This window comes from Podarcis vaucheri (genome assembly GCF_965113315.1).
Source record: "Podarcis vaucheri genome assembly, chromosome: 8".
Lineage (NCBI taxonomy): Eukaryota > Metazoa > Chordata > Lepidosauria > Squamata > Lacertidae > Podarcis > Podarcis vaucheri.
This window is the reverse complement of record NC_138766.1, coordinates 95,449,533-95,586,138: the sequence shown is the minus strand read 5'-3', so window position 1 is coordinate 95,586,138 and position 136,606 is coordinate 95,449,533. Positions and strand designations below refer to the sequence as shown.

Here is a 136,606-nt window from a genome sequence, read left to right as displayed (position 1 = left end):
CCCTGTGATGGTTGGTGGTGTATAATTTTAATTAATAATAAGAGAAAATAAGAAAAGTCTAAAGGGATGTATGTTGGGGGGAAAATCTTAATTTCACACATAGGCTAATGGGGTCTGAACTGGCACTGGTGAACCAAGAACAAGACCGTGGGGGTCACAGCAGGTAGTTCCATGTATTTGTCTTTACCTAGTGTGCATCCATGCTAGAGATCATTAGGAAAGGAATTGGAAGTAAAACTGCCAATTTCATATTGCCACTATACAAATCTATGGTGCAACCATACTTTGACTACCGGTCACTCCCCTCAGAAATGATATTTTAGAGTTGGAAAAGGGAAAGCAATGTGATCAAGGGAATGGAACAACTCCCCTATGAGGCAAGAGTTTGGGGAGCTTTTTAGTTTAGTAAGAACAATTCAACTTTTACAGTAACAATAACAATAATCACATTTGGCAGTGTCTAGAACCCGACCCCTTAGCCCAAGATGCCACCAAAGAAGAAAAACACCAAACCGAAGAAGAAAGCCAAGAAGAAAGCCAAGGATGTAGCCAAGGGGCAAACAAGTTCCTTGCCATACGTCAGTGAGAGGGAGATATACCTGCAGAAGGAATTTGAAACCTTGACAGAGCACATCAAAACATACACTCAGCGTGTGAGGAACTTTCAGTGGGAAAACGAGTTCCTGGACAAGGAAGCCCAAAAGATCCGAGATATCAACAAAGTCTACATCTCCTACATAAACAGACGCACCCTCCGCAACCAGAACGCCATCATTTCTCTGAATGACCAGAATCTCTCAGACTTAATCCAGATCCGGAAGCAGAAGGCAAAGCTGACCACTGAGTACCAGGAAAAGGAGAGGGATGTGAGGTCCCAGCTGATAGAGATGGAGACAAAGCTCTCCCTCGTGAACAAGGAAATTGAAGCCCTACAGCCTTACCAGGAGCTGCAATGCCAGCAGCTGACGCGAATCCGGGACCTGGAGAAGGAGCTGCTGGTCATGAAAGTGCTGCACACGGAGCAAATGCACAAGCTCAAGAGTGAACATGTACAGCAGGTGACAGACTATGAGATGCAAGCTCAGCTGAAGATCCAGGCTCTGGCGAGGCTGGCTGAAAAGGAAGCCGTGCGCAGCCTCATCCGGCACACTAAGCAGGTGAAAGCTGACAACCGGCGCCTGCGTCATGAGCTGGTGGACCTCATCCGAGAGGCCAAAGTGCTGAAATCCCTTGTGCTTCACCTGAAGGCGCAGCAGCAGCTGCTGCTGCGAGAGCACCAGTACCGGCAAGACCTTGCCCGCTTGCGCAGGTGGCTTAGGCATCGAGGGGCTCGGCTGCTCATCCCCAGTGGCACCAGCTTCAGGTGTACCACACCGGTTAGGAGCAGAGTCATTGCCACGCAGGAAATCAGCTCCAGGTTTCTCACAGGTGGGAAACAGGTCCCAAGGTTGCAGCCAGGTGTCCCAGAGTCTCAAGAGAGCTTGCCATTACTTAGGATTCCCAGTGCCTCACTCCCTACAAAATACCAGTGAGCTGGAGCTGGAGCTGGCAGCTTCCCGTTTCTCCTACTTTCACTACCAAGAAGGTATATGGATAAGGTAACATACCCCTTAAACATGTTCCAGGGTCAGTCCTGTGCTGCAGGCAGTCCAGTCATACAAGGTGCATCTCTTCCACAGAGCCAGCTAAGCCCCAGGTCCTGTGCAGCTGCTAAGCATCCCTCGCATTGCCTCGAGATGACACCCTTGGTCCCAGCACCTGGCCCCAGGGCTGAGTTGTCCCACTGCTACCAGGCAAGCCCCCCGAGGGACTGTGACTGCTGCTGATTCCTCTCAGAGAGGCAAAGCCCAGGTCAACGGCCAAGTCAAGATGGCAACAGAAAGGGGCAGAAGCAGTGCCAGGCACACAGCCCTCCTGTCAGCAGGGGAGGGCAGCAACATCGCTGGTCTTTGTGCAGAGTTTTAAATGTTTAGCTTGTTGGTTGTCTTAGTGTTATTTTTGTTCTTACTGTTTTGTTCTTGTTGTAAGTTTCCTTGGAAATTTTTGTGCTAAAGTGTGACACAGAAATATATAAAATAAATGTCACTTTCCCAGCCTCTGTCTCCTTGGTGACACATTGATGGACACGTAGTCTGGTTAGGGAAAGGATCTCAGAAACAGCTTTGACTCAGTAGTGCCGGTGTGCAAGTGTGCCTACTCCCAAACACAGAGGCTTACTTCTGATAGCACACGCCCAGGCCTCTCACAGAAGGGAGTTGTAGGATTGCAGCCTAAAGGTGCCAGGTGCAAACCCTTCCAGGTCTCATTTTGACAGCCCCCAAGTTTCCCAGTGCAGCAGCTCGCTTCCTAAAGAGCCTGGCCTCAGCCCCAAGCAGTAGAAGCCCCTGGGTTACTCAGGGGGCTGGGAGCAAGGCAGTGGCATCTGGCTCAGCCTGGGCCTAAGAAGAAGGGGGGGGGTAACACCCAGATGCCAGTCTGACCCCATCCCATGAGTGTGCAAAACACTTTGGGCACACTCAGTTTAGTTGAATTACTTGTACCTTGCATTTCTATTAAAATAATAACCAAACAGCTAACAATTAAAAAGAAAATTCAGTGTAATGGAGGAGCAATTGATTTCCTGTGGGACGTTTGTGGTTCACTATTGGGGCATGTTTTTTCCCTGGACATTGTCCCTCTGCACACACACAAGCAGTTCAGAATCCAGAAATGCCGCAGGCGGGGGTGTGGGGACAGCTCCAGCTGTTCAGCCTTAGAGCAGAAATCAAAATTATTGTATTTATTCCCCTCTACAGCAGATAACCAAGGAAGAGTCCTTTCTCATAGATTATTTTAAGATGTTTTTAAAAGACTCCTTTTATTAAAAACCCTTACAAGAATAAGTCCACAGGCTGTAGCCATGGGCACAGAGAGGAGAGTGCAGAAAGGCATTGGCAGGTGGCCCAGGACCCCAAAGGCACACAGGGAGGAGGGTCAGGGGTCTCAGCCAGCACTTTCTGTGTCTCTGGTGGTTCCCAGAGTGGTTTTACACTCAGGGCTTGAAACGGGGAAGAGAAGCAGGTCTTAGTCAGGGGAGCAGAGACTGTGCTGCAGCAAGAGCACCCTGCTCAACTGTCCTGAGTGGCAGGGTAGGCGGTTGCCTGTCTTCCCTCCTTCCACCTTTCAGGCCCTGGGCAGTTGCAGGATTGGCTCTGCAGTTTGGGAGCAGGCTGAGCTGGGCTGGGAAGGTCAAAGCTGCTGGGTGTTGTGGTCTATTGCCTGCTGGCAAGTGTCTGATACAGGCAGACTCTGAAGAGCAGACTTGCAGATGGTCCCATAGGACTGGGAGTAACTGCCCAGGCAGGCCTTTGGGTCCCCAGCCATTCCCACGTTTGCTGTAGCCCGGAACATCTTCTTACTGGGCTTAAGAAATGAGCGAGCTTCCCTGCTGTGGACCTCGGAGCTCCCTGGATTCTGCAAAAGAGACAGGAGAGCTGTGGGGGCACTGCAGATGGGAGCAGGAACACTTGGTGGGACAGGGAGCATCCCTCAACAGACCATTTGGGACAACTGGAAAGGTCTGAGCTGAACCCGGCGGCTCCCAAGACTCAGCCCCTTTGCTTCCTGACCAGTCTTGGACTGGAGAGCTGGAGCTGGCCAGACAGCTGCACCTTATAAGCCGCCCAGTGTCAGAGGAGTCAGCTGCAGCCACGGTCACGGCTGGAGTCCCAGACCTGTCAAACCGGTTGCTTGTCTACGTAGAGGAGCATAGTCTGCCTTCTTCAGTTCCTCACCCCTGCCTGCTTTGCACAAAGCTCTCCCAGCCTTAGAAGCCATCAGGAATCAACTTGCAGCCTTTCCCCAGATCCACCTGTAGCCCACCCTGACTGCCCACTCCACCTGCAGCCCACCTGGCTGCTTGAGCTCTTGGTCTAGCGGCTCCTTTCACACAAGGACCCCAAGCTAGGAACGAAGTGTTGGGGGGGGCAGGAAAGAGGCTCCATTTCACTCACCAGGCCAGCAGCCGCCTTCCTGGGGGAGCCCTCCTTCCTCATCAGGTGGTGGTGAAGAGCCGCCTCCTGGGCTTGAGCACACAGTGAAAGGGGCCTGGGGAAGGAGGCTGCCTGGCCTCTCCCCACCTCCAGGCCTTTGGGCACCTGCTGAAGCAAAGCAAAGTGGAGTCTGAACCCTGCCTGACTCAAGAGTAGAGAAGGGGGAAGCAAAGCAGCTGCAGCAACTGGGAGGAGATTTCCCATAACAACGGCCATCACTGAGAAAGGATCAAGCTGCCCCTCGCCACCCATACACCCTCCTGCCACAAGGCAGAGATGCTTCATGACCCCCATGCTGCAGGTGGGGCCGTGTGCTGGGGCAGAAGGGCTTTGGAGAAGCGGCTTGGCATTTAGGAGGCAGTAAGCCCAAGAGGCGGAGACCTCTTTGCATCTCCCTTGCCTCCCTAGCGTGGGGGTGGGGGAGAGAGGGAGGGAGGTGGGCTCATTCTGCAGCAGCTGGAGCGTCAGTGTTGCTGGAGAGCTGCTTTGTGCGTGGCTCCTGCAGCTGGCCAGCCGGCCGCCTGCTCTGAAGGGGCTGCACACTGGAAGAAGAGGAAGGTAACAACCAAGTTACTCACGCCATGGATAGTCTGAGGAGCTGCTGCAGGGGGTGGGCTGCTGGCTGGTACGGCGAGCGCCTGCTTCCCCACTTTCTGGCTGAGGGCAGCAGCCGGCTGCTGCAGGAGTGGTGCAGAGCGATTCCTGGCCATGTTGCTGGGAGCCAGGCTATGTGCTGAAATGAGAGAGCCTGAATCACAACACTCAGGAAGGAAAAGGCCACAGAGAAGGCTCAGTGCCCCAGGCAGACTGGAATGATCCACTGGGGGCCGGGGGCGGCTCCTCTCTTGGTTCTCCATTGGGCACCACCTTTGCTATTTTGGCAAAGGACGATGGCATCCAAGCAACTTATTCTGAGCAAGCCTGAGCAAAGGTCCTTCCTGGGCTGGCAGAGGAAAGGCAGATCAGGCAACCCAGAAAGCCAAGCCAGTGGGGAAATCCCTATAGCATTATTTCACTTTTAAAATTTGCACTCTGCTAACATACACACTATTGAATTATTACACTAAACAGAATAAAAGGACGAGATAAAGCCTGCCAATAAACTCATCACAGCCTGTCCTGCCAGAACGCCCACCCCGAGCTTCTCCTGGCACTAGAGATGCCCAGACAGGACAAGGGCAAGGCTTCCTGAGGTGCAGGGGTTCTTTTTGCACACACCCTCTGCTCCTGGTCTCCTCCTTCCAGTCAGCCTTTCCTACCCTAGAAGGCAAGCCAATTCTGTCAGTTTGCATTTCTTAGTGCAGAAAGTATTGATCTCATTTGTAAAGATCTTTCCTTTTTTGTATTCTGATTAATTCTAGAAGCTACTAGAAGCTTCTCTGTGTGTGAGAAGAAGAGGCAGAAGGGTTAATGATTGTTTGGGTTATACCTTCAGAGAAGCTGAGTACAGCTGCTTTGAATTAGTTCTCTTCCACTTAAGGTCATGCTGACTATAAATATAGGCCAGAAGGAGCCTGGGTTTTACTCTTCTTTTCTCTTCTCTCTCTCTTCTTTCTGGTGTGGTGTTTCTGTTTCTGTACATAGGATGCTTAGTGCTAAGGTTTAGTCTTGTTATGTGCTAAGTTTATAAATGCTGCAACTGGATTTTGCATGGACTGAGCCAATCCTGATTGTATTGGATTTGATAACCATTATGCTATATTTGCCTTCAGCACAAGGAAAGCTCTGCTGAATGAAGTACTATTGCCTCTGGTCTATTTTGGGGAACTCTGCAACGTGTTTAAGGTTTTCCTCCACAAGTATGACAAATTCCTCCCTCAATAGCCTTTGTCTAGTGGGAGTCCTGGGATACCGCTCAGCTGCCCTCCTCTATTTCCTGGCCTCACAGAAACCCTGTGGCTGGAGGCTTTTCAAGCACAACCTCGTGGTGGAAGCTGGCTGGGGACGGCTGGAGCCCCACAGTCCTCCCCCTCTCCACCCGCCTCTCTCAGCCTCACAAGCCGGAGGAAGGTGCTCTGGGGCACTGTGTCCGTCCCATTCACCCCAGCCAAAGGCACAGTTGCAAGGGGACACCTACCGTGGCTGGTCATGTGGCTGGCGGGACTGCACAGGGGGGGAGTGATCCCTGGCCTGAGGCGGCCAAGGCTCCTGGTCTCCTTTGCCCTCTGCTGGGAAGCTTCACAAGGTGCCAACAACTGGGGGGAGCCCCTTGATGGGAGGGGCGGTGACACCCCTTGTGCCTCACAGCGCGTTTTGGGAGGGGGACTGGGCTGGAGGTTCTCATTTTGGGGCTGCTGATGCTTTTGAGGGTGGCGGTTCCTGGCCCTCCTTTCCAAGATCATCTGCAAAGAAGAAGATCTGATCAGGTTTCAAATCACTAGTATGGCAAGAGCAGATAAGAACTTTCTTTCGCTGGATCATAGAATCCTAGAGTTGGAATAGACCACAAGGGCCATCGAGTCCAACCCCCTGCCAAGCAGGAAACACCATCAGAGCACTCCTGACATATGGTTGTCAAGCCTCTGCTTAAAGACCTCCAAAGTAGGAGACTCCACCACACTCCGTGGCAGCAAATTCCACTGTCAAACAGCTCTTACTGTCAGGAAGTTCTTCCTAATGTTTAGGTGGAATCTTCTTTCTTGTAGTTTGGATCCATTGCTCCGTGTCCGCTTCTCTGGAGCAGCAGAAAACAACCTTTCTCCCTCCTCTATGTGACATCCTTTTATATATTTGAACATGGCTATAATATCACCCCTTAACCTCCTCTTCTCCAGGCTAAACATGCCCAGCTCCCTTAGCCGTTCCTCATAAGGCATCGTTTCCAGGCCTTTGACCATTTTGGTTGCCCTCCTCTGGACACGTTCCAGTTTGTCAGTGTCCTCCTTGAACTGTGGTGCCCAGAACTGGACACAGTACTCCAGGTGAGGTCTGACCAGAGCAGAATACAGTGGCACTATTACTTCCCTTGATCTAGATGCTATACTCCTATTGATGCAGCCCAGAATTGCATTGGCTTTTTTAGCTGCCGCGTCACACTGTTGGCTCATGTCAAGTTTGTGGTCAACCAAGACTCCTAGATCCTTTTCACATGTACTGCTCTCAAGCCAGGTGTCACCCATCTTGTATTTGTGCCTCTCATTTTTTTTGCCCAAGTGCAATACTTTACATTTCTCCCTGTTAAAGTTCATCTTGTTTGTTTTGGCCCAGTTCTCTAATCTGTCACGGTCATTTTGAAGTGTGATCCTGTCCTCTGGGGTGTTAGCCACCCCTCCCAGTTTGGTGTCATCTGCAAATTTGATGGCAGGTACAGAAATGCATTGGCAGTGGAAATACTTAAGGAGAGGACAGGCAACCATTCCACTGAGCAGAGAGGGGACAGCCTAGATGACCTGGATTTCTCCCAACTCATGTGATGCTAGGAATATTGAGCAGAAGAAACTTGTGGCAGGAAAAGACCAGTTCAAGCAGGTTTAAACAAGAGGAAGAAAAGGTCTGGTGCATGCTTCATCTCAACCGCAAAGGTCCAGGAAGAAGACAGGTGATGGGGCCTGTCAGGGTAAGCAGCTAGATGGGCCAAAGTGCCCTAGGCTCATTTCCACCCCCTGACCTGCTGGGGCTAAGCACAGAGGTGGACATGCAGGAGGCCTTCTCAGTGGCTGCCCCTCAACCCTTGGAACTCCTTTCTGCTGGAGACTCAGCAGAGGCTGCACATGCCAGAAAAGCCATGCACAATGTTGGCATGCACAGTAGTTACCCACCCAAGTCCCTTTGGAGGATGCCGTGGTGACCACAGGTCAAGGGCGCCAGCAGCCCATTCAGTCTTAGGGGTGCACGAGGAGTCTTACCTCATAGAGCTTATTGCGATACTCAGCCACAGAGAGCTGCACATCATCATCCAGGGGGAGGACCACACTGTAGTCAAGAGCAGGCTCTTTGCTGGGGCAGTGGAACCTGCCAAGAGCACACGGAGTGAGACAAGATCCTTCGACTGGCCCCAAGGAGAGACGCTGGCCCTTGGCCAAGCACCAGGATCTGACCAGCTGGCCCATGGGCTGCAACTTGCCCAAGCATGTCTGTCTGACCCTTCAGAAGATGGGCAACCCCCCACCCAGCACAGGCCAAGATGCCTCCACTGCAAGCCAGTCCTCAAGACACTCACCGTCGCACGTAGGGGTGCTCCAATGCCTGTTCCGCCGTCAGTCGCTTCTCAGGGTTGAATACCAGGAGCCGTTTCAGAAGATCCAGGGCTTGGGTGGGGGTGGAGGTGGGCAGAAGCTCCTCAAAAGCCACCTGTGGCCTGCAGATGGAGAAAAGGCACACAGCAGCTCCCCACCTGCAAGCAACATACAGACCACCCCACCCAGCCCTGGAGGGCGTGTTCTCAGCAGGACCGTGAGCAACTGGCTGCTCAAGCCCCCACCCTGAACGGGAGGGAAGGACAAGACACTCACTGGCAGCTCAGTCGGCCGATAATGGAGGCTCTGTAGTCGGAGTGGAAGGCAGCCACATCTGCAACAGCAAGGCAGTCAGTCAACCTCACCAGGGCGGGAGGCAGGCGCTTCAGCCAGGGAAGTGCCGCTCCCCCGTCCTCTGCTTGCTCTCTCCCTCCTTCCCAGCGGAACACCACACACAGCGCAGCAGCAGGAGCGCAGGGCTGCAGAGGGGGGCCCTGGGAGTCAACCAGCCCCTCAGGACTGGGCCAATGACACAGGTGTTGCAAAATTAGCCTCACCACTTCATGGAATGACCATAGATGTTCCTGCATATGATCTCAGTGACTGAGCTGGGTTCTAAGGGTTCAGGCGATGCCTGAGGCACCCTGGACCCAAGTACTTCAGGGACCTTGAATCTCTCTGGGTAGCAGACGGGCAGCCAGGGCAGCTCTTTTAACAAGGGTGTCACATGCTCTCAACCAGATCTCCCCATCAGCAGTCTAGCCCTCACATTCTGCACCAGCAGCCCTAAGGGCAGTCCCACATGGACCTGAGTTCTTTTGGTGCTGGCTTCAAAATATAGTTCTGTAGCTGCAGCCAGAAAGGGGGCTGGCACCTTTTCACTCCTTTGCCACACTCTCGGCAGCACCCACAGAACTTCCAAAGGTCCCCCGTTCCTTGAGCTGGCTCTCCTCCTCCGCGAAACCTTCTCACCTTCTGGGGAGGGAGCAGGAACAACACGCAGAATCTGCTCTAGCTGGTTGACTGTGGATGTGCCAGGGAAGAGAGGCTTCCCCAGGAGCATCTCGCCCAAGATGCAGCCCAGGCTCCACATGTCCACACCCTTCGTGTAGCTGCAAGCAAGGAAGAAGACATCCATGTTGGGCCTCAAGAGTCAGACATCCAAGGGCTCCTGGCATCCCTCAACACAGACATCCAGACCTGATGCCCTGAAGATGTGCTTGATCCTGCTTTCTTCCTTTCCCTTTCTTCCTTCCACATCACTCCTATTCCCTGGTGTTTGTGTACTGGCAAAAAGTTGCTCACTTCAGGCCCCCACCAAACAAGGGATACTTTGGGGCTGGATCTGGACTTGCCAGTGCCCCTTGGGACTGGCACCCCAATGCCACTAGTGCCCCAGAGGAAGAAATGTATTTCATTGTTTTTCTAGACCACCTTTCATCAGGGCAAAGCACAAAAGATCATGAAGCGACATATAAAATCAAAAGCAGTAAAACTGTTCAAGAATTAAAACAGTTCAGCTGCACTTTAATTGTAACGTTCCTTCCACAGTCCTCACCACAAAGCTGGTGTGAAGAAGAGCATTTTCATTCACCTTCTGACAGATGGGAGGGGGGGTCACCATCTCCATGAGGGAGGGAGTTCCTCTGGTCAGGGCACTGCAGAGAAGGCCTGGTCCACCACCACTGGGCACCAAGCCACGCCCATTGACGGGACATCTGAATGCCTGCCCCACCAACTGCAAGGCCTGGCTGGGCCAATGTGAGAACAGACTGACTTCTAGGGACTTGGGTCCTCTTGGTTTGGGACTAACACACTCATGTGGAGCCAACAGCAAGCAGGCAGCCAGCTCAGCTCCCCAAGGGGAGGTGCCACGGCTCTGGATTGGCATGCCCCCTGCAAAGCCAGCAACAGCACATTGCACCCAGCATGACAAGAGTCCGGCTGAGGGGTCACCAGAGCGTGGCAAAGGCAGCTCAACCCAGGAGGAGCAACGGTGGCAAATCCAGACCAAGGAGGACTGCCAAGCCACCACGCTGCTCCTTCAGGAGTGGGCAGCTCCATTGAGAACAGGCTGGCTCCCCAACTCCCTGACACAGGACCCCCCCCCCACTCCCATTGCCATGCCAAGATTCAGCTTCTATCTGTTGGCCCTCAGCCAGCCTGCCTGCCTATCGCTGCCTCCAGGCACCAGCCCAGTCCCTGCACAGCCTCCCCTGTCTCAAAGGCGAGGAAGTGAGGATGGGAGGCTGTGCATAGCAGCCACAGACTCAAGCTCCTCCCTCCTTACCTGTGAGAGGAAAGCAGAATCTCAGGGGCCCGGTACCAGCGAGTAGCAACATACTCCGTCAGGGCAGGGCTGTCGTGATCCTGGTGGATCTGACACAGGGAACGGGCCAGTCCAAAGTCACACAACTTGACAAAGCAGTCTGCATCCAGCAGGATGTTTGAAGGCTGCATGTGGAAAAGGTATCAGGGGAGTGAAAGAACACAAGAATCAGCCATCCTGTCTGTGTGGTGGTTAAGAGTCCCAGGTTACAAGCAGGGACACCCAAGTGCAATCCCTGCTTGCCCAGGGAATGCACTGGGTGATCCAGAGCCAGTTACTCTCTCTCAAACCAACCTATGTCACAGGCAAAGAAAGAACCAAGTATGAATCCTGAGCTGTTTGGAAGGAGGTGCAATAATGTAATAAAAGAGAAAATGGAACGAGGGAGACCCACCCACTACAGCATTTCAACCCCCCCCCTTTAATTCAACGTATGGCTGGAGCCCAAGTCCTTCCCACACACGTACCTTCTGGTCCCTATGAATGACGTTTCCCGAGTGGATGAATTTGGTGGCTTTTAACAGCTGATACAGGATGTAACACTTATGAATATCTTTCAGTAAATTTCCCTTCTTGATCACCGCATGCAAGTCGGTCTCTGAAACAGGGAACAGCAGAGAAGCAGTGGGTGCCTGGCACTGTCTTGACCATTCAGCCCACGACCACAAACCCTGGCCCTTCTGCTAGACCGCCTCCAAACCCAGGCCTGCAAGGACTACCCCAAACGTTTCAGCTAAGAGGGTCACAAATATCTCAAAGCTTAACCCAGGACTCTGAATGACAACCTGTGAGCAGATTTAACAGCAAAATGGAGTTGGGTGCCCCCAACTTCCAGATGATTGCTCCCAATGCCTTCATGAAGATGTTAAATAGCATTGGGGATAAAATAGTGCCCTGTGGCATTGCACAGCTAAGGTGTTGGGAGGCAGACACACAGTGCCCCAAGGAGACTCTCCTAGACTATCCATGCTGGTAGGAGTGGAACCACTGTAAAGCAGTGCCTCCAGCTCTCAATCCAGGGAGGAATGCCAGGAGGCATTGCGGTCAATTGCATCAAAGGCCACTGAGAGATCCAACAGTGGCAACAGGGCCACACTCCCCCTGCTTCCCCCTTGAGAGAGGTCATCCATTAGGACCCCCTGTAAACCATCCACGGGTCTCCCCCCACCCCAGGTATAACTTATGGATAGCCAGTAACAGGATGTTCATGCCCCCTAACCATGTTTACTCCAACACCCCCACCATGCTGCTACTATACTTGCACCAGATGTAGCTGTTTCCTAGCTATTCATGTGTGTAGCAAAGAGCCACTGATTGAAGTGCTCACCAGAGCGACAGCTCCCCTCAGCCCCCACTCACAATGTGAGACTGAGTTGCGCACACAGACACTTAGCACAGACTCTGCAGTGCCTGCCTCCCACTCAGGGAAGACTCCTCCATGTCACGATCACAGAAGGGGGAGCCCTGCCCTCGCTATTCCCAAAGAGCCACCCAAAGGGGACCTTCCTTTTGGCATCTCCCCCTTTGGCCTTGGTGGGCTGTTTGTTTACAAGCCTGTGGGTCAGCTGCTTTCAGCCTTCCCTCCCTTGGTAGCATTTATCCTGCACTCAAAATGTTCTGCTCAACATGCACTTTTACTCTGGCTTCCTGCTCCTCATTGTCAAGGTCCTCTCCACAAGAAGGAAGCCTAAGTTACAGTCAGGAAAAACTCACCCATAGACTCAAAAACCAGGTAGATGTCCTTGTCATTCTGAGCTCGGATGACATTCAAGAGTCTGATGATGTTTGGATGCTCTCCAAATTCCTGCAGGAAGAAAGACCTGCCCATCAATGGCGGCTGCTCTTGAGGACTCTTCACAGAGCTTGCTGGCAGAGCCCAACATACTCTAAACAGAAAACCACCACTGGGACTGTGGGTTGAGTCGCTGTTTGCATGAGGAAAAGACTCATCTGGCGGCTGCAGCGAAAGAGCCTGGCACTGACTCACAGGTGTTCCCATGAGAAGGTACCCTCCTCCAGTCTTGGTTACTCATCTGCAGCAAGATGGTTTTCTAAATCCAACGTTGGTGTAATAAATATTCTGCCCAAGCGAATATGCTTGACAACTGTAACGTGGTCTTCCCCAACCTGCTGCCCTCCAGATGTTGTTGAACTCCAGCTCCCATCATCAACCACAGCAGCCAGCCTGGGCAATGATCAGGGAGGGTGAAAGGAGTTGGACTCCAACAACATCTGGAGGGCACCAAGTTGGGAAAAGCTACAAGAGAGGGCGTTTCAGACCCCTTTCTGAGAATACTGTGTCCAATTCTGGGCACCACAATTTAAGAAGGATGTTGACCAGCTGGAATATGTGCAGAGGAGGGCAGCCAAGATGCTCAAGGATCTAGAAGCCAAGCCTTCTAAGGAACGGTTGAAGGAGCTTGGTATGTTTAACCTGGAAAGAGGACACTGAGAAGGGATGCGACAGCCATCTTCAAATATCTGAAGGGCTGTCACATGGAAGAGGGAGCAGGCTTGTTTTTTCCGGCTCTGGAGGGTAGGACTCAAACCAATGGCTTCAAGTTACAAGAAAGGAGATTCCGACTAAACATTTGGAAATACTTTCTGACAGTAAGCTTCTCAGCAGTGGAACAGACTCCCATAAGAGGTTGTGGACTCTGCTTCCTTGGAAGTTTCTAAACAGAGGTTGGATGACCATCTGTCATGGATGCTTTAGGTGAGGTTCCTGCATTGCAGGGGGTTGGACTAGATGACCCTGGGGTCCCTTCCAACTCTAAGATTCTATGATTGTATATTGCTTTAATTACCACTCAAGTCAATCATGTACTTGTTTAACGTGAAAGTTAGTTCAAAAGCATAAAAAGCTTGGTAATAGGCAGGGAAATATCTCTGTGGTACCTGTGTGAGTGAAAATTTGTGTAGCGGAGACTCTTTGTCTCTGGTGTGGAGAGGCAAGGCTCATGGGGGGGGGGGTGTCTCTCATCCCCCTTCCAATTTCCCTGTAACAAATACATGTGTAGCCACAGAAATCCAGTGTTGTCCCCAGTGACATGCAGACAAAAGGGCATTCTGGGAGAAGCCGAAGCGCGGGTCAAAAGCCAAGAGACAGTCATTGCTTACCTGAAGGAACATAATCTCCCGGAAGGTTCTCTGAAAAGAAACACATACCATTGGCTGAGGACGGAGTAGCTTCTCAGGGTCCCAGTAAAGTCATGCAATAAGCACATCAACGTTCCACAATGCCCCCCATGTTCTATGCCCTGCAGCCATATTTGCCAAGCTGGGGATTATTATTATCACTTAGTAATAATCACCACGATTCTATATACAATAGTAACAGCAAGAATAATAATATATTATTATTTATTTGAGCCTTGGGATTGTTAAAAAGAGCTCTAAGACGCCGGGGCTGCTGCAGCTGTCCTTCTCATCCCTCCTCGACTCCCTCCGGTCACTTTCGCTCAGAGGGTGCGAAAACACACGACTCTCCCGGCCGGAGTCAAGGTCCTGCCTGGAGCGACACCTGCACTTGGCCGCCCCAAAGCCTCAGGCGCCCGAGCCCTTAAGCTCCTTCCGATCTCTATGGCGATAAGCCTCTGTCTCTCACAGCATCCGGAAGGGACCCGGGGGGGTCATCTAGTCGAGCCCCTGGCGTCTCCCGGGGGGGGGGGGCGCGCTTCACCTGAGCATCAGTCCGGTTCCGGAAGGCGTCGAAGATTTTCTTGACGGCCACAACGGCGCCCGTCTTGCGATCGACGGCCTTCCAGACGATCCCGTAGGCCTGCGGGGGGGGGCGAAGAGGGGGGGCGTCAGGGGCGTGGCCAAAGGGGCAGCGCCCCCCTCAAGTTAATCAATAGGAAGGCGGGGGCCTCTGAGCTCCTGGCTCCGCCCGCGCTGAGAAGGGGGGGGGTTAGGGGGGCTTGTCCTCCAGGCGGCGACCCCCCCCGCCCGCCCCACGCACCCCCTTGCCGAGGCGCCGCTTGATCTCGTAGCGCCGCGCCACCTGCTCCTCCACTTCGGCGGCTGCGCTCATTTTCGCCCGGCGGCCCGTTGGCTGCCATGGAAACGCCGAGGCGGGAGAGCGCGTGCGCGGGACGCAGCGTCCTTCCCCGCCCCCTCGCCCTCTGACCCCTCGCGGGCGCCAATCGCCGAGAGAGCCTCTCCAGGGCGCTGCGCGGGTGCGCTCTCGCCCCGCCCCCTGACGCCGCTCCTCAGCCGCGCTGGCATCCTCTTGCCCCGGGCTCGTCCCGGCTCGAGTCTCGCCTTGCCGGCTGAGCCTCTGCTCTTGGGCTTGTGACCCCCGCTCCCCCCCGCCCCGCTGTACATAGTGGGGTAAAGGTAAGGGACGCGGGTGGCGCTGCGGGCTAAACCAGAGCCTAGGGCTTGCCGAGCAGGGTTCGAATCCCCGCAATGACGGGGTGAGCTCCCCTTGCTCGGTCCCTGCTCCTGCCAACCTAGCAGATCAAAAGCATGAAGTGCAAGTAGATGAATAGGGACCGCTCCGGCAGGAAGGTAAACGGCGTTTCTGTGCGCTGCTCTGGTTCGCCACATGACCCGGAAGCTGTACGCCAGCTCCCACAGCCAAGGAAGCGAGATGAGCGCCGCAACCCCGGAGTCATTCACGACTGGACCTAATGGTCAGGGGTCCCTTTACCTTTGTCTTAGAGCTTGTCCTTAATGGAGAGCCTTACGTATGGCTGACAGCGATTGTGTGTGTGTGTGTGTGTGTGTTTGAGACAGACAGAGAAAGACAGCGTGTTACTTTGATACTTGATCTTTTAAGAGGCCTTTTCAAAGTGCTTCCGATCTTCAGGAACACAAAGAGCCCCTGCTGGATCAGGCCAGAAACAAACCCAGCAACGCCTCCTCCCAGGAGTCCGGGGCTGGATTAAGCTCAAGGTCAGGGGTCCCTTTACCTTTTAAAGGACCCCTGGGCAGTTAAGTCCATTTGAATTCGACTGTGGGGTGCAGAGCTCATCTCCACTGTCAGGCTGATGGAACTGGCATTTGTCCGCAGAGCCTTCCGGGTCTGCTTCTGGCAGCGCTTCTGGCACAATGGGACACCACAGCAGTGCCTGTCTCCTGGTGCTGGGATGCTTTGGAGCTGCTAGGTTGGCAGGAGCTGGGACAAAGCAACAGGATTCAAACTGATGACCTTCCAGCGCCACCAGCGTCCCATACAGAATAGTCTGCTGCTGGGTCAGGCTAAAGGAGGCCCATCTAGTCCAGGATGCTGTTCTCACAGTAGCCACACAGGCGCCCATAATCAGAAACCCGCAAGCATGACCAAGCGCAAGAGAATCTGTCCCCTCTTGCAGTTTCCAGCAACTAGGACTCCGAAGCCTCACTGTCTGTGACCTGCTTGCCTTTCACCTTCTGATTTTTGAGAAGTTTCCTCTTCTGAAGTAAAGTCTCTTTGGACTTCCTTGCCAGTTGTCTAAGTAAATACTTGTTGAATTGGATTGCGCTGTGGCTGGTTTTGAATCCCCCAACTGCTTCTCACCCCAGTCCCAGGTACCACTTAAGCCCCAGGGCAATGTCCTTGAGGAGGGCTGGAAATTTTGCCATGAGCAGAACACACATTTGCCACAACTCTTCTTCCTTTGAACGCCTCCTTGATTTCATTCTCCATAATCTGATTTCTTATAGTTGGACATGAAATGCTAACTGTTGAAGTGGAGACAAATATCTATTGAATCCTGTCTTATGCATTTGGGGTGGGCACCACTGGCACCTCCTTAGAAGTCAGTGTGAGGCTAGCCAAGGTCTCAGAGGAGCTTACCGTACTTGCAGCTTGGATGCGGTGGTGGGGTGGGCAGTCATGAGTGAAAAGCTCATTTGTTCAGGATGGATATCGGTGGCTCTCACTGGAGTGCCAGAGAAACATGCACTAGGTGGCCTTTGCAGGTGGAGACCCTTCCCCAGCAGTGCAGCCTCCCACCCTCCCATTTCACCTAGCCAGGGGCCAGGGAGCCTGTGGCCCTCCAGACATTGCTGAACTGCGGTCCTCATCATCCCTGGCCAGACAGACTGGGGCTGATGGGAGCTAGAATGCTCTGGAGGACAGGACTCAAACCAATGGCTTCAAGTCACAAGAAAGGAGATCATGACTAAGTATTTGGAAAAACGCTCTGACAGTAAGAGCTGTTCGATAGTGAAACAGTCTCCCTCTCCTTCCTTGGAGGTTTATAAGCAGAGGTTGGATGGCTATCTGTCATGGATGCTTCAGCTGAGATTCCTTCATTACAGGGGTTGGACTAGATGACCCTTGGATCCCTTCCAATTCTATGAAGAATCAAACCATGCCTGCAGGACGACAGCCATCCCCATCCCTATTCCTGAGCCACACAACTCTTCCCATTATTTGATCCCAAAAGACCACTCAAGCTTCGGAGCCCTTGTTCTCCTGTTACTGCAATCTAAATATATGACAGACTCCAGAATTGTATGTACATTTGCATAGTTTATTCCAGTCACAGAACTTATTATTGCTTTTAGTGCAGAATGTCAACCCTCCTGACACAGTATTTCTGTGCCCCCTCCCCTCTGCTGTGGCTCTGGCTGGGTGGCCTCCGCCTGTCACCTGCTCCAATTGCCAGTCCTGTGGGCCCGGCTCCAGAAGTAGCTCCTACATTTCAGTGGACAGCTGAATGCTACCCAGTTGGCATTTTAAGCAACTTACACTATTTCAATTGATGCAACAAACAGAGAGGGGCAAACTGTGCTTCAGGACTAGCAGAGGCTTGTGGCTCTGCACATGAAGCCAAAGGGTCACGCAGGACACTCCACAGGCTTGGGCCTGTCTGCAGTCATTCATGGTCCCCTCTGCTCTTCAGTGCAATACTCCCAGCCTTCTGGGAATCATCTACTTTGATTCTTTCGTTTCTTCACTTCTCAAGAGATTCACAACCCAAACCAACTAGCACCCGGCACAAGGCAATGATGTCCAGAAGAGACAGAGAACCCTGCAGTGGAATTGGAGCAAAGGGGGGGGCCTTCAGTCCAGCACTGGGTTCCTTTCAGAGGCCCAGCAGATGCTCCTGGGAAGCCCACAAGCAGAACAGCCTCTTCCTGGGGCAACTGGTGCTCTTGGAGGCGGGACACGGCCCTCCTGACTGGCAGTCACCTTCCTCTCCTCCATGAATTTGCAAGTTCATACAATCATGAGAAATGCTCTAGCCTGGTGACTCCCCCTCACCCTGAGATTTGGGGAGAGGCCCCTTATGTTTGGGGAAGCAGTAATGGAGTGACAGCTCCCAAAAGGGACATGGCAATGCTGCTTTGCATGCCTCCATGGAAGTACTGCTCTGCTTCCTCGCCAAGAGAACCTGTCTTTCAAAGGCAGCATGCAGAGAGGCAGCGCAAGGAGGAAAGGGAGGGACATCAGGTTCTCCCCGTTGGCTGCCAGCTTCTAACAACCTGCGTGGGTTTTGCTCTCACCCTGAAAACCATCCTCATAAAGCAGTGGTGGTTTACATGCCTATTGGTTTAATTCCAGGGGCATAAATAGTTGCCTCTTTTAAATGCTCCTGGTCCAGCATGTGTGGGCAATGGTTTTCATGAGACCCTCACTGCTGCACGGGGGGTGGGATTCCTGGCCAAGACCTGGCTTGAGTCGCCTTGCTGGCAATCCTTCCTGCAGGGTGGGCAACTTGAACCACAGCCATTAAACATGATTTGTGTGTCTGTTCCCCTTGCCTCTCCTCTTTCTGCAAAGCCTTTCCTGGCTGTTCCCCTTTGCCTCTCCTCTGTTCCCCTTTGCCTCTCCTCTTTCTGCAAAGCCTTTCCTGGCTGTGCTGCTCACTGAGACTGGTCTAACGGGAGGCACCAGGGACCTTCGCTGCCCTGGGGCAGCCCTCTTCCACTCAGCCCCAGTTCCTGCCCCAGGTGGGCCAGCCGCATCTTGGCTGCTGCAGTTCAGAATGGAGGTCAAAGGAGTGAATGCTCCTCCCAGGGAAAGGGTTCCCTGCACATAGACAACGATCATTTCAGGAAGACTAAGCCAGCAAGCCATTTTCTATGTGGAAGGAAGAACATTTACTTATGAAGGATCATTCAATCACGTGAGCCCCGCCTGCAGTCTGAAATGGAGCAGCCCACTTTAGTCTGCGCACCTCCAGACTCATGGGAGCAATTCATGCCGTAAATTCAGCTTTGCACAATTAAAATGATTCAAACCCCTCTCTGTCCCCCCAGACCACCTAAAAGAAAAAGCAGCCTTTGAGCAATTAGGAAAGTGATAGGGAAACCCACTGAAAAGTGGGGGGGGGGGGGAATGAATGAATGATGAGCAGCAAGATGTCTAAACCAACCAAGATGGATGCTCACTGTCATATAACTTCCCAGCAAGCAAATGAGAACAAATGCCCAATGAAGGCTGGATACAGCCTTGTCTCCTGTGCAGGAGCTTTGTGGAAGCAAGCCAGGATGGAGGATGCTCAATAAATAGGGTGCCTGGGGGAACCCTGAGTGACAATGGAGGGTATCAGGATTGGGGCGGGAGGGGAAGTGTCAGAAGAAGGGTGGGGCAGAAGCAGCTACCTATGTGACGCAAAAGCCCCTGTCCTTCAGCAGAACTGTCGTCTCCTCTTCCTATCCTCACCCTGCCCAGCAGGGTCGCTTCTTCCTTCATGCCAGTGCCTGGAGGAAGCCTCTTCTGCCTTGCAATGGCGACATGTGCAGTGATGAAAGTCAGCACCCAGCCTAAGTCTCAGCCTACCCTGCAATTGCAAATGCTGCTGTTTACACAGATCCCCTTGGCACCCCCAGCCCCTCAAGTGCTTTACACAAACACACACACACACACACACAGAGAGAGAGAGAGAGAGAGAGAGAGAAGAAACAATCTCTCTGAGAAAGATCTGGCTAAGCGGTGGGTCCCCAGCGCTGGTCAAGTAGGCATCTTCTGGTGCTGCAAAGGCCGCTGTAGACTGGCCAGTGATGCTTTCGCTGAGGTTGGCACTAAGCCAGAGAAAGGCTGGATCTTAACCCAAAAAGCAGCTTGGCACCCGCCAACTCCTGACACTGAAGCAGAAAGTTTATCACAGAAAGCTGCTTTGACAGATGGTTACAGAACTCCATGTCAGCTGGGCTCCCCCTCCCCCCGACAGAGTTTGGTTTGAAGCAGCGCCTTCTGGTGCCCCTTTTGCCCCCCCTCCAGGGGCCCAGAGCCCCCCTGCCACCAGCCCAGCCACCCGCTCAACCCATTCCACAGCTGGGGGGGGGTCAACACAGCTGTCCTGACAGGAGGGCTTCCCACCAGCATTTGTCCCAGGAAAAGCGGTTCTGGACCAGAGAGGTGAAGGTGAGCAGCAACATCAGAGTCACTTTTTTGTTTTGAATGTGCCCAGGAGCTTGGGCATGAATTTGCCCACCTTCTTGTCTTTGGCATCGGGCTCACCTTCCTCTTCGCCATGCTCGTCCTTCTTGCAGAAGACCTCAAACCGGCTGTAAACCCGCTTCTCCTTCCTCATGCTCTCCATCCTTTTCAGGAGGGAGTCCCTGTCCTCCGAAGGGTCCCTCTGCAGATTCCGCCTGTGGCTGCCAAAGCTCTCCGACCGGAGGATCCCGGTGCTTCTCTCCTCAGCTCTGTGGTCCAGGCTGGTGGCCGACTTGGACAGCTCTGGGTTGCTGGAGCTTGGCAGCTGCCTGGCCAGCTCCGCTCGGTTCTTCTGGCTGTTAGCAGAAATCTGCTCAAGAATGACCTTTGTGTCATCCCGGAGGTTGCTGCTGTAGAGGACATTGGCTGTGGATGAGGGAAACCGATGCTGAGGGGAGTGGCTGCCTTTGGGGACAAGGGGGGAAGGAGCCGGCTTTGGAGACTTCTCTTCTTCTATCGCCTCCTGGAAGTCACCTTTGGACAGTCGCTTGAGGCCTCCTGCACTCGGCTTCTCTGGCTTCCAGCTCTCAGGGGTGGCGTCTTCTTCTGGCTTCTTCTCCCCTTTTGGGTTCAGTAGCTGCTTTAGCCTGAGAGATCCTTTCCTGAAAAACTCCCGTGGGCTCTGCTCCTGCTTACCGCCGTCTTCCTCTGGCTTATTGAGGGAGCTGTTGGAGCTGTGAGCCTTGGAGGGAACTTCCACAGTCTGGGCTTGTTCTGCTTTCTTGAATTCTGTCTCGGGCAGATTCTGAGCTTCCCCTTTGAAGCAAAGCTTCTCCTTCCTTTCTGCAAGAGCTCGTTTCTGAGTTTCTCCAACAAATATGAGGCTCTCCTCTGGAAGACTGGGCTTGTTCTCTATTGGGTAGAACCGAGAAGCGAGCTTGTCCGTTTTACCACTCATCTGTGCAATGGGATCCTTGCCAAGCGCGTCAGTGAGCTGGCCGGCCGAGGTGGACTCTCCAAATGCCCTATCTGACTCCAAGTGCAACTTGTAGCTGCCAAGAGAGTCTTTGGAGTCTGACACGTGGCTCTCCAAGATCTTGTACTGCACCGACTTGGTGCATTTCCTCTCTGCATTCTGGGACTCTTCCTGCAGGAAAGAGGACATGGCCTTTGTGTGACTGACGGTCGTACTTTCTGAGTCTTTGCCCACTGTCTTATACTTCTCAAGTAGCTCAGCTACTTTGGAGGCGGCGGTGGTCTTGACTGTCTCGCTGTCCTTCGTCACCTCGCTGGATGTCTGCTCTTTTTGAATCATCTGGACTTTCTCAGCCGACGTGTTCTGCTGGTCCAATTTGGCAGCACTAAAAATAAGGGATGATCTGAGTCGTGAGCTCCTCTGAATCAAGGGGTTGATCCTGCTCCTGAAGGGATCCTGCCTCACCAAAGAGGCCTCCTCAGCTGGCAGTGGGGCTTTGAAAGAGGGGAGGAGATCACTGGGGAACCGCGGGAGGGGCTCTGTGGGGCCAAGCACCTCGTTGTAGGCCTCTGACTCCATGGGCGTCGGGAGACCCTCCTCTCCTGGGTCAGACTGGCACCCACTCAGGTAGGAGGAAATTCTCCAGTTGCGCAGGCCAGCTCGGTTCTCTTGCCCTTTCTTGCCTTGATCTGAATCCTGGTCTTGGTCCTGCAGGAACAGCCTTTGTTCCAGGCTCTGCTTCTGGGTTGGGGAGGTCTGGCACATGAACTTTTGCCCCATGTTCTGTGTCCGGAATGAGGGCAGCCCAAGAGGGCCATTCCCAGCCACATTCACTTGGTCAGAGCCATGTCTCACTTCCTTGGAGGAATTGGAAGGCACGTAGTCCAGCCGCAGAGGGTAGCCCTCCTGGGGGAAACCGGATTCTACTTCCGGGCACCGGAAGCCGTCGGCGTAATCCTCCGCTTCGTTGAACCCGGGCCTGCCTCCCCTTATTCTCTCGAAGAGCCCCTGGGGCCTGCTGGCACCGTGAGGATGCTCAAACTGATACTGGTAGAACTGGTCTTTCTGAAAATGGCTGGACTGAATTTTAAAATCATCCAAATTGTTCATGAACATCTGCCTGGAAAACTGCTTTGAAGAAGCAAAGTTCTCAAAGGTGCCTTCTGCAAAGCTGTGCCTTTTGAAGGAGTCCATCTCCAGCTGCTTCGAGCGGAGAAAGCCCCGGATGGGGTCCAGCTGGGAGTTCTCCATTTCCATCTTCTTGGAATACATCCGCATCGCTGACCCTTCCAAGGTGTGGCGCAGCATGTCGTCTCTTCTGAAGGAGGACAGGAAGTACCTGTCTGGGTCAACCCTATCCATCAGCGGCGAGAAAAGGTTGTCTTCCCGGGGGAAGAGCAGGGGGTGCTTCTTGGGGAAGAGGGGCAGGTTGCTGCCGTAGGGCGCCATCCCAAAGGGTGCCATAAAGCTCTCTGGAGCCTTCATCAGGACATTGGCAGGAGGAACCAGTGGGTCTGACTGGGCAAAGAGGATGCGGAACTCCTCGTCAAAGCTGGCCACCAACTCTCCCTGGAAGATGTGAGCGATGCTCCGGTGGATCTTCTCAAACGACCACATGAAGCTGTGGAGAAGCAGGCAAGAGATGGGCACGTTACTGCTGTGAGTGGCCACTCTGCCTCGCAGGGCAGGCGCGAGATGCCTCCTCCTCCTCCTCCCTGTACCCACAGGATACTGTGGGCACCACTTCCAGAGGGTGACATCCCCTTTGTGGAACTCCCTCCCCAGAGATATCAGGTGCCAGGTTAAAATAACTCTGCCTGTGCCTTCAATGGCCTGGAATTGGGGGGAGGGCTCCTTATTGCTGCCGTTTCCCTTTAATATCTTGCTGGTTGCCTCTAGTTCCAGAGGGCCTTGAGCACTGCCTGCTTTTAAGCAGAATAATGTCTACTTGTTAGTGATGTTGCATTAATGCTGAAATTCCTTTGGATGGTCTTTCAAATTAAAAGGCAGAATATAACTATTCCACATAAGAACGTACAAAGCCAGAGCCTTATAATCTAAGGAGAATTACAGTCGGGACGGGTTGTTTGTGCGAGTCACATCCAAGCCCAAGGCCGCGCAATGAGAACTGGACTCCTGCAACAGCAAAAGGCAGACCTACTTCTGCTATTTCTCTTATGAACCCCCCCCCCATCCTCCATAAGGTCTCTGTGGGAACTGGACAGGGCCTCCCCACTGCTGTAACCCAAAGAGCTCTGGCCCAGCAAGGGGAATGGGAAATGCCTGACTCCTGCTCTGCCTTGAGAGATTCTGCCTGGACATCAGTTGCTCCAAGAGTGGATGGATTTCTGCTTGCCCTCCTGACCTAGGATCCTGGCCAGCTTCCCCACCCATGGCTGGCCCTCTCCACCCCAAGGCTCCTCCTTTGGGGCAGCTGGGTGGCCATTTGCACTTCCTCCTCCCTCCTAAGGCTCATCACAGCCCTGAATTGCCCAGGCGGCCGTCTCAGCTGAAGTCTGTTGCAGCAGGAAGGAGTCAAGCCACCTGTGGCCTCTGCCCTGCTCACCTGCCCTCCACTCACCTGTAACTCCCGCTCAGTACCACCATGCAATCCACCAGCAGGAACTTCTCCTTCACATGCCCCTTGAAGGACTTCCCGGTGCGACAGTAGTAGGTGGGGCCAGAAACTGTTCTCACCCGGAGGAACTGCAAGGCAAGAGAGGTATCAGGCAGCAAAATCCCCAAGGCAGCCACTGCTCCCAACACAGGCCGTTCAGCTGCAGGCTCCAAAGAGGCAGAGTTGGAAGGGATCCCTGGGGTCATCTAATCCAACCCTCTGCAATGCAGGAATCAGTGCGGGTGTGTGTGTGTGTGTGTGTGTGTGTGTGTGCATTGCTGCATGGTTTCCTCCACTCTCTCATGGAGCTTCTACTTATGGACACCCAGTGAAGCTGAATGTTGGAAGATTCAGGACAAAAAGAAGTCCTTCTTCCTGCAGAGCACTGTTAAAACTGTGGATGGCTTTAAACAAGGAACGGACAAACTCCTGGAGGAGGAGAGGGCAATTGATGGCTCCTGGCTGTGGCATGAAAGATGGAACAAACTGTTTCTTGCTGCTGCAAAGGTCAGGACCCAAACGGATGGATTCAAACCAACAGGAAGGGAGAGTCCAACTAAACCTTATGAAGAACTTTTTGACAGCAGAACGGATTCCCTCAGAAGGTGGTGGACTCTTCTTCCTTGGCGGTTTTTAAGCAGAGGTTGTGTGGCCACCTGTGAGGGATGTTTCAGCTGAGATTCCTGCATTGCAGGGGCTGGACTGAATCATAGAATCATAGAGTTGGAAGAGACCACAAGGGCCATCGACTGGAGGACCCTCGGGGTCCTTCTATCTCTGCAGCTCAACCATTCTATGATTCTAGAGCCACAACGGCTCCGCTTGGCCTCCAGAGCTGGAAGCAGCAGTGCTTCTGAATGCCAGTTGCTGGAGACCCCAGGAAGGGAGCGTGGCCGTGCTCAGGTCTCACATGTGGTCAACCACTGTGAGAGCAGGATGCTGGACCCCATGGGCTCCCCTGGGCCTGATCCAACAGCCAGGCTCTCCTGGTGGTCTCAGAGCTGCCTGCACTGTTTGGGGGGCTTGGGTTTGGGGGTACCAAAGGGGCACAAAATTGCACCCTGTGTCCTAGTGCCACGTTGCCCCATGGGAGCCCCTGCCCCCTCCTGCTGTGCTTACTTCCACGTAGTTGAGGTTGACTCTGCACTTGGCTGCCATGTCCAGGAAGAGCTGGGAATTCATCTCATCCAGCAGGATGTACACAGGGACCCTGCGGGCTGCAGCATCAAGCACTTCGCCCAGCAGGTCCACATCAGTGAAGACGTCCATCACTATGGCAACCACCTGGAGGGAAGGCAAAAGGGCGGGTTAACACCTCACAGGACTCTCTTTCCATCTTGGGAAGCCAGAGGACTGACTTCCTGGGAGCAGCCTCAGGTGCCCTGGCAGGGCTCAGCCCCTCTCTCCTGCACCTGCCCTTGGCCTCCCATTCCCTGGCCAGAGCCAGAGCTCACAGGAAGCAGTGTCAATAAAAGTCCAGTCACCCTACGGGGGCCTTCTCTGCTGGGCCCCTTGGGTGTGGAAGGCTTTGTTTTTGGAAATGTCAATAGCAAAACGTTAATAACAAAAGAAGGATCTATTGATAATAAGCAGTCTATACATGGAAGCAATGAATAACTGACGAGATTCAACAGTAGCCCCAAAGCTGACAGCTTTGTGCATAGCAGCCTGCCGCCCCCCCCCCCGGCCCAAAACCCCATTTATACCTAGACTGAAAAGGCCAGGAAATTCCCCTCACAGTTCTCATATATAATCACATTCCTATCTTGCTCTTCCTTCCAAAGAAGCCCAGGGCAGCAAGCAAGAAATGATAGCAAATAAACATCTCTCAAAAACAACTCTAACACAATTGCAGGCTTGGAAGAATCTCAATGTGAAAGGCTTGTTGGAAGGAGGAGGTCTTTGGTAGGTGCTGAAAAGGAGCCTGTCTTGGTCTCCAAGTTGAAGGAATTCCAAGGGCTGGGGAGCCACCACAGCAAAGGCCCGACTTCTGCATTCTGTGGAACTGACCTCCGGAGAAGACAGAATCTGCACTAGGGACGTGGCAGAGAGTCGAATCCGTAGGAGGGCTCCTGGGGTGGGTGGGGGAGGCAGGCAGGCAGGAAGGAAGAGGGACCCCCCCCTCAATAGCACATCCCTCTAGATCAGCACCACCTCCCGGTGGCCCATAACTAACAAGCCCAGCTTTATTACTATTACTATTATTGATTATGATGATTAGATTTCTTACCTTCCCTTCATCACTTGGTCCCAGGGTGGGTTACAACAATATAAAAATGCAATGTTAACGTCAGTTGAAACCATTTACAACGGATCCTTTCCTCTAGCTAGCTAGGCAGCCCCATATCTTCCTTTACCTCAGAAGCCCTTGCTTAGCACCCTCCAAATATCTGGAAGCCCTGTGTGCATGTTCCGTCTCTCTCCTTTGTAGCCTCAAAAGGTAAAACCCCTTCCTGTATTTCTGCTTTGCCAGACTGCTGTCATTTTGCAAATCTTCCCTTGTGGAGTCTTCCCTCAGCCTCCCCTCCCCTCCCCTTGGGAGTCTTCTGGGCAGCTGCCGCTGCCCCCCCGGTCTCTGAGCTGCCCCCCCCCACCCCCAAGAGAGGTGCCTCCTCACACTGCCCTATAGGGGCCTGGGAAGCACCCCCTGGCCAGCCCCAGAGGCAGCATTCGCCTGGGGAGCTTGTAGCCAGGGCTGCTGAAACAAACAGCTGTGCAAGCCTTGGGGAGGCAGAGACAAGAGAGGGCATCAGAGGAGGGACAGAGACCAGTGTTGCCCGTGGCACCCCTGCCCATCCTTCAAGGCACCCCAGGGTGCCACGGCACACTGGTTGAAAACCACTGTGGTAAGTGCATCTGTGCCCTGCTGGGCATGATCAGACTTTGGGCAAGAGGATCTGCTCTGCTTACTACTAGAAGACAAGATGGCGGTGGGGGAGAGTCAGCCTGGGAAATCTCAGGTGCAACAGATCTCACAACTTTTTTCAGAGGGAGGCTTTGTTGTTGTTAATTTTCAGTGGCTACCAGGGTCAGAAACCTCTGAATGCCTCCTGCTAAGGAGCACAGCAAGGAGTGCTGCCGCTGCTGCCGCCGCTGCTTTTTCCTCTGCTTAATGGACATGATAGGACAGGCATGTACAACATGTGAGTTAAGGGGTGTCAGCTCTTCCATTACAACACTCCTCCGTAACATTCCTCCTTTATTTATTTCTTTTTATTATTTTTGCAAAAGGTGCACATAATAGTCTTGGAACAGATCTCTGTTCTGATCTCGAATTTCACCAATAAGCTTTAAAAAGGGAAAGTGTGAGGCTTGGGAAGCATTTTTTTTTTAACAAAATAATTTTTTTTATTTCCTATTACACTTTGGGGTGGATGTGTATACAAAAAGTGGAAATTGTGGCCTTTGATTAAGCATTTTTATAACTATCCAATTTGTCTCAGTGTTTGAGCTGCCTCTGAAGGGCTTGTTGTTACTCCTGTGTGTTTATTTGAGATCAGGAGTCCTCCTGAGGAGCACATAAGGGTGGGAGTCCACTCATTTAGTTAGGACAGAACGAAGCAAGTTCCATGGAGCCTTAAGGTGGAGGCAGACAATGGGTGTGGGAGGAGGGAGGCGGATGCAAGGAGTGCAGGGGACTCCTGCAACTTCCTTTAATCACCGCATAGAAGAGGGAACTGCTGTGCCTTGGGGGGGGGGGCAGCTTGATGGAGCGCCCTCTCACTTGAAATCCAGCAGACACCGTTCCTGCTATGTTAAAACTGTTTTATTTGAGAAAGTCTTTGCACCATGAATGTTGTTCTGATGTTTTAATCTATGATGTCAATCTGTGTTTTAAATTTTGTAGACTGTATGTTTCCATTTTTAAAACTGCTTTGAGCCCCGGATTCAATGAAAAGCAGGCTATAATATTTTTAAAGTAAAAACACAAGCTTTTGGAAGTGTAGCTGATCATGCCATCTGAAATGCCCTCACGCACCACTAAAGCATAGCAGCTCCCTCCTCCTTAGCATCTGGCCACGCGGGAAAAAGAGGGATACTCATTCAACACAGAGAACAACCTGTGCAGCTTCGCTCAAGCAAGTTCCACTGCTCTCAGGCTCTTGGGCAAGTTACATGTCTCTGAGTCACACCACTTTGCCTTCTGTGAAATGGGCTTTGATAACTGGTTCATCACAGCAGCAAAGGCCACTAGGGCCCCTGGTCACCCCTAGTGCTTACCGGTAACTGCTGCCAGGTCTGCTGCCTGGCCAGGCCCATAAAGCATTCAGTGCCCTGTCTGAACTGGGAGCCAATGCAGCGCCTTCTTAAGGACTGGCAGCAGGGACATCATGGAGCCCCCAAAGGCTCAGGGCAGAGAGCTTTCACGGCAGCAGTCATGTCAGAAACTGCTGGATCCTGCCCACCTTCCCCTTCCTCCCTCCCGCCCGTCCGCCCGCCTTTGGGCTCCTGCCAGCCCTTTTCCCACAGCCCCCTTCCTGATCTCTCACCTGCTGTGCCGCCCGGATCATCCTGCGCGCTTCCTCCTTGATGCTGGGGTTGTCTGGGGGTGGGGGCTGCACCAGAGTGGTCACCTCCGTCCCTCGAAACCCAAAGACCATAGGCCAGCCCAGGTCCAGCTCTGGAACGGCCAGGTCAGAGTTCATGGGCCAGTAAGTGCCAGAGGAGCCGTCCATGTCTGTGTCGTGGGGGCCGGAGTCTGTGCTGCCACCCCCGCCCTCCTGATGGGCATACTGGGGCTTCTGGATGTGCTGGGTGATGTGCTCCACCTCCGAGGGGCAGAGGAAGTCTGGGGCGCCCTCTTCAGCCAGGAAGCGGTGGTAGTTCTCCTCCCCGTCCTCGGCCAGCGTGTCCAGAGCGAGGCGGTAGTACTCCTTGTAGTGGGGTGGGAGGTAGTTGGGGTCCAGGGGGTTGTCGCCCTGCGAAGAGCTCTGAGACCGGCGAGCCATGGCGACAGATGGGGGCACTGCGGAGGGAAGAGGCAGCCGTGTCACAGCAGAACAGGCCCAGGGCGACTCACAAAACGTGCCACCGTCCCCTCCCTCTTAGGGTGGGATCCTAAGAGCAGGACAAAGAATTCTGAAATGGGTCCGTATCTGCTTTTTAGGTAACTATAATTTTGGCATAATTCCACGAGACAGATATTTTACTCACAGAAAGGATGACCCTCAGTCCCCTAATCAATGACTTGGCTACTGTTTCTACACACTGTTTGCAAAACTCAACAGGGAGTGCATCTGGCCACAACTACGTCCCCGTTCAGCTCCCTGGCAATTCATTTATGCTATTTTTAAGATCTGTATCCTAATTTTCTTCATAAAATAAACTCAAAGATGCTTATAAAAGCCATAAAGTACATAAATGCATGAATGCCATAGTACATAAAATACATAAAAGCCATGAATGCACCTTATGCATACAATACACGGAGTTCCAAATTACTAAAATAATTTTCATTCATAAGTACCAAGAGCAAGATATAAATATTCAGTATAAAATGGGGATACAGCTTGATGGGAGCATTGCAAGAAGTTGGACTGGATGACCCCTGGGGGTCCCTTCCAACTCTAATGTTCTGTGATTTTATTATTCTATCCTGGATGGTATGGAGAAAGACGAGGGCAGAGAGCACATCTCCCTCCCTCTCCTAATCCAGCATCCGGCAGGATCACCCATGACGGAACCTCCCAGCAGGGGGGAGGCAGCTTCCTCCAGTGTAGCCTGCCCAGGAGGGGCAGAGGGGCAGGCCCAGGTCTCGCCTGACACAGGGGCTCTTCCTGACTATTGTGCATATAAGCAAAACCACACAAAGCCAGAATGGTCCTCATGGGAGGCAGAAGAAGCTCTGCAACGGAACTTGAGTCGAGCATGGATATTAAAGCATTTTAGATCTTAAAAGGAAAATAATAGATATGAAAAAATATATGAATGACAATGCAAAAATAATTGAATGGGAAGCAAAATTTATCAAAATGCCAACATTATTGTGGAACTATCAAGTCAGATGAATGATTTGGTAACAAAAAAGTGGAATTAACAAAAATAGTCCAAGACCTTAAATGCAAGTCCCAAAATCTATAAGAGGCAGCTAAGACGACCCAGAATGAGAGTAAGGAAGTGCAAAGGGAGTGTGACAAGATAAAAAAGAGACCGCAGAACTAAAAGAAACACAGGAAGCAGCACTGGATGCAATAGCAACATTACAGATGCAAAAGAGGGGGAGGATTTAAAGATTCAGAGGTGTCCCAGAGGAGCAGATTGAGGAGAAAATTACGAAAGAGTTGGCCAAGAGGTTAGATTTGGATGAACAGGTGATGTCTCAAGGTATAGAAAAAATATTCAGAATTAGATTAAGTGTAGCTAGCCAGAGCTAATAAGTGGCCTGGTGAGTGCCTGGTGTCCTTTACATCAATTGACATCAGAGACAAAGTGCTGCAAATGAACAATAAAAGGAAACTGAGAATAGATGAAAGAGACATTGTCATTCTTAAGGAAAACCCTGTTAGCCTTTGGAAAAAGAGACAGCTACAAACCTCTTGCTGAAGCCCCAAATGCAAACTCTATAGTTTACAGAATTCCCAGAGGGTATCTCCTCCTTTTTTAAAGGAAAGAGACGAAGGTGCTTGATGGCGGAAGACACCAACAAATTCTGGAGGAAGTATTAGAAGGAAATGGGAGGGGGGAAACAACTAGTGGGAGGAGTGGACGACACGGACGCGGCAACGTCAACAGAAGGAAATTAAAGAGAGAGATTGGACAAAAGGAGTGATTTAAGCATCACTCAAGGGCGTTAATAAATTGTTTATATTGTGTATTTACTGTTTTTATTTCTGTGAAGTGAAGATACATTAAAGTATGAACTAAAGTATGAAGTATTGCCACCGGGAATGTAAATGGACTTAATGATAAAGCCAAGAGAATCAGAGTAGAACATATCCTAACTAAACAAAAATGGGAAGTGATATGGGAAGAAATTGGGAAAAATGAAAAAGAATTATTTAATAACCTGGACAGTGAACTAATCAAACAAAATATTAAAATGCTCCAGACACAATTCTCGATGATTATTAACCAAGAGATTGAATGGAAAATCAAGTTGCTAAAACATGGAAGCTTTAAGTTTGCAAATAAACCTGGCAAACTATTAGCTTGGCAACAAAAGCAGAATGAAAGGATCATAAACAAAATTAAAATCAGAGAAAAGAGTAACAGATGACCCAAGGAAATAAACAGAAGTTTTGTAAGTTTTTACAGAGAGCTATACAGGGAGGGAACAGAAAATCACGACAAAAAAGAAGAATACCTAAAGCAGAACAACTTACCAAACATTCTAAAGGAGAAAATCAGCCTCCTAAATTCTCCTATTACCGCATTAGAAGTTCAACAGGCAATTTAAAAAGCAAAATCAGGGAAGGCCCTGGGCCCAGATGGCCTACCCGCAAGCTATTATAAAAAGCTAGAAGAACCCCTATTCCAACCATTAAAGGGTATGATGAACAACATAGTAAAAACTGCCGGAATCATGGACAGAAAGTTTTATAACCCTATTTCCTAAGCAGGGAACTGATCTAACAATTGTCTTAAACTACCGGCCAATTTCCCTTTTAAACAATGATTATAAATTACCGTATTTTTCGCTCTATAACACGCACCCGACCATAACACGCACGTAGTTTTTAGAGGAGGAAAATCCGTAGGCATGCCACCCGTAGGCATTTCCTCCATAACACGCACAGACATTTCCCCTTACTTTCTAGGAGGAAAAAAGTGAGTGTTATGGTGCAAAAAATACGGTATTTGCCGACATACTTTTGGAAAGACTGAGAACGATTCTTAAATACAACATTCACGAAGACCAGGCCGGCTTTCTCCCTGGACACCAGATGCAAAATAACGTCAGAAATGTTATCAATGTGTTGGAATACTTAGAAATCAGAATTGACAAACCAGCAGTATTAATGCTGGTTGACACAGAGAAAGCCTTTGATAATATCTCATGGAGATTCATGAAAAGAATGATGCAACTAATGGAGCTTGGTGAACAGTTTTGTAAAGGAGTTGAGGCTATATACTCTGAACAGGCCAAGATTATTATCAATGGCAACATTACAGAAGACTGTGTAATAAGAAAAGGGACAAGGCAAGGGTGTCCGCTATCCCCACTAATATTCATTCTGGTAATGGAAATGCTGAATAACAGAATAAGGGACAACCAAAACATAAAAGGAATAACATTAGGAGAGAAAGCATATAAACTAAAGGCGTTTGCCGATGACCTTATTATAATGACAGAGAACCCAAAAGAAAGTTTATTAAAGGTATTAGAAACGAATTTTGGATAGACAGTACAAACTGAGAGCATTTGCAGATGACTTAGTATTGACTTTGCAGGAGCCAGAATCTAGTGCTAAAAGGGTTTTAGAACTGATTCAAGAATTTGGTCAGGTCGCTGGGTTTAAACTGAACAAGTCAAAAACCAAGGTTTTAGAGAAAAACTTAACACAAACCGAGAGAGAGAGGTTTCAGAATATGACAGGTTTAACAATGGTCAAGAAAGTTAAATACCTGGGGATCAATAAGACAGCAAAAAAAGGGAACTTATTTAAAGATAACTATGAAAAATGCTGGGGCGAAGTGAAAAAAGATCTAGAAATATGGTCAGATTTGAAACTTTCTTTGTTGGGCCGTATCGCAGCTATAAAAATGAATGTATTGCCGAGAATGCTGTTTTTGTTTCAGGCATTGCAAATCGTAGACAAGATGGATTGTTTCAAGAAGTGGCAGGGAGATATTTCAAGATTTGTCTGGCAGGGCAAGAATCCTAGAATAAAATTTAAAATATTAACAGATGCAAAGGAAAGAGGCGGATTTGCCCTGCCAGACCTTAAACTTTATTATGAATCAGCAGCTTTTTGCTGGTTGAAGGACTGGCTGCTTCTTGAGAACACAGACATTTTGGATTTGGAAGGTTTGATAAGGTCAAAGCGCATAAAGCATTTAAAAACCATATTGTTAGGAAAGCATTGTTTAATGTTTGGATAAGGTACAAAGATTTATAGGAAAATAAAACCCCAAGGTGGCTGTCACCGATGGAAGTGAAAGCTCAGAAAAAGCTCAATATGGAGGCTAAATGGCCGAAATATTGGGAAATTTTGGAACAAGATGGAGATAGATTAAAATTGCAGAGCTTTGAGAAACTAAAGAATAACTAAAGAATAAAGTGTGAGATTGGCTCCATTATTATCAGATAATGGAGGCATACAATTTGGATAAGAAAACTGGCTTCCAGGTGGAAAAATCAAAATTAGAAACAGAACTGTTAGAACCCAAAATTAAGAATTTGTCAAAGATGTATAACTTGCTTTTGAAATGGAATACTCAGGATGAAACGGTTAAATCTGCTATGATTAAATGGGCACAAGATGTTGGACATGACATAATGTTTGCTGACTGGGAACAGTTGTGGACCACAGGTATGAAATTCACGGCATGTAATGCCTTAAGAGAGAATATTATGAAAATGATTTATAGGTGGTACATGACCCCGGTCAAGCTTGCAAAAATTTATCATTTGCCCGATAATAAATGCTGGAAATGTAAAGAAAATGAAGGCACATTCTTTCACCTTTGGTGGACGTGCCCAAGGATTAAGGCTTTCTGGGATAATGTTCATATATAATGAACTGAAAAAGGTATTTAAATATACCCTTTTGAAGAAACCAGAGGCCTTTCTTCTGGGCATGGTTGACCAATCGGTGTTAAAGAAGGACAGAACTTTCTTTATGTATGCCACAACAGCAGCAAGAATACTTATCGCAAAATATTGGAAGACACAAAATCTACCCACTCTGGAAGAATGGCAGATGAAGGTGATGGACTATATGGAATTGGCTGAAATGACCGGCAGGATCCGAGATCAGGGGGAAGAGTCAGTGGAAGAAGATTGGAAGAAATTTAAATATTATTTACAGAGACATTGTAAAATTAACGAACTTTAGAATAATGTTGGATTAAATTTAAGAGGTTTCTAGCTGTAATGGGTTAAAAGAATATGAAAAAATGGGTTTATAGAAGTAAAATTTCAAGATCATAAAAATTTAAGAATAAAGATTTGGGTAGGATAAAGAGGGAAACAAATTGCTGAGCTAATAAACTGAATTGGAATACAAAAAAGAGAGGTATGAGGGGGTCCAAGAAACAAGTAAACGAAAAATAATGGCTGTATTTTTTCTTTTTTTGTTTGTTTTATCCCTTTTTTGTAATGTAAAAATCTTAATAAAAATCTTATAGAAAAAAAAAAGAAACGAATTTTGGGTAGGTAGTGGGGTTCAAATTAAACAGTTCTAAAACAAAGCTCTTGGTCAAGAATCAAACTAAACAGGAAAGAGATGATCTAGAACAAGCATGGCCAAAGTCCGGCCCATCAGTCGACTCAATCCGACCCCCATAACTTAGGGGTAAAATGGTAAAAAAAGCTCAAAAACTTAACAACTTCAATAAAAAAAAAAAAAGCTCAACAACTTTGGTTGGCCTTCATGCATGTTACTTCATCAAATCTGGCCCTCTTTGGGAAAGGTTTGAGCACCCCTGATCTAGAAAATGTCTCGAACTTGAAGATCTGCAAAAAGAGAAAATATTTGGGAATATGGATCTTGGCAAAAAATAATAACCTATTTCAAGATAACTACACAAAGACCTGGATGGAGATAAAAAGAAATCTAGAAATACAGAGCAGATTAAATTTATCTTTCTGGGGGAGAATATCCTCCATTAAAATAAATGTTTTACCAAAAATGCTTTTCTTATTTCAGAAGATTCCTGTGATTGGGGAAACAGGCAACGAGACATCTCAAGATATATCTAGCAGGGGAAAACCCCCAGGATTAAACACAAATTATTAATTGATTTTAAAGAAAGAGGCTTTTCCCTGTCAGATTTGAAACTCTACTATGAGGCAGCGTGTCTCTCCTGGATCAGGGAATGGTGTATATTACAAAACACAGACCTCCTAGATATGGAAGGACATGACAATCACTATGGCTGGCATGCCTACTTAAGCTACGATATGGTCAAGGTACACACAAAAATTTTAAAACCACATTATAAGGAAACCCCTATATATGATTTGGGCAAAATACAAAAGTCTGCTCAAACCTAAAAATCCATGTGGATATTGCCCCAGAAGCACTGGCAGTGAAGAAAAAAAATATGAAAGGGAATTGGCCAACATATAAAGTATTGTTAAAAGAAGAAGAAAATCAGTTGAAATTTTAAAAAATCGAAGAAATCAGGGCACACCTGTCAGGTTGGTTACAATATCACCAACTTCATGAGATATTTAAACTCAACAAAAGAAATGGCTTTGAGACAGAACCCTCAGGCCTGGAAAAAGAACTGAAGCTCTCTCCAAAATGGACCGACTCCTCCTTGACTGGGAAGTCAAGGAAGAGGAGGCAAAATCAGTAATGGTTAAATGGGCTCAAGACTTTAGTCACAACATCCCTATGGATGCCTGGGAAAAACTATGGAAGGTAGACATGAAGTTCACCGCATGTTACGCTTCAAAATAATATTTTATGAAGATGCAATTCTGCTGGTACTTAACACCACTAAAATTATCTAAAATGTATAGAAATACCTCTAGTAAATGTTGCAGATGTGGGGAAGTGGAAGATTCAATGCTATACATATGTGGTGGAACTGTAAGAATATAGAGGAATTTTGGGATGTCATTTACAACAAGCTCAAAAAGATGTTTAAGGTTTCCTTTATAAAAAACCCCCGGAGGCTTTCCTCCTGGGGATACGAGGCACAGATATACCTAAAAAGGCAAAGGAAATATTCTTGTACGCCACGGTAGCTGCAAGAATATTAATCGCCACAAATTGGAAAGGAGAACTTGTTTTGAAAATTAAGGAATATTGTAATAGCATGATGTCAATGGCAGACCTTTGAATGACTTCTGTGGTAGGGTGGATAATGATTAAGGAAAATTAACAAAAGAAAATGAATAGTGCATTAGATTGAATAAGCGATGCATGATGGGGTGATGGGAAGTCGCTATAGATGTAAGAAGAATTCAATGTGATTTGATTTAATTACCGGTACTACAACTGTTTTCTTTTTTCTGGAAAAAACTTTGTTGTTTCTTTTTAACTTCAATAAAGCAAAAAAGAAGTTAAGCAGCGACTGGAATGGTTCTCCCTGACCCCCCCCCAGTCATCCCATTCTGGAGGCCTCTGGCTGCAGCAGCCACTGGGGCAGCAGGTCTCAAGGTTGAGCTTTCTTTCCTCCTTGTTCCTAATGGAGCTCTTCCTTCCCCCTTCTTCCCAGGCAGTGAGAAGGGCGCCATTTTGTGGTCCACCTCAGGTGTTTAAATGTATTGGGCCAGCCCTGCCAGTTGGGCCATGCTGCCCCCTGTGCCCACCAGGGGAATGGGGAGGTTGCATGAGGACTCCTGCAAGCTCTCAGTCAGCCCTTCTGGATGGGGTGGGTGGGTTTTCCTGCTCTCCCACCCCTTTTAATGTGTTATTTTAATTTTCTGCATAAAGTCGTCATTGTGTATGAAAAACCAGCATAAGGGGAGATCTGGCTGTATGTGAATTACAAGAGAGAACTCTGGTTGGCGTGTGAGTCCCTGGGGGCAGGGGGTGAGGGCGGGTGTCCAGCGGGGGGGCGCCACCACCAGCCCTCCTCCTTCACTGGTGCCTCAGGTCCATATTTCTCTTCTGATCCGGTTCAGAGTTCTGCCCCTCCCACCCCATTTCACTGCATGCTGACGCTGGCATCTCCTGCCATATACCAGGTGGGGTCTGTGAACGCCCCTCAAGGGCAGAGGTCCATATTCTAGCGTCCTGTCCTGGTCCACACATCTCAGAGCCACACTTCTGACAGTCCGTGGGGCTCCCAAGGCTTCCCAGACTGGAAGATGCAAGGCAAACTGGTTCCCTGACTGCTCCATGGAGAATTTGTGGGGCCCATTTGGACGTCACAGCACTGAGACAAGCACAGCACAATTTTAAAACTGGAAAGTTAGGGGGATGAGATGGAGTCCATGTCTGCAGCAACAGTCACCTTTTTTCAGCTGAAGGCAGTTCTCCATTTGCTTTCCATCACTGTTGGCTCTATTGGCCTCTGAGCACACCAGGTCGTCTACTACTACTACTACTACTACCATCATTTCTCTACCGCTCTTCATCTGAGGATCACAGGGCGGTTTACAATACTTTTGATTCTGAATGGCCCAGGGAGAGATAGGCATATAATGTTGAGATACAAATGACTCGGGGGCTGTTCCAAGAGGGTCCAGAAAGGTTTCACTGTTCTTCCAGCGAAAGTGCCCCCACCTGTCTCTTTATCTGCTCACGCCAGCTGAGGGGGCTCTTGGACATGTTCAGATTCAGCTCCTTACAAGGGAGGGAGGCAAAGGGGGGGGGTGAGGGGACCAGGTGGCAAGTTGGGAGACAGTCAAAGCCGTTTTGAGACACTTTGGGCAGAATGTCCCCTTAGTTCAGATCTGAGGACTTGAGCCCCCAATGGGAGGATCAGTAAGACACCCCCCCCCTAAGCAAAACTTCATTTGTACTGGCTGGCACTGATTATCACATGCCCCACAGGACTGCTAAATATGCCCCACAGGCTAAAGAGAAGCAAAGACTTCTGACTTCCTCCAAAGATCCCCACTGATTTATGAGGCGCTGCTTAGAGCCAGCCTCTTCTGGCAATGCACGGCTCACGTTTTGATTCTGAGGCTCCATTTCTGGTTTCAGCAATATGTGTATCGGGGAGGGGGGGATGCGCACTTTATTTGGCCAATGAGAAATGAACGTTGCTGTTTCATTAAAATTTCAAACCTTATGAACATCTTGTTCTCACCTGAACAGCCAGCTACATTTCCCCATGGCCCACCATAAAGGGGGAGAACTATACAGTGGTACCTCGGGTTAAGAACTTAATTCGTTCTGGAGGTCCGTTCTTAACCTGAAACTGTTCTTAACCTGAGGCACCACTTCAGCTAATGTGGCTTCCCGCTGCCGCCACTGTGCGATTTCTGTTCTCATCCTGAAGCAAAGTTCTTAACTCGAGGTAATATTTCTGGGTTAGCGGAGTCTGTAACCTGAAGCGTCTATAACCCGAGGTACCACTGTAGTACAACAGGGGGTGCATTCATGGTTAGGGGGCTTGCTTTTTTCTAACTAGAAGCCACGCCTGTTCTGCTTGCCATTAGCTAAAGGAAGCCCCATCCCTCACGCCTGCCCCACCTGACCCTTGCCCAGGGTCTCCTGCCCTATGCCTTGCCCACCTCAGCAGCAGCCCCAGGAGCCCAAAGGATGATGACTTGACTAGTGAGGTGAGGCGAGAATATGCTCCGGAGAATATTCTCCATAAACTATAAATTCTAATGTAAGAACCAGTTTTACACCCCACATTTTAAAAATCATGAAATAATAAGTCAAGCTGTGATACTGCCAGTGTAAGTAATGAATAATGATTTTTTAAAATTCAGTTACATTACTGAGCACTTTGTCATTCACCATTGGCAGTTCTGAAATGTGAGCTACAGAAAACATTTTTGTTTGTTTTAAAAATGCTATTCATTTAATTTGGTGAACATTTTACCGGTAATTCGTATGTATTTCAACCATATGTAATAGCCTTTTTTTATTTTGGTGTGACCTTATTCTTAGCAATTCTTGGCCATACAGTGACCATACATATTTATTTTTTACAGAAGGTAGGTTTAATGCTTTATACACTTAAAGTACCTAGGCCTATGTGTAACAGCATGTGAGGTGGCCTTGATTTAAACAGTTGACATTTCTATATTTTTATTTAGTGCCAGTAACTGGTTTTTGCAGTGCCATTCAATGGTACATGGTGATATTTATCAGAGACTGACATACTGAAATATATTATCATATAATGATAATGTATTTAATGTCAATGGCTTCTTTTTTATATGTATGCATATAGTTTTATTTAACAAGCTGTGTTTTAGTCACCAAAACAGTTACTGTGTTAGAACTATCAGAAGCACAAGAGAGCCTATTACTGAATTTACTTGTATCAAACCTTAACATGCCAATTGTATTTTTTGACTTGTCCTATAACATGTTCATGTTCTAATGGAAGAATAAAATATGATTTAACTACTGAGTTTCCTCATACAAAACCTTAACATGACAATTACTGGTGCCATCACCTTATTATATCATTTTCAAAGCATTAAAATGAATATTCTCCTATTTTAAATGAAAATTCACTAATATTCTCATTGATTGAGAATATTCTCAAGAATATTCTCCAAAAGATTATTCTTGAGAATTTAACATCACTAGACTTGACCAACAGCCCATTGCTCATGCAGCGGCTTCCCTGGCCATGCACTGGCCAGCTGCCCCCCCCAAAAAAAACTCCTCCGTTCCTTTCCTGTGTTCCCAGAAGCCTCTCAGACCTTGCCATCTCCAGTGCACTTAAGACTGGGAGCTCCAGGTTTTCCTCAGTGCTCAGTGTTGCTGGCACTAAATGTACACCCCGCGAGAAAGGAGGGGACACACAAAGCGCAGCCCCTCCTGATTCTGGCTGCTCACCTTCCAGCTTGCCAAGAACAAGAGGAAACTGCTCAGCCCCAGGCTCTTGGGGGAGCCAAGCCAACGCCGAGCGTTGAAGGCAAGCTGCAGAGGTGCCCTGTGCCCACCGGAGGGGACCCGCCTGGCTTTGCTGACTGGGGCCCCGCTGGCCTTTGGGCTTCAGGACAGCTTCCCTCAAGCAGAAAGTCTCCTTCCGCCCCTGGCTTGGCCACCTGCTCTGGCAAGTGATGGTCGCGCAGTGGCAGCCCCTCCGCCAGCCCCAGAGCCCGGGCTCTTGCCAGGGCTCTGGAGCTCTCCTTCCTGTCCCGGCCTGCACCGGCAGGGCCTGTCGCTACGTGCTGCAGCTGCCGCGGCTGGTTCCCAGCTCCACCGGGTGCTCCCTTGCGAAACTGGCTTGGCAGCTTCTGACACACCCAGGTGCAGGGAAACTGAGAGAGAGGGTGGGGCGGGGGGAGGCAGCCCTTGGCTGGGCCCAAGCGCAGCCAGAGAGAGGATCGCGGGAAGCCAGAGGATGGCCTCCCCTCACACCTGCCTCCAGGGGTGCGGCTGGCTGGCCTCAGCAGCTGGGGGAATCTCCTTCTTCAGGAATACAGGCTGCCTTGGAAAGGCCAACTTGCCAGCAAATGCCACTGCCCCACAGAACACAGGCGGGCACCTGGTGGCCGGAACCCCCCCCCGTCCCAGCACAGCACCCAAACGCCCCCCTCCCAGGTGAGGGTGGTCCTGGCCTTGAGCTCTTCATCTGAAGACGAGACACAAGGACATCAGGCCAGTGGCCCATCCAGGCCACCATCCTGCTCTCACAGGGGCCAGCCTTCTGCCCTTGGGCTAGGGACACGGTAGGCATGGGGTGGGCAGCTGCCTCGCCATCCTTCCAGCAATACATGTGCCAGGGCTGCCCCTGGGAGTGCGAAATTCAGCGCCCTGCTCTTCCTCCGAGGCAGGAGGCCAGGGAAGCACGTCTGCCTTGCTCTGAGCAGGGGGCTCATGGAGCGCCCCCCCCCCCCCGCTGGGCCTTTCCCCCACAAACACAGCCCTGCATTCCTCTGGGTGCTACGTCCTGTGCAGCCACATGCTCTCCTACCCCTCTCTTAGAAATTCCCCCAAAGGGGGGCAGAGCCCCACTTCCCACCAAGCAGGGGCGTGATGGGCAAAGGGGGAGGGGATGCCACAGGACTGTTCCAGACCCTCTTACACGAGGGTCTTGGGGAAGCAGCTGGTGGCCAGACAGAGACCCCCTCCCCCCGTGGGACAAGCAGACCCCTCTCCGCCTTCCTCAGACACGAAATGAGCTCACCCAGCCCCTCTGAAGCCAATGGCCTAAGCGGGGCTTTGCTTGGGTGCCTGCATAGAGGGAAGAATTATCCCAAGGCCACGTTAACCACAGAGTTTCCAGGCAGCCATGACACATATAACCTCTCCATTACTTTAGAGGCCTCCGCCTACATTCTGCGGACACATTTGAGGCTTCACATTTCAAAGGCTGGTGCAGAATTTGGCACCTTAACCTCCTCAGCTTTGGGTTTAACACAACAAGTTGCTAGTCCCCAAGGAAACGCGGGCTCTTATGAACAGGGTGCACACTTCCCTCTTGTTCTGGGGCTGAAGGGGCACAGTCTTGGTCACCCACCAGGCCACACACACCCAGGTGCCAACTCACACTGGCTCCTCCCACCCAATGACTGAGAGCAGCCTCCTGGCGGGTGGTGGGCAAGGAGTAGGGGGCCAGGCCAAAGTGGGAGCCCTTGGCAAGTTCCCTGTAACGTCGGGTGTCCCTCCTTTCAGCTCCTGATGCAACCAAGAACCTGGCCAGCAAATAAATAAAGCCACAGAGGACCCTGAAGAGGAAGCAGCGCTCCCAAAAGTGGATTGCCCAGCTTCTCACCAACAGCAGATGAGGCAGCCAACCTGCCTTTGCCTCGGTCACCCCACTCTTATAAGACAAGACAAGCTCCTCTGTGCCAATAAACAAATACAGCCACCTGGAGAGCTATAAATGGAGGGGGGGCACTCCCTCATGTGCAGCTGGAGGTGGGCTGCTAGCAGGACCAGAAGGCAGCCCTCTTCTCCCTGCCTGTGATTCCCAACAACTGGCCTCCTCCTCCTCCTCCATCCTCTTGTAAAGCCATCCAAGTTGGTGGCCAAAGCTACACCTTGCAGGAACCCATTCAATACTGCGATGCAAAAAGTACCTCCTTTCGTACGTCCTGAAATCTTCCAACATTTGGCTGCACTGGACAACTCCAAGCTCCAGTTTTAAAACAGATGAAGACCTCTCCCTATTCACTTCCTCCCAATGCACATAATTTTATACCCCTTGTTCAAATCTATCACTACTCCCCCTTCGCTAGAAGGCCCCAAATATTGCAACCTTTCCTCCTAGAGGACTTGCTCCACTCTTTTCTTCTCTTTTCTTTTAGAATATTTTTTATTAAGTTTTCAATTTTACATTTCAAAATAAACATTTTACAAACTTCAAAATATCCAAAGACTTCTCTTCTTCTCCTTGCATGGTTCATTTTACATATCATATGTTCCTGCATATTTTACTATAACCATTGAAATCCGTTTTCCACTTTTACATCAATCAAATATTATATACACTGTTGAATTTCTCTTAATGCTGCCTGCGTTTTCAGCTGTGTAGTTATTTCCCATATATTCAATAAATGTTTTCTACTCTTCTTTAAATATATGTCCTTCTGGCTGTCCTATTCTATGTGATAAATCTGCAAGTTCTGCGTATTCTATCATCTTAAGATGCCAATCCTCTTTAGTTGGGACCTTGCTCACTTTCCATTTTTAGGCTAACAAAACATGGGCCGTAGTTGTTGCACACATAAATAACCTTTTCTGACACCTAGGAATTTCTGTCTAGATTATTCCCTGTAAAAAGGACTCAGGTGTTTTTTTTTTGGGGGGGAAATAATCTTAAACATTTTTTCAACTCATTATAAATCATTTCCCAATATACTATTACCTTTCTACATGTCCACCTCATATGAAAGAAGGTTCCCTCTCACCCCACTCTTTTCTGAACCTTTTCTAGTTCCACAATATCCAGTTCCACAAAATATCCTTTTGACTACCTCACAACACAATCCTAAAACGTTACTTTTAAAAATTGAAATTAAAAACCAAGCATAAAACAAAATCATCACACAACACATGTATGGAATACTGGTGTGGAGCATAGACAAAAAGGTGGCCAAACAGATCTGTAATACATTCTAGACTTTGGGTCTAAGTGGTACCTTGGTTTAAGAACAGTCCGGTTTAAGAACAATTTGGTTTACAAACTCCGCAAAACCGGAAATAGTGTCCCGGTTTGTGAACTTTACCTCGGTCTAAGAACGGAATCCGAACGGTGGAAGCGGCGGCGGGAAGCCTCATTAGGGAACGCTCACCTTGGTTTAAGAACGGTTTTGGTTTAAGAACGGACTTCCGGAACCAATTAAGTTTGTAAACTGAGGTAGCACTGTACTAGAAATTATAACTAAAAAAGTTTAAAAACCCATAGGGGGACTCTGTTTTCTAATCCGGCTACACAGGAGATGGCAACTGCTATGTTGGCTCCCAAAGAAAGGGGCACAAATGCAATGGGGCAGAATGGGGCCTTCCAACCAGTCAGCTCAGGTTGGCTCCAAAGTGTGCATTTTGCAGCTCTCACCAAGACAGAAAACTGGTGTTAACTTCAGGCAATGGCTCCTCTTGCGTGACTCTCCCCCTGCCCGTGATAGTCTCTGTGGAAGTCCTGCTCCAAAATGCATCTTGCAGGGGGGCGAGTGGGAGGGTCTTGGGAGCAGCCCCAATGCTCAGCCCCAGCCCCCGTCTCTGCTCTCGCCTGGGACGACTAGGACACTTGCAAGCAGCTGGTGACCTCTAGAGCAGGCTGCTCAGTTTGGCTTTTCTTATTGGTTTGTGATTGTTTTTCTATCATTATACCCATTTCTTGTTTCAATTCAAAAATTAAAAGTGTTACACAAAAAGGGACTCCACATGGACCCCTCCTGATGGACGCAATACCACACTGGACTTGTACATCTGAAGAAGTGTGCATGCACACGAAAGCTCATACCAAGAACTAACTTAGTTGGTCTTTAAGGTGCTACTGGAAGGAATTTTTTTATTTTTTCAAAAATTAAATTACTCAAGACACCACTACGGTGGGCCCTGTTCATTCAAAGTTAGCCAAAGCAAAATGATGTGGGGGGGGGGGGAGAGAAAGCAGGTGAGGGGGCTTCACAGGTGCCTGCAGCAGGCAGCCCCCCCTTCTTCCCTCCTCCTCCATCTTGCAAGACAGACCCACCATTCTCCCACTTCTCTGGCTAGAAGCTGAAGCCCAGGTAAAGTGTGTGTGTGTGGGGGGGGGGGTTGTTCAGAGGAACACTGGCCTGAAAATGTTTTGGGGAGCCCTGGCAAGCAGAGGGGGGTCCGATGACCCCCAGGGCCAGCTTTGCTGCTGCTCAGCCAGGCTCTGCTGGCTTGAGGCTGGACAGGGGGGGGGGGCGCACCCAAGCGGGCCCACCTGCCCTCCTGCCGGGACAGCTCCTGCCCTGGAAGTGCGGAGGCCAGGAAGGAAGGAAGGAAGGAGGCAGGCAAGCAAGCAGTTCCTCCTCCTCCTCTTCCTCCATAGAATCGTGGTTGGGCCGGGAGCCCCAGGGTCATCCAGCCGAGCCCCCCGCCCTGCAGGCCTCACAAGTCCAGCATCTCGGCCAGCCCCCCCCCCACCTCCGCTTCCCGAAGTGCCGCTTGACCCGAAGTCGGCGGAGAGAGGAAGGCGCTGCGCGGAGTCCCGGCCGAGAAGCTTTGCGGCCGCTCCCGGGGAAGGGCAGGCGGGGCGGCGGCGAGCTTCGCCGAAGCGCGGCCGCACCCAGCTCGCCGGGCCAAGCACCTGCCGGAGCCCGGCCCCGCACAGGCTCCGCGGTCGCCGGGCCCCGAGGGGCGAACGAGCCAGCGCCGGCCTGCCCCGGCACGCCGAGCCGCACGTGTCGGGACAGGAGCCGGCACTCCCAGTCGGCCCGGGAACCTGGCGCCCCTCCGGCCTCCCGGGACCCGTCGCCTTGCGCCCGGCGGAGGAGCCCCGACAGACCAGCCCCGCGGCAGGCGGACGCTCCTCGGCCCTGCCCAGCCCCCTTCCCTCGGCCCGGGAGGGGGGCGCACACCCCCGCGCCGCACCGGCCTCCTGCTCCCGGCCTTGGCCCCTCGAGAGCACCGCCCGCCCACCCGCCGCGGACCTCGGCCCGTCGCCCATGCCGCGCGGCCCCGTTTCCCCGACGGCGAACCGAGACGCCGCGAAAGAGGGGCCCGGGATCCCGGGGCCAGGCCCTTCCCGGCTGCCGCTCGGGTCGCGGCCCCACCGGGCGAGCCCCCTCGCCGGCCCGCCTGCTGGAGCGGCCCAGCGTCCGACGGCCTCGTCGGGGGCGCCCGCCTTACCTTGCCAGGTGAGCCGGGGCAGGCGCGGGTCCTCTTTCCGGCAAGCGGGCGGCGCTGCCTCTCCTCCCGCGACGCCTGATTCACCTCGGCGCAGGCGGGAGCCAAGCTCCACCCAGGGCAGCCGGGGCGCGGAGCAAAGTTGGCCGGCCAAGTCGGCCCGAGGGGAGAGAGAGAGAGATAAGGCGCGCCGCCCTCGCTCGCTCGGCACATTCCTGATGCGCCGCCTCCGCCTCCCGCGCCTCCGCCCTCGCCTGGCCCGCCTTGCCCTGCCCGGCCCGCCCGCGGGGGACGGGGCTTCGTCGCGGGCCCTCCCGCCTCCTCCGGGGACCCCTCAAGCCGGGCAGTCCCTGAAGGGGAAAGCCCCTCGCGCGCTCCTGCCTAAGTTAGGCTGTCCTACAGGGAAAGTATTCCCACGTAGAAAGACGCGTGTCGGGCTCCGGCGGGGCGTCTCAGGGCGAGAGCACCCACGTCGTGGGGAGCCAACAATCCCGAGGCTGGGCGAGACTGCTTTGCTCGGAGGACGAGGAGCCTTTGCGAGGCTGGGGGGGTGGGCTAGATGAGCCTTGGGGTCCCCTTTCACGCGCCCAGCGTCCCATTCCACGAATCCTTCCGAAGGAGACTACTTGCAATGTCTTTTTGTACTGGTTCAGGATCTCTCCTGCGGGCGAGGGGCTGGCTCGGCGGCACGTCGGCAGAGGCAGCAGCCGGCCGGCCGGCGACGCCTTCCCGGGGCAGGGGATTCGAGCGGGGCTGCCGGGCGGACCTGCTCGGGCTCCGTGACTCACCACCGGGCCAGCCCCGCCCCGCCGCTGGGGCGCCCGCGGGCGGAGCCGGCGCTCCTCGGCCTGGGCAGCAGGAGGCGCCCTTGCGCCGGCGAGGCAGGCGGGCCCCTCCGTCCGCCAGGGCTCGGGCTGCTGCCGGGAAAGGGCCACGACGGGGCCGGGGCAGGGTCTCCGAAGGGCCGCTAAAAGGCGCCTCCCGCCGCGCAGCCCCCAAGCTCGGAGGCCCCGCTTGGCTCGCGAAGGGGCTCCGCGGCAGTGGCGTCGCGTGGGTTGTCAGCCCCCGGGGCAAGGCAAGTCATTTGCGCCCCCAACCCGGTGGATTTGCGCCCCCTAACCCCCCAGATGTTGCTACGCCACTGCTCCGCTGCGCGGACACGGATTCCGCCGCAGCAGCGAGGCGGGACGCTTCATTCGCGAACCTCGCCGCGCCACGTGCGCAGGTGCCCGAGCGAGAAACGGCGGGGCGGGCGGGCGGGCGCGGCGTTGTCCCGTCGGGACGCGCCCGACGTCTCCCTCCCACCTCCGCGCCCGGGAAGGGGCGGGCATGCCGCGCATGCGCATTCCGCCCCTTTTGCCGTTGCCCGGCGACGCTGCGCGCGGCGAGGGAGGCGGGGAGGCCCCGGGACCCCGGAGGGAAAGGGGCGCCGCCGCCGCCACCGAGCAGTGAGAGGAGGAGGAGGATTGCTTTGGGCAAGGGGAGGCGGCTCAGCCGCGTCAGAACCCCTCAGGGATGCGCTCGCGACGGCTCTCCGTCCCCGGCGGGAGGCCAAGGGACCCCGGGAGCCTTTCCTGGGTCCTGGGCCCGCAGGGCGGAGGGGCTTTGGGCGCCCGGGTCCGCAGCCGGAGCTCGGTGGGATGAGTGAGCGGGCGGGCGGGCGAAGAGGGGCCGGAGAGCTGCTTGGCGGGAGCAGTCCCTGGGGGGGTTGACACAAGGGAGGGGCCCCTGGGCAAACTCCGGGCACAGGCCCAGCGCCAGTCATGCTCCCTTCACAGCATCAGGTTTTCTTTATTAAAATAATTTTATTGTGTTTTTCATTTTTATCATAATAATATACCGGATAACAAAAAATAAGAATACAGATCCCCAAATTCCCCCCACTTCCCTCAACTTCCTCTTCTGTTTTAAAAAAAAAGTATTACCTTCCCCTGCTTGCTTTATTATATCTTAATATTGAGTTCTTTGTATCAAATGTTGTTGTTCTCTTATCATTTTAACATCATCTTTATAGTTTCTGTGTTTTGTTCATTGTGTTTACTCAAACCCTGCCACTGAGTCCATTTCTTTGCATTGTTTCTGTAGATACAACATAAATGGTTCCCAGTCTTCTTTAAAGTCTCTATTGTCTTTGTCTCGGAGTCTTTCTGTTAGCTTTGCCATTTCAGCATATTCCATTGATTTTTGTTGCCATTCTTCTTTTGTTGGTATTTCATTGCTTTTCCATCTTTGGGCTAGCAGTATCCTGGCTGCTGTCATGGCATATATAAATAATTTCTTCTTCTCTTTTGGCAGATCTTGACCTGAAACACCTAATAAAAACGCTTCTGGTCTTTTAACAAAAGTTATCATAAACATTTTTAAAATTTCATTATAAATCATATCCCAATAATTTTGAACTATCTCGCAATTCCACCACATATGAAAAAACGTTCCTTTTCTTTACATTTCCAGCACTTACTGTAGCCTGTTCTATATATTTTTGCAGGTGTGATATACCATCTATACATCATTTTCATATAATTCTCTTTTAACAATATACAATCAGTAAATTTTAAGTTCATTTTCCATACTTTCTCCTAGTCTTCCATTTGTATATTGTCCTAGGTCTTGTGCCCATTTAATCATTACAGATTTAACCTCCTCATCTTTTGTTTCCTATTCTAGTAGTAAATTATACACTTTCTTCAAAAGTTAGGTATTATCCTCTATTATTTCTCTTTGAAATCTAGAGATAGTATAACTAAATCCCTTCTTTTTGTCCTCTTTAAATACCTCATTCAACTGGCGATATTGCAGCCAATCATATACATGTTCTCTGATCTCTTTAAGAACTTGACAGCATCAGTCTTAAAAGCACAATAAAAATAGTCCAAGATCCAAAAGCCTTTTTTTTAAATGATATTTATTGAGAATTTAAAATTACAGAGAAAAAAAAGGAGAAGAATTGAACAAAGAGAAAAAGAGGAATTGAACAATACAAGTCAATAAAAAGAAAAAAAAAGAAAAAACAAAACACACAATACATCAAAACCAAAAACAAGCAAACAAAAAATTTAAAAACAAATCCAATATTCCCAAATCTTTATCTTTCGTTAACTTGTTTCATCGACCTCCTCACACCTCCCTTTTTTGTATTCTAGTTATTGATTATCTCAGCAAATCCTTTCCATCTTTCACTATATTCTGTCATTAAGTTACCTTAATTTATTTTAACCTTATCTTACCATAAAAAGCCCTAAAGCTTAAAACTTAAAACTTATTTATACATAATTCCTTTTAGCATTTCTACTAAAGCCAAATAGTTTCATTCCAACATTTTCCCTAACACTCATTAATTTTACAATAATTCTCTAAATGAATTTTTAAACTTTCTTCCAATCTTCATCCATCGTCTCTTCTTCCTGGTCTCAGGTTTTGTCAGTCCTTTCTATCCCTTGCATCTAGTCCATCAACCTGGTGACCTTCTATCCGAGGCTCGTAAGTCTTTTCCATGTCCCTTCTGCATGTCTTCTTCATGTTTATACCTGCACTTTACTTTGTCTTCTGCTGATCTTATTCTTAATTTCCTTCCTTTCTCACTGAGGGGTAGATCTCGGGGAGACTCCAACTTGACAATATCTTTATCCCTTCTCGACAGGTCAGCCCATTCTCCACAGTCAGCACTGAAATCCAAAAGATATTTGAAGGCATGTTTCAAAGTCCCTCCAAGGTTAAGGGCCCCGACAACTCCAAACTCCTCCTGGCCCAAAACCAGATCCCAAAAGTCAAAACATCCCTGCATAGGGGGATCTATCCAACTTCCCATCTCCAAACCAAACAGTACTCCATCTCTCCAAATCTGACTTTCTCCAGGTTCAGTCGTCAGAAACAACAACCTATGTTCCTGCAAGGCCGCAGCTCTCTCCATTTCTATTACTTGAGGTTCAGCAACAACCTCCTCCTTTGTCTTCTGCACAACTTGCCCTGTCAAAGCAAATTCCTGGGTTGGTTCCTGAGTGGTTTCTATATAGGCATTCACTGTCTGTCCAAAACTGCCAACTGCAACAGTCATCAAATCCATCTTCTCATGTAGCTGTTCCAATAAAGCGCTTGTCTTGCAAAAAGCAAGCACTAAGGCTTCTTCTGGGCACATTCTTGTTCAAGGTCAATGTCTGGTTCTCATGATCTTTAATCTCTACAGCTGTAGAATTCCCCAGGTCGACTCCAGCAACAGTTTCACAAGCTCCCTCTAGAGGAAACAATTTCTGTTTGCATCTGTCTTTCTAAAAGCAGATAGAGCAACAAAATTCCTTTCGTTTTTCAGATATTTTGTTCCTTTTAAATGCAAAAGGAAACATTGGAATCAATATGTTTCTCTTTTTTAACTATCTGTCAAAAAAACGTTTTATTCACAGTCAATGAACTTCCCCAAAGCGTCTGTCCTTTACAAACGACTTTCCAGACTTTAGCTTGCAATGTCTTTGCTTCAATCTCTTTACAAAAGCGGAAGGCGGACTTCCTGTTTAGACCTTCCCGCTTCGGTGCCAAATTAAGATGAAACAAGATCCAAAAGACTTGCTTTGCTTCAGCTTTGCCCAAGTTTCCTGGAGATTTTACTAATGATGCACCTTGGTATAAAAAGCTTGACTCTTCTGAAAGGACCGAGCCTTTCTACAAGAACACATGACCTGTGTGCTCAGGACGGGTCGGGCCGCCTTGGCTTTCGCTGAGGCCCCTCTTCCTCTCTGCTGACCTTGTTGCTCTTCTCTTTCCAGGGGGATGAGTGCCAAGAAGGCGGCGGCAGCAGGAAAGCCTCCACTTCGGAAAGGGGCAAAGCCGGCAGCTCCAGCAAAGGGGGTCCCTGTGAAGGCAGGTATAGTCCCCATGGGGAGGAGGAAGGCAGGGCTGAGGCCCTGCTGCAGAGCCAGCTGTGAGGATCCACTGCACAGTCCAGGGTGTGGAGCAAGGGGATTTCTGCTTGTCATGAGGAGTATACAAAATGTACTATGCTATATATAATATATTCAGGGCAGCTCAAATGTATTTTGTGGTTCCTCTTGCCTAAGTGCAGAACCTCGTATTTGCGCCTGTTGAAGTTCATTTTCTTAGCTTGGCCCGAGTTCCCCAATCTGTTAAGGCAGGATTCTGTCTTCTGCAGCACTAGCTACCCTGGTGACAATTAGCATTTTTTGAATTTGGTTTCTCTTTTATTTTCCCGCTGGCTCGGGGCCCACAATTGATGGAAAAGATGCTGCCCTACCAAGCAACAGCACCAGACCCCAAGAAGTGTCCCTGAGCAGCCATCCCAAAGGTAGGCAGCGGCACAGCAGAAGCTAATCGGGGGGGGGGGTCTGCAAGGCCTTTGTGGCAGGGACTTAATGGTGGTGAAATACGGCGGGGGAGGAGAGCAGAGACTCTCTTGAACAGGTTTGGTGCAAGATTTTCTTCTGAGCCCGACCCCTTGTAGGCAGGCTGGCTTATTCCCACAGTCAGCCCCACCACTGTTTGTGGCACTTCATGGAGAGCTGTTAAGCAAGAACAAAAATGAGGCAGGCTCTGACCCCCCCCCCACACACACCTGGAGGGATGGCAGAGGAAGGGGGACAAGGAATAGTGAAGAGCAAATGCAGCTGTTGGGCTCAGCCCATTTATTTGATGTGTTCATTGTGGGAAAATGATTGCTTGTACATGAAAGCATGAGCAAAGTTCTTATTGTTGCAGGGTGATTTCATAGCTAGAAGCATCCTTGGAGCATGAACAGCGCGTGAACAGCTCGTGCTGTCCTATATGATTGGCTAACGTAGCATGGCCTGATGCTCGAACGGTCTAGGACGAAGGTCCTTATCTGCTGGCTGACAACAAATTGCTTGCTTGTATTTTGTATCTTTCTGATTTCACACAATAAAAGCTGTGCTGCATTAGCCCTAGGAGCAGCCATATTTCGGAACCTATCATGGTGTGAGACTGATTTTTCTTTGGATGCCGAGCTGCAACTCGACAATTGGTGCCCCGTGTGAGGCGTAACTGGAATGGCTGCAGATGGTGTCAGCTTGTGTCCCAGGTACGTAATGCGTAAAGTCCGCTGGATTCTTTCCTTAGCCACTGTCAATCCAACAGGTTGTAGCCTTTGCAGGAATTTGGGACACGGTGGAGGACAAGGCCGTGGCTAGCAGGCTGTGGCTAGCAGTGCCCACTGACTGGCAGGCTTTAAGCATATCAGCAATGAATCCAAAAGAAATCACACGGGAGCACTCACCAGGGATCCACTACGTGGATGAACGACGTGTTGGTGAGTGCTGAATAATGAAAAACAACGTGAAGTCCGAAGGCAGTCACACGGGGCACCAATTGTCGAGTTGCAGCTCGGCATCCAAAGAAAAATCAGTCTCACACCATGATAGGTTCCGAAATATGGCTGCTCCTAGGGCTAATGCAGCACAGCTTTTATTGTGTGAAATCAGAAAGATACAAAATACAAGCAAGCAATTTGTTGTCAGCCAGCAGATAAGGACCTTCGTCCTAGACCGTTCGAGCATCAGGCCATGCTACGTTAGCCAATCATATAGGACAGCACGAGCTGTTCACGCGCTGTTCATGCTCCAAGGATGCTTCTAGCTATGAAATCACCCTGCAACAATAAGAACTTTGCTCATGCTTTCATGTACAAGCAATCATTTTCCCACAGTTCATAGGCAGCCATTAAAAGCAAAACCCCTCACAGGGGAATGAGGAGCAGGAGCAGCACTAAAGTTTGTTACTTTCTTGTGAAAACGATGAGGGTTATGTTTTATTTACGAGTTAGGTGCCTCAAAAAATGAATGTGCCAGAATGATATACAGCCGAAAAAACAAATTTAAACATAACAGCACTAATTCCAACAATGTCATCCTAAGAAGTCAGAAACGAGGCCAGATCGACTCCAGAAACAACCAGAGTCTGGAAAGGCTCCAGATCTCTGCATTCACAATACCTGTTTGAGGGGAACACCCTGCTGCCATCTCCTCCTCCAATCTGCGTTGACCAGCAAAAAATGTTACTTGGACTGACCTTTTCATGTTGTGTAGAACTTCTTTTCTCTGTAGGAGGTTTGTAAGTAGGTTCCCCTCAGTTTTTTTCACCAGAGTTGAAGAAGCAGAGAAAAGGAGCAAGTAGCTCAGCCTTGTACCTATGCCCTTGCCTGGTAACTGTAGCTCTGTGTGAGAGCTCATGCCTGCTGCGAGCTGGCTGGCTGGGAGGGGAGGGGAGGCCTGCCCCCTCCCTCCTGTGGGCCCAGGCTCCAGAGATATGGAATTGCCCCCCCCCCTCTTTTGCCAGCCTCCAGGCTAGTAGCATTTGGAAGCTCATTTACAAGGCTGAAGTACCTCTCTGGCTCAGTGCCGCAAAAGTCCTTCGCTGGTGTGGCTGTAAAGCAGGACTGAGGTAAGGCAAGACAATAGACTGTATGTGGGGAACCTTCACCTGCAGAGCCTCCTATCCCTATCCCACAAGTGCCATCACCTCCTAGGACCTAAACCACCAGCAAATCCCTTGGGATTCCCTTTTATGGCCCTACACTTCTGCTTTCTGCCCTCAGAGCTGACGCGTGAAGCAAAGGCTGCGCTCACGTTGCAGAGTGCCTTCCGCCGCATCTTGGCATGTCGTGAGAGAGCGAGGCGATTGCAAGAGCGACAGGAGTACAATGAGTTAATGGACCACCTCCAGAGAGAGGTGAGGTGACACTTGGCTTTGGGAACATGAGAGAATCCCCCTCCAGGGGGAAGGGAAGCTGGGACAGACATCATCAACATGAAGGCATTGTAGACGAGACAGAAAATCCAGCCCAGGGCTCGCTTGTGAGGGTGGTTGCTGGGGAAACATCTCTGTGGCTTGGAGCTCAGGCTAAAGTCCTCCGGATCTTACTGTGGCCTCCCCGTGCTTTGCATTCTTCTTGATGCTCTTCCGCTGCCCATCAGTGTGGAAAGCCTTCCTCTGTTTTGCCTCCCCGTGACTTGGCCTGTTGGCTCCATGGGCTTCTGTCCTAGGCCTTTGCTGCGCTGGTGAAGAGGGAGCGAGAGGAAGCTGAGCGGGAGAGAAGGAAAGAGGAGGAAGAGAAGAAGAAGCAGCGGGAGGAGCAGCAGAGGAGGAAGCGGATGTTGGAAGCGGCCTTTGATGGAGACGTGGAAGAGATGAAGGCCGTCCTGAAGGAGGTGGGCAAGGCCTCGCTGTAGTCAGAACCACTCAGCCCTACCCTCGGCTTGTGGCTTCTGAGCTGTTTGCCTGGCAGCGCCTGATCTCATGGCCTGTGCAGGCAAATTAGAGTCTCAAAATGAGGACAGAGGGACCACATGTGCACTTTGGACAGAGCGGGGGTGGCTTCAAGGAAGGCACAGAGACTGCATCAGGTGAAACTGACTGCACAAAATAACCTCGGTAGCAGCACGGGGTACTTCCGCTGGAGTCAAGCTCACCCTCAACTTTATACTCAAAGTGCATAGCCGGTTGCTCACAGGGCGCCTTGGGGAATCCAGAGGTTCTGCTCTTGCACTGGGAGTCAGTAACCTCTGCACCGTCCAAAATAAGTTTGCCAGCCGGCTCCCGGATGAAACCATGTGAGCTGCAAAATGAGCCTTTTTCGCAGCCTGCACTGCCACATGGTAGACACGATTGTTTGTTCTTACCAGTGTTTGGTCAGCTTCAAAGTGAGACTTGTGCCACTTGGCTCCAGGCTTCGTCCGCCCTGTTTCGTATTCTGGTGCTCCTCAAAGTACCAAGTAGCAGCCAGGTGTTTTTTGGGCAGGAGTTGTTCTGATTGTTTCTCTCTTCTTCCACAAATCCTCTCCCCGCACCCCACCCCGGGACCTGCACTCTGCAGCCTTCCCACATGCCCTTGTTTCAGTGAAGGCTCCGCAGAGACACCATGAGGTCACTTCCCCCTCAGGGCTTGTTCATATCAGAAGGAAAGGCCTGCAGAGTGCGGAAGTAGTGTTTACTGGGGGTGAGGACCCCTGGGCCACCCTCAGCCAACTTGCAACAATAAGGTAATCTCACTGCATCCACTGAAAATCTAAAGTGCCCTGAGAGTGAGGCAGAAAAATAGAAGCCTCTCTAGCAGAGAAGGAAAACATTTGAGAAATTGAAGGGCAGATTTTGGCACATTACTAGTTTTACCACCCTGACTAATTAGGTGTTGTCAGTAATCTGGGCCTCACTGTGTTCAGCCCTGACTCCAGACAATTTGCGGCCCTGATGTCTGCCCACATGGGAGGTTTTTGTACCAGTCCAACAGCCAGGTTCCCTGAGCAACTGAACCTTCTGTGCTGCCACAGCAGCTCAGCCCATCAGAGTCAGCAGCAGCTTCATAGCACAACTCCAGAAGGTCACTACACCGAGTTGGAGACTTCTTTGTGCCTTTTCTAAGCTGCAGGTTCAAGCTTTGCAGCCAGAATTTATGTGTGAGGGAGTAAGGCACAGGGGAGTTGTTGCTGTTGTTGCTGCAAGGTTTATTCAGCACCAAAAATGTGTAAAAGCCATGCCATGGCTTTGCTCAGAGAAACAAAGCAGGGAGTGGGAAAAGGACCAGATTGCTAGAGTGTAAGAGCTGCCTTCCTGGATTGGGCCCAGGTGAGCCTACCAAGCTCAGCATGTCCTGTTTCCCGTCTCCACCAACACAGCATGGCAGAGCTTCCTTTAGTTTCTTCTTTTGGCCTGCTCTCTGCGTGGGGCTTGTTTTGCCAGCTCTTGTGTTCTTTCTGAAAAGCCACTGAGGTTGGGGGCCACTGCCTGAGTGTGTGGGGATGGATTGCACAGGAGGCAAAGGGAGGTGCTGCCAGGGACGTTTTGCTGGTGAGACGCTTGGAGGTGGCAGGTGCGGGTGGGCCGGGAGGATGGCCCAGGTTGGTGCCATGCTTGCTCCCTGCATGCCACGGGCCCCCTTTCCTGCTCTGCAGCGGCGCAGTGCAGAATCGCCATGTCCCTTCCCCACTGTGACCCACAGATTTGGTTTCTCAAGGTGGCAGACCTGGACACCAAGAGCGGCCTGGGGACAGACGAGAGGGGCAAGGCTCTGCGCCTCCAACATCGCCTCAACATGGTGGACTGCACTGACGCCAACGGCAACACGCCCCTCTCTGAGGCTTCTGGAGGGGGCCACCCTGACGCCATCCGGATGCTGATAGAGAACGGAGCCAACCCCAACAGCCGGGTGAGAAGCAGGGTGAAAGGCGTTGTGGCCTTGAGCCAGAGCCAAGGTGGTGCTTGGGGGGGCAGAGTGATTCCGTGTCCCTGACCAGCCGCCTGCTTTCCTGGAGGCTCTTTGCAGTTGACGTGAAGGGTGGTGGGCCAGCACCTCAACCCCCCCTCCCCTGGGGTTGCCAGCAAGGCTGGTGCCACAAGTGTCACTGGCTCACCTCTCTTGTGTCTCTGGCTTGGCAACTGGTGTGCAGGTGAGGCAGCCAGCATACCTAAGAGGGTCACAGCCTGGTCTTCAAACTGGCTCTTCAGCAACCAGCAAGGGAAAGAGGGGGCAGAGTCCTGGGGAGGCAGCTTTGCACCCCACAGGGTTGGGGCCACAGCAACCAAAACTCAGTTTGCTGGAGCCAAGTGTGCTGCTGGACTTTCTGCGTGGCAAATTAATAATGTGAAGGAGTCTTGCTTTCTTTCTTTCTGTCTCCCCCTTCTCTCTGTGTATTTAGCCCATGCTGAGGGATTTCACTGTTAAACAAGATGTTTTTTTGTAACCTGATGGGCCAAAGGCCAAGGGTTCTGTAGTCCCATGTGTAATGTCACTTGACGGACCAAACCCTGGACAGATAAGGTCAGATAAAATAGCATTGTGGGTAATGACTTATCAGGAACAGCCAGGCTGTGGGGAGGATCACCTGGCGCCTTCATTGCATATCTTTGGGCGCCAGGCAAAAACGATTCTTCTTAACCAGGCCCTGGCAGACTGTGGCCTTTTAAATGTGCTTGTGGGAAGGGGTTGTTGGTTGGTTTTATTTTGTGTTCTCATTTTATTTTTATGTTGTGAATATAACATATGCTATATTCAGATGAAGAGCGGTATACAAATTCAATTAATAAATAAAATATATTGCTGCATATCTATAATTCTTCCTCTAAGCAGCTTGAAATTAGGAATAAACTGATGAATAAGGGCTTGGAGACAGCTCAGATTTTTCCCCTGTGTGTGTGAGTGTGGTAGGGTTGGTGGTGTGTGGAGTCCTGTCCTTGCCAGGATGGGAAAGTGTTGGGGAGGCAGGAGGCGCTGCACCTGTTGAATTGCCTTTGGACATAGGAAGGTGTGGATTGGGAGGCAGGTGGGTCATCCTGGGCAATGGAAGCCTGGATGGTTGCCGCAATCCCTGCATCAGTCTCTGTGTACCTGGTTGCTCCCCCACGGAGCTCCCTGCGCCTTCTTTGTGCCTTGTTAGTTTGGGGAGGAGACCTCTTGCTTGTGGCTGAAGAGCCTGCCTGCTGGACAGATGAAAGGAAAGGTCTCCACACAGCATGGGGGCTTCCCAAAAGAGGTGTCTGGTTGGCTACTCTGAGAACATAGATGGGCCTTTGGCCTGATCCAGCAGCCGGGGGGGGGGGGCAGAGCAAAGCCTCCACCGTACCTAGTAGCCACAGATAGCCTTGTCCTCCATGCTGTTGTCTTTGACCACTTCCTGGGTCTGGGAAATATGACTGTTGCCTGTTGTGGATGGAGTCACACTCTCTGGAGGAGCAGCTATGTAGGCGGAGGACAGGTCTGTCTCCATCTTTGTCCCTGGAGGCAGAAGTGGATTCAGGTGCTAGGAGCACCTTCTGACAGCATGGCCCTGTGACAGCTGCGGCTGTTCCTGGATTGGGAGGTTTCCCTTTGGTCTGCTCAGAGCTGCGTCTTCGGTGTGGCAGCTCCCGCCCCTGGCCAGGCATCAAAAGCATCGGCATGGAGGCATCAACGTAAAACTCTTCTCTCTCACCCTTGGCTTTTCCTGGTGGCATAGAAATATTTGTAAACCAAGAATTAAAATAAATATTACAGGGCCTCTGAGTCAGTCCGAGGGTGAGCCAGAGCACCTCTGGCAATAGGAGGAGACTCCACCTCTGCAGCCCTGAGGGGCCATGCTGTGCTGGAAGAGCAAGGGCAGAGCAAGTGGTGAAAGACCCTCCTCTGATGTCCTCGAAGAGCCTGGGATGGAAGCTCACAGGGAATCCATCTAGTCTCTTCTCACCATCCAGCCAGAATGCACAAGGGAGGCAGTGGACGTCCGTGTCTTCAGCCTGTGCTGAAGATTCACTCCTTGGTAACAGGCAGCCAATAACTGCCGTTCTAGCAGATGGTATATTGCAAGTCCAATTCTCCCCCATTCCAGAGGCAACCAGAACTCATTTTTTAAAGAGTAAAAAGTTCTCAGATGCTTTTCCTGCACTGACAGAATTAGAGAACTGTTGGAGTGTACTGTAAAGAGATTGTTAGTGGCATGAATGTGCCGCCTGCGGATGCTTCCCTTCTGGAAACCCTGTTTGATCTTCAGCCCCCTTTATTTTTAAGGGCGCTTTTAACCGGACTCCTTTGTATCGTGCTGCCTTTGCGGGCCACCTGGCAGCAGTGGAGCTGCTTCTCCAGCACGGGGCTGACCCTCGACTCTATGCTGATGATGGCAACACCCCAGAGCAGGTACCAACCCCAGCCGCCTCCCCCAGCAGCTGCTCTTCTCCTTGGCCTTGAGCTCCAGGTAAGCTGTTTCCACCAGGCCACCTGGCAAGAGAGCAAAGTAACTTAAAGAGAAGGGGAGCTGGTGTCCCCAAAGAAGCCATGGAGAGAGAGGAGAGCAAGGGTGAGAGCGAGAGTGCCCTTCTCACTGCATGCCAGGCCTGGTGGCTTGGATGGGCATTTCAAGCCCACAGCCCTTTTGTCTCTCCCAAGATTGCTTCCCTGGACAGCTTGGTGGCTGTGCTGAACTCCTGGGACATCAGCCTGACAGAGTCCATGCTCCAGAAGATGGAGGCGGAAGAGCAGCGAAGGGCGCAGCAGGACAAGAAGCAGAAAGAAGCAGAGACCCGACGGTGAGCCCTGCCAGTTGCTGCTTGTGGGCAGCTGCTCTTCCGGGCTCAGGGCAGGATCAAGCTGTAGGAGCTTTTGCAAAGGCACCCACTGGCACCCCCCCCTCCCACTGCAGCCATTGTACGGCTCACCTGCTGTCACCTGGAGCCACTAGGTGCTGGCCCAGCCTGGAAGGTGACCCCACAAAAAACAACCCCAGTGGAGCCAGTTGGATTCCAGGGACAGCTCAGTCAGTAGACTCGAGGGGGGGGGCAAGCTCATGGTGTCCTGTATCAGGCAGGGAGGGGGCTTGAGCAAGCTGCTGATGGATTAGACCACAGGCAACCTTATTCACCATTCATGTGTCTCCAACCCAAGTTGGCGGCCATCACTACATCTGGTGTTTCTTTATAAACTACTTGAAGAAGTTGTCTTTCCTTTGGTGTGTCCTCCGCCTCCCACATTCAGCTTCATGGAAAGCCCTTGCTGGGCTTTAGGATTGAGAGGGAGGAAAGAGTTTGCTAAAGCACCTGGGGAGTGGCAGCGAAGGGAGTCTGTCCTGCAGCCTGCTGGCCCCTTCTCACTGCCAGCACATGCCAGAGCCCACCAGGGCCCCTGCCCCATGGGAGCTGGAGATGCCCCTGCCTGCCAATGGGGAAGGAGGTTCTGGGGGCAGAGCCCTCCCCCTCCCCCACCTTGGGCCAGGGCAAGAGGGAGCAGGAGGAGGGCAGAAGGCGGTGGCTGGTGCAGGGAGGCTCTCCCCCTTGCCAACTGTTACTATGACCAGTGACTACCATGAGTCATTGAGTGGCTGCTCTCAGGAGGAGGCTGCAGTTGCCCTCCGCTGGATCCCCCACCTGCTCCTGCTGCCATTTCTCCTCAGACAGGTCACATGGCCGTGCCAGCTGCTTCAGATCTTCTGGTTTTCTTAATAGAAGGAAAGAGAGTACTTACTTTGTTTAGGCAATTCATGCTACGATTTTACATTTAATTTTGACTGAATGGTTACACTTTCTTCAAGAATGACTTGCTTATTGCAACAAACACTTGGAGAAAAATCCTTTTCTTGTTAAATTTGTTACGTGCTTACTCTGTTGTTTTCTTTTTTATAATACTATTAATTGATAAAAGTTTCCTTAACAGAAGGAGAAAGATCAAGGGAATTAAATGTATATTGCCAGCAATTACAATGATAGAATTGTAGTTGGAAGAGGTCCTTAAGGGCTATTTAGTCCAACCCCATTCCATGCTGGTAGGGAAGGAGAGGCAACTCCTTGAAGAGGGTCTCTGCAGCCTCTGACTCCTCTTTCCCCTCCCCAGGATGACAGAGGAGGTAGAGCAGCTGGCCAAGGAGCATGAGAGATGCAGCAAGGAGGTGGGAGCCAAGAAGCTCTATGCGGCCATCCCCTTGTCTCTATGGTCTTCCTTCCCAGAAGGCCCTCTGGGGTCTTGCCTGCCTTGGCACCTGCTGGCGCTGGGGTGGATTTCATGCCCTCTCCTTGAGCCATGAGGGGGCTGTGCAGCAGGGCCCTGGCCCTCCCCGCTATGGGGAGAAGCCACCCAAGGCTGGGCCCTCCCGCAGCCCCAGCTGTGTGGGTGTCCTCGTTCCTCCCTCCCCACTTGCCAAGGGCTGGGCCTGCTCATCTTCTTTGCAGCTGCAGCAGGCCTACTGCGAGCTGAACCGGAGGATCACAGAGCACGACAAGTGCCAGCGGAAGCAGATGGACAACGCGGAGATCACCCTCCATGTGAGCACCACCTTCCTGTAGCCTCTCTGAGCAGGGAGGCTTCTCTCTCACAGAGCCATGCCCTTGCCCACCAATGAGGCTGGCCTCCAAGTGGGTAGGAGAGCCTGAGCTCTCTGCCTTCTGTGCAGCTGGGGTCGAGGGCTTCCTGTTCCTTGGCCTGGCACCTTGGCTGTGTGCTGTTGAGCAACCCATAAGCTGGTGGAGGGAGCACTGCTTGGCCTGCAGAAGGTGTGCCTGAGAAGATTCCTGCCTGGCATCCGCTGCAGGCCACCCTGAGGGAGAGGAGGCTCTGCTGGGCACCCGGAGGCCGGTTCCCACAGGGCAAGGCCAGCCACGCTCAGCACAACGAGGGCTTCTCTGACAACCTGTTTCTGCAACAGGCTATTGCAGACGCAGAATCCCTGGTGCAGAGGCTGCGCGCGGCTGCCGAAGATGCTGAGGAGAAGGTCTCCCTGGCCCGGCTGAAGCTGCGGGAGCAGATGCAGGAAGGTCAGTCCTGTGTAGTGAAATGCTGGACTTGTTCCTGGGAGAGACGGGTCTACAGAAAAGTCCTGCCTATCGCTCCCACACCCTGAAGGACAAAGTGAGCAAAAGGCATGAGGCTCCTTCTCAAGCAATCAGAGGTCATACAATCATAAAGTTGGAGGGGACCCAAGCGTCATCTAGTCCAACCCTTGCAGTGCAGGAATCTCAGCTAAAGCACCAATGACAGATGGCCATCCAACCTCTGCTTAAAAACCTCCAAGGAAGGAGAGTCCACCACCTCTCGTGGGAGTCTGTTCCACTGCTGAACAGCTCTTACTGTGAGAAAGTTTTTTCCGAATGTGTGGTTGGAATCTCCTTTCTTGTAACTTGAAGCCATTGGGTTGAGTCCTACCCTCCGGAGCAGGAGAAAACAAGATTGCTCCCTCTTCCCTGTTATAGACCTTGAGATATCTCCTCCCAGTCTCCTCTTTTCCAGGCTAAACATACCCAGCTCCTTCAACTGCTCCTCATAAGGCTTAGTTTCCAGACCCTTGATCATCTTGGTCACCCTTCTCTGCACCCTTTCCAGCTTGTCAACATCCTTCTTAAATTGTGGCGCCGAGAACTGGACACAGTATTCCAGGTCTAGTCTGACCAAGGCAGAATAGAGTGGGACTATTGCTTCCCTTGATCTGAACACTAGACTTCGGTTGATGCAGCCCAGAGTAGTGCTAGCTTTTTTTTTGCTGCTGCGTCACACTCTTGACTCAGGTTAAGCTTGTGGTCCAGTGCCAGCATATGGGCGGTTGAGAACAATTCTTCTGGGAGGGGAGAAGAACTGCCGCTTCCCAGTCTGATCCAGTCATAGAGTCAAGAGAATTGTAGAATTGGAAATGTCCCTGAGGGTCATCTGCACCAAGCCCCTGCAATCCAAGAACTGGGATGCTCCAGATGGCCGTTTTCTTTGTGTTGGGAAAGGCCTCTGATGGCTTTCTTTTCTTTTCTTTTTTAAAATAATATTTATTAAAGTTTTAAAAGTTACAGAAAGAAAAAGCAGAAAACACCTTTTTAGACATAAACAATACATCACAATAAAGGAAAAAAAAATAAATAAGAGAAAAAACAAGAAAAAATAAAATCCATTAACAAAGCAAAAAAGAAAAGTACAACACATCTTCCCATAACTTATCTTTCATTAGCTTATTTTTTTTTAGAAGATATTTATTAAAATTTTTGAGATATTACAAAATGAAAAAAGAAAAAAGAAAGAAAAATACAAAATAAAAAACAGTTAAAAACAACTCAATCTTTCCATTACTTATTTTTCATTAGCTTATTTCCCAGACCTCTTTGCGCCTCCCTTTTTTTGTATTCCAGTTCAGTTTGTTAGTTCAGCAAATCCTTCCCCTCTTTGTTTATCCTAGTCTTTAATCTTAAAATATTGTAACATTAAATTTTTACCTATTAGTAATCCATTTTTCATATTCCCTTATAGTATTACAGCTAAAAACCACTTAATTTCTATCCAACATCATTCTAACATTCATTAATTTTACAATATTTCTGTAAATAGTCTTTAAACTTTTTCCAATCTTCTTCCACCGACTCTTCTCCCTGGTCTCGGATTCTGCCAGTCATTTCCGCCAGTTCAGAATATATTGCACTTATACCATTTTCCGAGCCTTGGCCTACCCCCATACCCTGTAAGTTTTTTTTCATAAAAATCCAAGAAATGTTGTCAAAGGCTTTCTCCGCGTCCACAAAGATTAAAACTGCCTTAGTGTTTATATTCACTTGTAATTTTTCTAAAATATTAATTATGTTTCTCACATTATCAGATAGATGTCTTCCTGGGAGAAAGCCTGCTTGGTCCTTATGTATCTCTTCCACTAACACTCTTTTTAGTCCTTTAGCTAAAATATCTGCAAAAATTTTGTAATCCACATTAAGCAATGATATGGGGCGATAGTTCTTAAGCTGCGTCTTTTCAGTCTCTATTTTCGGTACAAGTGTGATATATGCTTCTTTCCATGACTCTGGTGCCCTTTCCCCCTTCATTATTTCATTACAGACCTCTTTCAAAGGTTGTACTAGCCATTCTTTTAAAGATCTGTAGTATCAAAAGTCAGTCCATCCGGTCCTAGAGATTTACCCAATTGCATATTCTGAATGGCACCTTCTATCTCCTGTTCAGTTATTTTGTAATTCAACATTAATTTATTTTCTTGAGAGATTTTTTTGTAATCCATTTGTTTTCAAAAATCGATCTACGTCAGTTTCTTTCTGTGGCCCTTGTGTATATAGTTGTATAAAATACCTCTGGTATTTCACTTTCTTAACCACTGTTAAACCACTGTTTTCTCTTCCAGTCTGTGAGGCCTGTTAGAGTGAGGTCTGCCCAGATCTTGTGCTTTGCATTGCCCTGCTGTTCCAAGGAGCTGATAGGGGCAACTTTGCCTCAGAGTAAACCCATAAGAACTTTGGAAGAGCACTTCAGCAGAATCAGGCCAAATGGGGCGAATCAGGTCCATCTGGTCTGGCCTCCTGGTCTCAGTGGCCCAGCAGATGCCCCCAAGCAAAGTCCACAAGCAGGACTGGAGCACCAACTTTCCCCACTTGTCATTCCCAGCCATTGATCGCCTGGCCAAGAAATTTTCTAATCTTTTAAAGCCTCCTTAGGCAGTGAGTTCCATAGTTCAACTATGGGCTGTGTGAAGAAGTCCTTCCTTTTATCTGTCTGGAATCTTCCAATATCTTCGTTGGATGTCCCTGAGCTCTAATGTTTTGAGAAAGGGAGACAAACTTAAAAAAAGAAAGGGAGACAAACTTTATGTTTTATCCATACCATGAATAATCTTATGCTTTTCTAGCATGTCACCTCTTACTCACTAAAAAGTCCCAAGCACTGTAACCTTTCTTCATAGGGGAGTCGCTCCATCCCTCCCCCTTGATCATTTTTGCAGCCTTTTTCTGAACCTTTTCCAATTCTACAATATCCTTTGTGAAGAGCGATGACCAGAACCGGACACAGCATTCCACATGCAGTCACACCAGAGATTGGTATAAAGGCATTATGATACCAGCATTTTTATTTTCATAGAATCCTAGAGATAGAGAGTTGGAAAATACCTAAAGGGTCATCTGGTCCAGCCCTGTGCAATCCAAGAATCTCATGATCATGCAACGTCTGCTTTAAAACCTCTGCAGCTGAGTCCGCTCACTCCAAGGGCTGAAAGTTCTTCTACATTTAGCTGGAATCTCTTGTAACTTGAATCCATTAGTTCAGGTCTTACCACCTGGAGCAGGAGAAAACAAGCTTGCTCCATCTTTCATCTGGCAGCCCTTTGGATCTTTGAAGATCCTTGAAATATCCATTTTTTGCTTTGGTCCTTGCTACTGTCGATGCTGGAGCATCAAGGGGTGTCTGGAGCCTGCAGTGAGCCATGTGAGGACCACAGTGCAGCAGTGCTCAGAGTTGTGCTGGTTTTTCAGGGTCAGCAGAAGAGTTCCATGGCCTGAAGTGTTCTGTGCAGGAGCTGGATGATGTGCTCTTGAAAGACGTGGGTGGGAAAATCCATGCAGATGGACGGTGAGTTGAAGGGAAAGCACTTTCACTAGACATTGGGGGTCCTGGCCAGCATCTCCCACAGCCTCCCCTCCCCTGCACTGAAAGGCCCCCCCTTTGGCCTCCCCCCATTTCCCAGCTGCTGAGGCCCCTGCCCATGAAGTTTCAGCTGCTGGGCAGTGTGGAAGACTTGCTCCCTCTTGTGCTTTCTCCCCATAAGGTGGCCACTGGTCATTGACCCTTCTGGGCAGGCAGCCATCTTCCTGCGCTATCGGGACACCAACTTTCTGAACACGGTGAACCCCAGCGACATGGCTGAGGAGACCATTCGCCTGGCATTGCTGGGCTCTCTGCGGTAGGGACACAAGCCAAATGCCGGGCAGAGAGGCTGCCCACACCTGGGCAAAAACACCTGGGGGAGAGAAGCACTGCTGCTGCTGCCACCTGATGACCTACAGCCGTGGCAGGAGTGAGGTAGCATCCAAAGGCATCTGGTCCACTGAGCAAGAGGCAAAAACTTGCCCTCTCCTGTCTCCTCCAGATATGGGAAGCCCCTTGTCTTTGACATGATGGAGGTGAACATGTTTGACACAGTGAAGAAGCAGCTGGAACGGCTTAAAGCAGGCTTGGCAGAGGCACTGCTGGACAAGAAGATCCTACAGAATGAGAGGTGGGACAGTTGACCTTCCAACCGCTGTTTAAAAGCCTCCATGAAAGGAAAGCCCACCACCATCCAAGGGAGTCTGCTCCACTGTCAGACGACTCTTAGCATCAGTCCTGTCAACTGACAAATGGGTGCCCAAATCAAGAGAGCCAGTGGTTTTCTCAATACCTTTAGTGCCTCCCCGCCTCCTACCAAGAGGGTGCTTGCTCCCCCCTCCTTCAGTCTACTCTCTCTCTCATTCCCATCTTTCTCCATTCTGGGCACTTGCTTCCCCCGTGACCCTTCTAATGCTCCAGCCAGGCTTTGGGCAGCCTGCCATGCAAGTCCCAACCCCCCACCCCAGGACAGATGGGAGATTTATTTCAACCTGCTCTTGCAGCTTCATTCTTTTGTGGGTTTCTACCAGATTTTTTATTCCTGCAAAATTCCAGACTTGTCATAGCTTTTTGCCACCTCCCACTTGGGTGCAGATGGTACTCTTTTTGTTGTATAGTAAGTGGCACAGAAATGAAGAGCAGGATGCTTTGGGCAGAAATTAATGGCCCTGCGTTCCGTGAGCAGATGCCCCCAAGCCCCACCAAGCGAATATATTCATTGCCCAGAGCACTGGTCCTGCTTTAGGAAGCCAAGAGGCAGCGTGGAAGCTCAAGGGTCCTCTTCCCCCTGCCCCCCCAGCAGCACAGGGGCCGCTTTCTATGAGACTTACTCTTGCCTTGCTCTGTCTGCAATCTTGCAGGTATCTCTCCCTACGGAGGCCAACAGATGGGCCTGAATATGCAGAGACAGAGTTTCAAGCAGCTCGAATAGAAAAATTCAAACTCTTCATTGTAACTAAACAGCAGCATCCTCCCGAAGAGATGCTGCAGCGGCTCCTTCCGATCCAGGTCATCCTGTCCCGGTAGGCAATGCACTGCAGGCAGCCTCATCCAGTGCTGGACATTAAAGGAAAACCTGAGCAGCGGGTTTGTGTCCTGTAATGAATCTTGTAGGCCCAGCACCCTGCAGGTTCTCTGCAAAGAGCTGGCTGCTACCTTCAAAGCAAGGGGGCAAGTGGTTGCCAGCCCCCACCAGTGGCTGCAGGTGCTGCTGCCCCCCAAGTGAAGCTGCGGCCCTTAGCAGGCTGCAGCCTCACTAAGACTTGCTTGTTTTCCCCCCTAGAAAGCGAGGCTTTCGGAGAGCCCCCTTCTCACACCAGCATCCCTTTGCCCTGTGAAAAGTACATCCCAAAGCCTTGGGGCCAGTGATCACCTCTGCCATGAAGCCTTTTCTTAGCACAACTCATTTCCCTTGACTCTTGCAAGCAGGCAGGCAGGCTTGAATGCAAATAAAGGTTTCCTTGAAAAGGTGCCTCTTGAGAATTTCTACTACACATCAATGCACCAGGCCCTGCATGGGTCTCTCCTAGAACAAATTTAGGGAGTGTGCCTAGAGAGGAAAGGGAGGGAAATGTGTGGGGTGGAGACACCAGACATGGTTGGCACTCACTCACTTGGCCCAGGACTTCCCAAGAGAGAGGCAGCCTTCCACAAACGCCCCACTCCTGCCCTTGTGGTTGGTCAGTGTGAGAGCAGGATGAAAGCCCGAGTCCTTGGAGTGGCTTGAACAACTTGGACAACACAAGGTGAGTGAGGGAAAGGCTCTGCCAGCTCAAGAGAGAAGCATCGTTTCTAAAATGTAAAGTAAACTTTATTGTCCTTGAACCACAAAATAGATTTCTTTGGTTGTACAAATGTCACTAGTTACAGTCTTGATCTCCCTCGGAGTGTTCTGGGAGAGGAGACAGACAGAGAGACATGCCACAGCCCAGCACCTAGAGAAGTTGTATGTTAGTCACGGAAACCCTGCCTGATCACTTCCCAAATTGCTCATTAAAAGCAAATGCTAAAATTAGATTAAAATCAAAAAGCTCTAACTGCTGCTGTGGAAGCAGCCACTATGCAGCTCGAGAGGCAGGCAGAGGGAAGCCTCCCCTCTCACCCTCTGCAGACAAACACAAGTTCTGTTAAAATGACCCTCTGATTTTGGCATGAGGAGCTGCTGCATCTTGTCCTTTGGCAGAGGCCGCCTGGCAAGTTTGCACACGTGATGAGCACACACACGTCAGCCAGCGCCACCCACTGCTCACCACCACCCAGCCAGGAGCAAGGCTAAGCCACTGCCACGCACAGGCAGCGCCACTCTTCTCTGAAAGGGGCCCAAGAGGCTGGAGCCAGCAGGCAGAGCAAGCAGCAGCCCTGGCCCTCGCTGGAGCACCCTCGGCCGCCAACCTGTGCCCCAACATCTTTGCCCTACCCTGCACTACCCCTCTCCCTGCGCCCCAACCACCAAATCCCCCCTTTTACCTGTACCTTCTATCTGCTTCACTCCATCCTAATGAAACTAGCCTGCTCCTACTCTTGCTCCCACGCTGCTCTACATTTGCTAGCACCAGGCAGCTCCCAAACGTTCCCTCCGGCCCTTGCTAAAGAGGCAGAAGTGCCCATTTCCGCCCGTGCCCCCCTCACGGCATGGATGGCCTCCCAGGCTCTACAGAAGGAGAAGGAAAATGGCAGCACTTGGCAATAACTCCCCCTCTCCCTCCCCATCCTGCACAAGGGTGCTGTCCCTCTGCTACCCTTTGCCAGGGAGGGGGCAGGACAGCTGGTGTTTCCCAAGTGGCCCCCTCGCTGTTTGGCAAATGTCAGCTGGGCCCGGGCCCTCTGCAAACAGTGGTCAGCCTGAAGCAGCTGCAGCACCCGGGCACCCCCGCCCTCGCACGCACGCACGCACACACTCCCACCCAATATTTACACGCACACATGCCCTGCATGGGTCCCCCCGCCCCTCTCACTGCTCTCTTCGGCCCCCGTTTGCTCACAACCTGCCCTTCTGCGTGAGGAGGAGGGGGAGTCGCAGCCCACAAGATGCCAGCTGAGGCGCCAGGGAGCTTGTTCTGTCCAGGCCCACCTGGGAGCCTGCTGGCCACATCACCACACTGTCCACAGAGCGGACCCCCCACTTGGCTTGGTGGTGTTTCTAACAGCCCCCAAGGGCAAGTCTACTATGTGGGGACAGCAGTTTCCAGGTTGTGCTGGGTTGGTCGGAGTTTGCGCTTGCCGCCGCCGCTGCAGAGCCCCATCTCTTCCCGAGGGGGAGTTGCGCTGGGAGTCGAGGGGTCATGCGCCCCAAGGGGCTCCTGGGCTGTTGCCTGTCCGTCTTGCTCCTGGCTCACTGGAGTGGGGGGAGAGCAGAGGGAAAGAGGTCATGGAGGGCTGAAGGGGTGGCAGCATCTGACCCCAACCCCCTGCCTCGCTTGATTCAGGAGGTGCCCAGGGCAACTTCTGCCCCCTTTGGGCACTGCCTGCTGCAGGAGGCTCTGGAGCCCCCAGGCTGGGCCCTTCTGCTGTCTGCACAGGCTGTGGCCCCGCAAAGGGGGTGGGGAACTGGGAGGCCTCCGCTTTCCAAGCAGTGTCCAGCCAGCTTCAGGTGGGCTGAACCGAGGCGCCCCAAGCAAGACCTCAGGAACACACAGACAGACAGACAAACAGGCAGGCAGGCAGGCAGGCAGGCAACCCAAGGCAGGCCGAGATCCTGCTGCTTCACTGGTGGCGAGCAGGAGCTCCTTTCGAGCAGTCAGAAGTGGGGGATCCTGCAGAGCCACCAACTTCCCCGCTGACACACCTCCCAGGTCCCCTTGCTGTGCCCAACACACACACACACCCCGGGGAAGAATGGGAGCCAGTTGCTCCAAAGCAGCTTCCTGAAACCAGAGGTGGCAACTTGGGCCCCAGACTGGGTGCCCAGTGGTGCGTGTGCACAACGTCATGACGTCACATCGCTCGTGACGGCAATGGGGCTGGGGCAGCGGAGCCTGGGTGCCCATGGCCCCATGGAGATGGCACTCTGGTGCCCCACCCCCACCGTGGCAACCAGGCCAAGACCTCTGCTGCACCCCAGAAGCATGCCCATGGCCGCAGCAGACCCAACAGGGGTGCCAGAGAGCCAGCGGAGACAAGGCAGGGGGAAGAGGCCAACTGCAACGCGATGGCGAGGCACCCACAGTAGACATTTTGTGGGTGCCCAAACCCTCAGGACCCCCCAGAGATGGCACCAGTGCCTGAGACCTAGAAGCAACCTCAATGCTCTTCCACAAAGCCCCTCATCTTTTGAGAATGCTTTCCCCCCTCCTGCCTGCCAGACACCTTCAAGCCTTGCCTGGAATTAGGCTTCCAGGGTCAGGGTCCCTGAGGGTATCCCCAACTTCTTTCCAAGGGAGGCAGCTGGGCATGCTCATTGGGCCACTCCCAGCCCCTTAGGCAGGATCTGACCCACCCCGACCCCACCAACTGCATGCTCATCACAGCACTCCATTCCTAGGCAGTGCAAGGGCACCCTACCCACAGCTCCTTGCTGCTCAGCTGACCATTCACTCTAGAAAGGAACAGAAAAAGCAGAGGCCTCAGGAGAGAAGCGCTGGTGGCAGCAGCCAAGGCCAGGAGGCTCCAGCTGGGCACTCACCTGAGCTGCTGGCATCGTTGAGTCTGCAGGTGCTTCCACCATCTGGAGTCTGGAAGGACAGGGCAGAGCGGGATCATTCCCTGCCTGCCTGCTCCCCGCCCCCCAGGACATAAAGCGCCCCTTGCCCGTTCCCACGTGGTTGGGGGGGGGAGCAGAGCATGCGGTGGGAGGGGGAGAAAGGGGGTGCAGAGAAGAGCAGGGAGGAGGCCCCAGAAGCAAGAGAGGAATTCCAGAGCCAGGGCGCCTGGTGCTAAAGTGCCCCTCGCTCAGCCTCTGGGCCCCCTGCCCACCCGCCAGGCAGAGGGACAGAAAAGCAGGTCGGGCATGAGGTGGGGCCAGGGAGATCTGGCAAGAGATCCCACCAGAGCCCATTAGGTATCTTGTGTGGTTCACATGCTCCCTATCTGTGAGGCCCCCAGACCCCAAGACACTCCTAAGGGCAGGCCCTGCTGGCCATGGCTGGCAGACGGAGGCTTCCCAAGACAGAGACCAACTGGTCTCTGGAGCCTCCAAGGAGAAGGCTGGAAAGGCAGAGGGGCAAGGCAGGCAGCAAGCAAGCGGCCCCCTCGCCCCCAGCGCTGCAGAGCCAGCCAGATCATGAGCCAGGATGAGCTCAGCAGCCTAAGACCACTGCCAGGCGGGATCCAGCACAACACCTGCCTGGCATGGCCTGGAGATGGCAGGGAGGGGCCAAGAAGCCACTACCGGGCAGCCTGGCCTGCCTGAAAGGGGTCTTCAGCAGCCTCTCCCCCCTCCCCTTGGAAGGAGGGGCAGCAGGGTTCCCACTAGGCCTGGGACTCTGCTCTGGGTTGGGGGCAGCCTCCAGCCTAAGCCCCAGTGGCTGCCAGTGACCCCCAGGACTCCACCCTCCCCCGCCAGACCCAGACTACCAGCGTCAGACCCAGACTACCGGGGGGGTGTGTGTGTTCCTGACTGCCCCCACCACATACAGCTTGTACCTGGATTTCATAAACTGGTTTGGAAGAAGGAATGGCAGCAAATTCCCTGTAGAGAAACTTCTTTTCAGGCACAGACTGGAGGGCCAAAGGAGTGGCAGAAAGAGAGAGGGGGAAAGAGGATGAAGGAGCATGTGGGGAAGCAGGGGGGAGGCTGGGGGGGCAGGCGGGGCCCTTCCTGCTACGCTTCTTGGCAGGCTGCAGGGGTGGACTGGGGGGGGGGAATCAAGGGGCTCCCTCATGAAGTTTCCCTGTGGCAGCCATCTTCCCACCTCCCTAAAAGACCCCCCACCTGCCCTGGCCAACGACAGAGTGCAGCAGCAATGAGGTCATGCCTGAGGGCCACAGAATGCCCCCCCTCCCCAAAGGGGGAGGCTGGCTGTGCTGGTCAGGGCTGGAGCAGAGACTGGGGGGGGGGAGTCAGAGGAAGCACCAGGGACCCCCCAAGACAGAGGGAACAGTGTGGGAAGCAAGGAGGGAGCCTTCTGGGCCATGGCCAGGCGCCCCCCCCGACCTGAAGAGCTGCAGGGACCTCCATGCTCACAGCCCCCCTCCTCTGAAGCATGACTGGCGCTGGGTCCCGCTCCTTACCAGCCTGCCTGGAGAAGTCAGGATCCGGGTGCTGCAGTCTGAAAGAGAGACAGGATTTGGAGAGAAATGAGAGGATAAATTGTGCAAGGGGGGGGGGAGACATCAAACCCATGCCTCCTCTCTGGGCCGCTGTGGGTTCCCCTTCCTAAGCCAGGCTGCCATGACAGAAGGTGACCTACCCTCCAGAGGGGTGGGCGAGGGGGTGGGGGCGGGCGAGGGAGACTCCGCCAGCTGCTCCAGGGTGGACCTCTTCTTGCCCTCCTTGGACTTGGCAATCACCATCTGGGCCTTGAGGGCATCCTGCTCCAGGGACTTCATCCTGCCAGGCGGGAGAGGAAGAGAGGTTGGCGCACCTGGGGTGGGCTGGCAAGACAGGCGGAACAACCGTCACCCGGGGCGGGGGGACATTGCAGGGCCCTCCTCACTTGGCCAACGGAGGAGGCGCTGAGTAGAGTCGCCCCAAAGGGCAGTGGCAAGGGAGGGAGGGAGGGAGGAGGGGCGCAGGAGGAAGACCACAGCCCCCCCATTGCTGCAGAGAAGGCAGAGACTTGGTGGGGGGCAGAAGGGCCCCCCTTGCCTCCTTCATCCAGGGCGGAGGCTCTCAGGAGCAGATCTGCCCCCGCCTGGTCTCTTGCTTGGCAAACACGCCTGTCCAGCGCAGGAGGAGCAGAGGAGGCAGAGCAGGGACTCTCTAGTGGTGGCACCAGCCAGGCCTTCAGCATAGGTGTGGCCCAGCTGCCCCTCTGGACCGGGGGGGGGGCACCTCTGGGGCTGTGCAGGCCCTGGGGTGTAGGTGGGGTTGTGTGGAAGTTCTGCCAACCTGGGGTGGCCCCCTGGCCCAGGGCTTCTTGTGGTGGTGGCGGCGGCAGTGGCAGCAGCAGCAGGGCCCTGCCCCCCCAGTGCCTGCTGGCGGGCTTGGTAGAGCCTCCGGGCCAGATCCTGCTCATACTCTTTCATGCTCTCTTCTAGGGTGGAAGAGCTGAGGAGGAGGAGGAGGAGTAGAAGGGAGGCGCCGAAGACGTCCCGACAGGCAGGAAGATGGCAGAGAGAGAGAGAGAGAGAAAGAAAGAAAGAAAGAAAGGAGAGGGAAGGAAAGGGTGGGCAGGAGGAAGAGGCAGATGCCAGCAACGGGGGGGGGGGCGGACCTCACCTGTCCTGGTCAGTGGAGAAGAGGGCAGTCCCCCCTGCCCCCCCCAATCACAGACAAGCGAGTCCCACCAGGTGCATGCAGATGGGTGGAGGGGGGCAGGAGGCAGGGGCTGCCCTGGAGAACCCCACATGCACAGCCAGCCATACTGAGGGAAGGGGACTCCAAATGGGGTGGGTTTCTGAGGGGCACAGTCACACAAGGGGAGCCCTCCCTTCCCGATACGGGAGACAAGGAAGGTGGTCCAGAGCCTCTTCCCAAGACACCTCCCAGCCTCTCTCGTTTGGTGCCCGGCTGGCATCAGCAACTGGCAGGGGGACGAAGGAGGGGAGGGATGCCAGTTCAGGGTCTTTATCAGGGGTGGGGCTGCCTGAGGTCCCCAGAGCCCTGTGGAGATTTGGAGGTGTGGCTCAGGGCACCGCCGCCAGGCTGAGCCTCTTGCAGAAAACCGGCCTCTCTGTTCCTGGGCTGAGTTCGCCAACCAGACCCTGAGCAGCCATGGAGAGGAAAGAGGAGAAGGCCTGGGAAGCGAAATGGGGGCCACTTAAGGGCAGAGACTGAACTGAGCGGTGAGCAGACGAGGCTCCTCGTCCTGCCGCAACAAGAACCAGAGGGGGGGCTTGAGAGGCCGAAGAAGGGCCCTTGGCCCCCTCCAGTGCGGACTGGAGCTGGTGGGGCAGCTGTCCCTCTGGTGATGGCAGCCGCCATGGCATCTCACCCAGGAGAGCTTTTCTGGGCAGCCTCCGGGTCTTTGCAGATGAAGCAGCTCTCCTCCCTTCAGACTGGGGGCTGCAGGCGGAGCAGGGCCAGCCGATCTCTCTTGGGCCCCTGAGCAGCCTGAGGATGCGGACAGAACCCTGAGAGGCAAAGGAGAGCAGCTGGCTTCTCAAATCTCTGGACTACATGAAATGTTCCATCCTTGGGCAAAGTGCATGGCAGCTTCTTGGTGGAAAGGTGAACTTTGTCCTGTGCAAATAAGTGCTTTTTCTTTTCTTTGCTAGGACTTCTCCCTGCAGAAGCCATGCTGGTTCCATTTCAGCAAGACTCGTCCTTCTATATCCCTGGCAATTATATCTTTAACAATGCCTTCTGGAGCCAGTTTTTCTGGAAGCAGATGTTACCAGCATGTAATTCATCATATCCTCTCTTAGAAACCTTTTTTTAAAAAATCCAATGACTGGCCGCTTTCCAGGGCTGATCTCGGTGACAAGAGGTTTGGGTTTTTTTGGTGTGTTTTTTTTAAGCTTACCAGCAATTTGAGATTTGAGCACTTTAACAACTCCTGGGTGAGTGCTATCTGGACCCAATAATCTGTCAGTTTACTTCATCTTTAAAGCCTAGAATTTTGTCTCTTGTTACCGCTATTTCTCTGTTCCTCTGACTCCCTTCTGGTGAAAGCTAGAAAAGTGGGGGAAAGAAACGAATGATTCTGAGACACTTTGACTTAAAATAAATACTGGATTGATATTATCATGGACTGAATGCTTTAAGTAATCTTTTTTCCCTTTTTTATGCAACCAGCAGATAGAACATTTCTTTCCCTTTTGTCTTTTATATTTTCTTTTGCTTTTATCTATCTCTCTCTTCATGTTTTTTCTTTTCTTAGTCTTCTTCATGTTCTTTCTTCTTTGGAGTCGCATGATTGGGGACTTCGCTAAGGTCCAGGGATTGTGCATTCGTGGGGGTGGGAGATGGTTGACGGAGGGTCCTGGGCGGGAGACGGGGAAACGTTGGTCTCCCAGCATGAGAAGCTGGGAGAAGAAAGGGAGGCCCCTCAGGGAGAGCGGAGAGGGAGGGCTGCCTTCTCTGGGTGGTGGGGGCTGGCAGTTACCGTCAGGAGAGGACTGTGTATTTCTTTGTAGTTGTCATCTTATTGTATTGTGTAAAAATTGACATCTGTCCACTTTCAAAATGTTGACTCAGGTTAAACTTGTGGTCCACTAAGCCCCTGGATCCTTTTCCAAAATATTACTGGCAATGTATTTTTAATTTCTGTTGGAAGTGGCTGGGGAAACTCAGCCAGATGGGTGGGGTACAAATAATTTATTATTATTATTATTATTATTATTATTATTATTATTATTATTATTAGCCAGGTGTCTCCCATCTTACATTTGTGCACCTGATTCTTCCTGTCTAAGTGCAGAACATGACATTTGTCCCTACTGAAACTCATTTCGTTAGCTTGGGCCCAGTTCTCCAATCTGTCAAAGTCCTTTTGAATCCCGTTTCTGTCTTCTGAGGCATTAGCTGTCCCTCCCAGTTTGGTGTCACCTGCAGTTTTGATGGGCATCACCTCAATACCTTCACCCAAGTTGTTTATGAAGAATTTGAACAACAACGGGCCTAGGACAGAACCCTGAGGCACCCCACTTGTCACTTTTTGGGGGTATGTATCTTAAGAGCATGCTTCTTTCTTAATTTTTTTCATCCTCTTAATGGGGTCTGCTCCTAAGCCAGCCATTGGGTCGTATTTCAAATGAACCTTTTAACCGGCAGAGAGAGAGTTTCAGTAGTATTTTATAGACGTTTCGGAAGTAATTAAAGGAGGCCTTGCTGGTCTTTGCCCCAGGGACTGACCTCTAGGGCTATTGAGTGGTGCTGGGGCAAGTTTGTGGTTCTTCCGCTCCCAGGTCACTCACCCCATCTGCCCAGGTCCTTTGAAGATACCCCCATCCCACAGCAGGGGAGCAATCCTTCCAGAGCATTTGGAGGTTAATTCCTGTTACTGTATGTTTCTTCCTCAGAGATAATACGATAGACAGTAGCTATGTTCATCACCACTTAATTGCCTCTGCCGACAGCGTCTCGACAGAGGCAACTAACCAGCTATGATGCCTCCCCGGAAGTCCTCCTCCAAGGGTGTGAGATGTGGGGCTGCCACCTCCTCAAGCGCCTTGCCCAGGAAGGGACCATTTGTCACTTGCCAGTATTTGCCTAACGCTTCTGGGTCCAGGGAGGTCTTATTAAGTGGGGAGACATCCATGCCTCCTTTGACCCCCAGCCAGCCCCTGCGGCTAGTTCTAAGAGGCCAAGATGGGCAGGGGCCAAGGCTGGCCACACTCCTTCAAGCCGCTTGTCCATATCCTCAGGCTGCTAGAATCAAAACTGACGCAGTGCAGAGGGAGTAGGCAGTGTGCTAGATGCCGCTTCTAGTTTGCTCTGAGGTGGCATCCCTCTGCCCAAATCTGAGTCATTTTGTTCCTCAAATGCCTGGCAGGGATCTTGTGGCTGGCCCCCGGGGGTGTCAGGGCAACGGGAACACAAGTCCATTCACCACTCAGAAAAGCTTGGCCACACGGCTACTTGTGGAAGCCACGGTGGTGGTGAAGTCAGATTTCTTTGCTGCAGCCACCACCACACGGCAGGTGCAACGGTGCAACTTCACCTGTTTTGGGTCAGGCTAATTTACGCCACCCCAACGCAGTGGGTGCCCCACCCTGGCAGGGCAGGGCAGAGCAGCTGCCTTCTGCCCAAACCTCACCAGGGAATGGTCCATGCAGGATGACGGAGCTGTGTCCGGGAGGCGGGCAGAGTGGGGAGGGATGGGGCATGAACCCCACCTGCATTCTGTTAGGCCTGGGGGCGAGGCAGTGGGGTGAACATTCAGGCCACAGGGACCCATGGGAGCAGAAGGAGCCACAGAAGCGGAGCAGAGGCACCCATGGTGGCCCCCTGGCCTCCCACACACCCCATCTGAGGACCCCCGGCTGGCAGAATTCAAGGCCCACTCTGGCCTGATCCAGCACAGGCAACCGATGAGCAAGGCAAGCAGCTAGAACCCCAACCTGCTGTGAGCTGGTGCTCCCCAGCCCCCTTCAGAGACCATGCCTGGGGGGCGGGAGAGGGGTGCTGCCCCTGCCCACCCCCCCCACCTACCGTGCTGCTCGCCACATGGCCCTCTTCTCGGCCTCCAGCGCCCGGCGCTCGGCTGGGGAGAGCTCCTTCCTCTCCTGGGCGCTGAGCAGCTCTGGGCTCTGCATGCGGAGGCGCTCCTGCTGTCGGCGCTCGGCCTTCGCCGTCCTGACGGGGGCCCCAGGCTCACTGCCACCTCTGGGGTAGACGGGGCTCAGCCTGGCCAGGAGAGAGCGTGGCTCAGTGGGGCAGACCCACCCCCCTGCCCCACAGGCCCCACCCTCCGCCTGCCCTCCCATCTTACCCAGCCATGGAAGTGGGCCGCACCTCCGGCCTCCGGCCCTCCTCCAGGGAATTCCTCTGCGAGGAGCCATTCTGCCTCTCCGGCTCTGGGAACCTGGCAGGGCACAAAGCTCTGTGAGCCCCAGCCAGGGCAGGGACCGGGGGGTGGGGAGGGGCCCAGAGACCAAAGGGGACCCCTGGGGAGAGGAGTCCGCAGGCGGGCGCTAGAAGCCCCCAGGCCAAGCGCTGGGACTTGGGAGGGCAATCCCAGGGCTGTGGACGGAGCAGGGAGAAGGCTGCTCTTTGCTTAGGGTCCTGTCTGTGGGCTTCTTCCCACCAGCACCCCTGGCTGGTTCCTGGGAGAAGGGGACGCTGGGCTAGAGAGGCAGAGCACGCCTGCACTCTCCGGATCGAGCCCTGCCCCCTCCCCGGCCTGGGCACCAGCGCACTCACCAGGGCGTAGAGGGCATAAGGCTCTGCCCCCCATCCAGCTTCTCCACTCTGTACTCCACGCCCTCAATGAAGATGCTGGAGGGGACGTCTGGGGGGCGTCTCTGCCTGGCGGCCTCTTCCTCTTCCTCCTCCTCCTCTTCCTCCAGCAGCTGAGCTCGCTTCTGCTGCAGCTTGCGAGCTGCCAAGTGAGAAGCCGGCAGGTCAGCCTCCCCACAGCCCCCCAAGGGTGGAAGGACCCCGGCTGGGCAAGGGAATGTCTCCAAGAGGGAGCTGCCTCTGAGATCCAAAGATGAAGACAGGCGGCGGGGGGAATCTACCTGAAAAGCATGAGGGGACTCCACCCCATGGCGTCGTCCTCCTCCTCCCCACCAGGCCGGGGGCTGAGGCAGGGCGAGGAGAGTGGCTGCTGCAGAGGGGCTTCAGGGAGGGAGGTTTCACTCTAGTGTTTCACTAGAGAGCAGCCCCCCCCCCCAGCAGTTAGCAGCCTCTGGGCTAGTAGCCCCTGGGGGGCGGGAAGAGCCTGGCTAACCCCATGGCACGCACCTTCCTCCTCCTTCATCTTCCTCAGGTCTTCCTCCCCAACCAGCGACACCCTCTTGGGCGGCTTCTCGGCCGGCTGCTGCTTCAGCTCCACCTCAAAGTACTTCTGCCTCTCGCGGAAGGACCTCTGCTCTGGGCTGTGCAGGCCGCCCCCCAACAGTGGGGCCTGGCCAGGAGAAGCAGGGCCCCCCGCTCCCCTGAAACTCACCTCGGAGGGGGAGGGAGGCTGCTCTGCACTCTTCTGCTTCTGGGGCTCCTGAGGGAAGAAAGGGCAGGCAATGTATTGACTCTACAGGAACCAGAACCTAGCACTAAAAGGGTATTGGAACTGATTCAAGAATTTGGACAGGTTGCAGGTTTCAAGTTGAATAAGATGAAAACCAAGGTTTTAGAGAAAAATTTAACTATGAATGAGAGAGAGAGAGAGGTTTCAGGAGGAGACAGGACTAACATTGGTTAAAAAAGTGAAATACTTAGGGGTTAACATGACTGCTAAAAATGTGAATTTATGTAAGGATAATTATGAAAAATGTTGGATTGAAGTGAAAAAGGATTTAGAAGTATGGACAAATTTGAAGTTATCATTGTTAGGCCGAATTGCTGTGATAAAAATGAATGCGCTGCCAAGGATGTTATTTTTGTTCCAAACATTGCAAATTTTGGATAAGATGGATTGTTTCAAGAAGTGGGATATTTCTAGATTTGTTTGGCAGGGCAAGAAGCCTCAAATAAAATTTAAGATACTAACGGATGCTAAAAAAAAGAGGTGGATTTGCCCTGCCAGACCTTAAACTTTACTATGAATCAGCTGCTTTTTGCTGGCTGAGAGAATGGCTTCTTCTTGAGGGAAAGAAATTGCTGAACGAAATAAATTTGAATTGGAATACAAAAAAGTGAGGTATGAGGAGGTCCGGGAAATAAGTTAATGAAAGATAAATGACAAAAAGTTGGAATTGTTTTTAACTGTTTTTTTATTTTTGTATTTTTTCTTTTTCATTTTGTAATAATATGAAAATTTCAATAAATATTTATTTAAAAAAAAGAGAGAATGGCTGCTTCTTGAAAACACTGAAGTGTTGGATTTAGAAGGTTTTAACAATGTATTTGGTTGGCATGCATATTTGTGGTACGGTAAGGTAAAAATACATAAAGCGTTTAAAAATCATATTGTTAGAAAAGCATTGTTTAATGCCTGGATAAGATATAAGGACCTACTTGAAAATAAAACCCCAAGGTGGTTGTCACCGATGGAAGTGAAGGCTCAGAAAAAGCTCAATATGGAGGCCAAATGGCCGAAATATTGGGAAATTTTGGAACAAGAGGGAGACAGACTGAAATTGCAGAGTTTTGAAAAATTAAAAAATAGAGTGCGAGATTGGCTTCATTATTATCAGATAATGGAGGCATATAATTTGGACAAGAAAATTGGCTTCCAGGTGGAAAAATCAAAATTGGAAACAGAACTGTTAGAACCCAAAACCAAGATTTTGTCAAAATTATTTACAGAAACATTGCAAGATCCAGGAATGTTAGAAGGATGTTGGAATGAAACAATGTGGTTTTAGCAGAAATGATATAAAAGATTAGGTAAAAATTGATTTCTTAAGTGGTGAAACGAGAATGTAAAATTATAGTACACTAAGATAAATTATTAGGATAAAAACTAAGCGGAAAGGATTTGCTGAAATATTTAATTGAACTAGAATACAAAAAAGGGAGGTGTGAGGAGGTCAGGGAAACAAGTAAATGAAAGATAAGACATGGAAAGATGGAATTGTTTTTAATTGTTTATATTTTCTTGTATTTTGTATTTTCTGCTCTTCTTTTTTATTTTTTTTAAAAAATTCTTTCTTTTTTTTGTAACTTTTTTGAAACTCTAATAAATATTATTTAAAAAATAAATAAATATACCTTTCTGAAGAAACCAGAGGCCTTTCTCCTGGGCATGGTTGGCCAATTGGTGCTAAAGAAGGGTAGAACTTTCTATATGTATGCTACAACAGCAGCAAGAATACTTACTGCAAAGTACTGGAAGACACAAGAACTACCCACTTTGGAAGAATGGCAGATGAAGGTGATGGACTATATGGAACTGGCAGAAATGACTGGCAGAATCCGAGACCAGGGAGAAGAGTCGGTGGAAGAAGACTGGAAAAAGTTTAAAGACTATTTACAGAAATATTGTAAAATTAAGGAATGCTAGAAGAATGTTGGAATGAAGTGATATGGCTTTAGTAGAAAGGTTATAAGGAATTAAGTACAAACAGATTAATAGAGTATTAAAAGAAAAATAAGGTTGAAATGTGTTAAGATAATTATAGGATAGGAAACAGGGGAAGATGGAAAGGAATTGCTGAAATAATTAATAGAAGTGGAATACAAAAAGGGAGGTGTGAGGAGGTCGTGGAAATATGTGAAAGAAAGACAAGACATTGAAATTTATTTATTTATTTTCTCTCTCTTTTCTTTTCTTTGTTGATGTGTTTTTAAATTGTTTTTGTTTTGTCTTGTTAGTTTAATGTTTTAGTGTAAGGCAGTGTCTTTGTATTGTTTTTTCTTTGTTTTTTTGGTAGTGTTTAAATTGTTGTAAAAGCAATAAATATTATTTTTTTAAAAAAGAAAGGTCAGGCAATGGCTGCATCCGCAAAGGGCACTCTGCCCCCCCCAGGGCCCCCCCCAAGCCGCCCCTCCCACTCACCTCCGGCTCCAGGAGCAGATGCGGAACTGGGACAGCGGCAAAGGCCTTGTAGGCCTGCTTGGCGCTGACGGGGACGTCGCCTGGCGAGGGGGGCCTGGGAGAGCGCGGCTGGGGGCAAGAGGGCGCAAGTCAAGAGGGAGCGCGGCCCCAGGCCAAGGGGGTGCCACGCAAGCCACCAGCCCCCCCCCATCAGCCCCAGGGCAGCAACTTACAGAGTTGTGGGTGCTGGAGCAGAGCTCGGGCTGCTGCTGGAATGGATTGGGGCTGTCCCGGCCTTCCGAGGTCCCCGGGGCTGGGGCTGGGCGCATGCGGGTGACAGGCTGGATCACGCCCGGTTTGGTCTGGCACGGGGGGGGGGGGGGAGTCAGCCAGAAGAAAGGAGAGCAAACTCAGCCTCCCACCCAAAGGCAAGCAAAGGTCAGGGCAATGGCGACACAAGTCTGATTGACACCTTCTGATAACAAGGGGCAAATTGGACACAATGAATTAAAGCAAGATGTCCCCAAGCACGGGGGTCGCCCACAAACCTGTGTATCAAACTCTCCCCCCCCCCCCGCATTTCAGAGCCCTGCTGATGCCAAGAGGGGCTGGGCAAGGCCCCTTGGAGGCAGCAGGCCCCAATGGTCACAGCCCAAGGCCCACCTGGCGCCAGAGGAGGCCAGGAGAACTCACCGAGGAGGCCTTGCTTTCACTGGGGCTGGGAACAAAGTGGACGGCGGCAGCCTGGAAGGAGAAAGTCAGGAAGGCATTTGGGGGCCGGGAGGGGCGCTGGGGGCCGCCACCCAAGCCCAGGCACCTCCAAGCTGGCCCTGCCAGAACCAGGAGCCCCTCCCCAAACTTGCCCCACATTAAGCTCTTGCCCCCGCTCCCAAAAGAGACTCCACATCTTGAACTATGCTGGAAAGGCCCCCAGTGATGCCACAAACCGGTTCCTCCTGCCCTCCCAGACTACAGCGAGAAGCCACTCTTGCAGAAGCAGCCAAAAAGACCAGCAGCAGCCAGGGGGGCGAGTAGTGAGGGTCCCCCCCTGCCCAGCCCCACAGAGCATCCTCCCCAAGCACAGCCTCAGCAGCCCCCCCCCCCCGGGCAGAGGAGGAGAGCGGGCACAGCACACCCAGGGGGCACTTACAAAGCGGGTCTCTCTGCCCACCAGGTGGGCTGGCCGGGGGGCAGCAGGAGGCTGGAAGGCAGCAGTGCCAGGGAGAGAACCAGAGAGAGAACCAGAGAGTCTGGCTGACTGACAGGCAGGATAGGCAGAGGAAAGCCCCCCCCAACACACACCGCAGCCCCCTCCACCCCCCTGCAGCACCCCTTACCTGCTGGCTGCCAGGAGAGTAGGGAGAGTCTCGCCAGGCGGCTCCCGGTTCCCCTTCCCCCGAGAGGGCCTGAAAGGGAGGGGAAGGACAGCTGGTGAGCGGGGGGGGGCAGTGGTGTTGAGGGACCCCAGGGGTGCCCAGAGAGACCAGCCCCTCCCAACCCCAGGCAGAAGCCCCTTCCCTATGGGATCTGCCCCTCAAAAGGGGCTCTGGCGGGTCATGAATCTGCCTGATCTCCCCAGTTGGAGCCACAAACCTGCCAACACTCTTCCTCCACTCCAGCCAACTGCCCCTCAGAGCAGCGCCAGCTCCTCTGCTGCCCCCCTGCCATGCTCAGGACACCCCTCCCTCTAGTTTTGCTCCCCCCCCCCCGCTGCGAAGTGCTGAAGGAGCACCTCTTCATTGGCTGAGCAATGCTGGAACTCTGCCCAAAGGCAGGGAAGGAACAGCACCCTCCGTTCCCAGTGCAGCACATGTCTTCCTCTACACAAGCTCCTAGTCCCCATGGATGCACATTATAGGAGCCGAACTCCTGAAACCGCTTCCGGCCAGCTCCCAAGTGGCTGGATCAGTCACGCAGAGAGGGAGTTGTGTCAAGATGGAACTGTGCACACTGCAGAATCCCACCCTCTTTGGACATTCAGAATTACGACTTTTCTCCTGTTTTGCTGCCCACAGACACACAAACTGGCACAACAAACCACGAGCACAAACTGTCAAAGCAGTGTCTGCATGTTAGTGGCCCTTCCAAGAGGGGCTCCGGGGCTCCTCTCACGGGGGCAGCCCAAACGCTGCCCAAAGGAGCCAGGCCCAAAGCAGGTTAGTAGCCAAGCAGAACAGAAGAGCAGCCAAAGACTCTGCCAGGAGCCAAGGGAGGAAGGGGCCCACTGCCTCGTCCTCCTGCCCTGCCAAGGCACGTCCCCACGGCAGAAGCTTGAGCTCGCCTGCCTCGTCCCCCGCTCAATTCCACTCCACACACACACACACACTTCCTGCATGCAGTGCAGAGCAGCTGAGCCCCCCCTCAGGCAAGAGGTGGGGGGGGCGGAGAGGGTCCCAGCCCAAACCTGAGCCTTGGCTGCCTTCTCCCCGCTGCCCCGGCATGCAGCAGAGGCACAGCACACCGCAGGCCAGGCCCCAAGGCCGCTTGCTTGCCTTGGTGCAGAGGCTGGTCTTCAGCACTCCCCCCTGGCCATAGCCAAGGGGAGGCCCCCCCAGGCACGCCTTGCCCTGCCGGTTGGCCAGCACAAAGGGATTGGCGCTGAAGGGGATGGGCTGCGAGTCCACCAAGCTCTCTTCCTCCTCCACCTCCGCAGCCCCGTTGGGGGGGGCCGTGGCAAGGCTTGCCTGGCCCAGGTCCAAGGGAGGGGGGGCTGGCAGGGGAGGCGCCCGTGGGTCCCTTTCCATGGCACCAGGAGGGGCAAGCTGAGGAAGAGACACAAGAACTGCGTTTTCAGGGGCCACGGCTGGTGGGGCAGCTCCCTGCTGTGTGGCCAAGGGGGGGGGACCCTAGATGCCTGCAGGGCCCACGGGGTGGGGGGGAGACAGAGACCTGCCCAGGGGTGCAGGAGGATGTGGAGATGCCTCCCTGCAATGCATGGTAGGCCACATGCCGGACTGCCACTCCCAGTGCCGCCGCCGCCACCACCAGCAGCAGCCTCTGTGGTAACTGGTCTTGTTGCCTGGGGGCCCCCCCCCACAAACCCCGTCTTCCCTCTGGGCACAGGCCAGAACCCCAAGACGCAGCCACCGAACAGCCGGGCTCTGCTGCAAACCATCTGGGACATGTTTATTTTTTAACCCTGAAAGGCAGAAGGAAACTTCAGAGAAACAGAGAGGCCTCCAGCTACAGAAGGGGCTGGGAGTGCCCCCCCCCGCAATACCCCCTCCCCATTTGATCCCAGCAGTGGTGGAGTCTCAGGATGGGACCAGAAGGAGAGGAGGGGGCTGGGAGGCCCCATGCCTCTGCCCAGGAAGCCCCCGTGGATGCAGGGAGGGTGGCAATAAGCCCCTCTGTGTTGGCCGGGGGGAGGCAGCCAAGGGGGCGGAGGGCCAAGAAAGACCTCCATGGGGGAGACAGGGCCACCTGCTCTGCTCAGCAGGACAGAAGGGCCTCTCCCTGCCACCCTCCTTCCGAAAAAACCAAGGGTCTCCGCACAGGGACCCCTGTCTGGGACGCCCATCCCCTCGTCCCCCGCCATCCCTGGCACACCCAGCCAAGGGAGGGAGCTCCTGCCCTTTGGCACCCACCGCCTGCTGCTCCAGGAGGAACATGGCAGGCTGAGCAACATCCAGAGGGGCACAGCTTGCCTGCTCCCCACCGCCCTCCCCCCATGAAGGCAGGCACAGTAGCAGAGCCCTGGCCCTGACCAAGCCTGAGGAAGCAGTTCTCCCACTTGCTGCTGCCCACTAGCTGCCCGCTCACTTGTGCCCAGAGGAAAAGCCCTGCAGGTGCCAGGAGAAAGAGAGAGACTCACCGCTCCTGCCAGCAGCCACAGACAAAGGAAGACCCCCCCCCCTGCCCAGCCCCTTCCTCCAACGCCCACCAGGCAAGCCCAAAATAGCCCAGAGCTGGGCTGGCTCAGGAATCTCACTCAGGCAGATCAGATTTCCAGAGAAGCAAAAATGGCCCCCAAGCAGCCCACCTGCTCCCTCCTCACCCAGCCAGGCCAACTGGGTCTTGGGCAAGTGGGGGGGGGGCAAACGCCCCACTGCTCTTCATTGCTGCTGAGGGCAACCTCCAGCCCCGTCCCCCCCAGAAGCAGAGTCCCCCCCCCCTCGGTCTGCTGCCTGCCTCCCGGGTCACCTGGTGTTCCCATCTCTCTTCCAAACTCTGGGTGCTTCTCTCCTCAGCTTCTCTGCTCTCCCCCCCCCCCGAGAGCCAGCCCTGAAGCCAGCAGCTGCTTCGAGGGCACAGGACCCCCCCCCCTCCAAGTGACAAGGTCTCCATAGCAGCTGGGGAGACTCGCCAGGGGCCCCAATCCACAAGAGCCATCGCTTGGGTTGGCTGAAGGCAGAGGGAGCAGCCGAGGCCAGAGGATCCCCATCACTTACGCCACGGCTGGCTTTCTGGAGGCCGCTGTTGGGCAGCGCTGCCAAGGTGCGGTAGTCCAGCTGCAGGGGCTCAGCGCCAAGGTCCTGTGGGGAGGGGGAAGAGGGTCAGGGGGGTCTCAGGAGCGTGCCCACCCAGCCCAGCCCCCTTCCTGAGGCCCTCAGCCCAGCCGCCCCCTCTCACCTCGGCCTCCTCCTCCTCCTCCTCTGCCAGGAGCTGCGTGGCCGTCTCTCGCTCCCGGCGCTTCCGCTCCTTCGCAGAGGCAGCAGGCGGGCGGCACAAGCAAAGAGAGAGCAAGAGGGGTCAGCAGCAGAACCCGCAGGGCAGCATCAGGCCCAGGGACCCCAGAGCAGCAGGCAGAGTCCCAAGCGGAACCCACCGCTTCACAGCCAGAACCCGCAGGGCCCGGGGGTCCCCAGAGGGTGCTTGGTCTGCAGCAAAGCAGGCAGCCAGGGCCAGCCAGAGGGGCCCTTCCCTTCCCAGGCTCTGCCCCGGGGGTGGGGGGCTGGGGTCTTCCCTCTAGCCCCCCTCCTGCTTCTGTGACAAGAGCATCAGAAGAGCTCTGCCCCAGGGGGCCCATCTGGCCAGCCTCCTCTGATCACAAGAGCGGCCCTCTTCCCCGGGGAATGTGCTCAATCCTCTTCTGAAGCCATCCCTGCCTCCTGCAGCCGGCAGTTCCCCAGTTCAACTCCTGACTCTTCCAGCATTCAGCTTCACTGGGTGTCCACAAGTTCGATCGTCATGAGAGAGGGAGGAAAACTTTCCTCCCTCCACTTTCTCCAGGCCAGGCATCATGTTATAAACTTTTTTCAGGTCACCTATGACCGGCTTTTTCTCTAATCCCAAAAGTCCCTGATGCTGCAACTTTTTCTTCATAGTAGTGGCACCCACACCGTGGAACCATCTCCCATCAGATGTCAAGGAAATAAACAACTACCTGACTTTTAGAAGACATCTGAAGGCAGCCCCGTTTAGGGAAGTTTTTAATGTCTGATGTTTTATTGTATTTTTAATGTTTTGTGGGAAACCGCCCAGAGTGGCTGGGGAATTATTATTATTATTATTATTATTATTATTATTATTACCATCCCTCCCTCAACCATGTTCATTGTCCTTTTCTGAATCTTTTCTAACTCTACAATTTTTAAGGTGAGGTGACCCCAACTGTGCAGCGGACTCTGAATGCAGTTGCATCACAGATTTGTATTATATTAATCGCAGTTTTATTTTCAATTCCTTTCCTAATGAAGATTAAGAGGCAAACTTTGAAAGCAGGGAAGAGAAAACTTTAACTAGGATGATGAACACCACTGAAAGCCGGGGGAAATAACCCTTTTTTCCTGCCTCCCTAAAAACTGTCCTTTTCAAAGAAAACAAACTACAGACCCCCCACGGCCAGAGTCAGGTGCCAGGGAAAGGCCCTGGTCTTGGGCAAAGCTCTCGTGGGAAGGCAGGCAAGCAGGAGGGCGGCTGCTCCAGAGTCATTTCCTAGTTTCCAAAATCTGGCCCCCTCCTGCGGGACCCCAGCTGGAGTCACTCCCCCCGGAGGCTCTTTGCTGCTCCTTCCCCTTTGCCCCCCACCCGTTTCTCTCTCTCTCTTTCCCTCCTGTGCTGGTCAATGGTTGCCTTTTGCTCCAGGCATGAAGGAGAGTGTCCCCCGGCCTCTCACGTATGGAGCAGCCAAGGAAGGAGGCAACAGCCAGAGGCTTGGCCCCCTGGGGAAGGAAAAGGCACCCGGCTCCTTGGACCGCGGCTTCGCTCTGACCTGAGGACTAGCTCAGGAGTTTCCTCACAGGAACTGGCCTAGATGAAGCCTGGAGGGAATTTTGCACATCTCCATTTGGAAGTCGCCCCAAAGCACAGCCAGTTGCAGCGGCTGAGGAGCTGGACTGAGGGGCTGGGGCCTTCTGCTTTCTGCTGGAAGTCCGGGCTCCAGGTGCCACAAGGCGCACTCCCCAAAGGACCCAGCCTGGCCCTGAGTAGCCAAAGCCCAGAGCCCAACTGCCTCCTCCAGCCTCACATAAAGGGAGGAACGAGTGTTTGCTCTCCTGGCCAAACCAGGCCTCGTCTCTTGGGCCATTCCACGCCCACATTCCTTCCCAGAGCAAATCCAGACTCCCGAGATCTCACAGAAGGCGGTTGGCCCAAGGATTCTTCCTCAGGAGGGAATATCTGAACTCAACAGGTACGGAAGAAGCCATATGCTTGGCCGGGACCCGTCTGCCTCTGCCTCGCACAGACTCACAGAGGGGGGCTTCCCTCCCTCCCTGAGTGGCCGGCACTGTGCCCAGCGTGTGGCCACCTCACCCACCGTGGGTCCCCCTGGGAAGACCTACGGGGGCCTCCTAAAACCGCCTGGTGGCGAAGAACCTGTCTGAGAGGTGCTGGTCAAAGAGAAAAAGGCTCCCAGCCCCTGTTGCTGCTCCCAGAAGGAGAACGCCCCAAGCCCAGAATCATGGCCAGACAAATGACAGACTCCCCCTGGTTTCCACTAGACAAAAAGGGCCCATTGCTCAGAGATGGAGCAGCGCAAGCCCTGAGATTGAATTCCAGAACCTCTTGGCAAAGGGCTGAGGAAGACTTGTGGCCCTGCTGGGGGGCCAGGCACACAAAAGGGGACGACGACACTCTGCTGAGCACAGTATCTCAGCAACGGCTGCGTCACCCCCCCCCCCCCCCGGAGCCAAGGAAGGCGGCACAGGCGTTATGGGAGGCGCAAGTCACCTGGCACTGCAGGCAGAGGGCATGGGCTGGGCTAGAACCAGCAGCCTCCTTCGGGCAAAGGCAGGCAGGAAGCTGCCCAGGCCAGGCAGATGCACTCGCAAGGGGGAGAGGGAGACATGAGCAAGAAGCAGAGGGAAGGTTGCCGGGACAAATGGCCACTCCCTGCCAGACCTCTCCCCTCACCCCCGGCCCAAAGCAAAGCGCAGCTTCTAGGGGAGAGGAGACCTCAGCGGAGTCAGCGGTTGGGGGGGAAGAGCCCAGGCCCCAAAGCAGCCCCAAAGCAGCCCCAGCAGGAGGAGGGGGGAGGGAAGGGGGCTGCCAGGGGGACTGGAGGCCCCGATCCAGGCAGCCCCCTTCCCTCACCCTGGAAGGGTAGAGCAGGGCCATCACGTCTCACCACTTTCTCCGTCTCTTCCCTCTCCCACTGGGTTGTCTCCCTCACCATCTCCAACTCCTGGGGACACAAAGGAGGCGGTCAGACTCCTCAAGGGCTCTTCTCCATATCTGGGGGGCGGGGCGGGGATTGGCAGCCTTGCCAGAGAGAAGGGGCACCTACGCCTGCCCTCCCCTGGGAACCACAGGCCTCACCTTCTGAAGGACGTCCAGCTCCTCCGGACTGAGGTCCCGGTCAATGGAGGAAATGCTCTCCAGGCTGTTCTTGCGCCCGATGCCGGCCGCAAAGGGGTTGGCAATGATCCCTGGAGATATCTGGGGGGCAGACGAGAGAGGTGGGGGGGGGGGCTCTGGTCCCTGCCCAGCGCAGAGGCAGGCAGAGGGGGTGTCTGGGGGGGCACACCAGACCCATGGTGCACCTCCTCTTTGAGAAGCTGCCCTCGCCACAGGGCTTCAGCAGGAAAAGGCACTGAAGGCAAACCTCCAGTCCCTGGCCAGGCCCCCCCCCCCAGCACCCACCTCAATGGCCGCCACAGCCTTGGGGTCAAACCCGTCGCAGACCAGCACCAGAAGGGTGTCTCCCACAGCGCGCAGGATCTGGACCGCTTCCGTGTGCGTCATGCCCAGCAGGCTCTGGTGGTTCACCTCCAGGATGCGCATGCCCACCCTCAGCCGCCCGTCACGGGCTGCAGCCCCTGTGGAGCTGACCTGCACAAAGCAGAGGAGGGTGAGGAAGGAGCCGGGGGGGGAGGGAGGGAGGCAACCCCCACCCTCAAGGCCCTGGGAGCAGCCAGAGCTGGAGGGGCCCTGGAGGCAGAAAGGGCCTCATGGTTTGGGGAGGGGGCAGGCAGGGGGTCCGGCACCTTCTGCTCAAGGCTCCAGCCCCCCCCCCAACAAAAGTCCTCAGAGCAACCCTGGGTGGGAGGGACGTGGTGTGGAGACACGGCTGTGGGCCCCTCCAAACACAGCTGGGACCTCCCTCCCCCACTTGGCACTAGTCCAGCACAGCAAACTTCGGCCGGGGGGGGGGAGTGCCACCCCGTACCTTAGAGATGAAGATGCCCTCGTCCGTGGGGTCAAAGGGATTCCCCGCGTGGCCCTTGGCACCTCCTCGGATGCTGATGCCCAGTTTCTCCCCTGGCCTCTTTTCAATGCAGATCTCCTGACAGAGTGAGCAAAAGCAAGTTGGGGGGGGGGCTGGGCAGCTGGGCAGCAGCCCCCCCTAGCCAGGAGAGAGGGGCCTCCTCCTTCCCAGTCCTGGCTGCCTCCACCTCAGCTCCAGCAGACGGGCACTGGGGAAGGCTCTTTGGGAAAGCAGGGGGTGGGCAGCGGAGACCCCATCCTGGGGAAGCCACGGAGGCTGCAGGCCAGAGGGGAGGGAGCTGTGGTGGGTCAGCCCAGCCACATCCCAGCGGGGCTGAGGATGCCCAGGCCTGAAGAAGGCGCCTCTCCAGGGGCACAACAGCAGAGCCCCCTACCTGCATGCCCGGGGGCGGGGGATCTCTCCGGACGACCATCCTCAGCTCCTGCGTGTTGGAGAGCAGCGCCGTCACGGCCTCCTGGTGCGTGGCGTGTCGGAGGCCAATGCCGTTCACCTCCAGGATCCGGTCTCCCACCCGCAGCCCACTGCGAGAGGCCAGGCCACGAGGAATCACCTGCCAAGGCAGCGCAGAAGAGGTGGGAAAGAGCCCTGCCTGCGGCCTGGGGGGGGGGCAAGCTGGCAGTGTCCCCAACACCTGCAGCCAGACGGACACTTGGCCTGGCCGAGAGGCTGAAGATGTCCGCCCCCCCCGCCCCCCCAGAGGCACTTCTGTCTGCTGATACACATATATCTCGCTTCCTTTTGGTCTGATGTGACTGCTGTCCCTATCCACTTTTCACAGGCAAAATCCTCAATGGTTGCAGAGGTCCGTGTACTTTTAAATCACATTCCTGTTATGGGGATTAATGGAAGGCCAACAAACGTGGACTTTGCAAGCTCTTCTGCTGCTAACAGCCTGCCCACCCCCCAGAAAAACTATTATACAACAGTCTGAGGGCCTGGCTGTCTCTTGGCCACTTCTGAATGCATTCCCTATCAACGCCCATCTCAGGGGAGGCTCTCTCTGCGCCCCTGGGGGGCCTGCAAGCCACTTTTGTGTTTCATTTGAGATGGCTGCACTGAGGGGGGTTGGAAGCCCTAATGGGCAGGCTGGTTCTTTCCCTGTTCTTCCTTGTTAAAATTTGCTACTAAAAATAATTTAATGAAAACAGGGGGCTCTGAGCAGAGAAAGTGGAGAATTGGGGGGGGGGGCTTCCTTGCTCTTTGGGCCTCCAAGGGGGGCTCTGGAGCACACGGAATGGCAAGATTCGCAGAGTCAATGGGTTGTGTAGTAACCCCTAGGCTTCCCAACCACGGTGTTCTCAGGGGAGGGCTCCACACACAGCCCTGCAAGCCTCTACCTTGGAAATGAAGACCCCCGGCTCATGGATCCCAAAGGGGTGGCTGGAGTGGTCGCTGCCGCCCACAATGCTGAGCCCCAGCGGCCCCCCCGCTTTGACCAGGATCACCTCCTGCGGGCAGAAAGCAAGAAAGCCAAGCCAGGGTCAAGAGAGGGCCCCACGGAGGAGGAGATGCCAGGGGGAGAAGGAGGCTGGAGGGACCCACATCCAAAGGGGAGCTGGCAAAAACCAGGGTGACCAGGGCACTTCCCAGGGTGGGCGGGGGCCAGGCAGGAGGGGCTCCCCATGCCAGCAGCTTCCCACAGGGACAGACAGACAGTGCCCCCCATGCCCTTCACCTACCTCCGTGGGGTACTGGCTCTCCAGGCTCTGGGCAGGGTGGCTCCTGTGGGGCAGGGGCGTCTCCTCAGGTGGGCTCTCCCCGCGGGTGGGGGTCGGTGGTGGCGGAGAGTGTGCCCGCTGTGCCCGCTGCCCCAAGGGCAGGTCTTCCTCGCTGGGCTGGGTGGCGGCGGTGGGGGCAGCGGGCACAGCCTCTCTCTCTACCAGCAGCGCAATGGTGGGGGAGGCGGCGGTAAGCAGCGCTACGGCCTGATCATGCCTGGCTTCCGTCATGTCTACCCCATTGATCTAGAATGGCCCCAAACCAGCGTCAAAGGGGGAGGCAGGGAGGGTATGCACACAGGGCCCCCAATCCCAGGCCTGGGACCAGAGGCAAGGGACCAGAGCCTCGGCAGGCGGAAGGGGGCTGGGAGGGCAAGGCGTGTGTCCCCCCCCCCCCCAGATCAAGGCAAACATCAGCTCAGGACAGGGGGCCAAGGAGCACCAGCTCTTTTCCTGCCCTCGTCCCCAAAGAGAGGGGGGAAGAAGAGGTGTGGGGCAAAGGGTACATCACCCAGCAGAGGGCAGAGGAGAGAGAGGGAGGCAGACAGACAGGCAGACGGAAGCCAGCACTGACGAGGCCGTCACGGGGCTTACCCCCCCATCCTCTCTCATCACGGCTGCTGAGCAGAGATCGGCTGCGCCTCGGGAGGGTGCAGAGAAACAGGCCACAAGGAGGAAGAGGAAGAGGAGCAGCAGGAGAGGGAGGGACGGACGGAAAGAGCTTCAGAACAAAATGGCTGGCCCCCCACCTGCCGTGCCCACCCACGCGGAGTTCCAGAAAGGTGACTCCAACATCACCCCCTCCAAAACACAGCCCACTTCCCCCCTGGCTAGACTCAGCCCCACCCTGAACGGGCAAGCAGGGGGCAGGGGGGACCCCAGAGCCTCCTGAAGGAACCTTGCCTGGTCCCCAGGCAGCCCCCCAAGAGAGTCCACTCACCAAGATGACCCTGTCGCCCACACAGAGGGTCCCGTCCCGATGGGCTGCGCCCCCCTCTGCAATCCGTGAGATGAAGATCCCCTGGGGAGGAAAGGAAAGTCAGGGCCCCTCCCTGCAGAGCCCCCTGCTCCTCTGTCACCAGGCACGGCAAGGGCCCCTCTGTCCCTCCGTCCCGGGAGCATGAAGTGCCCCCGTCAGCGAGGAGCCAGGAATAAGCGCAGAGGCCGGGATCGGGTGTCGTCGAAGCCCCTGCCAGGCGGCTGCCGGCCAGAGAGAGGCGGTCCCCCTCCCTCCCCTCTCCCCTCCTCACCGTGTCCCCCGGCCGGTAGGGTGTGGAGCCCTTGCCGCCAGCGATGCTGAAGCCCAGTCCCCGCTCGTTGCGCATGAGGCAGGTGGAGAGGCGCTCCGTCAGGGGGGCTCCCTCAGGCCTCTCTGGGAAGCGCAGGCCCACCCCCCGCCGCTCCCGGGGGCTGTAGTCGTCCTCCGGCCGCAGGGGGGTCACCGTGACGGCGTTCTCCGGCTCCACCATCCGCTCTCGCAGAACCGTCATGGAGACCGTGGTGCCCGAGCCACGCAGCGCCTCCACCGCCACGTGGTGCTCCGCGCACTGCAGAGGCACCCCGTTCACCTGCCGGGGGCGCAAAAGAGGGGGCTGGCTCAGGCAAGTGCCCGGCCCCAGACCGGCTGCAGAGGGCCCCCCGGCCCCCTCCAGAGAGCCCCAAGGGGAGCCTGGCACTGCTTTGGTAGGCAGGCAGGCAGGCAGGCAGCCCCCTCCCATGGCAGTCTGGCAAGGGCCATCTTCTCCTCCCCCTCTGCAGGGCAACGCAGAAGCAAATGCCCACCTAGAGCTGCGAGGGAGCCTGGGCTGCTGCTGCTGCTGCCAATTCCAGCATGTACTTATTCTGACTGGTGACTCAGGCCCCAGGCAGGCAGAGACCAGCCACGGGCAGGAGGCCAAGGGAGACGCCATGGGACCTGGCCTGGAAGGGGCTGAGCAAGGCCTTCTACGCCCAGGACAGGGCCTGCCAAAAAGGGGGTGGCAGGAGGGAGCAGCTGGCCCTGGGTTTATGCAGATGTCTCCTCCCCAACCCACCTAAGGGGTCCCACGACTCACCTCCAGGAGCTTGTCTCCCACCCGCACCCCTGCCTGGGCAGCCGGACCCTCCTCAGAGACGCGGGAGATGAAGATGCCCTGCAAAGAGAGGGGAGCGGTCAGGGGGGGCTTCCTGGGCAGTGGCAGCTCAGCAGCCCGACTCGGCTCCCCAAGTCAGCCACTCCAGCCAAAACGGCCACTCCTTTCCCTGCCCCACAGCTGCCCCAGGTCAAGGGGACCCCCAAACCCCAAGTGGAAAGCCTCCCTGTTGCAGCTGCCCGTACCTCATCGTCTCCCTTGTAGGGGGTGGAGCCTTTGCCCCCCGCAATGCTGATGCCCAGCCCCCCCGTCTGCCGCACAATGCTCAGGGTCAGCTGGAAGCAAAAGGGGGCAATGTTAGGGGAGACACAGCAGCAAAGACATACGGAACGAGGGGGGCACCATGGACCAGGGTCTGAGCCCATAATGAGGGGTGAGGAAGCAGCCCCCCAAGCATCTCCTTTGGGTGCCCACAAGACCTGCCATCCACCCCTGGACCAGGTGGCCAATTCACCGCCAGGGCCACCTACGTGGGAGGGGGCTCCCATACATCTCACCAGATCCCAGGCCCCCTGAAATATCTCCCACTGCCAGCCACCCACCTTCCAAAACACTCCCCCTTGCCTGAAGAGGAGAAATCTGTGTCTGTCTTGCAGCGCAAGGCCAACGGAGACCCTCAGGGGGCCCATCACCCAGGACAGGCCTGAGGTGCTCTTGCTTTTCTCCACCCCACCAGCTCTGCTACGGGGAGGGGGGGGGATCCCTTGCTTTTGCCAAGGCAAGGCCACAGAGCAAGTGCTCAGGCCCCAGGAGAGCCGGGGGGGGGGTAATGCCAAAGCCCTCCGGCTAGCGTGGCAGAGCCTTGTGCAAAGAGGGTTGGGGGAAGCCTCTGGCCACATTCTGGGCAAGCAAGGTGAGCTCCCCCTTGGTACAAACCGGGCGGCCCTTGAACACTTTCCACCCACCCCTCAGACTCCCCACCCCAGCAGGCAAGAGGCGTGAGCAGAGGTCCAGCAGGCCAGAAGCTCACGGAGGGAGCCCAGCAGGGTATGTGCGTGTGCCCCTATGGCAGGGGGTGCCCAGGGGAGAAAAAGGCCCTGGAGGCGTCTGAGGGCCCCCCCCCCACTCAAGCAGAGGGGCATGGGGGCCGAGAGGCAGCCTGAGGGGACAGAGCAGCAGCAGCCAGGCATTTGCCAAACCTGCCAGAGCCAAGCTGGGCTGACTTTAGCAGCCCTAAGTGCTCAGGGGAGATGGGGCCCAGTGGCAGCTCTGCCTCCTCTAGCGGGGACCCTGAAGACCCTCTGGAGAGGGAGGAGAGGGAGGCCCTGGCGCAAGGCATCTCCCCACCCACAGCCCCCTCCTCTCCGGGGAGCTCAGGGGCCCCGGCTGCTCTGCTGGGGAGAAGCAGCTGTGGAGTCTCTTTCTGGGCTTGCCAAAGGCCTCTGGCAGGGACACCTCTTCTATCCAGGACGGAGGGTGCCAGACACCAGCACTTTCAAGGAAAGCACCCCCCTGGGAGCACTTGGGCTGGCTCAGGGGGCTGGGAGGGCTGCCCCAGACTCCTGCTGGGGAGAAGAGAGCTCGTCTCAGGCCAAAGCACCAGTCTGCAGCCAAGATGGCCCTCAGTTCCTCCAGGTGCCAGGCTCCACAGCCAGCTGCCTCCTCTCCTCACCTTTCTCCCTCATAGGCATGGACTAAAGCCCTGCATCACCCCCCTCCCCAAGTTCAGGTGTGGGAAGACAAGAGGGGAGGAGAGAAGCTGCCACCACAGTGCAGAGAGGGGCAGCCCCTGCAAGCCCCAGGGAAAGGGGGGGGAGGCAGTACAGACCTCTTCCTCCTCAATGCGAGCAGGCTCAATCAGCAGATTATTGGCTTGGTCAAACGACACCCCCTGTTAGGACAGGAACCAGCAGAGAGGCATGCGGATTAGTGGGGGGGAGGGCCGGGTGGACCGCCACCGGGTGGGGGGGGGACACAGACAGAGGGCGGGAGGGAGAGGCAGAGGGGCAGGCCCCACCCGAGCATCCAGGAGCCCCAGCACCACAGAGAGAGAAAGAGAGAGAGAGAGAGAGAGAGAGGGGGAGAGAGAGCGCTGCCCCCCCCAGGTCCCTACCTTGGTGGAGGAGGGTGGGGCAGGTGCAGCCCCATCCTGGGCTTGGTCTCCATCCCACCTGGCCTCCTCCTCTTCCTCCTCCTCCTCCTCTTCCTCCTCCTCCACGGGGGCGGCCTCCTTCTCCTGGGGCCCCCCCTCAGCACTCAGCCCCTGCAAAAGGGCCACCACTGCCTCTGGCCGGGGCAGCTGGGCAATCCTGAAGTGCTTCTTGTAGTGGGGGGTGTCTTTGCGGATCAGCCGCTGCTTCCCTGCTGGGAACGGGGGCTCTTCCTCCGCCTCCTCTTCCTCCTCGCTGCGCACCAGTGTGTCTTCTGCAAAGTGCACCGTGGGCTGCAGGGAAAACACCCCCATCGGGGGGGGGGCTCTCAATACAAGCAGGCCAGGCAGCCTCTTCTGCAGGGACCTATTCCCCTCCCCTCCGGAAGAAAAGCCTGCTGGATTGGCCCACGGGGGACCCCCAACCAGGGGACAGCTCCAAGCTGGACCGGAGCGCCTCTGCCCCCTCCAGCCCCTGGCCTTCAGCAGCAGGGCTGAGGAGCAGAGCCATCCTGGCTGGCAGCCCCAGAGCCTCCTCCGGCCGGAGCCTCTTTTAAAGCCCTCTGGGCTGGTGCTTTCACTGGCGCCTGTGGGAGAGAGTTCCATAGTTGAACGATGTGCTGCTTCGTGAAGAAGTTCTTCCTTTTATCCGTCCTGAACCTTCCAACTCTGGGCTTCACTGGATGTCCACCAGCTCCAGAGCAGTGAGAGGGAGGAAAACTGCCCTCTCTCCATTTCTCCATTCCAGGCCTGTTTTCATAAACGTCTACCATGGCGCCTCTGATTTGCCTTTTCATAGGAGAATTGCTTCATCCCCCCTGATCCTTGGGGTGCCCCTTTCTGACCTTTGCCATCTCTACAATATCCCTTTCGAGGTGAGCTGACCAGATCTGTGTCCGCCTGGGTGTGTTGGGGCGGCTGGGAGCCCTCTTGCTCTCTGGGGCAAGGCCTGGCAGGGCTTCTCACGGGGCTGCCAGCTCTCTCTTATGGCAAGGCCTGCCATCTTTGCTGGGCTCGGGGGTCTGCCAAACAGGCAAGCCTCTCCCTTCTGAAGACGGCAGGGGAGCCCAAGGAGCCCCCACTAAGCCGTCCTGCCCCTTGCAGGGCTGAGGTGCAGGTTTAAGAACAGCACACACCCCATTTCTACTGAGCTCAGCCTGCTCTGAGTGCCCTGGGGGAGCCACAGCGGGAAGGCCCCTGGGGGAGAGGGAGGCCCCCACTTCTGCCATTAAACAAACCTGAGGAACAGAGAGAGCCTTAATCTCAAATCCCAGAGATTGGTTTCCTACCACGGGTCAGGCCAAAGGGCCCCCCTCTAGTCCAGCCAGCCAGGTGCCCCCTATGCAGCCCCCCCCCCCAGTACCAGCATTCAGAATGAGACAGCCCCAACGGCGGAGGCACAACAAAGCGGCTTTGCTGAGCCAATTCACGGAGGAGAGGGCTCTCAATGGCTGCTGGCCAGGATGGCCTGCTCTGCCTCCATGGGCAGAGGCAGCAATGGGCCTGAATGTCTCTGGCTGGGAACCACAGGAGGCGAGACCTGCTCTTGCGCTCGACTCGGGTTCTCTGGCTTCCCATAATGGGCAGCTGGTTGGCCACTGTGAGAGCAGGGCGAGAGGGGCCCCAGGCCTGGTCCAGCAGGTTCTTATTAGGGTCTTACTAGCACGACCCCCCTGCAAGGACAAGCTCCATCGTTCAGCTATGCACCCTGCGCAGCCTCCAGTGACACAAGACCCTGCTGCTGCTGCTGCAGGACACAGGAAAGGCCTCTGAAGGAGGCAGATCCCACAGGGGCCACATCGAACCTGAAGAAGCCTATCCCTGGATTCATTTTTTAAAATTTTTTAAATATGATATTTATTAAAGTTTCAAAGAAAAGATTACATAAATAAAAAGAGAAAAAGAGGGGGGAAAACAAAATACAGAAAAAGATAACATTTTAAAAAACAACAACACATCAATCTTTCCGTACCTTACATTTCATTTCCTTACTTCCCTGACCTCCTCATACCTCCCTTTTTTGTATTCCAGTTCTATTAATTAATTCAGCAATTCCTTTCCCTCTTTGTTTTTATTTTAATCTTTTAACTTAATAAATTATAACTTTGAATTTTCATCTGTTAACAATCCATTTTTACATACACCTTAATAACATTGCTGCTAAATCCTATCCCTGGATTCAAGGAGTGTCTGGGGGAAGCCACGGGGCAGGTGAAGTTCTGTCCTTTGAGGAGGGTCTTCAGCCTGGCCCAGTGGGGCTCTCCTTTCACTTTCCCAACCTGCTTTCTGGCGCTGACCAGCCCCTGCACAACCTCTCTGGGGGTCTCCTCATCAGCACCACCAGATGTACTCCATCACCTGCTCTGCCTTGTGCCAACAGATTTCCCTCAGTCAAGTTTCTTCTGAAACTGCAGGTGCAACACCCTTAAATGAAGCCCCCCAGCACCCCCCCGATCCTCTTGGGATCCTCTGCTCCAAGGCAGCGCTCAAAGCCCCCACCCAGGGAGCGGCCAAGCCTGTTTCAAGCAGCCCAGCAGGTGGGGCGTCTCCAGGGGGTCCTGGGCAGCCCCAAGCCCCAGGCAGCAGGGGTTGCCCTCTCCTCTTACTCCACCACATCCAATGCATCTGGCTTGGATTATTACTTTCTAGGTCTTAAATGTGTTTTTATTGCCTAATCACTTGTTTGCCACTGTGGGTCCTTGAGAGGAATGGGGGTGCCCTACATTAAAACTGGTTTAAATTAAACTGAGGAGTTTTTTATTGCACATAAGCATTCACAAAGGCAGCAAGACACTCCTCCGCGGCCCCTGGGCCAACATGTGAAATAAATCCAGAGTGCAAGGCTTTCTGTGGCTCCTTTGACCCCCCCCCCGCGCCTCTTTGCTCTGGCTATTTGGACACGGCAAAACAGGGTTGATAGAACTGAAGGGTTGGAAGGAACGCCAAGGCTCTTCCAATCCAGCCCCTTGCAGTGCAAAACACTCATAAGCAAGAAAAATGCCTTGCCACTGAATTCACACAGCAAAAACATTTAATGAGGGTCCTCCATACACAACCAAGTGAAAGAAAAATTCCTCAACGTGGCAGCAACATGCCCAGCGAGTGATGATGCCACCCCCTGCCACCCTGCCATCTTCTGTGTAGAACAGAACCCCATCCATTGACCTGGCCTCCCCAGCCCCTAAGAAGCCGAGTCCCTTCATGGTGCCAACAGCCTTCCAGTTCCCCAGGAGGGGTCCTGGATGTGCCCTTCACCAGGCAAGAGGCGGGCAGATCTCCCTCCCCCAGCCCCTTGGCCAAAGGCTGCCCTGTGGGACAAATGGGGCTGCAGGGAACTAGGGAACACCCCTGCCCCCACTTCCTAACATGGCCACCAACACCATGGCATCCTTGGGCAGCCCCCCCCCCCATCCTCTCACAGCCCAGCAGGGTCTCTCTTCTTCCCTTCCTCAGCCGGGCTCAGCTCCCCCCTCCCTGCTGCTGCTTCCCAGAACAAGGCAGGGTATCTGACTTTGGCCCAAGACGTTGCCACAGAAGAAGCTCCCAGAGGCTCACTGTACCTCATTGTACTCCAGCTCCTCCTCCTCCTCAGGGCCAGCTGGGGCTTCCTCCACAGCCACCCCGGCCTCCTGCTGTGGCCGCCGCTGCCGCCGCCAGCCTTCCTGCTCCTCCTCCTCCTCCTGCCCCTCAGGGGCCCTCACTGCCTCTTCTGGCCTCGAGGTCTCCCGCAGGTGCTTCGCTGCTGCTGGCACTGCCGCCGCCGCCTCCTGGCAGCTGGCAGAGATGGTGCTGCTGGAGACCCGTGAGTCTTCACTGCGGTTGGAGGTGGCACTCAGCCTCTTCTCCTGAGGGGCAGGATGTGGAATGAGTCAGCAAGGGCACAAGACAGCTGCACTGCCTGGCACCCAGCGCCTGAGCCCCTGTGCAGGATGGGCCTGCAGCCCCAAAGGCCACAGCTGGGCCAGGCCAGGCCACCCCCTTTGCCCCATTCAGAGCCCTCCGGCCCTAGATGGGCCTGCAGCAAGTCTGCAGAAGGGGCTCATGTCACCAGCTCCACCACTGCAAACCTGAGCCCGGTCTTGGCTGGGGAGGGCAGGGTATAAATAAAATTTTATTATTATTATTATCATTAAACCTCCCTCCAAGGAAGCCTTGTCCAGGCCCACTGCCCGGTCCCGCTCTGTGCCTCCTTCTCCCCCTCCTGCAACATTTTATATGATGGACACTGCCCAGAGCCCACCCCACGCCCCCTCACCTCTGAACTGGAAGAATCCCGCTGGGTGTCCAGTTTGGCAGCAGATGCCTCGCTGCGGCGCCCTTCCATCACCTTCTTCATGGACTTCAGCTCACTTGGGTGGGGAGTTGCTCTTCGCTGCAGGCCCTGTGAGCAGGAGCGGGGTTAGAGGTGGGCAAAACTCCCCCACCACCTACAGGCCCCCAAGCAACTGCAGAGGCCAGGCTCAGCTGCAGCAGCCGCAGTGACAGGGCAAACACAGGACAGAGGCGTCAGCGCTCACTTGCCCTCCTCCCCCATTTCCCAGCTCTGCTCCCAGGAGGACCCACACAAGGCAGGAGCACAAGCCCAGAGCCCCCCCCCCCCGCCCACTCCGGGCTCCAGAAGGACAGGGCAGGTGATGGGCACCCCCAGCTCCCAACCCCACAGCCACATCTGACAGCCCAAACCAGGCTTGGGGAGGACAGGGAAACGGCCCCCATCTCCGCCCACTTACCCTCCTCTCGGCCCCCGGCTCCTCATCCTCATCCAACTTGGGCTCATCCACAAACTGGATGACGCTGACGCGGTTGAGGTTGGTGTCCATCCAGCTGTCGTCCAGGCTGTTCTGCAGGTTCTCTGCGGGAGGAGAGCAGAGTCAGGGATCCTGTGGCCCCAGCCAGGAGGGTCTCCACCCAGCCCAGGCAAGAAGCCCCCCACTAGAGCAAGCCTGGCCGGGGGGGGGGGCAGGGAGCAGCATTTACCCAGGCTGGGCGACGGCTGCTGCGGGAGGAGGTAGCAGGTGAGGACTTTCTCCCCGGTCTTCTCGTCATCCTCCGCCTGGAACTTGAGCATCGGCTGCGACTGGTTCTCTGCCAGCCAGAGCGCCTTCAGGTTGAGATTGGTCAGGGCAAAGGGCAGGTGCTGCAGCCTGAGCCAGAAGGAGGAAGGGAAGAAGGATGAGGCCCCCTACCAAGAAGGCCCAGGCCCCGCCCTCCAGAGGGCTCACGGGAACCTGGCCCAGCCCCCTCTCTCCCTCTGCGCCTGCTTCCTCCCAAGGGACCCTGCACTGAGCCCTCCGCGCAAGAGCCAGAGAAGAGTCTGCAAAAGGGAGAGGACCACAAGAGGAGCCATCTCTTGCAAGCTTTTCCAAGCCACCTTTCAAGACAACAGGTTTCCAGCAACATGCAATTTCATTTTGCCTGGCACCTTCATTCTACACCTTTAGGCGCCAAGCAAAAACATTACATTTTAACCAGGCCTTTGGTTGATTTGATTCACATCCTATGCCCTTTTAAAATGTGAGGGTTTTGCGGGGGGAGGGGGGTATTGGTTTGTTGTTGTTGTTGTTTTGATTATGTATTTTGTGGTTTTATATTGTGATTTTATTCTGTGAACAGCTCTGAGACCTTTGGTTTTAGGGCGGTATATAAATTCAATAAATGAGTAAAATAAAATAAAATTCTAACTAACGCTACCACCACAAATAGAACAACCACTTTAAAGTAAAGCAGCCACAGTAAAATACGATTCAAGACACAAGGCTAGACGGTTGACTATCCATGCGCTTCTTGAGACTCTCAAGGGAGGTTAGTGAGAGGAGACTTAACTTTACAGAAAGAAGCCTTCCTGACTCTGCTTCCAGAAGAACTGATTTTCTATACATTGAAGGATTAGATCCAGTACATTTCCACCAGTATTCCTGGCAGATATGTTAGGCTAACCAAAGCCCCTCTTTTTTCCTTAACCCTCCCCCCAAAGAGGTGTTGCTACACCGGCTACTTTCCAGTCCTCATGTGTGGAGGCTGATCTGAGGGCCAAGTTCCTTTTTACCATTAGCAAACCAGCAATTTCACATTTGAGCTCTTGAGCAATGGCACAGTGAATTGAAAAGGTCTGGCTGGTGAGTTCTTGAAAGGCAAAATGGGACTTCTGGGAGACTGCTAAGTACTTGCCAAGACCAAAAAAAGCAGAATCAGGGCAAGAGAAAAACAGCCCTCTGCCACACACACACACACACACACACACACAGGAGAGGAAGAGAGGATCTTCTGCATGGCCATTGACTCTGCTCACACCTCCTCCTTTGCAACTGCAGAGTCCATTGGTCCATCTGGCCAAGGAGCCCACAGGTGAAGCAAACCCCAGAGCAGAGGCCCAAAAGAGACACCTGTCTGCACACCTTCAGGGTGCCCCCCCCTGCCAAGAGGGGAGGAGGGACTCTGAGGCTGTGGGACCCAACTTGTGCAGCTGTTTTGCCAGTGAGGCATGCCTGCTTGTCGCCTTTCTGGCACCTGGCAAAGTTTTCCATTTCCCCCGGCCTTTGAGTTCTGATAATACTTTATGACCGATCTTTGTATTGTAGGTGAGAGATGGGGTGGAAACTGTGGGTGGAATTCAGTGGGGCTCTGGGACCAGCATTTGTGCAGCACAAGCGCTGCTGCCCCTCTTGCCCAGCCCCCTGAGCCCACTGGTAGGTGGGGCAGAGGGAGAGGAGAGGGCACGCAAGGTTATTCACAAGGGAACAGGCTGGAGGAATGGAAGTTCTGGACTCTTAAAATCTCTTCCCCCCTATAGCAGGAGTGGGGAACATTCCGGGGTGAGGGGAGGCCCCAAACGCTGTGGGTCTCCTGCCCGCCCCCCAGGCCCGGCCACAGAGCGGCAGAGCTCCTCTCTGTCCCAGCCCAAGGCACCGATGCGCAGCTGACAGCCCAGAGGCCCAGCACACCCAGCGCACTCGCTCACCTGTTGCCTGCCACGTCCAGCACGTGCAGCTCCACGGTGCCGGCCAGCTCAGGAGGCAGGAACTCCAGGCAGTTGTCCCGCAGAGAGAGCACGTTGAGGCTGCTGCAGCCCCCAATCTCGGGGGGAAGCGCCATCAGCCGGTTCCGGTCCACATTCAGGTTGGTCAGCTTGGTGAGCTTCCCCAGGGCCTTGGGCAGCATCTGAGGAAAAGCCTCCGGAGTCAGAGAGGGGAATCCCAGCTCACATGGCACCCAAGGAACACCAGCTGCCCCTGGGGCCACCCCACCCACCCCCAGGGAGAAAGGCCAGCTGACCAGGCAAGAGCTCAGCACACTCACCGTCAGCATGTTCTCGGTCAGGATGAGCTCTGACAGGTTTTCACAGTCCCCAATGGCCTCCGTCACCTCCCCCAGCCGGTTCTGGTCCACTTTCAGGATGGAGAGCTGCTTCAGCTGGCCTGGGCAAAGGGCAAGAGCGCCATGGGCCACACTGCACCGGGGGGGGGGGCTGCACACCCCCCCACCCCAGACAAGGAGCAGGGGGAGGCCCAGGCACAGATCCAAATCCACTTCCCACTGGCACATCCCAAACAATTCTGCATACCAACTGGTTATCCTAACATTTGCCAACAGCTAATCACTTCTAACAGCTTTAGCAAAAGTGACGCGGTGTGCCGCTTGCCAAAGAGAGAATCCCACACCTTTTGCACGAGTTAGAAACCAGGCCCAGCAGTGCCTGGGGAGGGCAGCATCTCTCCAGCAGATGAGGAGAAAAGGCCCCCCTGAGGAAGTCTCGGAGTACTGAAGGAGGACGCAGGATCACCCAGGCTGGTCTGCCAAAGGGGTCTCTCTGCTGACAGTGACCCCCCCATTTCTCTTTTAGTTTCCTCTGCACTGTCTCTCCCCACTCCCCAGTCATTCCATTGGTGGGAGCCAAATCATCCGCTGAGCAACATCACTGGGTGCAACGCAAAGGGAGAACATTGGATGGTCTCAATACTGGATGGTGCCTCCTCCAGGCAGGGCCCAGCACGGGGGGGGGGGGGGGCTTGCCAACCCCAGGTCCACAGGATCCGCCCAATAACCACCTGGCACGTGGCCTCCCGTGCCAGATGTGTAAAACTGGGCCTCAAAGACAGGTACCATATTTTTCTGTGTATAAGACGACCCCTATTTTTTTTAACCCAAAATTAAGTTGCTTCACTTTTTTGGGGGGTGGGGGAGGTCACTTCCACCAATCGCTCACCTGCCTGCCCGCCACTGCGATCACTTGCCACAGCCACTGCCAATCGCACACCTCACCGCAGCTGCCAATTGTCTGCCTGCTCGCTGCCATCGACAGCCCAGCTGCCCACTTGCTGCAGCCGCCAATCACCTGCCCAACTGCCACTGCCAATCTCCTGCTTGCTGCTGCCATTAATTGCACATTCCCCCCCTCTGCATTCACTAACCATGTACAAGGCAACACCCAATTTTTGCCCACATTTTTTTAAAGCAAAAAGCATCATCTTATACATGGGAAAGTACGGTATGTTCCTCCTGCTACCTCAACTACGGAGAAGTGTAGCCAGCCTGCTGCGCCTGAGCTGCTTCTTGTTTCCTGAGTCAGATTTGTCTGCCCTCTCCCCACAGAACCCCCACCCAAGAGCAGGTAACTCTTCCCATGTTCCCCAGGAGGCGCCCACATCCCAATGGGGCCTCCCCCCCCCGGTGGCCCCACAACCACCCGACTCACCAATCCCATCCGGAATGGACTCCAGCAGGTTCTGCGAGAGCAGCAGGTCTGTCAGGGCCGCCAGCCCACTGACCTCGCCCGGCAGATGCTCCAGCTTGTTCTCAGAAACATCCAGGCACACCAGGCGGCGCAGATTGCCCAGCTCCTGCGAGGGAAGACCGGCAGGGTGGGCGGGCAGAGTCCTGCAGGGACTGATTGGTGCCTGCCCCGCGGGGCCCTTCCTTTCCCCCTCCCCAAGGGCCCAGCTAGGCTCCTCCAGCCTGTCTGCTGCTGCCTCCCTGTCTTTTGCTTTGCCTAGCAAAGCCCCGGGAAAACCCTCCTTCCCGCTTCTGTGGTTCTGGCTTCCTTGCCACGGCAAGACATCCTTGAGGCCAGGGGGCCAAGGCGCTGGAGTTGCTTGCAGAACGCCAGGTTCTTTGGTGTGTGGTGCCATCCGCCTGCTGTCCTGCTTCCATTTTCAGGATTCACCTCAGAACGGAAGTGTTGGCTTGCTTGCTTGCCTGCTTTTCCAAGTGCCTTTTAGGACAGCAAAGACAACCCCCCCCCCAACCCAGAACATGGCCCGGCCGGGGGCTTGGTGGGGGCACTCACTGGGGGCAGCGACGACAGCTGGTTCCTGTCCAGCCACAGCTCCCGCAGATTCGGCAGCGCGCCCAGTGTGTCCGGCTGCGGATGAGACAGAGCAAGCGGTCACTCAGGAGGGCGGCTGCTCAGGACGCCCTGCTGCGCCCGGCAAAGAGGCTGCCCTCCAACTTGTGGGCCCCTCCCTGAGTTGAGGGAGGGGAGTGTCTGGTGGCAGCCCGTTCACAAAAAGAAAATGAGATGAGGAGGGAACAGCAGGATGCTTCTACAGCCCCCGAGTGCAGGGGAAACTCCCCTCCCAAGGGCCATGTTCCCGCCTGGGCAACCTTCTGGGGGCCACATGCCACTAGTGGGTGGGGCCACAGGAAAAAGCCTGCAGAGCCCAAGATGAGACTCTTCCTCCCATACCAGAGGCCACAGCAATGCCAGATCCATCTCTCTCCAGCCAAGCAAGCAAGGAGCCAAGGAAGAGCACTGAGAAGGGAATGGAGCGTGGCATGGAGGGGCATGGCCTGGAAGAGCCCAGAGGACCAGGCAAAAGCAGCCTGGAGGGTAGCATTCTGCCCCCCAGTGGGAGGCTCCAGGAAGGAAGGAGGGGAGACCCAAGTTCCCACACCCCACAGCACTCACCAGCACCTCCAGGTCGTTGCCCCCAAGGTCCAGTTGCTCTAATTTGACCAGGAAGGAGAGGGAACTGCAAGGCAGAGAAGGCGCTCAGTCAGGGGGCTGGGAGTCCTGAGCACCAAGAGGGAGGGGCGGCAAAGAATCTAGGCCCCCCCCAAAAAAAAAACTCCAAGAAGGTGCTGAAAGCTGGAGTGCCGAGCGATCCTCAGGCTGCCCGCTTCCAGAAGTGCTGGTCCTCCACTTAAGGGGGTCACCCACCCCCACTGCCCAGCAGAGGCAGGCAAGAAGGCAGACACCCCCCAAGACAAACTGGGGGCCACGCTTGCACACACTCACGCAGGGAGAGACTTGAGCAGGTTCTCGCGCAGCTCCAAGGTCACCAGGTTGGCTAAACTGCAAGAGAAAGAGGGAGGTTGGCAAAGCAGGCCGAAAGAGGCGGCCCCTCCTCTCCCCCCCCCCCAGCCAAGAACTCACTTGCCAATGTCACCGGGCAGGCTTTGCAGGGAGACATCATTCAAGGCCAGGTGGCACAGGCTGCGCAGCTGGGTGAAGCCCTCCGGGAGCCTGGGCAGAAGCAGAAATGACAGGCCTGGGTCACTGCGCCCCACGCAGCTTGCGCTCCCCCCCCCCCCGCCTGCTCCTGCGCCACAGTCCATCCCAGCAAGACGCAAGGAGAGGCCTCCACCTGCCTGCTGCTGTTCCTGGGGAACCGGCTGGCACAGCTCCAGAAGCAAGAGAGCCCCACCTTGACAGGGGAAAGGGCCCAGAAGGACCCTGGGATACTCAGCGACCACAGGAGAGAGATCCGCCTTTGGGGCCAAGTTCCACTGCTGCCTCCGCCACGCGCAGCGCATTCCGTGTCAGGAGACCCTCCAGCAAGGGCAGCTATGGAATTCTGCTGGATCAGGCCAAAGGGGCGCATCTAATCCAGCATCCTGTTCTCACAGTGGCTGACCAGATGCCTCAATGGGAAACCAAGAAGCAGGATTCCAGCCCAGAGCCCTCTTGCCAGCAGCGGGCACAAAGGCACATGGTGGGAGGTGAAGCAGAGCTTCTGTGCCCAGCAGCCACTGAGAGCCCTTTCCTCCTCCATGAATTTGTCCAATCCAAACCGGTGGCCTCCTGAGTGAGGGAGTTCCACAGTTTAACTCTGTGCTCTGTGAAGAAGCCCCTTTCCTTTCCTTTATCTGCCCAACATTCAGCTTCACTGGACGCCCACAAGTCCCAGTATTACAAGAGAGGGAGGAAAACTTTAATCTCCCAATTTTCTCCATTCCAAGCTTAACGCTATATATTTTTTTCCATATTTTTAAAAATGTAATTGCGTGTTTAACACAGAAAAAAGCCCACCCATCCCCCATCCCCCAATCATACAACTTTCATACTTTCATACCAACCACGACATACAACTAAATACCGAGTGACTTCCCTTCCACCCTTTTCCTGGTTTCTTTACTTTTCTACTAAATCGCATATTCCAAATTTTTAATCATCACATTTCTTCCTCTGTTAATTTCTATTCTGCTGGATTTACTCAAGACCTGCTATGTTATTTACCTGTTTATACCGGCTCTTAAAATATTCAATGAACATTTTTCAATCCTCCTTATATTCTTCACCATCCTTTTCTCTTATCCTACTCATTATACCTGCCAATTCTAAATAGTCAGGCTTTTAACTGCCACTCTTCCTTAGTGGGCACTGTACTCATTCTCCACCTTTGGACCAGTGAATTTTTTAGCCACAGTGGTGGCATAGAATAATAAATTACTTTGTTTTTTAGGGACTTCTGTTGTGACAGAAGTCCAAGCGTAATTTTATAAACTTCTATCATGTCACCCCTGACTTGCCTTTTCTCTAAACTCAAAGGTCCCAAGTGCTGCAACCTTTCGCCTTTCCTTTCAGTGGAGAGGATTGCTGAACCAGGAAGACCTCTCTGCAAAAGATGGGACTGGCCCCCCACCCTCCTTTGGATCCAGTTGTCTGCCTGCCTTCAAGGAGCACTTTCTGAATCCCCCCAAGGCCCAGCCAGACCAAGAGAGCCTTGGACCAGGAAGGACACCAGAGCCCCCACCCCACCTTCCCACTCCCACCATACCTAGACAAGGGGTTTCCACTGAAGTCCGCGATCTCCAGGGATTTGCAGAATTTGATGCTTTCAGGAATTTCTGGAATGTCTGCAGCAAGCGGGGCACAGAAGGGGCACAGTAATGAGGCTTCACCCACAAAGGTGCCACTCCTCAAGGGATTCAGAGCAGCAAAGCTATTCCCTCCCCACTGACAGGTCTTCGAAGGGCCTCCCTGAGAAGACCTGGGTTCAAATCCCCACTCAACACAATGAGATACTCCAAGGGAGTGTGCTGTGAGGATCCAGATGGGCCAGCTTCACTTCCCTGCCTCCAGGCGCTTGGAGGAGGGAAGGGGGGCCTTCTCAAGAGCCACTGCTGCTGGAACGGCAGGCGAGCCTGGCCAGGCTGAAGGAAGCTTCCTCAGCAAAGGCCGTCGTGAAGCTGCCAGCTGAGCTGGTTGCTGCTTGAGCCCAGACCACTACCCTCTGGGGCCCTGTCTCTGGGTCATGGCAGCAGAGCCTGGCCTGCCGCCCTGTGCTCAGCCCCCAGCCGTCAACACAGGAAGCAGCAGCCGTCCCCCTGCAGGTGCGCCCTGACTGACGGGCAGGTCGCTCTCAAACAAAAGACCTCCTGCCAGCAGGGGCAGCCATGGGGGAGGGTCCTGTGCCCCTCGCGGAGTGGAAGGCTCAGGCTCCCACTGCAGGGAATGCCCAGCCCAAGAGGCCTGTCTGCCTCCCCCCTCCCCAGCATCTACCCACCATTGCGGGAGATGTCCAGCTCCACAAGCTGCATGAAGTTGGCCACCTCGGGGGGAAGGCGCTGAATCTCATTGTCGCTCAGGCCAAGCTTGCGCAGGTTCAGGAGTCGGAAGAAAGGCTGCGGGGGAAGAAAAAGGAGAGAAGTTAGCCACTCGTCCAGAGGCCACCGCTCTGCCAGGGCCTGCCTCTGGGGCAAGGCTGGCAGGCAAGCTTCCCTCCAGACCAGAACTGGGGTCATGGGCACAGGACGTTGGGGAAGGCACAGGTGTGCCTTGGCTACAGGGAGTAAGGATGGCAGCAGCCCAATAGAGAACCGCCTCCTCCCCCCCCCCCCCGCGGCCAAGTGCAGCAGCAGGAGGAGGAGGAGCCTGAGGAAGAGGAGGTTTCTGCATCATTTCCCATGAGAGGGATGCCAGCCAGGCAGCTCCCAGGAGAAACACTCCTCTTGGGCAGCACTGGATGGAAAGAGCCCCCGCAACCCTTGGGGAAAGACGTGGGTTTGCCAAACACAACTTCAAGGCCCGTCCCAAAGAGCATCACCTCACTTTCCCCCAGCTGGAAACAGTGCACACCTCTTTCTTTTCTTTTTTTACAATTTAGTCCGAGAAGAATTCTGATGCACCATTTTTAAAAACCTGCCAGGAAACACCGAGACTCACCTGAGGATCAAAGGCAGCTGCAGCTGCAGCCATCACTTGCCAATAAAACCAGCCAAAGCTCAATGGGTTAGAAGCACCTTTGCCTGGGGCTGAAATCCCAGTGGTTGGGGGGGGCAGCTCTGCCCAGGAATGGCATGGGGGGGGGGGACACAGAGCAGGGCTTCCAGGAAGCACATTAACGCGCAGGTGGGATTGATCACATAGCGGGAGGAAGCCGTCTGCCACAGAAGGGCGCTCAAGGTCCAAACAGACCATTTTTAACTGGGCCACCCAGGAAAACAGCTGGCAGGATGAAGCCGTAAAGTCAGGGCCTCATGTGCCCCTGCAGCCCAGCCCAGCTTAACATTACTGATAATAATAAACGTTTGAACAAAGCTCACATAATGCTTTATTGTAAGAAAACTTCTAAGCATTTTACTAAAATATAAAACAAAACATCAAGATTGTGGATTAGAAATAGTATAAAATATTGAAAAGATGATTAAAATCAACGGTACCTAAAATGAAATAAAGCCAGAGAGATGTCTTGCCGAAAACAGAGGGAGGACAAGAAAGCCCCAAGCAGCAGAGGGAACAACCCCAACCGCTCTTGGTTCTAGGAGGATCAGGAGGCTGGGAGTCACGCTGGGGAAACTGAGCAACAGAAGCCAAATCCCCACACAAGATGCAGAAGCCGCACACTCCAGACCACAATGTGGAAATGCTCCCCAGGCCCCCGTTTCCATGAAAGTGCAAACCAGGTTGTCCGTGGGATATTGGAACCCATCAAGTGTGGTTTGCGAGATCCCTCCAAACTAGGATTGATCCAGTTAAGGCATCCTGGCAAACTGTAACTGGAGGAAACCAGAAAGTCTCCTCTTAGGGAGAGAAGGAGCACCGGAGCCATTTCTGACCCTCCAAATCACATCCTGCCAGGTTTGAGTGTCAGTTCACTGGGAGCAGACATTCACAGCCTCGCTGAACAAGCATGTGGTGATTTTCATCAAAAAGAGTATTTTAGTGTGAAGTGGAGGATTAATTTGCTTTCATTTGTGTTTTAAACTGTTACTCAGTAGGAATCTTTACTGGCTCATTTTCAGCCTTGCATTTAAGCACTAGCCAGGCCAGGAATTGCATGCAAGGACCAGGAGGGGGACAGGCCATTAAAGGGCCACTGCTTGGGGGCCAAGCAAAGGAAGGAAAATAACTCAGAAGGGGCGCAGGACAGGCATGGGCGGTTAGACCTGCCCTATCTGCCCTCAGTAGGGTGGCGCTGTCGCCTAAACCACTCGTCATCATCCTTCATGCGCCAGTAGCGGTGTAGTCATGCTGGCCACATGACCCAGAAAGCTGTCTGTGGACAAACGCCAGCTCTCTCAGCCTGAAAAGCGAGATGAGCGCAGCAACCCACGGTCATCTTTGACTGGACTTTACCTTTACTTTTTACCTGCACTAGCATGCTGCAGGCTAAGGCTGGCCCTATCTCCCTGCCCTTCTCAGGCCAGTAACATGTGTGGGCTTATTTGCAAGCCTGCTTTATAAAGAGAGCTGTGGCTTTGGATACAGCCAGTGGACAGTGCAGAGGCAGGAGCGGAAATGGAAGAGGTAAGGCCAATTACCTTTTCCATCAGAGAGGGAGGGGGGTAAAGTTGTCTTACTGCCCTGAAAGGATGAAGCTAAGTATCAGCCGGAACTGCAGTCAAGTCTGCAGAGGAGACCAAACCACGGGGGGTGATGGAGAGGCCACCAGGCTGGCCAGGAAACCAGCCCCTTTGAGAGGGTCTCTCTGACGCAGGCAAAGGAGCCACAATTCTGCCCTTATGCTTTCCGGCCGTACTGGCTCCCAAATAAACTGGCAATTTAAAAGTCATAATAAAAGTAAATAAAATAAATAAATAACAAACATCCCAAAACAAGTACAGTACATCACCAGATTTCAGAACTGTCACCTCCAGCCTTTAAAAAACATTCTAACAGGGCAGGTCTTCCTTGGCCAAGTAACCTGGATGGTCAGCCTGGACAACTCAGCTGGTGACAACGTGGTGCTGATAATGCCAAGGTTGCAGGTTCGATCCCCATATGGGACAGCTGAATATTCCTCCATTAAAGGGGGATGGACTAGATGATCCTCAGGGTCCCTTCCAATGCTACGATTCTGTAATTCTAACCTTCTTTGAAAAGAAGTCCCACAGCAAGGGCACCTGAAGAGAACCTGCCCACCAGCTGCAGGAGAAACTGCCCTGCAGCCTCACTAGGTGTCCTCCTTGTGGCAGCACACATGGGGGGGGGGTTGCTCCTATAAAGTACCTGGGCCCAGGCAGTTTGCAGCCTTGGAAGGCCGAATGCAGCCGGGGACTGAGCCGGGGACCAGCAGCTCCTTGCATCCCCTCAAGCCAGTGACTGAGAGCAGGCAGGCTGCTGCACTCTGCCCTGCCTGCAGCCCCCAAACACTCCTCAAAGGCAGCCCCACCTGGAGCACCTTGAAGTAAGGCACCTGGCAGCTCTGTGGCTGCGGCTGAGGAAAGGGCAGTGGAGAAAGGGGTCCCTTGCCATGGAAGGCATCCCAACATCAGGACGCGGAGCCTGACAAAACGTATGCATCCAAGCTGCCAACACCTCTTGTCAGGGGGAGCCAGAGCTCCAGGGTCACAAGTCCCCTCAGCATCCCCATCTCAGCCTTTTCCAGGAGGCGCTTCAGTCTCAGGGCCCTCGCCCACCGCACTGCTGGCAGACTCCCCGGCCTTCACACAGCAGGGTGGAGTGGCACATCCCGGGGCAATTCTTGTTGGGGCGGAGCGACTGTCCCCAGAAACACCTCCTGGAACCTGTCGGGCAGGTAGGAGTGGAACCCCTGCAAATCCAGGCTCAGCCACAGAAAGAGCCAGAATAGCAGTTACACAATTTTGCACAGTGAGCGGAAAGTGGCTCTCCCTTTCTCTCGTGATACTAGAACAGGGGTCAGCAAAATTTTTCAGCAGGGGGCTGGTCCACTGTCCCTCAGACTTTGTTGGGGGCCAGACTATATGGGGGGGGGATGAACGAATTCCTATGCCCCACAAATAACCCAGAAATGCATTTTAAATAAAAGGACACATTCTACTGGGCCAGATTTAGAAGGCGATTGGGCCAGATCTGGCCCCTGGGCCTTAGCTTGCCTACCCATGTACTAGAACTCTAAGGGGTCATCCAAGGAAGCACCTGGCTGGTCACTGCGAGAAAAACCTGCGGTCTGATCCACAACCCGTCTATCTTTATTGATAGCCAAAGGTAAAGGTAAAGGTACCCCTGCCCGAACGGGCCAGTCTTGACAGACTCTGGGGTTTGTGCGCCCATCTCACATCTATTGGCCGGGGGCCAGCGCTGTCCGCAGACACTTCCGGGTCACGTGGCCAGCGTGACAACGCTGCTCTGGCGAGCCAGAGCCGCACACGGAAACGCCATTTACCTTCCCGCTGGTAAGCGGTACCTATTTATCTACTTGCCCCCGGGGGTGCTTTCGAACTGCTAGGTGGGCAGGCGCTGGGACCGAGCAGCGGAAGCGCACCCCGCCGCGGGGATTCGAACCGCCGACCTTTCGATCGGCAAGCCCTAGGCGCTGAGGCTTTAGCCCACAGCGCCACCCGCGTTGATAGCCAAGCAGTATGCAAATAAATAGAGACCATCAACTGATGCAAGGAAGTGACTTCTACCAAAAAAGTTGCCTGAAGGCAGATTAATGTGGATCCAGACATTCTGCCTCATGCCAGGTAGATCTGAGCAGGCTGTGGAAAGTCAGCTGCTCACCTTCCCTGTGACCATGTCTGAAGTTACCCCGCCCAATGCACCCAGCTGCTTCCAAGCCGACTGCCTGGCACTTGCAAAGGACGTGTTCAAGATCAACCCAAGTGCAAGGAGACTCCAGACAACAGCGACCACCTTGCTGCCCTTCCTCCTTCAGCTGGGCTGCTCTGGAATGGTCCTGCCTCTGTCCTGACCATCCCCTCTGCCCCTTGGAGCAGAGCTCCTCTCTGCCTGTCCTGCTTGCCCAGGGGCAGACCAGAGCCCAGGGCTCACTCCCTCCTTCCCTCTAGCAAACAGCCTCCTCCTACAGCCAGCCCCCTGGTGGCAGACTCCACCCAGCTTTCCCTCACTGAACCAGAATTTCACCTTCTTAAGAAAGGCAAAAGGCAGCCTGCGCTCTGCAACAGGTGGAGAAGTGAACCTGTTTTCTGTCCCACAGACGACAAAAAGCATATCACCTGCCTCCCATTAATAATAATAATAATTCATCTTTTATACCCCGCCCATCTGGCTGGGTTTCTCCAGCCCCTCTGGGTGGCTTCCAACAAAGATTAAAAATACATCAAAATGTCACACATTAAAAACTTTCCTGAACAGGACTGCCTTCAGCTGCTTTCTAAATGTCAGGTAGCTGTTTATTTCCTTGACATCTGATGGGAGGGCGTTCCACAGGGAGGGCGCCACGACCGAGAAGGCCCTCCGCCTGGTTCCCTCTAACCTCACTTCTCGCAGTGAGGGAATCTCCAAAAGGCCCTCAGAGCTGGACCTCCGTGTCCAGGCTGAACAATTGGGGTGGAGATGCTCCTTCAGAAGACTGGTCTAAAAGGAGAGAATTGGCAGCGCAGAAGATTTGTACCCGTCAAACCAGATTAAGGTGTCCCTAAACACCCAGAGGTCCAAAATCCAGACTGGCACCAGGCACGTTTTGCAATTGGCATGTGTCCAATTGCGACCATGTGGGGATCTCTGGGTGCCAGGCTGGTGACCAACATCTCCATCTGGCTGCCCCTACAGCTTTCTTAAGTAGGTAAGCAGAAGGGCTTCATTGTCGCATGGATATCCCACCTTTGTCTCAAAGCAGCACATAGTTCACCCCCTCCTCAGTTCATCCCTGCCCTGACCCTGGGAGGGAGGTTCAGAAGCTGCGACAGACTCCAAGGTCAGGGACTTGAACCCTGATCTCCCAGGTCCTGGCCCAACACACTAACCACTACAGCACACTGGCTTCCTAGAGTACTTCTGCTATGGGGTAGCTCGAAAAATTAAGGAGCTAAAGAAATACGGGGAAAGCAAAATGTCACTTAGAGAAGGATCTGAAACATGTTCCTTGGAGCTAGGATTGTTTTATTGGATGTTTGAATGTGTTGTAAACTGCTTTGAGATTTTTTATTTAAAATACAAAGCAGTATAGAACTGAAAGGAATACAGGCATCTTCCCTCTTGTACGCAATGAGCACACATGCTCCTGCTGACACACACACCCCCCCCCCCCCGTTTTGGGCACCGAAAGGGAGGGGGGAGGAATTCACACACCTCTCAGTGATGCAAGCGGCAGCCAGGAATCGACCCCCCCCAATAAGGAGAGATTCCCTTGTAATAATAAAAAAGGTAAAGGTAAAGGTACCCCTGCCCATACGGGCCGTCTTGACAGACTCTAGGGTTGTGCGCTCATCTCACTCTAGAGGCCGGGAGCCAGCGCTGTCCGCAGACACTTCCGGGTCACGTGGCCAGCGTGACAAGCTGCATCTGGTGAGCCAGCGCAGCACACGGAAACGCCATTTACCTTCCCGCTGGTAAGCGGTCCCTACTTATCTACTTGCACCCGAGGGTGCTTTCGAACTGCTAGGTTGGCAGGCGCTGGGACCGAGCGACGGGAGCGCACCCCGCCGCGGGGATTCGAACCGCCGACCTTTCGATCGGCAAGTCCTAGGCGCTGAGGTTTTACCCACAGCGCCACTGCGTCCCACAGTGTAATAATAAAGTACAGTGCAAAAAAAGACGCCTAGACATTTCATTGCAGCGACTAGAACCTAGCTTTAAGGTGCTATTTGGCAATTGGTTTATATATCTGAGTTTCTAACTGCTTCTGAAGGATGGCAATGGGCTGCCTGCCACACAGAGCAAAATGCAAGGCAAGGAGGGCCCTCCCCCACCCAAGCTGAGATGGACCAGCCCTTGGAAGCCAGGAGGGGGCACAGTGCCCCTTCAGCACCTCCACCAGCTCCAGCCTGCGGCCAGAATCTGTCCCTAAAAGACCTGAGCCCTCAAAGCCAGGGCATTTCACAAACAAGAGGCTCCACTTTCAAAGGAAGGGTGGGAATAAAGAGGGGAAACTCCCCTCTCTTTTTCAAAGAGCAACATACAAACAGCACAACACGTGTGCTCCAAGTTGTTTGTGTTGAGAAACAAGACGGCCCTCTGCTGCAAAGGCAAGACTGGATGGGAGGTGGCAAAGTGGGTCAGGATGAGGCACCAGCAACTTCTTCTGCCCCCCCCCCCGGCACAGACTGTGGAGCACCTTAAGATTTAAAAGCCAGGGTCACGGTTTCAGGGCTGCCTGCTGCCCACAGTCACCTGCCATGGGGGGCAGCTACATCCCATGAGCTGAGAGCCACCCGCAGGGGCTCCCCCCCAGAACGGTGTGTCAGTGCTGCCTTCCTGCTCTGAGTAAAAAAAGCCGTAAGTTCCTCTAGGCAAGGCGGCAGCTCAGTACCACCAGCGCCCCCAGCACTGCCCCTGGCGCCTTCGGCAAAGGATGTCAAGGGAAACCAGTGCAGCCTCGCATGGGGTCAGGTGCCCATCTGCTCCCAAGACAACTCTGGTGCTCATGATCACAACCTCCCACCATGCCTGGCACCTCACATGGACTCGCAGGGCTCTTTCCAGGGGCAAGGAACTGGGCTCCATGGAGAGGCTGCCCCAAGCACCATCCTGCTTCCAGCCGCGGCCAAAGGAAAGCTTGCAAGCAGAGCTTGAGTGCCCCCCCCATCTCCTGCAGCACCTGGACTGCCGTTGGCCCTGCTCTCCCCACTCCCCCCACCCTGCCCAGCGGCCCCTCCACTGAGCCACGGGCAACTGGTGCAGCCAGTAAACCCCCAGGGGAAGATGCCCAGCAAAGGGAGGACGGGCAGGAGGATCAGGCAGGGAAGTGCCAGAGGGGCAGATGAGGCTGCAGGGGAGAAAGTGCCAGGGGGCGTGTGGCGGGGGAGGGGGGCTCAGCATGGAAGCTTCAGGAAGGGTCTTCTGAATGGGTTGGTTTCTGGGGTGGGGACAAATTTAATGCACCCCACACAAAGACAGGTGCTTGAGACCAGGTCCCTTGCCCTCTTGACTTCGAACCTCAGAGGGACTGAAAATGGACCAAGGCTTTCCTAGGGCAAAATCTGGAGAAAATCTTCTCCCCAGGAGAAGCTCCAAGCACTGCCTGGAGCACCCAGCCCAAGGCCTGCAGCAGAACAAAGCTCCCCCCACCCTGGTCCTCCGCTCTGAATGGCAGCACCATCACCCAGGCCAGGTCGGCCCAGGCAATACCTGCTCCCCCAACACAATTTTGAGGCCGCCACCCCGGCAGCCACTCAACCACATCATCAGAGGGTTGGAAATGAAAAGGAAGAATGGCTGGAGGATAAAAGGATCAGAGCCAGGAGGCAGCTTCTCAGCAGCAGCAGCAGCAGCAGACAAAGCCCCCGGCAGGAGGAGGTGGCTGTGAATGGCTAGCCAGGATTAGCAGTGAGCACCCGAGGCACCACCACCCTCAGCCCCCCCCAGGACACCCTGTGCCCCTCCCTCTGCTTCCCAAGATGGCAGCTCCCAGAGAGCCAGCCCCTCTCCCCTATGCTCAGTGATGAGGGGGTATTCAAGCATCACAATAGCCATCCCCGCCCCTCGGTCCCCAAGTGCAGTAGACGCCCCCCCCCCGCGGGTCAAGAATAAGAGTGGCTTTGTCTGTCCGCTCAGGACTGCCTGCTCCTCCCCCACGCCCCACACTGTGCAGGGCCTCACCCAGCTCCTGGAGGAAGCAGGGCAGGAGGGGTCTTGCAGGGGGCGACAGGGTCCCTGAGCAAGGCCCCTCCTGCTCTGCTCAAGGAAAACTTCCCCAGACCAGGGGCGGCTGTGCCAGGAGAGGGAGCCAAGCTGACTTCCAGCACCAGGGAGGGCAGAGCAATTCTTGCAAGGGGGAGAGGGCTTGTAATCAGAGTGTCAGCTCAGAGAGGGGGGCATTCCCAGCACGGGGAATGGCTCTCGCAGAGCAGGGCTGCCTCCTCCTGCCTTAGCTCTGAGAACAATGGGGGGCAACATGAAGCTCTCCTGGCCTTGGTGGTCTCCAGCGGGCCCTGCTTCTCTCCCCCTCTGCCCAAGGAGCAGCCGAGGAGGCTGAGGAAGCCAGCCAGGCCCTTTCTAGCCATACACACCTTTCCTCTGCTCTTCCCAGGAACGCATGGGAATGTCCAAAGGACACTTGAGGGCTAAAGTGTTGTGTTTTGCGGGAAAAGCTCCAGGGCTAAAAAGGGGGGGGTGCTTAGAAAGAGCGCTAACAACAACAACAACTTAAAGCAGGGGCCTGTGCCTGGAAAGAGTGGGACTAAGGGTAAGCATGGCTAAGCCCAGAGGCAGCAGACCTGCCAAGCTGCCAATCCACCGTCCTCATAACACCCACCTGGCTGAATGGCAAGCATCAGGAGAAGAGAAGTAAAGGCCACAGCTAGAGTAGGAAGTAAAAGCAGTGCAGCAGCAGCAGCCTAGTCAGAAAAAGACCCCCTTCTGCCTCACAGGCAGGCAGGTAGGCAATGAGCAGCCACCAGAACAGCCACTGCCGCCACAGCAACCCACACAAACAGCAGCCCCTTCGGCTCCTTGGCCGCTGCTGCCTCCTCCTCCTCCTCCCGCAAGGCAGGCTAGCCGGATTTCCTGCTATTTAACCCTCCATTCTCAGGCCCCAAAGAATGCATATCAAATGCCTGGGGGAAAACACTCTGGCTGCCATTCCACAACATGCACACAGAGCTCAGGGCCCAGCCCTACCCCGGCCAGTGTGGGGTGGAGCACGGCAGCTGTGGAACAGTTGCACAAGAGGCTGGTGCCTGCCTGCCTGCCTCCCTCCCCCGGAATTCAGGGAAGCCCTGGGATTTGGCCAGGGCTGGGGGTGGGGACTGATGGCACCCCACTCAAGTCTCAAAGGATAGTGGGTGCTTGCTCAGCTAGACGTCCAGCTCTCCAACCCACACCACCAAGAGGCAAAGGAGGAGGGCACCGACCCGTCCCAGCCAGAGTTCCTGACAATTCTACTGTTTGCTCTTCACAGGTTTCTCGGTCCAGAACATGCTTGGTTTGCACTTACAGAAGGAATCCCCTCCCCTCTCTGCAGCTTCCACAGCCAGCAACAGCCACAACAAGGCCTCGGGGAAAAGCAAGGAAAGGTCCACAACCTTAGGCTCATCCTGAGGGAAAGAACTAGCTGGACTTCTAGCAGAGTGGTGTGAGTCACTAAATGCCCTGGGATCTACACTCTCCTGCACCTTTGGGACTGATCTAGAGATAAGCCATCAGTGCCTCACAAGCTCCAGAGTCAAGCCCATCCCCCTTCCAGAGGGACTGGAAGACCGGCTCTCTTTTTTTTAAGGCCAGGGTCAGGTGAACAAGGAAGCTTCAGACAAGAGCACTGTGTGCTCCAGAGGGAGTGTTTGGTGCTGCAAGTTTCACTTGATTACATTTAACATGTCATTACCAACCTTAACTGCGCCCTAAAGGCGAGGAGGGTTAAAAAAAGCAACCCCAAATGCATCAACACAGCTGGTAGGGGGAGCTCAAGAACCGGCTCTGACCCAACTGGAAAGCGGCAGAAGCGGAAACACCTGAAGGCATCCCCATGCTGCAAGGAAGCCGCACCTCAGAGCTCTGCCCAAGGCAGGAGGCTGCGCGGGGGCCTCACCTTGACTGGGAGCAACCGCTGCCCAAGGGCTCAGCCAGAGGCTTGTCTGGCTGGGGCCTCCGCCTGGCAGCATCCACAGTCTTGTGCGCTGCCTTGGGAGCACAGCTCACCTGCCGGCTTCCCATTGGCTTTCACACCGAGCCTTGCACACCGCAGAGCCTCTTAATGGCTCTAAAGGAGTCCAGGCCTCGCATAGATGGCGGATAGTTGCGCTACAGGCAGAGGAGAAGGGCGGCTCTGGGGGATCCTGGGTGTCGAAAGGGACCCCAAGGGTCATCCAGTCCCGCCCTCCGCAACGCAGGAGTCACAGCTGGAGCATCCCTAGCAGGTGGCCTTGGCCCTCGCCGGGCAGGCAGGGTTCCTGCATTGCAGGGGGCGAGGCGACATTGGAGGCCCGGCTCCTCCCGGCAGGGGCCCCGGGGGAGGCGCCTGGCCTCGCTCGCCCCGACTCCCCCGGAGCCCCCCCCTCCCGACCCCCCCCCCCCGCACCTTGGGCAGCTCCCGCAGCTGGTTGGCGTCGAGCAGGAGCTCCTCGAGGGAGCGGCTGTAGCGGTAGACGTCGTCGGGCACGGCCTGCAGCGAGCAGTGCCGCCGGTCCAGCGTCTCCACCTGCCGGTTGCAGCGCCACAGCGGCGGCATGCAGCGGAGCATCCTGGCGGCGGCGGCGGCCTCGGCGGCCTCTCGCCTCACGCGCGCGCTGCTGCTGCTGCTCTCCGGAGGGGCGCCCCCCCGGGCCCAGGCGGCGGCGGCGGCGGCGGAGCCATGAAGGGGGCGGGCGCTGGCGGAGGGGCCTTCCTGCCTTCCTTCCTCCCTCGCTCCCTCCCCGCTTCCCTCCCAGACGCTGACCGGGCCCCGCCGGCACCTGGCGCCGCCCCGCCCCGCCCCCGCGCCAGGCACCCTGGGAAAGGGCGCCCGCCTCGCCCTCCGCCCAGCGGGACTACCACTCCCGGCAGCCCCCGCGACCCAGCCGAACTTCCGGGCCCGCTTCCGGCCAGGGCCCCGCCCCCTCCTTTGCTCCGCTCGCCGGCACCCGCGGCTCCCTCCCTCCCTCCCTCCCTGGCAGGCAGGCTTCTTTGGCAGGGCGAGAAGACGGCGACGCGGGGGGGGGGCGACTTTGGCCCCCAAGACGCCTGAGCGGCATAGTTTAGAAGGGGACTGACATTCGCTGCAGCTCGAGGGGGGTTTTGCTGCAAGGGGGGGCGGGGCGGGGAGACGGTTCAGCGACCGTCCCAAACCTCCCTCGGCCCATCATTTCCTGAGGGTCAACTCAAAGGTCATCCTCTCCACCCCAGCCCCCCTGGCCCTAAATTACCAAACAGAATGGCAATTTAAAAACAGAGTAAAAGACACTTGTTGCTGCTCAGGTTGGGGAGGGGGCACTTCAGAGCAAAGAAACAGGAAGGAGACACAAGCACCCACCCTCCCCAGGTTGGGGGAGAAAGCGGGCATGGAAGAGGCATCCCCAACTACGGCCATGCAGGCGCTTGGGAGCCTAGTCTCCAGACCCCAAAAGAGGACTTCCTTCTTCCTTTCTATTCTTCTTCCTCAGCAGGGGTTGTCCTTCTGTACATTTGACAACTAGCCTTGCATATATGTTTTCTACCAGCAAAGCCTGGTTGGGGGGACAGATCATTATTTTCTAGGTGTTACTTTATTCTGTTGCTCTCACACCCACCATGAGAACCTTGAGTTTGCAATCTATCCTCTGGGCCAGCCTTCCACCAGCTTGGTGTCCTCCCCAGAGGTTTTGGACCTAGCTCACATCATCCCTGACCACTGGTCATGAACTGCAGCCGAAAGCTAGATGGTGCGTCTGCCATCTTCATTTTCCCCAGAGTGCTGTGGCTTTGGCCCTATGTGGCTCAGGGGCAACACGCCTGCTCTGTAGGGGAAGAGAGATGCTGGCCACGACTGCTGCCACCATCACCAAGCAAGGGGTATGAAGAGAGGACCAGAACATTTGACAGAAGGGTTCCTCATAATTGCCAGAAAGGGGGTGGGGTGGGGGGATGAACTGGCCCCTTTTTCTTCATTCCCACCCCCATAACTAAGTAAAAGCGGCCCATTCACTCCTTTGTGGTAAAGGACAGGGGAGAAAGACAGGATGGGAGGGGAAAGAGAGAGAGCGCGCAAAGTCTCTTGCCACTGGGAAGGGAATGCCCCACCAGCACCACCACTCCAGCACAAAGGTAGAAAGGTTTTTCTCCTTGCACTTTTATCCGAAACTACAAATACATGACAGGAGCAAGAGATGCTGGCCCAGAAGCATCCCTGAACACAAAGGGGGTTGAGGAGAACAATAACAAAGTCTCTCTGGAGCAGAGTTCATGCGGAGAGGTCACTGTTGTCAAATCGCTCCTGATCATACACCTCGGCCACCACCTTCCGGCCAGCAAACCAGCGGCCATTCAGCGCCTGGATGGCTTTGTGCGTCTCTGAGGCCATGGAGAACTCAACAAAGATCTTGACAATGATTTCAGCATCCTCCTCCTCACCCTGCTTTTCTTGGTAGATGATGACCCTGTTGACAGCCCCAAACTTGCCACACTCTTCTGTCACTTCCCCTTCCAAGTCATCGTCAATGTCTTTGGGGTCCACCATATTGCGCAAGACCATCACAGTTGACTGCCAGGAGAAAAGGAGAGCAAAATGTCACAACTCCACAAGACCCCTCCTTACCCACTCTGGGGTGGGGAAATCCTCTGGTAGCTGGCTCCCCACACCCCAGCCAAAGGGTGTTGTCAATCTCACTCTGCACCACCTTCCACCACATTTCCTGTCCTGTCCCTTCTCCTCCCAGTCCCAGGGCAGAAAGCCAGGGGCAGCTAAGTTCACTGCCCTGGCCCCAACTCACCTCCTGCTTCCGAAGCAGCTTCTGCATGACCATGTGGCGGGCGCTGCTGCCAGAGATGCTCATGTGCTCCTGCTCACTGAGCATTTCTGGCCTCTCAGACTCCTGGAAAACTTCCTCCTCTTCCTTCTCCTTCTTTACTTCTAGCAGGCCTAGTGTTGGGGGGCTGGCCAAGATGGGGTTCACCACACCCACCTGGGGAATGGTGACGGGAATGGGTGGGCGAGCAGGGGTCACGCCTGAAGAGAAAGAAACAGACCAAGGCATGAGCAAGAGCAGTGCCAGGCAACTCATATGCTCCAGGACCCTCCCTCCCTCCCCAGGCAATGAGCAGGGCACCCAAAAAGGGGGAGGCCAAGCACCACCCGGGAGAATGCAGTAATGACAGCTCATGGGAGGGAGCTCTGATTCAGGAACATAGCAAATTCAGGACTGTCTACACTGGCTGGCAGCAGCAGCTTTCAAGTATTTCAGGCAGAGGCCTGGAGATGACAGGGATTGAACCTGGGACCTTCTATATGCAAAGCAGCTGCTCTACCACCAACTGTTCTACCTCTTTCTCTGCCCAAGATCTCGGAGTCCTTGTCTGCCAGTCAGAAAAGACAATACTGGGCTATGTATAGGGTTGTGTTCTGACTTGATACAAAGCAGCTTCCCAATCCTCCTGAATGCAGCTCTGCTCAATCAGATCAAAGGCCCACCTAGTCCAGCAACCAGTTTTCCAAAGAAATCACCAGGCAGGCATACACTCCACAACATGCCATATTGGTGAAGGTTCAACGACCATCATAGCTTATAGTCACTGAGAATGCTGGCCTCCACCAAATCTTCTATTAAAGGAAATATGGTAATTGGATGCCTTCTAACAGCAAGTTCCATATTCCAGTAAGTCCCCTCTTATCTCTGCTGAACCTACTACCAATGCCTCTTGCTAAGGTAACCTAAATTATTATTGCAATGAAGAAAAACTGCTTTCAGTCCACTTTCTCTATGCCATGAAATCATTTCAAAAACCCCTCATATGCCTCCCTGCTCACATTTCAATACTACAAAGCCCGAAACATTTCTGTTCCAGCTCTACAGTATCTTGTTTGTGGTAAGGTGACCAGGGTTGTACACAGTGTAAAGGAATTAATATCCCATCATCTACAAGCATGACTTCATTGCTCACCCCTATCTCCAACAGGTGTGGGCAAAGGGAGAAAACACCTTGAACTGAGGTTGTTTTGAGACTCTCCCCAGAAGTACAAAGGCTACAAAGTACCTCAAAGTTGTAGCATGAGATTAACAAGTGATTCTGGGGGTGAATGAAACTGATGTGCTGCAAGCATCTGGGGAGAGGGTGGCTGCAAGAAATTAGTGACTTCTTGCACTAGGCAAATGCATCCCCTGACATGATCTGTCCCCCAAACCAGGCTTTGCTGGTAGAAAACATATATGCAAGGCTACAGTTGTCAAATGTAGAGAAGAACAACCCTTGCTAAGGCTTCTGCAATAAGAAGTCCTGTCTCACCAACCTTTTAGAATTCTTTGAGAATAGCAACAAATATGTAGATGGCTTTCAACAAACTTCCTCATCAACAGCTCTTGAGAAAGAGGTCAAATCCTCTTATGCATTATTTAACTGAATGGTTTAAAGACAGGAAGCAAAGGGCAGGAATTACCTGTTTTCACAAGGAGAGCCCTTCTGGAAAATAAGAAAGGCCCGTGGAGCACACTGCTCTCAGTGGCCAGGCAGATGCCTCTGGGGGGGAAGCCCACAGCGCTCTCCCTCTCTGAGATTCCCAGCAGCTGGCATTTAGAAGGATACTGCTTCAGGCACTGATGGCAGAACACAGAGCCATCATGGCTAGTAGACTTACCCACCATTATTTGGTCTAGATCTTTTGGGTGGCCAACACAACATTTTGTGGGAGCAAATAGCAGAGTTTGACTATTCACAGTATGAAAAAGTACCTGAATCTGTCCTAAACGTGCAACTTCTTTGGAAGGCCTCACTGGGTTCTGGCATTACGCGGCCAGAAGAAAACCTTGTCCTTCCCCACTTCCTCCAATGAATGCATGCCTTATACACTTCTATGATGCTTCCCAGACTTCTCTTTCCCCTGCTATACTGGAAGGCCCCAAATGCTGCTGCTGCTGCTGCTGCTCCAGCCCCTTGGTCATGTTGTTCGCCCTTTTCTGAACTTTATACACCGCCCCGGTTGTTTATGATATAGTGGTAAAAAAGTACTTTTATAAGCCAACAAACCTTTGACATCTCTACAATATCCTTTCGAGGTGAAGCCACCGGAACTGGACACAGTATTCCAAATGTGGCCACACCATAGATTTTTGTAACAACATTATGAGATCAGCTGTTTTACTTTCAGTTCCTTTCCTAATGATCCCTAGCATGGAATTTGCCTTTTTACAGCTGCCACACACTGGGTCAAGCTCTTCACTCAGCTGTCCACTGCAGCCCTAAGGTCTTGGTCCTGGCCAGTCACTGCCAGTTCAGACCCCATTAGCCTATGTATGAATTTAAGATTTTTTGCTCCAATGTACTTAACTTTCCTTTTGACTGAACAGAATTGCATTTGCCATGTTAAAACCCATTTAACAGTTTGGAGAGATCATTTTGGAGCTCCTCACAATCCCTTTTCATTTTAATCAACTTGGAACATTTGGCATCACCAGCAAACAGCCACCTCACTGCTTGCACCTAACTAATGAGTAAATTAAAATGCACCCATCCCAATACTAATCCTTGGGTGACTCCACCTCCTACATTGGTTCTACTCTCTGCTTCCTCTTCCTTAATAAGCTACAAACCTGCCCTCTGACCCCATGACCGCTAAACTTATTCTGGAGTATTTAATGAGAGACTTTACCAGCAGCTTTTCCAAAGGTTCAATGCACAATGCTGACTGGACCACCTCTATCTATAGGCTTGCTTACACTTTCAAAGAACTCTAAAAGGTTAGTGAAACTTTACATGTCCTGCTTGAGTCACAATAAACACATCGGGTTTCATGAGCAATGTGAGCAGCATTTAAGCAGCAGAGAAAAGGGCCATTTCAGGAAATCAAAACCAGAACAGCCATCATACAGAGATGCTGTGGATGCCTCATCTTGAACAGAACATCATGGAACTGAAGCAGGTGGAGAAAAAGACAAGCAAGATGATGAAGAGGCTGGAGCATCTTGCTTAGAAGGTTGTTGGCTTACTTTAGTGTAGATACACAATGGGAAAACACAGAAAAGAATGTTGGTGTGGAGAAGTGAGAGCAAATAAAGTTATTTTTGTTCTCCAATGAAATTAGACTGGCAGCAGGTTCAGGACACAAAAGGAACGACTTCTCCACACAACACACCTATGGAACTCACTGAGGGATTTAAAAGAAGATTCAACAAATTCAGGAAGGAGACCTCCAGCCTCCAAATGCCAGGGCCACCCTCACCTCCACACCCAGCATGTGAGACTTTCAGCGCCCTGTCTTCAGACTCACCTGTGATTACACCTGGTGCTTGGGCAGCCATCACAGCCTGCGGCAAAGCGCCCAGGGGCTGTGCTAAGGTCAGTGCCGGCGTCACCAGCCCTGGAGTTGTTAACGTGCTGAGGACGGCAGCTCCTGTCACACCTGCCACAGCTTCCTACGGAAGGAAAGGCAACAGCACCACATCAGACCTGCCCAAGGAGCCCTGGCCCTCCTTTTCCAAGCACCCAAAGAGGCTTGAGGGGCCCACAAACTGTCTTCAGCGCTACAGCCACCAGCACTCATGGCAGGCTGAAACAAGAGAGCCCAAGCAGGTCGCTCCAGCCCCTAGAGATGCTCTAGGCAGGCAATGTGATGGAAGAGATGGGTGCACACGTGTGCAACCTGTGCCTGCAAAACCCAGACCACGGAGCAGCACACGCGGCTCAATGCTAATGCTCAACTCCGCTTCTTACCTGAGCTGTGATCTTTGCTGTGGCAGCAGCGGCTGCGACTGCCGCTGCTGGGGGCAAGCCTCCTGGAGTGGCAGGAGTCAAGAGCGGCATAGGGGGCGTGACAGCTTTGCCCACTCGGAGGTACTGGCCCCCCAAGTCAAAGAGATTCATGGACGAGACAGCATCTTGCGAAGACTGTGCCTTCTCATATTCTGCAAGAAGAGAAGATGGCGATTAGAGGGCAGCTGCCCCATACCAGAGTGGATTTTGCCCTCGTCGCTGGCAGCCCACTTACCAATGAATCCGTAGCCTTTGTGCTTCCCTGTCGTGGGGTCCCGGGCCAACGTGCAGGACTTGATCTTCCCAAAGGCCTCAAAAACACTCTTGATGTCATCATCCGAAAGGTCCTGGTGAACTGAGGCCACGTAGATGCGATTGAAGGCCCGTGCCTCCTCCGCCAGCTGGTCGATGATGGGCTGGGCCTGGCCAATGTTGCTGGGCCTCCCCACCTGCAAGCAAAGGTCCTTGCCTTGAGGAGGACAGGCCTGCATGCCGCCCACCCAACACTCTCCTGACACTGCTGCACACACAATTCTGCAGGGAGCCCCAGAAGACAGTGCTGGGTACAAGTGACTGCTTCCCTCTGGACAACAAGCAGGCAACTAACGGGCCAGAGGGGAGGGGAGGTGTGCTTGGAGGTGAGGGAGTCCAGCCCCTGCTGAAAATCCAGGTGAGCGGGGGGCGGGCACCAAAGCAGATTTCCAATAGGGGGAGGGAGTCAGCATGGGGCTTCCATGCCTGCAGAGTCCTGTCTTGGCAGGTGAACCGAGAGGGAGTCAAATGGGCAGCAGCAGCAGCAGCACCGCCCTGCCAGGGCCATGGAGAGCCACCTGCCGGCGCTTGTGTGTACCTTGATGTTCCGCCCCCCCAGCATGACGGAGTTCATCTGCTCCAGGGCCAGCTGAGCAGCTTCAGGCACCTCATATTCCACAAAAGCAAAGCCCTGCAAGGAAGGAGGGGGAGAGAGTGGTGTTCACAACCCATGCCAGGGCCCTCGCGCCGCGCCCCTCCTGAAGGGTCTCACCCAACTGGCTGCAGCACAGCAGCACCAACCTTGTGCTTCATGGTCACAGAGTCCCAGGACATGTCGATGCTCTTGATGGGGCCGAAGGGGGCAAAGGCCTGACGGATCGTGTCCTCTCCAAGCTCATAGTAAATAGAGCCCACGTAGACCCGGCACATGATGGCCAGAGCCCTCTGCCTCTGGGCTGCCATCTGTATCAGAGAGAAGGTCTGGCTGGTCAGCTTGGGGGGCAGCTGGAGGGGCAAGGACAGCTCTTCCCCAACAACCCCGCTTTCCTTCCCCCCCCCCAGCAGCGAAGGGAAGCTCCGAGTCTCAGCAGCCCCAGCCCAGCCTGGCCCACCCAAGCCATCTCATCTCACTCCTGCAAGAGGAACCTGCCACATCCTACTGCAGACAGAAAGGGGTCAACCACCTCCCATGGGGCAGCAAGAGATCCAGCTTCAGTCTTCACCTGACAAAACCCTCATCCCCCAAGACAGGCCCCATCAGAAACAACCAACAGCCCGTGTGAAGGGGTCATTTCCGCTGCCTGCGCTCCAAAGAACGGGCTGCTGTCCCAAGCACGGGCCGTAGTCATGCGTCTCCCTGCCCCTCCCCTCCACATACTGTCTTGGCTGGAGCCCCGAGCCAGACACTCTCAGCTGGCGTCCAATCCCAGGTTTGCCACCACCCAGCTGCTGGCCTGCAGTGGCACACAAGGCTACTGTGGAAACCCAGCCGGACCCTGGAGCAGTTGCACTCCCGCGCCTGCACATGGGGCCAGCAGAAGGAACTGCTCTCTGGGATCAGGTGGGGAGAGGAGAGTCCAATGGCCAGGGACACGCACTGGCTGCCCAGAGCCACGTGGACTTTGTGCAACGGTCAGGGCTGCCCTGGGGCCCCCAAGGGGCCCCGCAATGCTTCTCTGGCCGGAAGGAGCCTGCATGATCCAAGAGACCAAAAGGAGGCAAATAAGGCCCACCCTGATCACTCCTTCCTTCATTGCTCCCTCCCTCCCTCTCTTTGGGACAGAGGCTGAAGACCATGCTAGAAGAGAACTGCATGGGTGAGGCAGTGGACAGCTGCAAGCCAAGCCTGCCTTCCCTATGCGAAGTGAGCCGGTCTGGGGCCTGTGGGGCCAGCAAAGGGCCCCCTCTCTGGAATGGGGCTCCCAGCTGCAGACTAAGGAAACTAGAGCCACAGGGCAACCTCGAGGACCTCATCACACCTCCCAGCATTCAGGAGCCAGCAGAGCAAAGAGTTAGGGAGAGATGCTGCATGCACTCGCAAGGGAAGCACGTGGGGTTGAGGACAACCAACCCCAGCCCGCCCCAGGACCTGCCTGCTCCCCTCCCAACATAAGCAGGGAAGCGACGGGCAGCTCCTATGAGGTGCCACGGGTGGGTGGCCAGGTGCACTGCAAGGCCACCAGCCAGTTACTCGCTCCCGTGGAGACCTCGCCCCACCAATGCTAAGCTAAACCCAGGCTCCCAGCCCCAGAAGAGCGGCCGGTACCCTCCGTCAAATCCAGAGGCCAGCCCTCAAGGGCATTTCTGCCCTTCTGTGCTCAAAGGCCGGACTCTTCAACGGCTCCTGGAGGGCTCAGTCTGTCTTCTGCCTCCCTGTCCACCACGCTGCAGTAACCGGGATGCCTCAGCAAGCTCCACCTCCACCCCATGCCCAGGCACAGTGCGGCACAAGGGCCTGGCAGGAGTCCAAGCCCTGCCAAGTGCTCAGGCTAACCCTGCTGTGCCGCAGTACAGCTGGAGGAGGCTCTGTGAGGTGTCTGTGCAGTGCTTAGGCTCCAGCTACAGGAGCAGGGGCGGGTGCCCTACCAGCCCGAGCCCTGCGCATGGCGAGGCAGAGGGAGGACTGGCAACTGCCACCTCTCTCTCTCCACCCCCGTAAACACTGTCCTAGCAGTGTTCTCCCGGGAGAGCAGTCCAACTTGCCCAGAGGGGCCTTCACTGCCCCAACACCCAGCAGCCAGGCCTCTCGCGTCCCGTGCTGGCCCACTGGTGAGTTACCTTGGCAGTTACTTTTAGGTCAGGACCTCAGCATCCCTAGAGAGGTGGCTCTCCCAGTTGCTTGGCTCTAAAGCTCTTTCGCTCTTTCTCTCTCTGCCCAATGCCTCCAACGGCCCCGGCTGCCCCCAGCCCACGGTCTTCCTTCCTCTGGGGAGCTAACACTTGGCCTGGGTTGGTGGGGCGTGTCCAAAGCAGGCGGGTATGTGGAGGGAGAGGGAGGGAGGGGGAGGCCACAGCTACGTCCTCCCCTGTGCTAGGCCCTGACTAAGACCAAGTGCCCCAGAAGAAGTGAATGTGTCTATTGACCGATTGTAAAGGTGAGAGAGGATCTCCAAAGCCCATTGTCACTGCTGCCATCTGAAAGACAGTAAAGACAGAGTTCAGTCTGTGGGAGCTGAGCATACGACGGCTTTTCGTCAAAACTCAAGTGGAAGAGGCCTCTCCTTCCTTCTTTCCTCCTTGCTTGCCTGCCGCTGCCACCTCCACCTCCTCGCTGCACAGCCCCTGCCAGCCCCAGGGAGCGAGGGGGGTGTTTCAGGACAGGCGGGGCTCCTCTTTGACCCTCAACAGCTGCCTAATTGCAGGGAGCTGCCCCCACCCAGTAACCCAGAGCTGCCCAAAGGGCCTGGCCCCAGTGCCCCCACCCCCACTCTGTGGCTCTTGAGCAAGAGGGCTTCGCCAGCAGCTACAGACCCCTCTTGCACTGTAAGGCGACTGCCACTCCCTACCCCTGTCAGTGTGAGGACGATGTACCCAGCAACCCCAGGCACCCCCTTCTAGGCAGGCCAACAGCAGGACTCCCAGCTGGGAGCCCAGCTCTCCTCCTCCTTCAGCAGCTAAGCTTCCCCTACCCAGGCAATGAATGCAAGCAAGTGTGTGGGCCTGGGAGCTAGCAGAGGGGGGAGGGAATACAACACACTCCAATTTCGCAGCGGAAACGGAAGCTAAAGTACCTGGCTCCAGTCACATCTCAGGGCTGTGCAGTGGCTCTAAGTGCATAAAGGGATCCACCTTGGGGGAGGGGGGAGGAGGGAGAGGCAAAGGCAGGGCTTCCCTGGGTGGTGCCTCACCTGAAGGTTGGTGAGCTGCTGCTGTTGGTGGGCAATAGTCTGCTTCACCAAGACACTCTTGATGCTCTGCTCCATTGCATACTTCTTGGCCTGAAGGGGACAGAAAGCCCAGAGTCACAGAGCAGACATCCACAGCGACATCCTCAAAGCGTGAGGCATTTCCCAGCACTGCAAGCACAGAGGACTACCCCCTCCTCCTCCAGAGCCCACCTGCCTGAGACCAGTTCCCCTCCATCGACAGGTTGGTAGTCAGTGGCTGTTGCCCAATGCTGACCGAGAAGCTCAAGACTCCCCTCATCACCTTCAAAGCTACTGGAGTTGTTTGCCAAGGGGGCCTAGACGCATGAAGTGGACATCTAGGGATGGAGGGGCAGACTAGCCCCTGGCCTTCTACTCCCCATGAGCTGTGATGCTTCCTAGCCTCATTACGGCTAGCCTTGAGAGGGAGAAGAAGCATGCAAGCAGGAAGGCCCCTGCTGGTCCACTCACCTTCTGAAGAGCCTCCTGCTGCTCTGGGGTGAGAGGAGGGAGTCCCAACTTGGCTGCTGTGCTTTGTCCATTTTCTACCTTGACGGTCTCTGTGCCCTGCAACGAAAGAGACACTCATAAAAGGTGGCCAGGCCTGAGCAGTGCTGCAGGGAAAGTCTGTGCTGCTTCAGAAGGGAGAGCAATGAGAAGACAGAGGGAAAGTCTCTGAGCCTCCCCCAGAGAACTCAGCTTTCTTCTTCTAGGAGTGATTGCCCACCCCATCCTAAAAAGCTGCCATGTGATCCCCGATGTGTTGCCATTGTATCCTCACCACTGCTGCCACCCTCCAACTTTCCAGAGTGCCTCTGAAGAACAAGCTCTAGTTCAAGGATGCACACATGGCCCCAAGCCCAGCAGCAGCACTTAGAAAGGACCCCCACTGCTTAGCCACACATGCCTCTCTCCATATGTGGTAATGCAGCAACTGCAACACCCAGAGGCCTCATCAGGCAAATACTTGTTGGAACAGCAAAGGAGGCTGCAGTGCAGCAGCACAGAGCAAAAACATTTCACTTTCGTATAAGAGCTGCACATATCCTGTGGAAGTTTCCAAACCACTCAAGACAGAGAGAGATGTGGCTGCTTTACACACTGTGGGGCCCTCACCCAAATTGTTCAGAACATATGGCAACCCTGAACATGTAACCAGATCCAGGAGGCAAGGAAGTGAGTGGCAATCTACAAAGCACCTTGTCTTTAAGCAGCACACAAGATCCTTAAAGTAGCATGCAGAGAAGGGGGCTGGCATGGTGGCCCAGAAGGTGAGATGGAGGCATGCAAAGTGTTTTGAGAGAGACAGGACAGAAGCTACCTTGCAGAACACCAGAAGCAGCTTCAGACCAAGGGAGACAACTCATCCACCTAACTCAGTATGGTCTACCCTCACAGGAGGGCAAAGGTTGGGCAAATGTATGACTTGACTGGGAGCTGGAAAAGGTGTGAGGAAAGCAGTCCAGGAGGATTTCCTTAAAGACCTTCCAGATAAACTGGAAGAGATTGAGGACAAAAACAAGAGGATGGTAGGTAGACTTTCCTCTTAACAAAGGAGAAAGGCAGCCTTGGGAGGGAGCACTAACACAAGGACTAACAAGTGAACTGATGGTGACTGCAGGATTAGAGCAAGTGGTTCCATGTAATCCGGTGTTCCACTCTCACCTACCTATCTACTCCCCTTTTACAAGCACCTGAGCCAGGCACAAGCGCATCTTGCGGCAATGACTTAGTAACAGAGGTGCAACCTATCAAGTTGGAGGTACGTTTATACCAGACTGTCTTAAGAATGCTCCTGCAGGATTAGTCTAGGAGGCCCATCCTGGCCTTACAGAGGCCAACCAGATGCCTCTTCCGGGAAGCCTGCAAGCAGGATTTGAGCACAAGAGCTTTCTCCCCTCCAGTTTTGAGCAACTGGTATTCAGAACCACTGCTGCCTCTGCTTGTGACTCTATTAAAGCCAAACCGGTCCAAACATCATTTCACTCCTTCAGCTGTTCTGTGAAACTTTTCCACTGTTACCACTGCTTGGGAAGCGACATGCCTGTGTTATAGCACCACAAAGGAAGGAGAAAAAGCAGCAACCTACAACATGTGTGGTATCAGAAAGGGGTAGGACCTGCCATGACAGTTTGCTCCAGAACTCTTGCAGTGCAGACAGTGCTGGAGGGGGGGGCAGGACACAAATGCACAGCAAATAAAGGGGGGGGGGCCTGGAGGGCAACAGCTTAGAAACATAGGATCCTGGCTCAGCACAGCATCCTCTTCTCACAGTGGCCAACCAGCTTCCCCCAAAGCGAAACGCGCAAGCAGGACACGGTCCCCTTGTGTGGTTTCCAGCAGCTGGCATTCAAAAGCACTGCTGCCTCCAGGACACAGCAAAAGCATCCTGGCTTGTAGCCATCGGTAGACCCCTCCTCCTCCTCCTCCTCCTCCATGAATTCGCCCAATCCTCTTTTAGAGCCACGCAGGTGTCCAGCCTCGCCTCCTGCGGGAGGGAGTTCCGTAGTTTCCGCTGCTGCTCCTGCAGATGGCGAGGGGGCTTCCCCCCCCCACACACACACCTGATAACGGCTCCGCTCTAGAGCCGGGGATGCCGCCAGCGGCTGACTAGGGGGGGGGGGCAAGAGACAAGTCCCGCCATGCCCCGGGGAGGAAGCATTTCCTCCGCCGCTAATGAGTGGGGGGGGGGAGTGAGAAGCGCGCCTGCCGTCCCCCTTCCAGGAGGGGCCACGGAAAGGGCCGCTCCTCCCGGCGGGCCGGGATCCCTTCGCTGCGGCAGGCGGCGCCAGGCGGCGAGCGCCCTCCAGATGCGCATGCGCCAAGAGGGCTCCCTCGAAAACCCCGGAGCGCTAGCCTCTCCTCAGCGCCTGGGAGGCCAAGAACTAGGCGCCCCATCGGCCGCGGCAACTGCGGCCCCGTGCGCCGGGCGGGAGAGAGGCGCGGGGCATGCTGGGGGATGTAGTCCCGCCATCTCCCCCCGCGCCCGCTACCCGGCCGGGATAGCTCTGAGGCTCAGGCGGGGGCACTTCGGCGGCGGCGCCCCCGCGCCCCGAGCACGACGGCGGGGTATTCTCCGCGCCGCCCACCCTCCTTCCCGCCCGCCTAGCCCCCACCCGCCGGCTGAGGAGCGACTCGCTCACCAGAGAGATCGCCGTCGTCGCCGCCATCTTCCCCGACTCCTCCTTCCCCGAGTGCGAGGCTCTCGCGAGAACTAAACTGCGAGAGAGAGAACGGGCCGCCCACCGACTTCCGGTTCCTTGGGGGGGTCTCTGGCGGGCGGGGCGGGGGGCGGTGACGACACAGGTGGGAGACCGACCGTCAGAGAGCGCGACGGCAGACGGGGAGAGCGGCGCTCCGTCACGCCGGGTGGCCAGGCCCCCGCTCCGAGACTCGGCACCGCGTTCGAGATTTGCCTCAGCGGCAGCTCCTGGCACCTTTTCGCATTTTCCCGCCCAAAGACAGGCAGCTGCGGCCCAGTCAGAGCCTTCGGTCTCTGATAGGACGGGAAACCAGGAAGTCCCGCCTCCGAGGGATGCGTTTGACAGACCGCGGTAGTCTTCGGGCCTCGTGGGCTCTCGCGACAGCTGGAAGGCTGCTGCTGCTGCTGCGCCGCCTGGCTGTTCCCCTGCGGAACTCCCGGCCTCTTGGCGTCAGGCAGGCGCCGGCCCTTTCGCTGGAAGCCTATAACAACGTTCACTTTTTTTAAAAAAATAAGTTTTTATTAAAAATTACATTTTATATTGAACATATTGATCATATCAAACAAAATACAATAAAACAAAACACCCCCCAACCGGTGACTTCCCTCAACTTCCCCTTCTGGCTCTTTAACTATTTGCTACTTCTGCTTAATTTTACCTTATTTCTCATCTTTTAGCCAAGTGCTCTTATATTCTTAGCATTTTTATACCAAATTTCCTTCCGGTTCCAACATCTTACATTTAATTAATTTCCATATTGTTGAAAGTTAGGAGGAATTAAATAACCTTTTAATGAGGGTGAAAGAGGAGAGCACAAAATATGGTCTGAAGCTCAACATCAAAAAAACGGAGATCATGGCCACTGGTCCCATCACCTCCTGGCAAGGGGAAGAAATGGAGACAGTGAGAGATTTTACTTTCTTGCGCTCCATGATCACTGCAGATGGTGACAGCAGCCACGAAATTAAAAGACTCCTGCTTCTTTAATACGGCATTTAATACCATTCTACCACAACGTCTGATGTCTAAACTGGAAGATCTGGGGCTGCCGTTATCACTTTGTGGGTGGATATTGGACTTTTTGTCAGACCGCTCCCAGAGGGTTCGGTTGGGCCCTTATACCTCTAATATGCTTAAGACCAACACAGGGATGCGTACTCAGTCCGCTCCTTTATATTCTCTACACGTACAATTGTGTCGCTACTCACCCTAGTAATAGGGTTGTCAAATTTGCAGATGACACAACTGTGGATTGGGCTCATCTCTGAAAGGGAGGGTGAAATGGATTATAGAGATGAGGTGGAGCGGCTGACAGAGTGGTGCTGTTACCGGAAAATCCGAGGGTTCTCTTGGACAAATGAAGACACCGACTAGAGCAATCAGAGCAAAACAGCAGCCAGTAGGCTCGGTCTTTATTAAAGAAAAAGACTGTCGCGACAGGACTCCCACCGCCCACAAGGTGAAGCAAGATGGAAGCCCCGAAGAAAGGGAGACCCCAACTTTTATTAGTTACTAATCCCCTAAGCTACACCCTCAGAATTACATCACATTTACATCATGATTATATTAAAAATAGGAGGAGCTGGGGAGGGGTTACACAGGTAATCCGAGTGTCCGGACACCTGGCCGGAATCTCCTTCCCCCTCCCCATATGAGTCACGTTTAAGAACAAAGGAGAAGGGCGAAGTTTCCTGCCCCCTGAGGGAATCCAGTCACAGTCCTTTGTGAGAGTCTGTGCAGAATACACTGAGATATGCAGCTCATTGTGTCCCTGATAGCCTTCTGTCTGAGCCCATCACCTGTGGCTATCAAGGTTGTCACGTCCGCTTGGAGGGAGCACAGGGTACGTGACTGCTCGGTCAAGGGATTATGGCCACTCCGTATCAGACCACCCCCCTTTGATAGTCCTTGTAATATCCTGCTGAACAAAAGCGGTCCGGTGAAAATCCAAAGTACGGCTGATTTTTAGCGAATTTATAGAGAATATTGTCCTTGAAGTTCAAAGCACTTTCCCTTCAGGAAGCGGCTTGCTACATTTTGATTAGATCAGTCACGGTCAATTGAACTCGGAAACTTTGTATTGAGAACTGTCAAAGGTAAGGGGGAAGCGCGGCAGTAGCCTGCAGTACCAGCGTGGCCGCCGCAAGGGGCGCTGTTCGATAACACTGATTGGCTGAGGCGGCCGCCGATTGACAGCAGATCTCAGTCGTCCGGTCTACTCGCAATAAAGATAGGCCTATGCGGAGTGCTGTGGCGGGAAACTGTCAAGCCAGCGCTTCCTTATTTACGGAAGGCTTTTAAAGGGATGGCCCTCTAAAGGGACACCTCTGGGCTAAGGAGGGAAGATGCGTGTATGTGTGAGTGTGGTGCTTGTGCGAACACGTGTTAGTGTGGGGGGGGCGATTTCCGGCGACAGTTCCCCCCTTCGGAGATAAGATTGCGAAGGTAGGGAAACCGCGCAATCCTTCTCTCCGCATAAATCAATAGAAATCTGACATGCAGCACCTAGAGTCTTGGTTCCGGAAGTCCTGCAAGGGTCCCATTTCGATGGGAGTCGACGAAATTCCTGGAGTCGGTGATCTGTAGGTGGCGGTCGATCGCGGGTGAAGGGTAGGAAGACAAGAGCCGCAAGTTTGACAGCACATCGGGAAGCAGTGGATCGCGCAGCAGAGGAAAGCAATGCAGATGACGACAGCGATCAGTATTAAAAGGCCGTTTCCTAATAGTTGTTTTATCCAAGCGGACCCGGGTAGCCAGCTCCAAAACTGTGTGTCCGACAGGCCCTCATGCTGGATGCCCCGAAGCCCTTCCGTTAGTTTATGGATGTTATTGAGATGACCCATGATGTTCAGGGTCTGGTCAGAGACGTGTGTGCAGCACTCGGTTCCGACAAGAGCACATACGCCTCCAGTCGACGCAAGGACGTAGTCCAAAGCAAGGCGGTTTTGTATCGAATTTTGCCTGACCTCTGTCAGTTCCGTCAGAATGGATTGGGTGGCTGCGTTGGATTCTTCCATAAAGTTCAGTAATATGTCTGTTAATTTGAGGATGTCGACATGGTTGGAGCCTGCTCCGTACGCGGGGAAAAGGGCTCGCCCGTAGGTTTCTCCGTTTGCTGCCACATCGGAGAGTTCTGACAAATCCTTTGCCCTCTTATTACGCATCCTTCCGGGGGGGGGAGTTTTTGGGTTACCCGGATCCCCGGAAGAATTAGTCCAAGGTAGCAGGTGCCCCGGGAGTGGGGGCTGGCCCATACATAGCCGCGGTGGCCGCAAATCCAGAACAACCCTTGCAGGCACGGGTCTATACGACCAGTGAGGAAGGTGCGGAAGAGACATTGGGAAGTTGGGGACGGGTCCCAGGGTTCGGGTAAGCCCATTACGCGCTTCCATGCAGACAGTAGGTTGGGATGGGAGGAGGGGTTGCCTTGGTGCCATAGGGTAACTTTTCCGGTCAAGGTAATGTCAATGGTGTACTTACAGGTGCTCTCGCCGATGACTTTGTCAGTGCCGCTGAACTTCCGGCAAAGATCACCTGTTGTAGGTCCAGTTAGGTAGATGTACTGGTGAGTGAAGTTGACGGCAGTCAGGTTCCAGGACTGTACATCAGCGGAGAGATGTTGTTGAAGGGTAAGGGGCACTCCGAGGAAAGGTAGGCCGCTGTGGAGATGAGCAGGAGCATTGGCACAGATCCAGCATTCATTGGCGGCTGTTTGCTTTGCGATCTGAGAGATTAGTTTCACATAGGTGTTGGAGTGCCATGTGGACAAAACGTCATTATTTGTGGGGTTTTCGGATATTGACAGTTCCCCCCTTTGTCGAGGTGCGGTGCCTGCGGGGTGTAGTGGATCTTGACGAAGTAGATAGGTGAGGTTTGTAGTGAGACCGCCGCAACGTTGAGGTCCGGTGGTGTCCCATTCTGTTGGGGTTGTAGCGGAATAATGCCAGCCTTCCAGGTACGCCTTGCCGTCCCAGTTGGAGGCTAGTCCAATATCCCAAACGCAGCAGTATCTTCGGAGGCAGATTCCTTGTAAGATGGTTTGGCGGGGGGCGGAATCTACTCTTTGGCAGTAGAATCCGTGGATTAGGCGGTCCGTTTGGTGGTTCTGGTCAGTATAAACTGACTCGCCGCCACCATTGTCAAGGAGAGTCCAGTTAAGTGTTTGTTGTGGTGTACCATCAGAGAAGAGTACGTAGGAACCGTTGAGGCAATGTGCACGGTTCCAGGGGCCGTCTCTGGTTAGAATGAGTTTGCCGAGAGGCCTGTAAGAGGGTGAGCGAATAAAAAGTTCCCATGCTTGGTGTGCTGCAAGGATCGGTGATATGGAGTGTCGAAGGAGGACGCGAGTCTCAGGCAAGCAGAACTCGAAATCTCCAAGGCGGTCCAATGTTCCTCTTTTTACCATATCAACTATTCCAAAGTCAAGGTATTTGTGTTCAGTTTGTAATCCAGGGCAGGAAGCATGTGTGATCTTGGTGTTTTGAGAAGAAACGGTGGTGAGAAGAAAGATTGGCAGGGTGAGTATGGTGATCGTCGACATCGTAGGAGAGGTAGTGGAGCTGTCAAACTGCAGAGCTGTCAAATGGGGAGCGGTGTAGCTGTCAACTGCAGAGCTGTCAAATTGGTAGCGGTGGAGCTGTCAAACGGAGAGCTGTCAAATGGGGAGCGGTGGAGCTGTCAAACGGAGAGCTGTCAAATGGGGAGCGGTGGAGCTGTCAAATGGAGAGCTGTCAAATGGGGAGCGGTGGAGCTGTCAAACGGAGAGCTGTCAAATGGGGAGCGGTGGAGCTGTCAAACGGAGAGCTGTCAATGGGGAGCGGTGGAGCTGTCAAACGGAGAGCTGTCAAATGGGGAGCGGTGGGGCTGTCAAACTGCGTGTGTTTTACGGAGTTTGAGGTGAATTGGGGGTTGGTCGTTGTGGTCGGGTGCTGGGATGATTTCGGAGGTCCAATGGGTTGATGAAGACGGTTGGTCGGGTCCGGTCTGTTGGGCCCGATATGTGCCCCGAGCTGGTCCGGTCTGTTGGGCTCGATTCGTGCCCCGATCTGGTCCGGTCTGTTGGGCTCGATTCGTGCCCCGATCTGGTCCGGTCTGTTGGGCTCGATTCGTGCCCCGATCTGGTCCGGTCTGTTGGGCGTCCTCTGTATCGGAGTCGTCGTCTGGCGGACGGCTTGGGGTGCAGTATGGTGAGTCGTCTGAGGCAGGTTTGGGTGCTGAGGCGGGTTTGCAGCGGGTGTGATGTAACCAGGCTGTCTTTTCTGCTACCTTAACGGAAGTTGGAGTGGTTAAAAGTACTTGGTAGGGGCCCTCCCAGGTGGGCTGTAGGGGTATCTTATGATAGGTTTTCGCTAGTATCCAGTCCCCTGGTTGGTAAGGGTGGACGTTTTCGTCGAGGGGGAAGTTTTGGCTTGAGGCAGTGTATTTGTGGAGAAGAATTAGTTGCCTCTGGAGTTGTATTACATATTTTGTTAATTCTGACTCGCCCACCTCTAGTTCTGTTGTTGGGTATTGGGTATTATACACTGGAGAGGGTCGCCCAAACAATAATTCATAGGGAGACAGTTTGAGGTTGCCGCGGGGGCATGCTCTAAGATTATGAAGGACTAATGGAAGGGCATTAACCCATTTGATGTCAGAGTCTTTACAAAGTTTCCCAAGTTGCGATTTTAGTTGCTGGTTCATTCTCTCAACCTGTCCCGAGGAAGGGGGGTGATATGGGGTATGTAGTTTCCATTTAATGCCAAGGGCAGTAGCTACTTGTTGTATTATATCCGAGGTGAAGTGTGAGCCTCTGTCGCTGTCTATGTGTCGTGGGATTCCGAAGCGGGGTATAATCTCTTGTAATAGGATCTTTGCAACGATGTGTGCGGTCGCTTTCCGTGTTGGGAAGCATTCCACCCACCCGGTCAATTGGTCAATAATCACTAGGGCATGCTTATAT

The 136,606-nt window shown here is 53.8% G+C and overlaps 6 protein-coding genes across 18 annotated transcripts in view; 2 read left to right on the top strand and 4 right to left on the bottom strand.

The window, feature by feature from the left end:
* CCDC166 (coiled-coil domain containing 166) overlaps positions 1-2,094 on the top strand; it is a 12,206-nt gene extending 10,112 nt beyond the window's left edge. The window contains exon 2 of the mRNA XM_082235186.1: positions 458-2,094. Coding sequence (XP_082091312.1) covers positions 486-1,532 — 1,047 coding nt within the window. The 5' untranslated portion in view covers positions 458-485 and the 3' untranslated portion in view covers positions 1,533-2,094. The remainder of the gene's footprint in view (positions 1-457) is intronic.
* A 733-nt stretch (positions 2,095-2,827) lies between these two features.
* MAPK15 (mitogen-activated protein kinase 15) lies at positions 2,828-14,645 on the bottom strand. Of its 2 annotated transcripts, none has more exons than XM_082235184.1 (14): positions 14,497-14,645; positions 14,218-14,316; positions 13,656-13,685; positions 12,249-12,339; positions 11,003-11,133; positions 10,497-10,660; positions 9,179-9,318; positions 8,483-8,540; positions 8,191-8,328; positions 7,877-7,982; positions 6,109-6,373; positions 4,610-4,764; positions 3,993-4,139; positions 2,828-3,453 (listed from the first exon to the last, which is right to left on the bottom strand). In XM_082235184.1, exons 1-14 carry the CDS (start codon positions 14,566-14,568, stop codon positions 3,229-3,231), a joined length of 1,821 nt encoding a protein of 606 aa, XP_082091310.1. In that variant the 5' UTR covers positions 14,569-14,645; the 3' UTR covers positions 2,828-3,228. The 2 variants fall into 2 exon arrangements, with proteins under 2 accessions (XP_082091310.1, XP_082091311.1); XM_082235185.1 differs by having other exon boundaries at positions 3,993-4,136.
* A 4,115-nt stretch (positions 14,646-18,760) lies between these two features.
* FAM83H (family with sequence similarity 83 member H) lies at positions 18,761-44,594 on the bottom strand. Of its 2 annotated transcripts, none has more exons than XM_082236189.1 (5): positions 44,474-44,594; positions 27,938-28,413; positions 24,567-24,731; positions 23,412-23,536; positions 18,761-22,451 (listed from the first exon to the last, which is right to left on the bottom strand). In XM_082236189.1, exons 2-5 carry the CDS (start codon positions 28,394-28,396, stop codon positions 19,859-19,861), a joined length of 3,342 nt encoding a protein of 1,113 aa, XP_082092315.1. In that variant the 5' UTR covers positions 28,397-28,413; positions 44,474-44,594; the 3' UTR covers positions 18,761-19,858. The 2 variants fall into 2 exon arrangements, with proteins under 2 accessions (XP_082092315.1, XP_082092316.1); XM_082236190.1 differs by lacking the exon at positions 44,474-44,594 and adding an exon at positions 39,038-39,055.
* Positions 44,595-49,009: 4,415 nt separating this feature from the next.
* IQANK1 (IQ motif and ankyrin repeat containing 1) lies at positions 49,010-65,243 on the top strand. 4 transcript variants are annotated; one of them, XM_082235676.1, is made up of 15 exons: positions 49,011-49,325; positions 49,701-49,763; positions 52,026-52,159; positions 52,474-52,638; positions 54,426-54,632; positions 56,967-57,092; positions 57,342-57,481; positions 58,779-58,833; positions 59,114-59,206; positions 59,587-59,695; positions 63,164-63,260; positions 63,457-63,591; positions 63,778-63,906; positions 64,637-64,798; positions 65,059-65,243. In XM_082235676.1, exons 1-15 carry the CDS (start codon positions 49,232-49,234, stop codon positions 65,111-65,113), a joined length of 1,764 nt encoding a protein of 587 aa, XP_082091802.1. In that variant the 5' UTR covers positions 49,011-49,231; the 3' UTR covers positions 65,114-65,243. The 4 variants fall into 4 exon arrangements, with proteins under 4 accessions (XP_082091805.1, XP_082091802.1, XP_082091804.1 ...); XM_082235677.1 differs by having other exon boundaries at positions 49,013-49,325; positions 54,441-54,632; XM_082235679.1 differs by lacking the exon at positions 63,457-63,591 and having other exon boundaries at positions 49,010-49,325; positions 54,441-54,632.
* A 321-nt stretch (positions 65,244-65,564) lies between these two features.
* On the bottom strand, positions 65,565-117,241 carry SCRIB (scribble planar cell polarity protein). Of its 6 annotated transcripts, XM_082235460.1 has the most exons (44): positions 117,010-117,234; positions 106,174-106,291; positions 105,445-105,523; positions 103,821-103,910; positions 103,683-103,739; positions 103,353-103,416; positions 102,732-102,806; positions 102,141-102,285; positions 100,745-100,863; positions 100,407-100,606; positions 98,426-98,592; positions 98,179-98,300; positions 97,704-97,829; positions 97,009-97,293; positions 93,413-93,742; positions 93,128-93,190; positions 91,545-91,634; positions 91,282-91,359; positions 90,478-90,795; positions 90,168-90,248; positions 89,189-89,473; positions 88,847-88,957; positions 87,883-88,059; positions 87,450-87,566; positions 86,924-87,112; positions 86,600-86,719; positions 86,409-86,465; positions 83,471-83,539; positions 83,290-83,373; positions 80,236-80,304; positions 80,049-80,099; positions 79,592-79,639; positions 79,132-79,260; positions 78,920-79,027; positions 76,225-76,477; positions 75,682-75,859; positions 75,251-75,343; positions 74,971-75,165; positions 70,765-70,923; positions 70,124-70,263; positions 69,945-69,982; positions 69,357-69,431; positions 68,398-68,446; positions 65,565-67,110 (listed from the first exon to the last, which is right to left on the bottom strand). In XM_082235460.1, the coding sequence occupies exons 1-44, from the start codon at positions 117,169-117,171 to the stop codon at positions 66,941-66,943; spliced, it is 5,733 nt and encodes a 1,910-aa protein (XP_082091586.1). In that variant the 5' UTR covers positions 117,172-117,234; the 3' UTR covers positions 65,565-66,940. The 6 variants fall into 6 exon arrangements, with proteins under 6 accessions (XP_082091586.1, XP_082091583.1, XP_082091581.1 ...); XM_082235455.1 differs by lacking the exons at positions 65,565-67,110; positions 68,398-68,446; positions 69,357-69,431; ... (8 more) ...; positions 79,132-79,260; positions 79,592-79,639 and adding an exon at positions 81,391-81,660 and having other exon boundaries at positions 79,752-80,156; positions 117,010-117,240; XM_082235456.1 differs by lacking the exons at positions 65,565-67,110; positions 68,398-68,446; positions 69,357-69,431; ... (8 more) ...; positions 79,132-79,260; positions 79,592-79,639 and adding an exon at positions 81,391-81,660 and having other exon boundaries at positions 79,754-80,099; positions 117,010-117,239.
* Positions 117,242-118,718: 1,477 nt separating this feature from the next.
* PUF60 (poly(U) binding splicing factor 60) lies at positions 118,719-131,113 on the bottom strand. 3 transcript variants are annotated; one of them, XM_082236160.1, is made up of 11 exons: positions 130,606-130,765; positions 127,934-128,029; positions 127,445-127,534; positions 126,681-126,731; positions 124,398-124,559; positions 124,195-124,287; positions 123,580-123,793; positions 123,306-123,496; positions 122,863-123,007; positions 119,375-119,610; positions 118,719-119,145 (listed from the first exon to the last, which is right to left on the bottom strand). In XM_082236160.1, exons 1-11 carry the CDS (start codon positions 130,630-130,632, stop codon positions 118,846-118,848), a joined length of 1,605 nt encoding a protein of 534 aa, XP_082092286.1. In that variant the 5' UTR covers positions 130,633-130,765; the 3' UTR covers positions 118,719-118,845. The 3 variants fall into 3 exon arrangements, with proteins under 3 accessions (XP_082092286.1, XP_082092288.1, XP_082092287.1); XM_082236162.1 differs by having other exon boundaries at positions 130,579-130,647; XM_082236161.1 differs by lacking the exon at positions 126,681-126,731 and having other exon boundaries at positions 130,579-131,113.
* Between the last annotated feature and the right edge of the window lie 5,493 nt (positions 131,114-136,606).

Excerpts from the sequence above, each read along its gene's own strand:
- FAM83H (XM_082236189.1), bottom strand. The coding sequence starts at position 28,396 with ATGGCTCGCCGGTCTCAGAGCTCTTCGCAGGGCGACAACCCCCTGGAC. Across the intron at positions 23,537-24,566 it reads TCAACCTCAACTACGTGGAA|TTCCTCCGGGTGAGAACAGT; the intron begins GTAAGCACAGCA and ends CTTGCCTTGCAG. Across the intron at positions 22,452-23,411 it reads GTACTGAGCGGGAGTTACAG|CTTCATGTGGTCGTTTGAGA; the intron begins GTGAGTGGAGGG and ends GCTTCTCCACAG.
- IQANK1 (XM_082235676.1), top strand. The coding sequence starts at position 49,232 with ATGAGTGCCAAGAAGGCGGCGGCAGCAGGAAAGCCTCCACTTCGGAAA. Across the intron at positions 57,482-58,778 it reads AAAGAAGCAGAGACCCGACG|GATGACAGAGGAGGTAGAGC; the intron begins GTGAGCCCTGCC and ends TCCCCTCCCCAG. Across the intron at positions 63,592-63,777 it reads GCATTGCTGGGCTCTCTGCG|ATATGGGAAGCCCCTTGTCT; the intron begins GTAGGGACACAA and ends TGTCTCCTCCAG.
- SCRIB (XM_082235460.1), bottom strand. The coding sequence starts at position 117,171 with ATGCTCCGCTGCATGCCGCCGCTGTGGCGCTGCAACCGGCAGGTGGAG. Across the intron at positions 103,740-103,820 it reads CTGCCCGGTGACATTGGCAA|TTTAGCCAACCTGGTGACCT; the intron begins GTGAGTTCTTGG and ends TTTCTCTTGCAG. Across the intron at positions 91,360-91,544 it reads CCTACAAGGGAGACGATGAG|GGCATCTTCATCTCCCGCGT; the intron begins GTACGGGCAGCT and ends CTCTCTTTGCAG.
- MAPK15 (XM_082235184.1), bottom strand. The coding sequence starts at position 14,568 with ATGAGCGCAGCCGCCGAAGTGGAGGAGCAGGTGGCGCGGCGCTACGAG. Across the intron at positions 7,983-8,190 it reads GAGCACCCCTACGTGCGACG|GTTCCACTGCCCCAGCAAAG; the intron begins GTGAGTGTCTTG and ends TGCTCTTGGCAG. Across the intron at positions 4,765-6,108 it reads CAGCCACATGACCAGCCACG|CACATAGCCTGGCTCCCAGC; the intron begins GTAGGTGTCCCC and ends CTCTCATTTCAG.
- PUF60 (XM_082236162.1), bottom strand. The coding sequence starts at position 130,632 with ATGGCGGCGACGACGGCGATCTCTCTGGTGAGCGAGTCGCTCCTCAGC. Across the intron at positions 127,535-127,933 it reads AGCAGGAGGCTCTTCAGAAG|GCCAAGAAGTATGCAATGGA; the intron begins GTGAGTGGACCA and ends TGTCCCCTTCAG. Across the intron at positions 119,611-122,862 it reads AGCACCAGGTGTAATCACAG|GCGTGACCCCTGCTCGCCCA; the intron begins GTGAGTCTGAAG and ends CTTTCTCTTCAG.